Source organism: Amblyraja radiata, chromosome 1 (assembly GCF_010909765.2).
Source record: "Amblyraja radiata isolate CabotCenter1 chromosome 1, sAmbRad1.1.pri, whole genome shotgun sequence".
Lineage (NCBI taxonomy): Eukaryota > Metazoa > Chordata > Chondrichthyes > Rajiformes > Rajidae > Amblyraja > Amblyraja radiata.
In genome coordinates, this window is record NC_045956.1 from 23,941,209 (window position 1) to 24,085,387 (window position 144,179).

A 144,179-nucleotide genomic window follows, 5' to 3' on the forward strand; every position below is an offset into this window, starting at 1 on the left:
CCAGACTGATTCCTGGGATGTCAGGACTTTCATATGAAGAAAGACTGGATAGACTCGGCTTGTACTCGCTAGAATTTAGAAGTTTGAGGGGGGATAGAAACGTACAAAATTCTTAAGGGGTTGGACAGGCTAGATGCAGGAAGATTGTTCCCGATGTTGGGAAAGTCCAGAATAAGGGGTCACAGTTTAAGGGGAAATCTTTTAGGACTGAGATGAGAAAAACATTTTTTACCCAGAGAGTGGTGAATCTCTGGAATTTTCTGCCACAGAATGTAGTTGAGGCCAATTCATTGGCTATATTTAAGAGGGAGCTAGATGTGGCCCTTATGGCTAAAGGGATCAGGGGGTATGAAGAGAAAGCAGGTACAGGATACTGAGTTGGATGATCAGCCATGATCATATTGAATGGCGGTGCAGGCTCGAAGGGCCGAATGGCCTACTCCTGCACCTATTTTCTATGTTTCTATGTTTCAGAGTTAATTACAAACTTAAAGATATTTTCATTATCCGTGCACTTTATTAAATTGGGTAGCAGTGCCAGTATTGTATTTAAAATAAATTCCTAATTGAAAACCTGGTGTTGTGCACTATTACCCCAAATAATGCACACATTTTGGTTACTGAGCTACTAATGCACACCTTAGCATTTTCACAATATAATATTGCCACAAAAAAAGTAAGTTGCTTATGATTACTTCATAATGTGTAGGAAAGAACTGCAGATGCTGGTTTAAATCGAAGGTAGACACTAAATGCTGGAGTTACTCAGCAGGACAGACAGCATCTCTGGAGAGAAGGAATGGATGATGCTTCTGGTCGAGACCCTTCTTCAGACTGATGTCATGGTAGTTAGCGGTACAGAAATAGAATGTAGTCGGAGACAGTAAGACTGGTGGGAGAACTGGGAATGGGGAGGGGATGGAGAGAGAGGGAAAGCAAGGGCTATCTGAAGATAGTGAAGTCAATGTTCATCCCGCTGGGGTGTAAACTACCCGTGAAATATGAGGTGCTGTTCCTCCAATTTGCGCTGGGCCTCATGAGGAGGCTCAGGATAGAAAGGTCAGATTGGGAATGGGAAGGGGAGTTAAAGTGTTGCGCAACCAGGTAGGTTAATGCAGACTGAGCGGAGGTGTTCAGTGAAATGATCGCGAAGCCTGGGCTTGGTCTCACCGATGTACAGAAGTTGACACATGGAACAGCGGATACAGTAGATGAGGTTGGAGGAGGTGTAAGTGAACCTCTGCCTCACCTAAAAAGACGGTTGGGGTCCCTGGATGGAGTCAAGGGGGGAGGTTGAGGGACAGGTGTTTCATCTCCTGCAGTTGCAAGGGAAAGTACCTGGAGAGGGGGTGGTTTGGGTGGGAAGTTGACCAGTGAGTGGCCCAGTGAGTTGCGGAGGGAATGGTCTCTGCGGAAAGCAGCATGGGGTGGAGATGGGAAGATGTGGCTAGTAGTGGGATCCCATTGGAGGTGGTGAATGTGTCGGAGGATTATATGCTGTATGCGACGGCTGATGGGGTGGAAGGTGAGGACAGGGTGGACTCTGTCCTTGTTACAAATGGGGGGATGGGGAGCAAGAGTGGAGCTGTGGGATATCGAGGAGACCCTAGTGAGAGCCTCATCTATAATGGAAGGGGGAACCATCGTTCCTAAAGAATGAGAACATCTCAGATATTCTGGTATGGAAAAACTCATCCTGGGCGCAGATGCGGCGTAGACGGAGGAATTGGGAGTAGGGGATAGAGTCTTTACAGGAAGCAGGGTGGGAAGGAGTGTAGTCTAGATAGTTATGGGAGTCATCGGGTTTGCAGTAGGTGTCGGACAATAGTCTGTCTCCTGTGATGGAGACGGTGAGATCCAGAAATGGTAGGAAGATGTCGGAGATGGTCCAAGTGAAGTTACCTTTTCAGGTGAGGCAGTGGTTCACTTGCACCTCCACCATCCTCATCTACTGTATCCGCTGTTCCAAGTGACAACTCCTGTACATCGGCGAGACCAAGCCCAGGCTAGGCGATCGTTTCGCTGAACACCGCTGCTCAGTCCGCCTGAACCTACCTGATCTCCCGGATGCTCAGCACTTTAACTCCCCCTCCCATTCCTAACCTGACCTTTTTGTCCTGGGCCTCCTCCATTGTCAGAGTGAGGCCCAGTGCAAATTGGAGGAACAGCACCTCATATTTCACTTGGGCAGCTTACACCCCAGCAGTATGAACATTGACCTCTAACTTCAAATAGCCCTTGCTCTCCCTCTCTCTCCATCCCTTCCCGCTTCCCAGTTCCCCCGCCAATCTTACAGTCTCCTACTACATTCTATCTCTGTCCCGCCCGCTCCCCTGACATCAGTCTGAAGAAGTGTCTCAACCCAAAATGTCACCCATTCCTTCTCTCCAGAGATACTGTCTGTCCCGCTGATTTACTCCAGTATTTTGTGTCCACCTTATGTTTAATTCAGTGTGGAAATAAAAATGGAGACATTTTCATCATGGGTAACTATGGTGGTTTGGTGGCGCAAGGGTAGAGTTGCTTCCTTACTGTGCCAGAGACCCAGGTTCGATCCTGACGACGGGAGCTGTCTGTACGGTTTGTATGCTCTTCCTGTGACAGTGTGGGGTTTCTCCCAGTGAGATCTTCGGTTTCCTCCCACATTCCAAGGACGTACAGTTTTGTAGGTTAATTGGCTTGGTATAAATGCAAAATTGTCCATAGTGTGTGTTGCATTGCTGAACTCGGAGTCCCGCCGATAGATTCCTCCGATCCCTCCGTCCCCATTGTTTAATTATTCTGTATTTTTTATTATTCTGTATCCTCTTTTTTTTTAAAATTTCTATATTGCACTACTACGGACTGACGCAAAACTGCATTTCGTTGTACCCATACTCAGTATTTGTGCAATGACATTAAAGTTGAATTGAATTGAATTGAATTGAATTGATAGTGTTAATGTGCTGTCTGCGCAGACTCGGTGGGCCGAAGGGCCTGTTTCTGTGCTGTATCTCTAAACTAAACTAAAAGTCAGTAAATGTCTTTAAAAAACTATTGATAATTCAAATGTAATTCATATGCTTCTTCAAAAGGTGGACATAACAGGAAATAAATTAGAATCATTGAAGCTAATCATCCAGCATTTACCTGTTTTCCACAGTAACAAAGCACTTTCATTTTTAATGTGCCGAGTAAATTCCATGTGTAATTCATACATTCTCCAACGATGCTTCCAGAATCTAGCCCCTTGTTTGAAAAGTGCTGGTTACATTTTTCTTCCCTGGATAAATTAATTGTAATCTAACAAGCAATTCATTTTATTAGGTGGCAGTATGACCCAGTCCATTGCTTTCAATGCTCAGTCTTTTCCCTCCTTAAACAAAAACTTGTACTAACTGACAGTTAGTACTAACTCTAAGGTTCAATCACCCTGGGCCCTGTGACCTACACTGGCTCCAGGATACAGAACATTCCCATCCTGTCATCTGCAGCCACATGGGGCTGTCCCACTGTACGAGCTAATTCAAGAGCTCTCCCGAGTTTAAAAAAAAAAATCAAACTCGTGGCAGCACGTAGAATGTACATAGCGGGTACGTCGGAGCTCGGGACGTCTCTTAGCGGCTCGTAACGCTAACGGCAGGTACTCGGGAAACGTGGTAAGTTTGGGAATACTCATGAAGATTTTTCAACATGTTGAAAAATGTCCATGAGAGCCCCGAGTACCTACTAGCAGCTATTACCGTAATTCTCCGAGTTCGAATCAGGGGAAACTCGGGAGAACTCTTGAATTACCTCGTACAGTGGGACAGGCCCTTTCCAGCCCACAATGCCTGTGCTGAACTAGTTGCCGTTAAACTAATCTCCCCCGCTGGCAGGTGATCCATATCCCTCCATTCTCGACATATCCATGTGCCTTAACTTTACACATTTCACCTTAAAGCTATCTTCTTCTTGCATATGCCGTGCACAACCTAAAGTTGTCGGACAACTTGTACTATTTGATCTATTTGTTTGTGCACATCGGGTTGATTGCATTACTCAAAACAGGGTGGACCACATGAAGGTTGCAATCTCCCAAGGTTGATTTTTTTTTAAACTCGGGAGAGCTCTTGAATTACCTCATACAGTGGGTCAGGCCCTTTAGGCTAGATCTGATGCTGTACTGTTCTATGAAGCGCAATACTGATTTCATTATTCGAGTTTCAAAACCGTTGAGTAGTCCACTCTCCAGTGTGAGCAGCTCGCAGTAGTCTGTTGCATGTCATTTACATCATGTGTGAGTTCCTGGGGGAATGTCTGTTGATTAAAACCCTGGCAGCTACATCTGCTGCAGGCTCTAATAGTTGGCTTACAAATGATCTTTCTTAAGGGCCTGTCCCACTTTCACGACCTAATTCACGACCTCTGCCGAGTTTGCCCTTGACACATACTTGCAGCATGGTCGTCATGAGGTCGTGGGAGGACGTAGGTAGGTCGTAGCAGGTCGTGATGCTAGTCGTAGGTACTCGTGGCATCAAGTAGGTCACGGCGTTTTTTTCTAGCCTGATGAAAAATGTCCACGAGTAATTAGGTCGTGAAAGTGGGACAGGCCCTTTAGTTAGGCAGCTAGGGACAAGAAGGTAGCAGGAGGATTTTTCTTTGCAAAATCTTCATGAAGAATATTGGATTGAACCAGACTAATATGAATTTGTGCTTTATTAGTAATTGAATCACAGAAATGTACATATTTGTATCCAGTTTCTCAAAACGCAGCTGAAAAATCATGTTGAATTCAATTAAATTAATGAAAACTAACCAAGTGATTCAGTGATAGCAAACTGTTCAGAATGCACAATAATGCAGAATCCTGGACAAGGTAAGGGTTCATTCAATCCTCCCTCAGGCTGTTTTCATAACCTAAAGGCTTAATTTTGTTTTGTATATATATTCAGCCAGGATTAAGAAAAAGACAAAAAAAACCTTGCTCGTCTCTGTCTTTGGATCCTTAATGAAATGACAGGAATATCTGGTTTTGAAATGTGCACATTCTAAGTGTGTGATTTTATGCATAGAAATGAGAAAGGATCTGCCAGTCATGTTATGTGTCTGCTGGTGAGATCTGCCAATCGTCATGTCAGCCAAGCAGCAAAAAACTCCAAAGCTTCAATTATTTAACTGCAAGTCCTAATTTTATACAAAACAGTGAAACAAGGATTAAGAACAAAGGCATTCTATTTTCAAATGATCAAAAAAGGCATTCTATTTTCAAATGCGAACCCACTTTCTTGTAAAACTTGTAGATGTCTAATTTAATGCTGATAAAATCTATGTTGGCACCGTGGCACAGCGGTAGAGTTGCTGCCTTTTAGTGCTAGAGACCCGGGTTTGATCCTGACTATGGGTGCTGTCTGTACGGAGTTTGCACGTTCTCCCTGTGACTGCATGTGTTTTCTCCGGGTGCTACGGTTTCCTCCCACATTCCAAAGACGTGTAGGTTTTTAGTCTAATTGGCATTGTCCCCAGTATGTGGGATAGAACTAATGTACGGGTGATTGCTGGACGGCACTGACGTGGTGGGCCGAAGGGCGCGTTTCTACGCTGTATCTCTAAAACTAAAAGTATGATTTTTGGTGTGGTCTTCTTAATAATCACTGTGAACTTGTGGCAAAAAATAGGAGCAATATTTTGTATGTAGCAAACTCATCAATTTCATATTTCATGTTATTCATGCCCCCTAGTTTCTCAGGATGTTAGTGACACATTTTTAAACAGTTCTACAAACCATTGACCATCAATGCTGCCACCATCATTTAACACTGAAGGCGCCATTTTATCCAACTTGTCTTTGCCAGCTGTCAAAGCTTTCTAATTACTCCCGTTCGTCTGCTTCATAGATCCTCTTATGTATACAATTTTATTCTGAGAGTAAAGAGCCTGTCTCAATTAGGCAATTTTTTTCGGCGACTGCCGGCGACTGTCATAGTCATAGCAGGTCGCCGAAAAACCGGCGACTGGATCCCCCCCCCCTACGACAATGTCTATGACAAGCTATGACAGAGGGTAGGTAATCTGTGAAACTCATTGCCACAGAAGGCTGTGGAGGCCAAGTCAGTGGATATTTTTAAGGCAGAGACAAACAGATTCTTGATTAGAACGAGTGTCAAGGGTTATAGGGAGAAGGCAGGAAAATGGGCCAGAGACAAGCCATGATTGAATGGCGGAGTGGACTCGATGGGCTGAATGGCCTAATTCTACCCCTATAACTTGTGAACGTGAACTGAGACGTTTGGATGACCATGAAGAATAGTCATCAATGAGCATACAATTAATCCACAACATTCATTTGCAAGTGACCTTTAAATAATCGCAGAATGTGTCAATGACAGGACAGAGAGGAGATAGCCAATATGAAGAGTTTCAAGATTCAAGGGGTTTATTGTCATTCCAGTCAAGTCAAGTCAAGTCACATTTATTTATATAGCACATTTAAAAAACAACTCTCGTTGGTCAAAGTGTTAAAGGAATAGCACAACAAAACAAACTAACAACAACAACAACAATTCAATTTATTGTCATTTGGACCCCTTGAGGTCCAAACGAAATGCCGTTTCTGCAGCCATACATTACAAACAAATAGACCCAAGACACAACATAATTTACATAAACATCCATCACATTGCTGTGATGGAAGGCCAAAAAAACTTTTCTCTCCACTGCGCTCCCCCCCCCCCCCCCCCCCCCTGATGTCAGAATCAAAGTCAAAGCCCCCGGCGGGCGATGGCGAATTGTTCCGTGGCCATTAAAGCCACGCCGGGTGATGCAAGGTCGCACACCGGGTCTTGGTGTTAGAGCCCCCGGCTCCCTCCAGGGATCCGCGGGCTCCTGGTGTCACTGTCCGCCAAACCCGCAGTTGCAGCCACCGAATCTCCGGGGGTCGGGCCGCAGCAGCGTCCACCACAGCTCCACCCGCTCTGGACTCGGCCAGCTCCGCGACGGTGAGGTGAGTAGTCGGCACCACAGCCCCCGGTCTTCCTGTTGGAGGCCGCTCCTCGTTGCAGCCCCAACGACAACGGAGACCCGACAAAGAAAAGGTCGGGTCTCCCGTGCAGGGAGAGATTTAAAAGTTACCCCCTCCCCCCCACACCACCCCCACCCCCCCACACACATACCCCAACAAAAAATAACAAAAACTACATAAAAACATAGACATAAAATAATAAAAACGCAGACGGACTGCAGAGGCCGCTGCTGACGAGAGTCGCGCCGCCTACCGGAACTACATACATATATACATGTAGCCCTCACTCAGAGGACGTCAGGAAAGGCTTGGGAGTATAGATAAGTCTTTAGTCTTGTCTTAAAAGAGTCGATGGAGGGGGCAGTTCTGATGGGAAGGGGGATGCTGTTCCACAGTCTAGGGGCTGCAACCGCAAAGGCGCGGTCGCCCCTGAGCTTATGCCTAGACCGTGGGATATTCAGCAACCCCATGTCGGCCGATCTGAGGGGCCTGGAGGTGGAGTGGTGGGTGAGAAGACTTTTTATGAAGGTGGGGGCAAGCCCATTGAGGGCTTTGTAGACATGGAGGAGAATCTTGAAGTTTATACGGAACCGCACAGGGAGCAAAGTGGTCCCTTTTTCGGATGCCCGTCAGGAGTCTCGCTGTGGTGTTTTGAACCAGTTGCAGGCGGGACAGGGAAGATTGGCTGATGCCAGTGTAAAGGGAGTTGCAGTAATCTAGGCGGAAGGAGATGAATGTGTGGATGATCTTTTCCAGGTCATCAAACTGGAGGAATAGTTTTATTTTAGCTATCGTCCGAAGCTGAAAGAAGCTAGCTTTTACCATGGCATTGACTTGTTTGTCAAATTTCAGTGCTGAGTCAAATATCACGCCAAGGTTTTTGACGTGAGGTTTGAGTAGTGGGGTAAGGCTTCCAAGGCTGCCTGCTATCATTCCAGTCCATACATGGTACTTTGATGATCCTTGGGGTTTTTTCCAATGCACCGCCAAGAGTAGATGTCCTGGAGGGAGGGCAGCAGGAGGGGGATTGGTGGGTCAAGAGCAGTCCCGTGATAGGTGAAGGGGTGAGGAGGGGTGTATTGGAGTCGGGTGGAGAGCACTCATGAAGAAGGCTGCTTTTTCAGCCAACTTTCTGGGCCTCTGGCTGTGCACTAATGCACTTTGCCGACACAAAACAGAGAACAGTGTCAGCAATACATCCACACCAACGTTTAAAATGTGGATTTCAAACATGTTGGAAACCTCACATCTTGAAGAAATGCGACTCCTCGTAACAGACAAAGCAGATCAATTCTTAATGATTTGGTCTCCATTTATCGACTTCTTACAAGCATATGGTGCAACATAATTGTAGAAACTGTTTCTCGATCGGGTGAAGGGTGGTCAAGAATAATAAATAGCTATTTCTCCTTCAATCTCCTGTTTTCTCTAACTTCTTTTTCTCTCTCTATTTTCTCTCTTTTTTCCTTTCCTTCTTCTCACTTTTTGGTATCACGCACTTCTCTATTTCTCTACTATTCTCTTTCTTTTCTTTCTTTTACTGCTAAAAAAAATAAAATAAATGAATTAAAAAAAAAACCTAAACAGAGAGCAGTGGAGGCCAGAGATGACTCTGACATCAGCTGAGGGGGAATACAGGCAGGATGTCAACATGTTGCTGCTTGCCAAGTGAAATGATTGTGTCACTGCGCTCCCGCCAGGAAGCAAATATCACGACTGGGCAACAGGAGTGGACCTGTGGGACGAGAGAGATGCGGTTTGACAGGTAAGACCAGGGGGCCTCCAGACTGCAGCAACAGATAGCGGAGGAGGCCAATGCTGGGCCCATTGCCCTGGGTCAGGGATGCTGTACCACAAGAAGTTCAATGACTTCAGTCGTAGTCAAGCTCAGTGAATGCCATGTTCCACAAAGTGCTTGCAGTGCCTCAGGCACAGCAAACACAAGAGGCTGCAGGTGCTGGAACCTTGAGCAAAAGCCAAGCCGCTGGAAGAATTCGGTGAGTTAGGCAGCATCTATGGAAGGACAGATTTAGTTTGACATCCATCCTCCGAGCTGAAAGAACAGAGAGGGGATAGCTAGTATAAAAAGGAAGGGGTTGGTGGGTCAAGAGCTGGCGCATGATAGGCGATGGGGTGAGGAGGGGTGTATGGGAGTCAAGTGGGAAGAAAGGGTTGGGAGATGTGAATGGCTGAGATAATCATGAGGTGAGATGATGGACAAAGGACAAAGGTACAAAGGACATTTAGTATCACATACACCAATTGGTGTAGTGAAATTTGACTTGCGATTGCAGCCCACAAAGATAAGACTCAACATTAAAGAATTTAACAATAAACATAAAAACATCCCCCCACAATGGTTCCCACTGTGAGGGAAGGCTCAAAGTCCAGTCCCCATCTCCTTGTCCACCCATAGTCGGGCCTATTGAGGCCTCTGCAGTCAGCACTACGGCGGCCCGATGTTTCAGGCCCTCTCGCCGGGTGATGGTGCTCCGGCGTCGGGAGAACCCTCTCAGCGGCTTGGGACACCTGGAACGACCGCTTCCTTGCTGGAGACTTGCTGGATGGGCAAAGAAGGTGGAGTATGGTACTGAGTAAGAGAGGTGGGGAAGGTAGATGGGGTCGGTGGAGGAAGGGACGAGATGAGAGGAGTGTGTGGGCGCTGGACCGATGGTGAGGGTGAGGGAGAAGCTGGGTGATGGGGGGATGGGGTGGGGTGTTGTAAGAAGGATGTGTGGGAGGATTGGGAACGAAAGAGGGACCAGAGTGGGAGAAACGCAGGGGCAGGAGGTAGGGGGTAGAGAGGGGCACCGTCTATCCTCTCTGCATGCCGTGCTCCTGCCTGTTTGTTTATTGAATGACCTGCCTTTGACTTCTGTATCGATCTCCAGCCTCCAAACTGCATTGGACCCCATTCTCCTGCCAATCAAGAGTAAACCCTCTGGAGTAACGTGTAATATATCCACCATGTTATTAGTCCCCGTCCAGTTCAGGTGCAACCCATCCCTCTTGTACAGCTCACCTCAGGCCTCAGGAGAGACCCCAAAGGTATAAAAATCTGAGTCTATATCCCCTGCCCAAATCCTCAGCCACACATACTAGAATCATAGAATCATAGATAATAGGTGCAGGAGTAGGCCATTTGGCCCTTCAAGCCAGCACCACTATTCAATATGATCATGGCTGATCATCTAAAATCAGTACCACGTTCCTGATTTTTCCCCGTATCCCTTGGTTCCTTTAGCCCTAAGAGCTAAATCTAACTCTCTCTTGAAAACTATGTCCTATGTTCTTGTTCCTGCCCTCACTGCTACATGTTACTGGGAGTAATCTGGAGATTACTACCCTTGTTGTGCTTCATTTAAACCTTTCCCATCATTGTTTGCATATGCTCAATCTATGCAAATATATTCTCCAGCACAGTGCACAGTCCTTGCAAACTCACTTGTTTTATAATGACAGATACTTTCCTATCTGTTGCCAATGTCAAGAGTTAAACTATATGACCTGACGGCGGAGAGCAGTGTCAATGAATTAATATTTGCTTGTAGTGTTAAGATTCTGTCCCACTTGGGCGTCATTTGCACGTTACGCAGATGGCATGCGAAGATTTTGTACATCCCAAAATCCTGGGGTGCCGCGCGCGCCCGCGCGTCACTGCCTACGTCACCACGCACCATGCGCGCGTAATAATCACGTGCGCGGCATGATGTTGCGTAATTTACGCGCAAATGTCGCCCAAGTGGGACAAGCCCTTTAAGCACCTTTGTATTATGATCTATCTCCAAAATTAATTCCATTAACATCAGCATTGTGACTTTCAGAGTCAGTCTAGTATCTGCTACCATAACTACTTAGAGCCTTCAATGTCACCTGTGAAGGATGAATTTTCAGGCATAGGCTTTTATTCTCATGTTTCAGAGATAATATTGCAATCTAATTTAAGTATTAAAGATAAATGAGGGATTTAGTGAGAAAGATAGAAATTATTTACTCTGGTGGGCAATGTCAGAGCAAAAAGACAAATGCTAAATGTAGTGTAAGATTGATGTCAGGAGGTGCTTTGTTACATAAAATGCAGGAGACATCTGGCATTCTCTTTCTAGTAAAGTTGTTCAACTTAAAATTGTAAAATGGAGCTTGACACGACTGGAAAGGGAGGATTATAGAGTCAAGGTTGATGGAAGTAGTCACAAGTTGATCATTTGTTTCCTAATTAGTGATGGAAATAGACTTCGAAGCATGGTCCAATTTCTTAAAAGTTCACGCTGAGCAATTTTGTAAGCAGCTTTGGGCCCCATATCAGAGGAAGGATATGCTGGCATTGGAGAGGGACTAGAGGAGATTTATGAGAATGATACCAGGAATGATTGGGTTAACATCAGATGGCAGCCTCGCCAACGGTCAGTCTGTCTTTTCATCTTTTTTGTTATTTTTAGTGTGTTTTAAAAAGTATATGTTATTGTTCTCTGGTTTATTTTATGTGGAGTTCGGGGAGGGGGTCGGGGAATACTTTTTTTCAGTTTCTTACCTTGCCGATGCAATTAATTTTGGATTGCAGTCCGAGCTCTCTGTGACCTATCATCGATGGAATTGGAGGCCTCATCACACTGACTTTGGGCCTCACGCGGGGTGTGGACTTACATTGGAGCCGATCCCTTGCTTGGGATCGCTCCAACTGCGGCCTGCAGACTTTACATCGGGAACTCACAGTCTCGGGAGAGTCTAGTTGGGAAGCTGCAACGACACAGAGGCTCGACCAGCCCCGACACGAGGTCCGATCGCCAGCGCGGGGAGCTGACACCCCCCCGATGCAGGAGCTGATCACCTCGATGCGGAGAGCCCAAACGCCGCCGGCTACGGGAGACAAGAACGTTCCATCAACGGAAGGCTCGAGGCTCCCGGCCATGGGAGAGCAAAGGGAAGAGACTTGAACTTTTTTTTGCCTTCCAACACAATGAGGAATGTGGAGGAGGCACTGTGTTGGATGTTTATGTTAAAATGTATTTTGTGTGTTCTGTTTCTTTATATTTTATCACTGACTTGGCAAATGGAACTCCTCGTATGCTGCAAAACATACTTGGCTAATAAAGTATTATTGTGTGTGATTGTGTGTTTTAAAAAGTATGTGTTAATGTTCTCTGGTTTGTTTTATGTGGGGGGTGGGGCAGGAGGTCAGGGAAACTTTATTTCAATCTCTTACCTTGCCAGAGATGCGATTGTTTTCCGAATCGTATCTCCGGTTGCTCTGCGGCTTAACAACATGGAGCTGGCGGCCTTGCTCGAGACTGAGCGGGGCCGTGGACTTACCAGAGCCTGCGATCTCTTGCCTGCAGATTTCAACATCGAGGAGCTCGCCGTCTCGGGTAGAGACCGATGTCGGGAAGCTCCAAAGTTGCAGGAGGTTCGACTAGCCTCGACCCGGGGTCCGATCGCCTGGCGCGGGGGAGATGAGTTCTCCCCGATGCGGGAGCTTGATCGCCCCGACGCAGAGGGCCCGACCGCCGGCTACGGGAGCCAAGATCATCCCATGAACAGAAAGCTCGAGGCTCCCGATCGTGGGAGAACAAAGAAGGGAAGAGATTTACGCCTTCCATCACAGTGAGGAATGTGGAGGAGTCACGGTGGTCTTTTTTGTGTTCTTGTTGCTGTTTATTGGTATGACTGTATGGCAAATCAAATTCCTCAAATGTTGCAAAACATACTTGGTTAATAAAGTATGATTATGATTATTATGATATGATTAGCATTTGACAGCACTGGGCATGCACTCGCTGGAGTTTGGAAGGATGAGGGGACGACCTCATTGAAACTTACCGAATTGTGAAAAGCTTGGACAGCGTGCGTGTGGAAAATATTTTTCCATTAGTGGGAGAGTCTAGGACCAGAGGCCATTGGCACAGAATAAAAGGATATACATTTTGGAAGGAGATGAGGAAGAATTTATTTTGTGGTGAATCTGTGCAATTAATTTCCACAGAAGGCTGTGGAGGCCATGTAGATTGATATTTTTAAGGCAGAATTGAACAGATTCCTGATTTATACATGTGTCAGGGGTTATGGGGAGAAGGCAGGAGAATGGGATTGAGAGAGAAAGATAGATCAGCCATGATTGAATGGCAGAGTAGACTTGATGGTCCGAATGACCTAATTGTGCTCTTCTTAGGTCTTAGGCCCTCTTCAGTCATAGCTGACCATGGGTGTCTCCAGGGTGCTATTCCCTATATGGAGGATGCCTGTGCATGACTTTGTTTAACGTGGGAAGACTGGTGCACAGACAGCCACCCCACGGTCCTTGACAGATCTGGGTCAGGATCCAGTGGCATGGAGTCCAAGACGACCGGAGACACTTTTCTGCTGCAGCCTTCTTCCACCTTCCCAGCCGTTGTGACGCTCCACTAAGGTCAGCTATCGCCCTCCGCCTGTTCCACCATTGATGTCTTGGTTGGATTGCTCTTTGTCAGAGACCTCCCCCTCGACCTTACCGCTATGGGTGGCCGTACCAGGGACATAGCTCCAGTCAGCATCGCTCTCAGGACCTCAGGTCCACACAAGCTTCTCCCCACGACAAGGTGACAATCCACAGAGAAGTTGTGCTCTTAGAACTTATGAATTTATGAACATATCCACCTACTTCATTGTTGTATCCAAATTGTAAATACATTTTGTATTGCATTAATTACTGTAAGTCCAAAAACATAGAGCAAGAATAGAAATTGCACAGTGAACTCAAAGTCATTAGCATGTTAAACATAGTCAGATGAGGACCTGGGTCAGTACCAATGCTTTGTTGATCTGGTATAGAATTTCATGTTACAAAGATTTTTATTCGGTTGCAAGAAATCTGAGGCTGAACTGATCAAGATTGAAATAATTCAGTTCGCTGTCTCAGAGCAATGTTCATCCCGCTTAATACGGGGCTTAGTTTGCAAATATTCAGGTGATCCGTACTACCCTTCTGCAGGCTCTTAAATAGATTGGTTTAATTTGTGGATTTGCTGAGTGCTGGCTCAATGGTCACTTTCGGGATTAACATTGGGTTCCAACTGGCCGCTGCACATCCAACAAAAATAAACATGACACGTTGCAAATGTATTCCGCCGACTGTAAAGTGCTTTGGCATATTCTGGAGTTGTCACAGTGCTGGATAAATACATGTATTTCTTACTTTATCTTTAAACCCCACTTTCTGCCAGACCATCATCAGCATACTTATTGATATATTATTGACATAACATAGAAACATAGAAACATAGAAATTAGGTGCAGGAGTAGGCCATTCGGCCCTTCGAGCCTGCACCGCCATTCAATATGATCATGGCTGATCATCCAACTCAGTATCCCGTACCTGCCTTCTCTCCATACCCTCTGATCCCCTTAGCCACAAGGGCCACATCTAACTCCCTCTTAAATATAGCCAATGAACTGGCCTCGACTACCCTCTGTGGCAGGGAGTTCCAGAGATTCACCACTCTCTGTGTGAAAAAAGTTCTTCTCATCTCGGTTTTAAAGGATTTCCCCCTTATCCTTAAGCTGTGACCCCTTGTCCTGGACTTCCCCAACATCGGGAGCAATCTTCCTGCATCTAGCCTGTCCAACCCCTTAACACCAGCATTATAAGAGCAAGGTCTGAAGATGGGTTCTGATCTGAAACGCCACCTATTCTTTTTCTACAGAGATGCTGCCTGACCTGCTGCGTTACTCCAGCATTTTGTGTCTATCTTCTGTATACACCAGCATCTGCAATTCCTTCCTACTCATTAAAATGAGCGAATGTGTTTACAATCAAAATTCCACTGGCATTACATAATATCATTTTTATGGGGTAATTTAAACTACCAGAGGACCTGAGATTCCCACCAGCCACAGTGATATTAACGGTAGGGCAATTAACCACCAGGAACGTACCCCTGGTTTCTGGAAGGAACCAGGGCCATCTACCCACAAATTCAGGCAAGTGTGGGGAAAGGAGGAGTGTGGGGCAGATAGAGTAATTGCTCTTTTTCACCTTGAAGTGTCATGTTCCCATAATAGAAAATAGACAAGAGACAATAGGTGCACGAGTAGGCCATTCGGCCCTTCGAGCCAGCACCGCCATTCAATGTGATCATGGCTGATCAACCACAATCAGTATCACTTGCCTGCCTTCTCCCCATATCCCTTAACTCTGCTATCCCTAAGAGCTCTATCTGACTCTCTTGAAAGCATCCAGCGAACAAGCCTCCACCGCCCTCTGAGGCAGAGAATTCCACACACTCACAACTCTCTGTGTGAAAACGTTTTTCCTCAGCTCCATTCTAAATGGCTTACCACTTATTCTTAAACGATGGCCCCTGGTTCCGGACTCCCCCAAAATTGGGAACATGTTTCCTGCCTCTAGCGTGTCCTTTGTTGGCCTTTGCTAAGGTTACTGTTATAACCTGTTGACAGCAAAAAATCCTACTTGGCCTACGCAATATTCCGGTTGCCAAACACTTTAACTCCCTTCCCCAATGTGTCACTGAGTTCTCTGTCCTCTATTGGTAGAGTGAGACCAAACATAAATTGGAGGAACAGCATCTCATATTTCACTTGGGCACATTATAACCCAGTGGTAAGAATATTGGTATCTCCAGCTTCAAGTAACCCCAGCATTCCCTCCCGCTGTGCCCCCCCCCCCCACCCTAGTCATCATATTAGTTTTACTGTTATCCTGTTGAGTTTCTCTGTTTACTCGTTGTCACTTTTGCCACAACCCAACAATGACCCATTGTATGCCCTACATATTCCCTCCAACTCTCCTCTTGATTAATGGTGCTTTCTGCATATCTTCCATTCATTTTTTCTGAGGATACAAGATACAAGATACATTTATTTGTCACATGAGCCAGTTGGCACAGTGACATGTGATCACCATACAGCCATACAATAAAATAAAGAACACAACATAGAGTTGATAGAGTTCAACATAAAATATCCCCACACAGCAGAATCTAAAGTTTCCCGTTGTGAGGGAAGGCACCAAAGTCAGTCAGTCTCTTCCTCTGATGTTCACCCGTGGTCGGGGTCTCTGGAGCCCTCCACAGTCGCCACCACGGGCAACCCGCCGCTCAGGCCCGCTCGCCGGGATGTTGGCTTTCCGACGTCGGGTCTGGAGGCCAACCTCAGCGGCTTGGACCTCCAAAATGGCCGCTTCCCACCGAGAGTCTCTGCCCGGCGCGGCCTGTGGACGTCCGCAGCTCCCGACGTCCACAGGCCGCGCCGGGCAGAGACTCCCGCTGGCGGCCCTCGGCAAAGGGCCCCAGGGACTCCGCGAGGTCGGTCAGCGCCGCCCGCGCTGGGAGCTCCGCGATGTTGGAGCAACGGGCCCAACGCTCCGGAGCTCCGAACGGCGATCCAAGTAGGTATCGCCCGCTCCACGGTGAAACCAGCTCCGCGCTGCCGCCGCTGCCGAAGCTCTGGTCCGGTCCCCGGTCGGAAAGGCCGCGAAGTGGGGGGGCGAGGATGCAACTCAGAGAAATAGTCGCATCCTCGCCAGGAAGCGACTGGGAAGCAGTTTCCCCCTTACCCCTCCCCTCTCCCCCACATAGAAAAACTAAAGAATCCCCAAAACAAAACTGTTAGACAAACTAAAATTAAAAAAAGATAGGAAAAAACGGACAGGCTGTAGGCAGAGGCGCCTTCAGTGCAGCGCCCCTAGTGGTCAGTCTATATCTCTCGTTCCTCTTTCCCCTCAGACTAAAGAAGCGTCTTCAGACCCGAAATGTCATCTATTCCTTTTCTCCAGAGATGCTGCATGACCCGTTGAGTTACTCCAGTTTTTTTGTGTCTATCGGAGGCATTAATCCCAGCTTTGGATATGCTATGTGGGAGTTGATTGCATTTCGGGGGCTACTTCTAACTATCTGTTAGAATTCTTTTGAGTGGTTTTCTGAGAAGTGTATAATCTGCTATAATTGTGGTTACAATTCCCCCGTCCTTTGACACGAATGGAATGGTAAAGCTTACAGTGACAACAGATTTCAGATATGTATTTGAAAAAAGAGAAAGAAAGTTGATTCATTTTCATTTGTATTGGAGGGTTTCGACTTTCAAAATTTTAGGGTGTAAGGAAATATAAGCAGGATTCAAGGATTTGGCGAAAGACCATTTTTTACTTCTCCATTGGGAAGAGGGGGCCTGACATTTGGAGAGAGAGAGAGCTTGGACCATGGACTGTGTTGGTTGCAGCCATCAGAGACAGGAGACTTGGATGTGCTGAGACCGTGCTGAAATTGTTATATGGTTATATGGTTATATGGAGACGTCAGAGTTTAGGCATGAGAGAGACAACGTGGAAACAGGCCCTTCGGCTCACTGAGTCAGTGCTGACCATCAATCACCCCATATACTAACACAATCCTACACATTAGGGACAATTTACAATTTTAACCAAAGCCAATTAACCTACAAACATGTACATTTTTGGAGTGTGGGAGCAAACCGGAATACCCAGAGAAAACTTGTGCGGTTACCGGGAGAACGTAAAATAAATAGCACCCCGAGTCAATATTGAATGGGTCTCTGGCACTCTAAGGGGTGTGACTTTGTTACTTTATTAAGAGTTTTACTGTATTTTGCTTTAATAAATAGTTGTTTGTGCTCTTCAAAATGTTCTTTCTCCAGTCATTGATCGGAATCCTTGAATCCTACATATATTTTGTTACAATTGGTAAGGCTAAATTGTGCCAGAGCCATTGATTAATGGCCAGTTATCAATTAGTTGCCACATAAACCCAGTGGTGATGGCGTTTCTGTTGAGAGACATGGGTGTAATGTCAAATATTGAAAATAATAGTAGAAGGGTTAAGACAGATCAAGGAGTCAAGGTAGGTGCACCGTTTTAAAGGTACCTAATCAAATCTATCCACTGACTTATTTATTACTTTATTGCTGTGTTGATAAGGTCACTGAAGTTTTCGTCTTTAGTTTTTGATGGAGGCAGCTTGGAAACAGGCCCTTCAGCCCACCAAATCCATGCTAACAATCGATCAGCTGTTCATACTAGTTCTATGTTATCCTACCCCCTCACCCACTCTCCACTTAACCGACAAACTCGCACATCTTTGGATCATGGGAGCAAACCAGGGCACCCGGAGGAAACCCACACAGTCACAAGGAGAGCATGCAACCTTCTCACGGACAGCACCCAAGGTCAGGATCGACCCCGGGTCTCTGGCGCCGTGAGGCAGCAGCTCTATCAGCTGTCTACCACAGTGCTGCCTTTATTTACTGTAACTTTACCTAACTTCAACATAAGCCAAGCTCTGGAGAAGGGTCTCAACCCGATACGTCACCCACTCCTTCGCTCCTGAGATGCTGCTTGTCCTGCTGAGTTACTCCAGCATATTGTGTCTATCTTTGGTGTAAACCAGCACCTGCAGTTCCTTCCTACACATAAACTCTGCTTTGCTTGGCCAGCCTCTCTTCTCCAGTGTGATTGAGCAACTATGTTTATTTCTTCCTTTCATTCATTTCATCTTCAGACACAAGACTTCAATCCTTTTATTTGAAGTTTGAGTTTGAGTTTAGTTTATTGTCACGTGTACCGAGGAACAGTGAAAAGCTTTTGTTGCATGCTAACCAGTCGGCGGAAAGACAATATGTGATTACAATCGAGCCATCCACAGAGTACAGATACACGATAAAGGGAATAGTGTGATTAACGTTTTGTGCAAGATAAAGTCCAGGAAAATCCGATCAAATATAGTCCAAGGGTCCCCAACGAGGTGGTTAGTAGCTCAGGATAATAGCTCAGACTCAGCTGCAAATTGAACTGGTGTTATTCTCTCAAGAGTATCCATCCATGGAGCATGCATGCAAAGTAAATATTTCAACATGCCTTGCTTGATTAGATGTTGTAATTGCCTGAATGCTGTAATGGTTTATTATCTGTTTGATTCAATCTGGCCTGAGATAATACATTTCATAATTTAGATTTTAACTTAGAGAATCCAATTAGACAGCTGCTCCATTAGACAGCTGCTCCAGTTACTCCATTAAAGAGAATACACTGGCTATTTATACTATAACATTATATTATACAATTGAATTTCATGCTAAAAGTAAATTGCTGCTTGAATATCAAAACGGTGTAGAATGGGCAGGAATTTTGAAATGTAAAAAACCTGAAATATTATGCCAGAATCTGGATGAAAGATATACTTTGTAACTGGTCTCTGGAATCACATTAAATTGCCTGGAACGAAACATAAGCTGTTGAAAAAAATCAACAGGTCCAGCAACATATGTGGAGGGAAAGGAATTGTCGATGTTTTTATTTGAGACCTTTAGTCGGGATTGAGAGTGGACACATCAACATAGAAACATAGAAACATAGCCAGCAATATGATCATGGCTGATCATCCAAAATCAGTACCCCGTTCCTGCTTTCTCCCCATATCCCTTGATTCCGTTAGCCCTAAGAGTTAAGAGCTCTACAAAAGGAAGGTAGTCAGTATAAAGAAGGTAGACACAAAATGCTGGCGTAACTCAGCGAGACCGGCAGCATCTCTGGAGAGAAGGAATGGGTGACGTTTCGGGTCAAGACCTTTCTTCAGACTGATGTCAGGGGAGTCAGTCTGTCCCTTGACGGACTGAGGGGACTGAGTCACCCATTTCTGACAGTCACCCATTTCTTCTCTCCAGAGATGCTGCCTGTCCCGTTGCATTACTCCAGCATTTTGTGTCTATGTCCAGAATAATAAGTCTCCAGCGCCTGCTGTCGGACACCTCCTCCTACTCACAGATGAGCACCAGACCATCATTTTGCAGACTATCTCCGATTGTATCAATTCCGGTTGACTGGCCTCCATAGCCTCCAACCTTATCAATCCCACACGTAACCTCGGTATCCTACAGCTCCGCTCTTGCTCCCCCTCCCCCCACTCGCAACAGGGACAGAGTCCCCCTAGTCCCCACCTTTTACCCCATCAGCTGTCGTATGCAGCACATAATCTTCCCACATTTGCGCCACCTCCAACGGGATCCCACTAGTCACACCTTCACATCTCCACCATTTTCCACTTTCTGCAGAATTTGTTCCCTTTGCCTGGTTAACTCATCCCTTCCCACCCAAACCTCCCCAGGTACCTTCCCCTGCAACCACAGGAGATGCAACACCTGTCCTTATACCTTCCCCCTCGACTCTGTCCAGGGAACCCGACAGTCCTTTCATGTGAGGCAGTTGTTCACTTGCACCTCCTCCACCCTCATCTGCTGTATCTGCTGTTCCAGGCGTAGACTGGCGATCATTTCGCTGAACACCTTTGCTCAGACTGCCTCGGCCAACATGATCTCCTGGTTGTCAGATACTTGAACTACCATTCCCAAACTGGCCTTTCTGTCCTGGGCCTCCTCCATTATAAGAGTGAGGCCAAATGCAAAATGGAGGAACAGTATCACATATTTTGATTGGGCAGCTTACAACCCAGCAGTATGAGTATTGATACTCACGTCGCAGCGGCCTCTGCAGTCCGTCTGTCTTTTTGTTATTTTTTTGTCCCGTTTTAATGTAGTTTTTATTTTTTTTGTTTGATGGGGTATGTGTGTGGGTGGGGGGGATCTTTTAAAATCTTTCCCCTGCACGGAGAACCCGACATTTTCGCTGTCGGGTCTCCGTTGTCGTTGGGGCTGAGCAACGTGGAGTGGCCTCCAGCATGAACGACCTGGGGCTCCAGTCACGGAGCTGCGGACTTACCCACCATCGCGGAGCTGGCCGTGTTCGGAGCGGGAGGAGCTGTGGTGGCGCGCTGCTGCGACCCGACCCCCGGAGATTCGGAGGCTCCAACCGCAGGTCCGGTGGACAGTGACACCGGGAGCCCGCGCGTCCCTGCTGGGAGACCGCTTTTCGGGGCTTCCACAACGGCGACTTCTCCCGCCCGAGTTGCGGGGTCGAGGAGTACCTGGAGCAGGGCCTTACATCACCCGGCGCGGCTTCAACGGCTGCGGGACTTTGCTAGCGCCCGCCGGGGGCTCCAACAACAAGACCCGGAGCGTGGCCTTGCATCGCCCGGCGCGGCGTTAATGGCCGCGGAACAATTGCCATCGCCCGCCGGGGGCTTTGACTCTGATATCGGGAGGGGAATGGGGAGTGCAGGGGAGAGATAAGTTTTTGCCTTCCATCACAGCGAGGAGGAGATGTGCTGTGATGGATGTCTGTGTAATTTGTGTTGTGTCTTGGGTCTTTTTTTCTTGTGTGTATGACTGCAGAAACAACATTTCATTTGAGCCTCTATGAGGTTCAAGTGACAAATAAATTGTATTGTATTGTATTGTCTCTAACTTCAAGTAACCCTTGCATCCCCTTTCTTGCCACCCCTCCCGCACTTTAGTCATTGTACTAGTTTCAGTCGTCCTGTTGAGTTTCACTGTCTGTATCTCATTATCACATCCCACAGCCACCAATGGACCATTGTGGCTCCAACTTTCCTTCATCATTGTTCCTTTTTGCATATCTCTCATTCGGTTGTTCGAGGTGCCGTCTATATCTCTCATTCCCCTTTCCCCTTACGCAGTCTGAAGAAGGGTCTTTTCTCCAGAGATGTTGCCTGACCCACTGAATTACTACAGCTTTTTGTGTCTATCTTCAGTTTAAACCAGCATTTGCAGTTCCTTCCTGCACTCTCCAGAGTAAGAAATGGAACAGGAAGTTCAGAAAGGGATAAGTATCAAATATCAGGCAACATGGGGACCAATTTGAAAAGAGGGGTGTTGAACTCAGAACTGAAGTTGTTATAAAGCCCGAGGTGCCGCGGAGGCAGAAACCTTTTGGAGCTGCCACAGCTGCCGCTGAGAAGCCGAGGCTGGACCTTCGTGGCCCGAGCCTGGTGGTTTGATGGAGCCCGTGGCCATCGATGCCTGGGTTGACGGAGCCCTGGGCTGGCGCCTGGGTCGGCACCACGGAAGTGTCCAGAGAGGAGTCGGTGGTGACAGTGCAGAGGTCGGTGTGGCGGCAGATGATGGCGCCGAACCCTGGGCGAGGATGGACCATGTGGGAGTGAGGACGCCGCTGCCGAGGGAAGGAACAAAGGAGGACTCGGTGTGAGGGGACCGATGTGAAGGAGGGGGGGAGGGGGGAGGAACAAAGGGGAATTGAGGCGTGGGAAGTTTGTAAGTTTGTAAGTGCCCTTTATGGGCAACTATTTGCATACTTTGGCAGGGTATGTAAGCAAAGAATTTCACTGTGACTTCTCACACGTAACAATAAGGTATTCAATTCAATTAAATTCAATATTCTAGAAGCATGCCTTACGTGAATGAGCTTATAGTGCAGTAAGAAATTGGCAGGTACAATGTTGTGGGCATTACAGATTCATTGCTGAAAGAGGACCAGGGCTGGGAGATGAATATTTAAAGTATACACGTCCTATCAAAAAGGCAGGTAGGTGGGTAGAAGGGGCGGGTGGCTCTGTTGGTAAGGAATGAAATCCAATCCAGAGCAAGAAATGACATTGGATCAGAAGATGTATAATTCTTGCGGGGGGAGTTAAGAAAGTGTAAACCCCGATGGAGGCCTGTATATAAAATCCAAACAGCAACCCGGCATCACAGGGTACAAATTACACCAGGAGATAGAAAAGGCGTGTAAGAAAGGCAAGTTACAGTGGTCATGGGAGATTTCATAAAGCAGGTAGACTGAGATAATTAGGTTGGTATTGGATCCCGAGTGAAGGAATTTGTAGAATGTCTCCAAGATGGCTTTTTAGAGCAGCTTGTGGTCGAGCCCACTAGTTTAGTTCAGTTTAGAGATCCAGCACGGAAACAGGCTCTTTGGCCCTCCGAGTCTGCGCCAACAAGTGATCCCCGCACATTAACACTATCCGACAGACGCTTGGCCAATTTTACATTTATACCAAGCCAATTAACCAACAATCCTTCATGTCTTTGGAGAGTGAGAGGAAACCGGAGATCCTGGAGAAAACCCACACAGGCCACGGGAAGAACGTGCAAAGACCGAAAAGACAGAACCCGTAGTCGGGATCGAACCTAGATTTTTGCCGCTGTGAGGCAGCAACTCCACCGCTGCACCACTGTGCCACACGAGGGGAAGAGCAATTCCAGATTTTGAGTTGTGTAACAAACCGGATTTGATTAGGGAGCTTAAGGTGAAGGAAATCCTAGGAGGCAGTGATCATAATATGATAAAATTCAACCTGAGGTTTGAGATGGAGAAGCTGAAATCAGATGTATCATATTACTCTTGAGTAAAGATAACTTGAAAGGCATGAGTGAGGAGCTGGCTAAAGTTGAATGCAGCAATGGCAGGAGTTTCTGGGAGTAATTCAGAAGATGCAGGATCGTTTCATGCCAAAGAGCACCAAACATACTAAGGGAAGAATAAAGCAACAGTAGCTGACAGAGGAATTCAAGGACAGCATAAAAGCAAAGGAGCATAAAAGATGGCAAAGAGTTGTGTTAAACTAAAGGATTATGAAGATTTTAAAAATCAACAGAAGGCAACCAAAAAACTGGTAAGGAGCGAAAAGATGATGAAAAGGTAAACTAAGTAATAATAATATGGAATAATGAAAGGGATAGATAGAGTAGATGTGAAAAGGATGATTCCACTGGTGGAAGAGTCTAGAATTAAATGGCACTCTTTTAGAAAGGAGGTGAGGAGGAACTTCATTAGTCAGAGGGTAGTTAATCCGTGGAGCTCATTGACACAGAGGGCTGTGGAGGCCAAGTCAGTGGATATTTCTAATGTGGAGATAGACAAATTCTTGACTAGAACGGCTGTCAAAGGTTATGGGGAGAAGGCAGGAAAATGGGGTTAGGAGGCAGAGATCAGCCATCGAAGAGAATACCGTCAGTTTTTTTTCTCCAAATATATAAAGAGTAAAAGAGAGGCAAGAGTGAACATTGGACCACTGGAAAATGATGATGGAGAAGTAGTAATGGGGAATACTGAATTGGCACATGGTGCAATATGTGGGTAGCACGTGGACAGAACCAGGATGAGGTGAGGAATGGGTGATGAGGACAGGAGCAGGGAGGGGGTAATGGAAAGGGAACTGATAATAGAGGACCTGGGATGAATGATAAGGAGAGAGGGATACACATGGGATTATGGTTACCTGAAACTGGAAAAGTTAACATTCATACCATTAGGGATTACCTACACTCTTTTCAAACAGAGTATCAATTACATAATTTTCTCACATAATTAAATGAGGGGAGGTAATCACAGCATGGTTAACGGTTTGTAATCACGAGCATGAAATATACAGATTTATATTGTCAGCATGAAAAGACATGAACAAAATGCTTGATACCGAGTCAGGATCGTGACCAATGAATGTATCACAAGGAATACATTCTAAGCCATATTACGATTGTCTCCCACAACTAATGTAGAACAAACCCACTACCTGCTCCCTCGACCCTCTCCCCACTCCCCTGTTGAAGTCCTGCCTCCCCGTTTTCTGCCCCTACCTCACTAATCTCTTCAACTCCTCATTGTCCCAAGGAATTGTCCCCTCCGCTTTCAAAACTGCTGCTGTTACACCAATCTTAAAGAAACCTGGTCTTGATCCCTCCTCTCTCATTAACTACCGCCCAATCTCAAACCTCCCCTTTCTTTCAAAAACCCTGGAGCGTATCGTTGCGTCGCAACTTCATTCCCACCTCCTTGCGTATAACCTACTTGAACCCCTCCAATCTGGCTTTCGCCCCCTCCATAGCACAGAAACTGCTCTCCTCAAAGTCCTCAACGACCTCCTCACCTCTGCTGACACTGGTTCCCTCAACATCCTCATCCTCCTCGACCTGAGCGCAGCCTTCGATACAGTGAACCATAACATCCTGCTCACCAGACTCAAAGACCTCGGCATTGAAGGCTCTGCACTCAGCTGGCTCCGTTCCTACCTTTCCAACAGATCCCACTTCATCTCTCTCCACAACCACACCTCTGCTACAGCCACAGTCACTCAAGGCGTTCCCCAAGGCTCCGTACTCGGCCCCCTCCTCTTCATCATCTACATCCTCCCCCTTGGTCAGATACTCCGCCACTTCAACCTGGACTTCCACTGTTACGCCGATGACACCCAGATCTACCTTGGCACCAAATCCCCCCACAACCCCCCCTCTCCCATATCAACTCCTGTTTGTCAGCTATAAAAACCTGGATGCAACATAATTTCCTCAAACTCAACAGCGATAAGACAGAATTCTTCCTCATAGGCTCCAAAGCCACACTCAGCAAAATCAATAACCCCACTCTCACCATCGACGGCACCACTGTCTCCCCATCTCCCCAGGCCCGCAACCTTGGCGTGATCTTTGAATCCACCCTCTCCCTTGAGCCTCACATCCGCCATGTCATTAAAACCTCCTTCTTTCATCTCCGCAACATCGCCAAACTCAAACCCTCTCTCACACTGCCCGCTGCTGAAAGACTCATCCATGCCTTCATCTCCTCCCGACTGGACTATTGCAACTCACTTCTCCTTGGCATCAGCTCCACCTACATCAACCGACTCCAACTGGTCCAGAACGCAGCCGCCCGACTCATCACCCACACCAAATCCTGGCATCACATCACTCCAGTCCTCAAACAACTTCACTGGCTTCCCATCTCCCACCGGATCACCTACAAAATCCTGATCCTCACCTACAAAGCCCTCCACCATCTGGCCCCCCCATATCTCACTGACCTCCTCTCCCCCTACCAACCCTCACGGTCCCTCAGATCCACATCAGCCGGTCTCCTCTCCATCCACAAGTCCAACCTCCGCAGTTTTGGGGACAGAGCCTTCTCCAGGGCAGCTCCCAGGCTCTGGAACTCCCTCCTCCAACTGATCCGCAATTCCGTGTCCCTCACCATCTTCCAGTCCCGCCTCAAGACCCATCTCTTCACCTCTGCCTATCCTTAGCCCCACGTCCCCCTCCCTTTTCATCTGTGCATCAATTGCCTCATACTGTGTTTTGTATTGAATTCTGTCTTTACTTTGTGTACTAGTCATGTCTCTACTATTTATTTAATTCCCCTTACATGTTTTTCCTCAACCTGCTAAATTTTTGTAAGGTGTCCTTGAGACTCTTGAAAGGCGCCCATAAATAAAATTTATTATTATTATTATTAATGTAATTTAGGAATTAAAATAAAAGTGGCATAGAATTGACATTGTATAGCGTTTTTGTGAAATTAACTTAGTGCATGTATTTCGTGCCAGCAGCAAGTGTTTTGTTCAACACAATGATAACCTCGGGAAGCTTCTACCCACTGGCACTTTAGACCATAGAAGTTCATATTTTATCTACTATTTATATTTAAGCTATGAGAATTGGGTAAGCTGCCATGTGCATGATTTTGTTTACGTGACTATGTGGGACTGCAGCTTATTACTGCAGTGGTTAATGATATTGATTGTGTGGCCTAATTTACACTTCGGATTCACTTCCAAAGCGAGCAGTAGCTTGCTGCTTTAGTGATGTGATCTGACAGACTGGCAAAATCCAGAATATGAATTAACATGGGAGTATTTGTTATCCCATCTTAATTAACTTTGGCGCATGAGGTTTGGATCTCTGAGCTGTGCCAAGGGTGTGATGTGCACCTTTGTAGTACAGTCTCAGCTCTATATAAAGAGTCAACACTTCAAATGGAAGTTGAAAAGGCTCAGGAAGAATGGCTGACATAGAGCATGGGAAGCTGCTCTCCCAGCTGCACCACTGTGCCACTTGTCAGCACGCACTGATGGAGACCTTCACAGCCATCAAGTCCTCTGAAGAGCAGGAGAAAATTGTCTTCAAAGTTCTAATACTTTTCCTGATAACATACCTGTTGATCAAACATCTCCCTCATCCACACTCTCTTTCTTGCACAACTCCCTCCTGCTGCCTCTCCTTTACTTGATTTTCATTTTGTACTGTGCATTTCTTTCCTGTGTCCCTCTTTCCAATGCTTCCCTTTTTTGTGCATCGTTATCATCTTCCCCTCTCCCCGAGTTCCTGTCTCCATAAGAACTAGGAAGAGGAAGAGACAGTCAGCCCCTTGAGCCTGCCCTGCCGTTCAATAACATCATGGTTGATCCAACTTTCCTCAGGTCCACTTTCTTGCCCTCTTCCCCCTCTTGATTTCCTGCAAACACAACCTTCTAGCTTTGGAACTCCTAGCTCTACTGCTTATCTTGTTTCCTAATGGACTTACAAAATCAATTTCACCTTGTTTTTAAATGGATACAGCAGAATACAATTGAACAGCTGTGCAAAAATACTTCCATCTATTTATGATGCATTAAAAAAAATATTCTTAAAAGGGAAATTAAGGTTTCTGAAAAGAGACCCTGTTTTAGAAAAGATGCAAGAGGTTAATAGTAGACTGTATTTTTAATTAAATCATTTATGCCATCTGCAGAGTTCTAAAGTAATTTGATCTAGCTCTTTAATTATTCATAATGTAAAGAGCAATTAAATATAATTTATTTGACTGCTATTCCTTGATATGTGGGCGAGGAGCAAAAACTAAAGGATGAATCCTCATGAAGGAAACCTTCAGGAGCAAACTCTTTGACAATTACGATGATTAAAAATGGAATGGACTCAACAGAAGACGTTTAAGGGGAGATTTTAATGAGCCAGTGGGTTTAACAACCCAGAATTGTGAACTCAAATGATATGAGCATACGAAATAAAAATCAGGAATGAGTCTTTCATGCCGCCTCCAGACCCTTGTGCCTGCTTCACCGTTCAATAAGATCACCGTCGATCTTCCACCTCAGTGCTCTTCCAAGTATTAACCCTATATCCCTTGATATATGACCATTTATTACTCTCTGAGATATTTATCTACCTGGGGAACAATTAGCACAGGGGAACAATATTGCTGATTTGTGGGACTTAAGAGATTGAGTAAGAGTGGCTTCAGGAGGATTGAGGGAGAGATGCACTTTACAGGTCAGATGAATATTCTCTTGGTAGCATCCATACCCAAGCACATCTCCAATAAGCAAGTGTACGGAAATATTGCACACATCCCACATGCTAGAGCCACCATGTCTTGGCACCATTTTCCAAGACCAGCCCGCTCTCAGGTTATGAGCAGTGTACATTCTAGGCAAGCCCCAGCCTGCTGCAGGCCTCCAGTCACCACCTTCCTTGGACGTGTTGATTGACCAGCGAACCCACGTCTATCTCCTCGCCCATGCAACTTAGTGCCCCAGGGAGCCTCCCGCAGCTAACATCGGGGGCGTGGTGGTCCAGACCCCAGTTCCCTTTCCTCAGCTACCAGCCTCTCTTCGGGGAATAAGCAGGGGCCGGCTCGGCTCGGCTGTGGTCCGCCGGGTCCTGTCTGCAGGGAACCATTTCGGAGGCCACACCTTGTAGGTCAGTTTCCATTGGGACTTGCATTCGGACACATGGAGCCTGCTCGGCGGCTTCCCCCTGCATGTTGTGGTTCTCTGGGAGCTTCAGGTTGTCTGGGAATACCAGCCATGCATGACTGTCCACTCCCTCCACAGTTGCTGCCTAAACTAAACTAAACTAAACTTTCTCCTCATATTCACCTGTTGTTCTGTCATGAATTTCCCACACCACTGTTGGACTTCTACAATTCAGCCTTTCTGTGGGAGAATATGCAGCACATCTAGCAGAGTCACTTGCCTGTCACTTGCCCAAGCAGTTGTCCCCACGTGCCTTAAAACCACCTCCATCGTGCCGGTGCCAAAACACTCCACTGCGGCAAGCCTCAACGACTTCCGCCCAGATGCACTTACCCCCATCATCACCAAGTGCTTAGAGAGGCTGGTCCTGGCACACCTCAAAGGCTGCATTGGATCCCTATCAGTTTGCCTACCGCAAGAACAGGAGTATGGAGGATGCCATCTCAACGGCACTTCACTCTGCCCTCTCCCACCTCGACAACAGAGACACTTATGTAAGAATGCTGTTCATCGATTACAGCTCAGCATTCATAGAAACATAGAAACATAGAAAATAGGTGCAGGAGTAGGCCATTCGGCCCTTCGAGCCTGCACCTCCATTCAATATGATCATGGCTGATCATCCAACTCAGTATCCTGTACCTGCCTTCTCTCCATACCCCCTGATCCCTTTAGCCACAAGGGCCACATCTAACTCCCTCTTAAATATAGCCAATGAACTGGCCTCAACTACCTTCTGCGGGAGAGAATTCCACAGATTCACCACTCTCAACACCATTATACCCTCTAAACTGATCACCAAACTCGGTAACCTGGGCATCGACCCCTCCCTCTACAACTGGATACTGGACTTTCTAACCCCAGTCTGTTAGGTTAGACAAGCACACCTCTTCAACCCTCACCCTGAACACCGGCGTTCCACAGGGCTGTGTGCTGAGCCCCCTCCTCTACTCCCTCTTCACCTACGACTGCACACCTGTACATGGTACTAACACCATCATCAAGTATGCAGATGATACAACGGTGATTGGCCTCATCAGCAACAACGATGAGTCGGCCTATAGGGAGGAGGTCCAGCTCCTAGCAGCATGGTGCGCTGACAACAACCTGGCCCTTAACTCCAAGAAGACCAAGGAGCTCATTGTAGACTTCAGGAAGTCTAGGGGCGGCACGCACACCCCCATCCACATCAACGGGACGGAGGTGGAACGTGTTTCCAGCTTCAGGTTCCTGGGGGTCAACATCTCCGATGACCTCTCTTGGACCCACAATACCTCAACTCTGGTCAAGAAGGCTCATCAGCGTCTTTTCTTCCTGAGGAGACTGAAGAAGGTCCATCTGTCTCCTCAGATTCTGGTGGACTTCTACCTCTGCACCATCGAGAGCATCCTTACCAACTGTATCACAGTATGGTATGGCAACTGCTCTGTCTCCGACCGGAAAGCACTGCAGAGGGTGGTGAAAATTGCCCAACGCATCACCGGTTCCTCACTCCCCTCCATTGAGTCTGTCCAAAGCAAGCGTTGTCTGCGAAGGGCGCTCAGCATCGCCAAGGACTGCACTCACTCCAACCATGGACTGCTTACCCTCCTACCATCCGGGAGGCGCTACAGGTCTCCGTTGCCAGACCAGCAGGTCCAGGAACAGCTTCTTCCCTGCGACTGTCACACTACTCAACACTGTACCTCGGTGACTGCCAATCACCCTTCCCCCCCCCCCCCGGACACTCCTCCCACAGGAAAAACACTTTGACTGTATGCATGTAAATAGATTTATTTATTGAAATCATATTCTATGTCGCTCTTCCAGGGAGATGCTAACTGCATTTCGTTGTCTCTGTACTGTACACTGACAATGACAATTAAAGTTGAATCTGAATCTGAATCTGAATCTGAGAGTGACATTGGCTGTGATTTAGAGATGTATTGGAAGATGTCATGCCTGACATGCCAACACATATAAAATTTGGTTTAAGTTCCCAATCGTTGTTTAATCGCAGTGTGCACGTTTTGGTGGACTAAAAATGTAATTTCTTGCCCTGCTGCATTTTAGACATCCATGTGTTCTGTTTATGTCATGGCCATTGTCTCCCCTTGGCTAATTTCCCAACCTCTCATTTAAAAAAATAGGCACAGAATCAATTTTAGTAAATATCTGACTTTTGTTTCAATGAATTTCAATGTGTTGAATGTCAGATTCTACAAGATGCTAAATGACTGCTTGAAATCTATTAATTTGAGGGTACTTAAATTGACTCCTTCTCAATCTGTAAGATACTGAAGATTTGCCAGAAGATTAAACTGTCAAAGTACTTTATCAATAAAAGAACATTCAGATCTAGGATACATGCCGACTACATGTCTAGTCCACCGAGTCATCAGATTTTTGTAAGCTTCTATTCTAAACATTGTTGAAGCATGAAGAGTTGGTACAGTTCTTAAAGTGGTACAAACCAAAATTAATAGTCTGAAGAATAGTCTCGACCTGAAACGTCACCTATTCCTTCTCTCCAGAGATGCTGCCTGTCCCGCTGAGTTACTCCAGCATTCTGTGTATATTATTTAAGCAACACGTTACATCTCTGTTTTATTAATATGAAACACAAACGTAAAAAAAAACTTTGACATAAAATGTTCCAGATACTTTGATTAATGGGACATGATCCCAAGAGGTTATGGTTTTCCCAGAGATCTCAATTGAGCTGTACTTCCACTCTTCTGGATTAGAGATGCCCACTTTAGCATCTTCATGTTTGCTTCGGTTAAACAAGTCTTCATCAAAAATTGCAGCAGGATCTTGATCGGTTGGGCAGGTGGACTGAAGAATGGTTGATTGAATTTAATACAGAGAAATCTGAGATGATGCATGTTGGGAGCAGTAACTTGGGCAGAACCTACACAGTGAATGGTTGGGCTCTGGGATGTCTTGTAGAGCAGTGTAGGAGTACTAGTAGTACAGGAACATAGTTCGTTGAAAGTGGCATCGGATTTTTTCATGCAAAGTTTTTTGGCACTGTGGCTTTCATCAGTCAGCGTATTGAGTATAGAAGTTGGGAGATCATGTTGCAGTTGTACAGGATGTTGGTGAGTTAGCATTTAGAGTATTGTATTCAGTTTTGGGCACCATGTTATAGGAAAAATGTTGTCAAGCTGGAAAGGGTGCAGAGAAGATTTACGAGAATGTTGCCAGGATTCGAGGGTCTGAGCTACAGGGAGAGGTTGAGCAGGCTAGGACTCTCGTCCATGGAGTGCAGGAGGATGAGGAGTGATCTTACAGAGATGTACAAAATCATGAGAGGAATAGATCTGGTAGACGCACATAATCTCTTTCCAAGAGAAGGGGAATCGAGAACCATTGGACATAGGTTTTAAGGTGAGGGGGGGGAAAGATAGGAAGCTGAGAGGTAATTTTTTCACGCAAAGGGTGGTATGGAATAAACTGCCGGTGGAGGTAGTTGAGGCAGGTACTATTGCAATATTTCAGAAAAATTTAGACAGGTACATGGATACGATAGGTTTATGGGGATATGGGCCAAATGCAGACAGGTGGGTCTAGTGGGACATGTTGGCTTGTGTGGGCAAGTTGGGCCAATGGGCCTGTTTTCATGCTGTATCTCTATGACTCTATGACTAAACCTCCTTGTTGGGTCTTTCTGAGAAGACATATGTTCCTACAATATAGGGTATGTTGCTATTCTATGATCTCCCTGTGAGTCCATGGATAGTTTATAAAGTTCATAAATCATGGGAGCAGAATTAGGCCATTTGGCCCATCGAGTCTACCCTGCCATTCAATCATGGCTGATCTGTCTTTCCCTCTCAACCCCATTCTCATGATTTTCCCCCATAACTTTTGACACCCAAAATCTTCTTTTTGCGAATGAAACATAAACCATGGGAATAGTTAGACCTCAAGCCGGGTGTTGAGCAGCCAGTTTGTTGTCTTAATAATCAAGAACCTGTAAATTTGTGCTTTAAATTTACCCAATGACTTGGTCTCCACTGCCGTCTGTGGCAATGAATTCCACAGATTCACCACTCGCTGACTAAAGAAATTCCTCCTCGTCTCCTTTCAGGAGGGATTCTGTTGCTCATTCGAGCCAACCACATATATAAGGAGTGAACACTTCTGATCACATACACTTCTGTACAATTATAAATTGGGCATAATGATCCCAGGAATAAGTAGTTTAACCTATGATGAGCGTTTGTCGGCACTGGGCCTGAACTCGCTGGAGTTTAGAAGAATGAGGGGGGACCTCATTGAAACATACAGACTAGTGAAAGACTTGGATAGAGTATATGTGGAGAGGATGATTCCACTAGTGGGAGAGTCTAGGACCAGAGGCCATAGCCTCAGAATAAAAGTAAAATTGTCCCCAGTGTGTGTAGGATAGTGTTAAAGTGCGGAGATCGCTGGTCGGTGTGGACTTGGTGGGCCGAAGGGCCTGTATCTGCGGTGTATCGCTAAGCTAAGCTGAGATATGACCTAACCAAAGTTCTATAAAACAGCAACATGAATTCCTGACTGTTATACTTAATGCCCCGTCCGATGAAGGCAAGCATGCCATACGCCTTCTTTACCACTTGATCTACTTATGTTGCCACTTTCAGGAAGCTATGGCCATGGACCCCAAGATTTCTCTGCATATCAATGTTGTTAAAGGTCTTGCCATCAACCGTATACCTTCCCCTTACATTCAACCTCCCAAAGTGCAACACCTCACACTCCAGCTTGTTAATTCAGTACAGCAATTGCTTAGTGTGCTCACTTAGTTCACGAAGGTTCATCTTACTGCATCCCCACTCACCTGCCTTCCTTACTTTATCAAAAATCCATTCATCTCTTATCTCACAAATTTTAACAGACTAGCACCATTCACCATTCTTTCAGGGAGGTGGACGCAGGCCTTTCTGACAATGAATCTGCATTCTGATGTAGGGTCTTTGCCCTGAAACATTAACTCCTTTCTATTTCAACCGATGCTGCTTGACCTGTTGAGGACTCCCAGGATTTTCTATCTAATTTTCATATTCCCAGCATCTGGTCTTTTCACCGTTAATTAGATTCAAGAGATTCAAGATTCAGGAGAGTTTATTGTCATGTGTCCCTGATAGGACAATGAAATTCTTGCTTTGCTTCAGCACAACAGAACATAGTAGGCATTGACTACAATTAACAATATTCATTCTGAAATAGAATCTCTATTTCTCAAATGCCTTTACAATTTTAACATCTTAATAAATGTATTTTTTTTTGTAATTTGTGTGCATTGTAAAAGGCCTGTTGTGATAAATTCTCTGCTTATTTTTTTTTAATAACTTTGAAAAGAAAGTCTGCTGTAATACTTGAGTGTCTCATAATAGCAGATTTACTGAGAAGGAAATTAAAGCCTTTATCAAACGTATTGTTCTAATTTTCTTGGCCTTGGCCCGCATTGAATTATTAATTTCAAGTCCACACAGTGTGCCAGATCTTCTCCCTCAGCACTGCAATCACATCATGTGTTTCCTGCAAATTTCCAAAACTTTGAGGCCTCCATACATAAAGTTGATGCACAGGCATATTTCTTGCTTTACAGGATTGAATACCGTTTGGTTGATCCCCTCAAAGTACCTCTGGCAACTGGAAAGGAAAGGGCTAATTTGATCATGCTCAATAGAACTTTAACCATTTTGAATGTTATATCTATAGGTTAACCTATGATGAGTGTTTGTTGGCACTGGGCCTCTACTCGCTGGAGTTTAGAAGAATGAGGGGGGGACCTCATTGAAACATACAGAATAGCGAAAGTGGATGTTGGGAGAATGATTCCACTAGTGGGAGAGTCTGGGAATAGAGGTCATAGCCTCAGAATTAAAGGACGTTCTTTTAGAAAGGTGATGCGGGGGAATTCATTTTCTTTATTGAGGGTGGTGAATCTGTGGAATTCATTGCCACAGAAGGAGATAGATTTTTGATTAGTACATGTGTCAGAGGTTATGGGGAGAGGGCAGGAGAAAGGGTTATAGATCAGCCATGATTGAATGGCGGATTAGACGATGGGCCGAATGGCCTAATTTACTCCTATCGCTTATGACCTGTATGTGAAATATCATCATTATCTTCTGGATGTGTGGTGACAATAGAAATAGTATTAGCATTAGTTAGTGAGTAACAAAACAGGAAGATTGGACAAATCTTCCTGATGTAGGGAGGAGAGTTTGAGATGCTCGAGGAGCTATGAAGGTTTATGGGAGTACTTGGACCTCTGTAAATCATATTGAGTGGGGGCAATTTTCATGTGTGGTGTGGAATGAGGGCGGGGAGGATTTTGCAGGGGTTGGGAACCTAAAGGGAGAGTCGTAAATGATAAAAGCAACACTGGAAATAAAAGATAGAGGTTCTAGTGAAAGGGTATTTCAGAAAGAACAGAGAGTGGAAAAGGCAACAGGATAGAGAAATAAGAGTAAATATAACCAGAATGTATGGGGAAGGGTCAATGTGTACGAGCATAAGAAAGTACCTGTAATTAGAGCAATGTAAGGGGGAAAAAATGAAATTAAACTGAATGCACATGATATTTGCTGCAAGATAGACAAGTTGATGCCTCAAGAAAAACAAACTCAACAGCCTTCATGGGGAAAAACCTCCAGTGTTTTGTAGTTAGGTAATTCTGTTTGTTAGAGGTTAAGCATAATTGGCCTGGAACATTGCATCAGGACTTCCTTACGGCAGGGTCCTAGACCCAACTCACATCAGTTGCCTCAACAACAACCTGCTTTGTATCACAAGGTCAGAAATGGGTATATGCATTAGTAGATATCCCACATTCAACATTTGCAAGTCCTCAGTAAATAGAGCATTAATGCCTGCATACAGCAAGTTCTGGACAGTGTGTCAAGTCGTCAAGTCACATTTATTTATATAGCACATTTAAAAAACAACTCTCGTTGGCCAAAGTGCTTTACATTTGTTATAAGAATAGTATAAACAAACAAACTACATACATATATACATATAGCCATCGCTCAGTGGACGTCAGGAAAGCCTTGGGAATATAGATAAGTTTTTAGTCTTGACTTAAAGGAGTCGATGGAGGGGGCAGTTCTGATGGGAAAGGGGGATGCTGTTCCACAGTCTAGGAGCTGCAACCGCAAAGGCGCGGTCGCCCCTAAGCTTATGCCTAGACCACGGGATATTCAGCAGCCCCAAGTCGGCTGATCTGAGGGACCTGGAGGTGGAGTGGTGGGTGAGAAGGCTTTTAATGTAGGAGGGGGCAAGCCCATTGAGGGCTTTGTAGACCTAGAGGAGGGTCTTGAAATGTATATGGAACAGCACAGGGAGCCTGTGGAGAGAGGCCAGGATCAGGGTGATGTAGTCCCTTTTTCGGGTGCCCGTCTGGAGTCTCGCTGCGGCGTTTTGGACCAGTTGCAGGCGGGACAGGGAAGATTGGCTGATGCCAGTGTAAAGAGAGTTGCAGTAATCTAGGCGGGAGGAGATAAATGTGTGGATGATCTTTTCGAGGTCATCAAAGTGGAGGAATTGTTTTCGAGGTCATCAAAGTGGAGGAAGTGTGGGATGAGAAGTGGCTAGCAACATTTGTGCCAGAGAAATGCCTGGCAAAGATCATCTTAAACAAGGGGGAATACACTTTTCCTTTGCATTCAGTTGCATTATCATCACGGAGCCTCCACAATAAATATCCTGGATGTCGCTTTTGACCAGAAACTCAACAGGATCACCCACCTTAATACCGGTCGTGTATACTGAACTGAGTGAATCATCTTCTGACATTTTAAGGACTTTACAACATCAATAAGGCATAAGTCAATAATATCTGAATTGCCCAACTAATACATTATAAAATATTTGAAGAAAAGTGTTACCGAAACAAAGTATGCTGTTGACCAGAAATATTAACCCTGCTTCACTTTCCACAAAATCTGCCCAACCTGCTGAACATGTCCAGCATTCCCAAATTTATTTCTGATTTTCAGAATCTGTTGTTTTGTTTTTTTGTAGGGAGTAACATGGTACAATAAAACAAAGGTAATGCAATAATTGTAATAGGAACAAGAAGTGTCTCGACCCAAAACTTCACCCGTTCCTTCTACCCAAAAATGCTGCCTGTCCTGCTGAGTTACTCCAGCATTTTGTGTCTATCTTCGGTTTAATGCAATAGTTCCTTGGTCATAAAAGATGATGTGAAGAAAATTAAGCGATTGTTTTTGGATTTGGTGTTACGCATCAACCTGTGGATATCTAAACAGTGTATGGCCTCAGTTTTGCCAACTTCAAAGCAGCCCTGAGAGCAGACAGTGAATCAGAGAATGTGACAAGTGTTTTGTGTTGGTGTCAGAGGGAATAAATGCTGCCCAGTGACTCCTGCCACAAACCTGCAACAGATCATCTGCTCTTTCCTTCAGTGATTTCCCCAACATATGAACTTAAAGAAATTGAGCTGGGATATTCTCTGCTGTGGAACGTTGCTCACGTTTTTACGCCAAGGAATGTAATAGGAACATGACACCAAGGTGGTAGTGCCAGACAGGATAGAATTAATGAACATATTTCATTGAAATATGAAATATGATTATATTATTATTAATAACTAGACCAAGTGCAGACCCATTGGGTCTGTTCCCCCAATGTGCATTTGAGGGGGGGGGGCATTGGGCATCACACACATTAACCACCCCCACACACACATTAACTACCCCCCCGCACACACGCTAACTACCCCCCTTGTTAATATATTAATATTATTAATTTGCTCCTTTTACCCCAAATTCGCCCTATCTACTGACGCATAGCCCCCGGCCAGCAGGAGGCGACAACATTAGTGATTGGGGGGGGGGGGGGGGGTGTAGGATTTTATTAAAAAATGGGTACATAAAAAGAAAAAAATGTTTTGAGGAGTGCAAAATCGGATGTAAAAGTGAATGAGCTAGCGACATGGTAAAAATGACGCCGTTTAATGACGGAGTGCTGGCGTAGCATGGAATCAAAGGCCGAATGTGGCACCCACAAACACACCCAGGCAGAAACACACACAGCCACAGTGTTTTAATATATAACTAGACCAAGTGCAGACCCGTTGGGTCTGTTCCCCCAATGTGCGGTTGTGGGGGGGGGGAGGCGGCATGCAGTGTCACACACACTAACTATCCCCCCGCACTCACGCTAATTACCCCCCTTGATATTATATTAATATTATTAATTTGCTCCTTTTACCCCATAACCACCCTATCTACTGACGCATAGCCCCCAACTTGCAGTCACATCTCGATACGGGGGGTGGGGGGGGGTAGAGAGTGAGGGCAGAGAGAGAAGGGGCAGAGACACAGAGAGAGGGGCAAGAGGGAGAGGGGGTGGCGAGGAGGAGAAGAGGGAGGGTGGGTGAGAGGGGAAAGGTGGGGGTGGAGGGGAGGAGAGAGGGTGAGAGTGAGGGTGGAGAGAGGAGGGGAGAGGTGAGGGGAGGGGGAGAGGTGAGGGGAGGGGGAGGTGAGGGGAGGGGGAGAGGTGGGGAGCATGGAGGGTGGAGGGAAGGGGTAGGGGTGTGTGGAGGGGAGGGGGGTTTAGGGGAGGGACGGTGGGGGAGGGGATGGAGGGGAGGAGTGGGAGAAAAGAGGGGAGAGGAGAGGGGGGGGAGAGGAGAGGGGGGGGGGGAGAGGAGAGGGGGGGGGAGAGGAGGGGGGAGAGGAGAGGGGGTTGAGGACAGGGGGGGCATGGGGGGAGGAGAGGGGGGAAGAGGAGAGGGGGAAAGGAGAGGGGGGGATAGGAGAGGGAGAGGAGAGAGGAGAGGGGGGGGAGAGGAGAGAGGGGAGTGAGGGGGTGTGCTGAGAGAGGGGTGAGGTGAGGGGAGGGGGAGAGGTGGGGAGCAGGGGGGGGGGGTGGAGGGAATGGGGTAGGGGTGTGTGGAGGGGAGGGGGGTTTAGGGGAGGGACGGTGGGGGAGGGGATGGAGGGGAGGAGGGGGAGAAAGGGGAGAAAAATAGGGGAGAGAGAGAGGGGGGAGTGGAGAGGGGGGGGAGAGGAGAAGAGGGAGAAGAGGGGGGGAGAGGAGAGGGGGGGGAGGAGAGGGGGGAGAGGAGAGGGGGGTAGAGGAGAGGGGGGAGAGGAGAGGGGGGGAGAGGAGAGGAGAGGGGGGGGAGAGGAGAGGGGGAGTGGAGAGGGGGGGGGAGAGGAGAGGGGGGGAGAGGAGAGGGGGGGAGAGGAGAAGGGGGGAGAGGAGAGGGGGGGAGAGGAGAAGGGGGGAGAGAGAGTGCCTTTTTATTTCAACCCAAACCCCCCAAACAACCATTTGCAGGCAGTGCTTTTTTACTTTAACCATATTTTCATTTTCAAACCACATTAAGGGTACTTACTCACAGTTGTGTGCACATGTGTTCAGTGTTATTCACAGCTCAGAGAAACGTGACCCTCTGCCTTCCTCCAGCTTGCAGACTAATTGAGGCACACCACTTCCTGGTTTTATAGTCCATCCCCCCAGAGAGAATGGGGAATTTTGTAAAATCATTAATATCTCTGTCATTTTTCATCGACTGGAAAAATCCTCGGCACACGTGCGGCGGAGGGGGGCTCTGAGCGAGGTGGCCAAAAATGACGGCCATAGGTGGCGGCGTTCTCTCGGAATTCACAGCACAGATCGCCAAAACCGGTCAAGAACAGACTTTTAGTAATATAGATAGATATGATTATATTATTGATCCAATACAATTGGACTAATACCTAAATACAAGAGCAATTTTATTATTAAAGTTCTACTAGAAAATCCATGTAGAATTATTTTTCTGTATTTCTCCACATGTATTTGCCTCCTCGTTACAATGCAGCTCAAATGCGCATGGTTGCAGCTGGTTCTTTAACTCCACCAAAAGTATGGTTGCATCCATTGGCAACTGATTTCTAAATTTCCATCTTCAGCTTCCTTCATAACTTTCACACTGTAATTCTGCAACTGATTACTGAGCGATCTGTGTGCTCAGCTTCACAATGGACTGCGCTGCCTTTTGCTCACCAGGTTTCTTACCTTTCATGAGGTGCTGGACCGAAGGGTCGAATGGCCTCCTCCTGCACCTATTTTCTATGTTTCAAATTCACTTGCTGAACATTTCCTCTCAGACTTTCTCTCCTCCTTTAAGACATTCCTGAAAACCCACTTGCTCCAATATCCAAAGGAAGATTATTCCCGATGTTGGGGAAGTCCAGAACAAGGGGTCACAGTTTAAGGATAAGAGGGAAGTCTTTTAGGACCGAGATGAGAAAATCATTTTTTACACTGAGTGGTGAATCTGTGGAATTCTCTGCCACAGAAGGTAGTTGAGGCCAGTTCATTGGCTATATTTAAGAGGGAGTTAGATGTGGCCCTTGTGGTTAAAGGGATCAGGGGGTATGGAGAGAAGGCAGGTACAGGATACTGAGTTGGATGATCAGCCATGATCATATTGAATGGCAGTGCAGGCTCGAAGGGCCGAATGGCCTACTCCTACACCTAATTTCTATGTTTCTATCTCTTTTAAATGGTTCAGAGATAGGTTTTATTTGATGGCTTCTGCAGTGATGAAACTTGAGTTGTTTTTATTACGTTTAAGGTACATAAATGCAATGTCATGTTGTATGAGAGATTCATTCGACTGCTTTGTGTCTGCGGTTTAGTGACAGGAACATTCGTGGGACAGTAAGTAATCCTTTGATTGATTAAATGGGAATGGAAATTATATTCAGGAACACGGCTGAGGTATGTTTGAATGATTGGATCCGGGGGATTGTTTTCCAAGCTCACTTGATTGCTCTATGGCTGCAGCTGATACCTGTTTGACTCATTGAATTGATCTGTAAGCACAGCTAATGTGCTCTTGACTGAATGGTAATGAAAGCATGATCATATGGTCATATGGTCATAAGCAATAGGAGTAGAATTAGGCCATTTGGCCTATCATCTACTCCGCCATTCCTTCATGGCTGACCTATCTCTACCTCCTAACCCACTGACGGCTTCCGCAGCCTTCTATGGCAAATAATTCCACAGATTCACGATCCTCTGACTAAAGAGCTTTCTCCTCATCTCTTTCCTAAAATAATGTTCTTTAATTCTGAGGCTATGACCTCTGTCCTAGACTCCCCGACTCGTGGAGACATCGCACCCGCTCTATCCAAGCCTTTCACTGATCACAATGATTGCTGCATTGAACACTGCAGCAAAATGAACAACCTTGATGAGGAACTGATAGATGTTTGAATCAGATGAGGTTGGAGTGGAAATAGTATAATTCCTAATGCAGTTATGGACTGGTGGAGATATGCAAAAGTAAATGCAAAGAATATTATAGTCTTGCAGCTTTTATGTTTAATTTAGCTTGATTTTTTTGTGGAGACTTTTATAGAGATTGAGTCATAGTCATATGGAGTGGAAACAGGCTCTTCAGCACAACTTGCCCACACTAACCAACATGTCCTAGCTACACTAGTCCCACCGGCCTGCGTTTGGCCCATATCCCTCTAAACCTGTCCTATCCATGTACCTGCCTAATTATTTCCTAAACATTGCAATAGTCCCTGTCTCAACTACCTCCCCTGGAAGCTCGTTCCATACACCCACCACCCTTTGTGTGAAAAAGATACCCCTCAGATTCCTATTAAATCTTTCCCCCTTCATCTTAAACCTATGTCCTCTGGTTCTCGATTCCCCTACTCTGGGCAGGAGACTCTTGCATCCACCCAATCTATTCCTCTCATGATTTTATACACCTCTGTAAGATCACCTCTCATCCTCCTGCTTTGCAAGGAATAGAGTCCCAGCCTGCTCAACCTTTCCATATACTGTAGCTCAGATCTTTTAGTTCTGGTAACATCCTGGTAAATATTCTTTGTACCCTTTCCAACTTTGACAACATCTTTCCTAATGCTCAGAACTGAACACAATCCTTTAAATGCAACCTCACCAACATCTTCTATAACTATAACAGGACCTCTCGATTTCTATATTCTGACTGATGGTAGGATTCTGGAGAGTGCTGTAGAGCAAAGGGATCTGAGTGATGAAGCCCAATGTGCCAAAAGCCTTTTTGACCACCCTATCTACTTGTGACACCACCTTCAAGGAACTATGTACCTGCACTCCTAGATCCCTCTGCTCTACAACACTCTCCAGAGGCCTACCATTCACTGTGTAGGTCCTGCCCATGTTAGACTTTCCAAAATGCAATGCCTCATTTTTCTCTATTAAATTCCATCAACCATTCCTCAGCCCACCTGGCCAACCAATCATTATCCTGGTACAATTTTTGACTTCCATCTTCACTATCTGCATTACCACCCACTTTTGAATCATCACTTGCTAATCTTGCCATGTACATTCTCATCCAAATCATTAATATAGATTATAAACAATAATGATTTTACAAAAATAAGTAGGTTATCTTTTGTGCTGCTTAGTGATCTTGGAAATGTTAATCTTTGTACTGAAGAACCAAATTAATATGAATGAAAATAAGTTTGAGAAATTAAAATTAAGATGGCATATCTTCCTGTAATCTTAAAATAGAAAGTAGCTTTAGATTAAACTTTCGAATAAACTGAACTTCTCCATTTGATTTCAATGCAAGAATTTTAGCTGTAAATTTTTTGTTTTGTGTATTTTGGGGGGTTTTTGGATGTTGAATTATTCCAAAGTGGATCTGCTGTCTAGGCTTATGGTGTAACCAGACACCATAATAGTAAAATCATTAATACCTACATAACTATTACTGCTCAAAAATATTAGAAGTGCAACACTGATTTAATGCCAATGATGACAAATTTGACCTCACTGCTCAAGTTAAATCAGTCAATTAACCTTGTGCAACTGAACATGGACCCAGCCGGAAGAGTGCCGCACCAACCTCTTGCAGAGGATCATAAAAAGCTTACAGGTTAATTGCTTATTTCTGTTGTCTTTGACAATAATTCCATGGGTATTTGGTTGTTCTGCAGATCTTTAAGGTTATGGGGAAATATGACAGATAATAATGAATGTGTGAGTTGACTTCAACGATCCTGAGCAACACTAAATGGTCTCATACTTTAGTGAAAGAGTCTTAAAGTAGCGCTGTATTCCTTGGAGAAAATCAACTTGTAGAAATGTGAGTGGGAGAGAGGAGAAAGGCTCCAAACAGGAGGACATATCTATTCAGGATGTTCAAAGTGTAACTTTCTTACTGAACATCAGCAAGGACAAATGGTGAGATTTTGTGCTTCACTAAAGACATGTTTACAACGGTCTATCACCTGCCCTAGCCACACCAGTGCAGAATGAACTCTACATTGTCATCAATACAAAGTGCTGGTGTAGGAAAGACTGTAGATGCTGGTTTAAATCAAAGGTAGACATCCCCTCTCCAGGTACTTTCCCCAGCTACGGCAGGAGATGCAACACCAGTCCCTTTACCTCTTCCCTCGCCTCCATCCAAGGACCCCAACAGTCTTTTCAGGTGAGGCAGAGGTTCACTTGCACCTCCTCCAACCTCATCTACTGTATCCACTGTTCCAGTTGTCAACTTCTGTACAACTGTTCCAGTTGTCAACTTCGAGACCAAACGCAGGCTCGGCGATCGTTTCACTGAACACCTTCGCTCAGTCCGCCTTAACCTACCTGAGTCCAGTTGCTCAGCACTTTAACTCCACCTCCCATTCCCATACTGACCTTTCTGTCCAGGGCCTCCTCCATTGTCAGAGGGAGGCTCAGCACAAATTGGTGGAACAACACCTCGTATTTCATTTGGATAGCTTAAACCTACAGCGATATGACCATTGACTTTCCTCTTTCCCCTCCCACTTCCCAGTTCTCTCACCAATCTGACTGTCTCCGACTACAGTCTATCTCTGTCCCTCCCACTCCTCTGACATCAGTTTGAAGAAGGATCTCGTCCCGAAACGCCACCCATTCCTTCTCTCCAGAGAATTTGCCTGTCCTGCTGAGTTACTCCAGCATTTTGTGTCTAAGTGCTGGTGCAACTGGACTGATCAGTCTGACGATAGGTCCCGACCGAAAACATGATCGATCTGATCCATCGACAAACGCTGCCCGACCCACTGTGTTCCTCCAGTATTTTGTATTTTGCTCAAGATTCCAGTGTCTGCAGTTCCTTGTGTCTGCATTTTCATTGATTGTCAAGGTCACTGTGGTCTTCCTGGCTGAACTGGTAATTAACAGTTCATTCAACTATGATACCAGCTAACACAATCCAATTCTCAATTAAGGAAAAAGCAGCCTCACCTCTCATATTCCCTCTGTTATTTGGGAATAATGCAAAAATAAAAGCCTGCACCATTAAATATTACAAACTATATTTCCTACAAACATGTAATAATTGCCATGCATTTCCTTGATGCCATTTTCCAGGTATGTTTGCCTCTTCTAGTGTCTTCTAGTGCCTCTTCTGAAAGGCAGAGAGGAAATAGACTTATATTCCTTAGCATTCTGTGCAGATATTCTGGTAAGCCAGCCAATGCATCGAGTAATTTAATATAAAAGATAGGCACAAAGTGCTGGAGTAACTCAGTGGGTCAGGCAGCATCTCTGGAGAACATGGATGGGTGACGTTTCAGGTCGGGATACTTCTATGTTTTTTTTATTCACTCATGCGGTTAAGATATTGCCTGGAAGGCCAAGATGAATTAGGGTTGCCAACTGTCCCGTATTAGCTGGGACATCCGTGTACTGGGCTAAATTGATTTGCCCCATATTTGACTGCTACTACTCGGGTCAAGGGGACTGTCGGGTCAGAGCGCCACGTCTGGCCCCGCCTCACCCATCCCGACGTAGTGCAGTCCATGGAGTGCAGCAGCAACGCCTTGGCCGTGGCCCCGTCGGTCGGCAGCCCGGCCAGTTGTCCGACCTTCGGACCTTCGCTTACCGCCAACACCACCACCCCTCCTTCTCATGGCCGATCACCGGTTCATGTGTTGGATGGGGTGCCGGACTTTACGTGCAGCAGAACACAAGGTCCAGCCGGTGGGCCAGCCGAGGAGTTTTGGCCCGAGCACCGGACTTTACGCGCAACGTTGTGAGTGAGTGAGTGAGTGTGTGAGTGTGTATGTGTTTGTATGTGAGTGAGTGTGTGTGTGTGTGTGAGTGAATGAGTGTATGTGTACATGTATGTGAGAGAGTGTGTGTGTGAGTGTGTGAATGAGTGTGTGTGTGTGTGTGTGTGTGTGTGTGTGTGTGTGTGTGTGTGTGTGTGTGTGTGTGTGTGTGAGTGTGTGTGTGTGTGTATGTGAGTGTGTGTGTGTGTGTGAATGAGTGTGTGCGTGAATCTTTGTGTGTTTGTATGTGAGTGAGTGAGTGTGTGTGAGTGAGTGTGTGTGAGCGTGCGAGTGTGTGTGGGGCCCGGGCGCCGGACTTTGCGTGCGACGTCGCGCGGCCTGGGCCAAAACTCCTCAGCTGGCCCACCTGCTGGGCTTTGTGTGCAGTCCAGCACCTGGGTCAACTCATTATTCACCCAGCCACGGCCGAGTCGCCAACAAATTGCTCCAGACTTGGTGAATTGGTTACCGTCCTGTCATTTTCCATGCATCAGTTGCATGCCTGGTTCATCGAAAAGACCAAAATTCTAAGTACGGTTTCTACTGAATGTGTATTGGTTTTGCACCATCGTAAAGTCGAAATATCGTAAGTCGGTGCATCGTAAGTCGAGGAGCATCGAAGCACCGTAAGTCGAGGAGCATCTGTGCTCTGCAATCACCAGAGGGCACGCTTACAGACAGGTGCTAGATCTGATACAACAGCGTGCGTGCGTGTTGCATGTGCTGTTGACGCCACGCACGAGTGACTTGTATGCTATATTTTGCCAATTGCTGCCAAGACAAAGTTTCAGTAACGTCTGGTGCTGTTCGGTCGGTTTGACGTGTGCAAATATGGATAAATGTGGATAATATGGATAAATATGGATAAACCTGCAAAAAAGAATAGACTGTGCAGCTATAACAAGCAATGGGAAGCAACAAAGCCTGTCAGCAGTGACTTGAGGAAGGCCTTCTGTACTTTATACCGTCGGGAATTTGTCCCTTATTTTGATCTTTTGTCCGTTATTTGGGAGTGAGGAAGTTGGCAATCCTAAGATCAATGGCCCACCACCTCTTCCCCCCTGAAATGACAGGATTGCTAGACCATTTCAGAGGGATGTTAATGATCTACCGTGTACCTGTTGGTCTGCAGTCATGTTTAAACCACATTCTGGTGAATCAGATGAATTATTTCATGGCCACAGCTATTCATATCAGTTTAATTCCAGATTTGCTTCATTTCAATGCATACTCTGAGCAGCCTTCAACTATAGACCACCCCAACAAAGTCCTCATCTGAGAACTCTACACAGAATTTCACATGCAATCTTGCCATACATAGTGTGTAGAAAGGAACTGCAGATGCTGGTTTACACTGAAGAAAGACACAAAATGCTGGAGTAACAGCGAGTCAAACAGCATCGCTGGAAAAAAGGAATAGGTGATCGAGTCAGAAGAAGGGTCTTGACCCAAAACATTACCTATTCCTTCTCTCCAGAGATGCTGTCTAACCTGTTGAGTTACTTCAGCATTTTGTGTCTATCTTATTGCCATTCATTGTATTGGCAACATGACAGTCTTTCCGATTGCCTTTAGGTGCAAGTTACTTAAGCACGGATCCAGAACCAGAGGAGTTTAAAGGGAGCTCAGAAATGGGGCCCCTCAATGAGTGGATAGGGAGTATAGGAACTGGGACCTTGCTGAGTGAAAGGGATCATCATAGGATTCAGATACCCTCCCCACCCCCAGTAAGGTGCCTCTTTAAAAGAGAGTGTTGATTCACCAGCAATGAGCAAGAGCCGTAGAGACAGTTGTGCAAAATCTGCATTGGAGGATGCAAGGGTGCCCAGATGTTGCACAGCAGCACACGAACACTATCTCCTGAGAACTGTCAATGACCTGGGCAGGCATCCTGGTTTCACTGTGTGTGATGGCAGGACATCTATCTCTAAACAAGAGTGGCATGAATTCATAGTTGCTACTGATGATGATAACATTAAAAAAACTGCTGATCTTGGAAATCTAAATAAAAGCACAAAGTGCTGAAAGAAACAGGTCACAATCACAATCACAATAATACTTTATTAGCCAAGTATGTTTTGCAACATACGAATAATTTCATTTGCCATGTCAGTCATACAAACAAAAAGCACCAAAACACACAAAGAACATTTTAACATAAACATCCACCACACTGACTCCTCCGAATTTTTCACTGTGATGGAAGGCGAAAAAAAGTTTGACTTCCCTTCTTTGTTCTCCCGCATTAACGGGGTGATCTTGACTCCCGTAGCAGGCGGCGTTTGGGCCCACCGCATCGGGGCGATCAACTCCTACACATGGTGATGTCAGCTCCTCCACGCCGGTGATCGGACCCCCCGGGTTGGGGCTGGTCGAACCTCTGCATCGTTGGAGCTCCTGACTAGCCTCTCCAGAGACTGCGAGCTCGCTGCTGGATCGACTCCAATGTTAAGTCCATGCCCCGCGGTGGGGCTCAAAGTCAGTCTGAGGAGGCCTCCAGCTCCATCGATGGCAGGCCGCAGAGCGACCGGAGATATGATCCAGGAAAAAATTGCATCTTTGGCAAGGCAAGAAACTGAAAAAAAGTTTCCCTCGATTGCACGTAGCCTTGGCTGCTCATTGCCAGCACCTATATGTTTTAAAGTGCGCAGCACATTACTGTTGAGCCCGTAAGTGTAGGAGGACTATAAGGAGAAGTTGATGACAAGTAAAGTGGGAGTTAACCATCTGATCGAAGTGCTTTCCCTTCTTAGTCATTACTCACCCTGTCATCACCACTCACCTCAGTCAGTACCTCATGCCCTACGTCAAGTCATGTCTGCCTTGATGCAAGGGAAGAAGGAGGAGTGTATAGGAGAAAACCCCTGGGCTTCAATACCAAAGATCATCAGACAACAATACCTCTGCCATCTTTGCAACCCTTATTGTCCATCTGCTGATTTTATACCACATTGGAGTTCCAGGAAGAGGAAGAGCACATGTTAGAATTTGTAGTTGGGTGCGAACATGAAAATTGTAAACAATGTGTGTTAAATTTCAGAATTTTAGCATCACAGAAAAATAATTTGTCAACATCATTTTCTGAACGAGAATACTTTTGTCAGTGTTTTGGGTTGAACTGTGAAATTATGGACTGATTCTGATCATGTCAGGGATAGGCTGGGAACTACGGGCCAGTCAGCTTAACATCTGTAGCTGGAAAATTAGTAGAGAGTATTCTGAGGGAAAGGATATACATGCACTTAGATGGGCTGATTAGGGATTGTCAACATGGTTTGGTACGTGGGAGGTCTTGTCTCATGAATCTGATTGAGTTTTTTGAAGATGTGACCAAAAAGGTCGATGAAGGCAGTGCTGTAGATGTTGTATACATGGATTTCAGTGAGGCATTTGATAAGGTTCCGCATGGTAGGTTGCTCTGGAAGGATAGACCCCATGGGATTCAAAGAGACAATGGATAAATGGATAAAAAATTGGCTTCATGGAAGGAAGCAAAAGGTGATGGTTGAAGGTTGTTTTTTGGGCTGGAGGCTTGTGACTAGTGGCGTGTCTCAGGGTTCAGTGCTGAGCCCATTGCTGTTTTTCATCTATAGCAATGATTTGGATGAGCATGTACATGGCATAATTAGCAGTTTACAGATGACACAAAAATGGATGATATAGTTTAGTTTAGTTTAGAGCCCACAGTGCAGAAACAGGCCCTTCGGCCCACTGAGTCCGCACCAACCAGCAATCCCTGCACACTTACACTATCCTACACACACTAGGGTCAATTTTACATTTATACCAAGTCAATCAACCTACAAACTTGGATGTCTTTGGAGTGTGGGAGGAAACCGAAGATCTTGGAGAAAACCCACACAGATCACGGGGAGAACGTACAAACTCCGTATAAATGAGCACCTGTAGTCAAGATTGAGCCTGGGTCTCTTGCCCTGTAAAGAGCCTGTCCCACGAGCATGTGACCTGCATGCGGCAAGCGCGACTAAACCAGAAGCGGGGGTCGCGCGGAGGTCGAGTGATCCCTGTACAGGGCCGGTCCCACCAACATGCGCCTGCATGCGGCGAGCGCGACCAAACCAGAAGCGGGGGCCGCGCGGTGGTCGAGTGAGAGACGTGAAGTTCAAGCGAAGTCCGTGGGAAGTTCACGTGTGACGTACGGCGTCAAGATGCTGCGTACGGCGTCGAGACGCTGCGCACGCCCATCGAGGTGGTGCGCACGGCGTCGAGGTGGCTGTGGGCCGGCAGGCCGTTGTCGCGCGGAATTTTTGAACACGGTTAGTTTTTCGGAGCCCCGCGTGATGTCGGGACCAGCTCCGCACAACTCCATACGGCTCCGATGATCGAAGTGGGACCAGACCCATGAGGCCGTACGGCTCAAGCGACCACGTTAGGTCGCGCTTGCCGCATGGAGTCGCATGCTCATGGGACAGGCCCTTAAGGCAGTAGCTCTAATGCTATGCACCATGCCACCCTGACAGTGAAGATGGTTGTCACAAATTGTAGCTGGATCTTGATCGGCTGAGCAGGTGGGCTGAGGAATGGTTGATGGAATTTAATATAGAGAAATGTGAGGTGTTGCATTTTGGGAGTACTAACATGGGCAGGACCTACACAGTGAATGGAAGGGCTCTCGGGTGTGTTGTAAAGCACAGGGATCTAAGAGTGCAAGTACATAGTTCATTGAAAGTTTCATGACAGGTCGATAGTCACAAAGGCTTTAGGCACATTGGCCTTCATCTGTCAGAGCATTGAGTATAGAAGTTGGGAGGTCATGTTATAGTTTTATAAAACGTTGGTGAGACCGCATTTAGAGTATTGTGTTCCCGATGTTGCGGGAGTCCAGAACCAGGGGCCACAGTTTAAGAATAAGGGGTAAGCCATTTAGAACGGAGATGACAAAATACTTTTTCACGCACAGCGTTGTGAGTCTGTGGAATTCTCTGCATCAGAGGGCAGTGGAGGCCGGTTCACTGGATGCTTTCAAGAAAGAGTTAGAAAGCGCTCTTAAAGATAGTGGAGTCAGGGGATATGGGGAGAAGGCAGGACCGGGTACTGAATGTGGTTGATCAGCCATGATCACATTGAATGGTGGTGCTGGCTTGAAGGGCCAAATGACCTACTCCTGCACCTCTTGTCTATTGTCTATTGTCTATTGAATACACAATGTTAACCATCATCCTGTTTCTGCATTGCTCCAAAGGAAGTTATTTTTCTCAATGCCAGCAAAGAGATTTCAACGGAAATCTCTCCGGAAATGGGAGGCTTGTTGGTGTTTGGAACAACCTTTTGAACCTAGGCGGGTTAAATCCATTTGTTCTGCACTCAGGATAATTTTATTCTCTGGAACAGCTGGTTGATTTATTTACAGTAGATGAGAAATGTCAGAGTGGAAGACCAAGACAGCAAGGCAGTGAAGCTGCTGGTGCATTTAATGGAGCATGCAATTAATGACCTGACTCTTCCCCCCCCCCCCCCCCCCCCCCCCCCCCCCCCCCCCCCCCACTGGAGGCTGTGTGTGGGTGGATGTGGGCAAAGTGAATGACAGGTGAACCTCACAGCTCTCTCCTGGGAGAACTGCCAATGTTTTGTCTGTAATCACACCTGAAAGGAGCAACTGACTTCAAATCATTTTTCTTTCAAAGTTGCCATTTATCTTTATCCTTGTGTCGTAAGACTGAAATGATCAGTTCTTTGGGAACTATGCACCTGGCTGCTAGTTTCTGAAGGAAAATGGTTAAAAAAAAAGACATATCAGAAATACCTTGTTCACTTAAATAATGAAATGATTTAGTTTGAGTTTTTGAGATGAAGATGCAGCACGTCATTTATCTCATCATTTGTATGTGCGTGTCTATGTGTATCAATATCTGTGTATTTGTGAGTATGAGTATATATACACACACTGAACTTTTTTTCTCTCTCTCGTTTATTATATTGTTTACAGTATACTATGTTTACATATTCTGTGTAGGAAGGAACTGCAGATGCTGGTTTAAATTGAAACTAGACACAAAATGCTGGATTAAACAGGACAGGCTGCATCTCTGGAGAGAAGGAATAGGTATTGTTTCGGGTCGCGACCCTTCTATATATGTTTACATATTCTGTTGTGCTGCTGCAAGTAAGACTTTCATTGTTCTCTCTGGGAGGTACGACAATAAAACACTCTTGACTCTTGCATTTAACAGTGCCCACCTTATAATCAGTTTCACTATCTTGTTTTGTGTCAGAAATAACTGCAGATGCTGGTTTATACCAAAGATAGACACAAAATGCTGGTGTAACTCGGCGGGTCAGGCAGCATCTCTGGAGAAAAGAAACAGGTGATGTTTTAGGTTGATATCCTTCTTCAAACTTCCGACCTGAAATGTCACCTATTCCTGTCTCCAGAGATGCTGCCTGGCCCTCTGTTTTCTCCAGCATTTTGTGCTTATATTCACTGTCTAGTTTTGGCAGGCTGGCCTACTCTTTTTACTGTAAGTATGGACTAAATTTCTCCATAACTAACATTTACTCCAGTCCTCTGAGTTTGCTTGGTAATTAAAACCAGGTACTTCTTGTTTCCATTCCTGCTGCATGTTTCTAAAAAGTTATACAACTCTGTCAAAACCAGAGGATGCTGACAAAACTTAAAACATCAGAGGCAGCCTACTTACAGTAAATAGGATCCAGTGTCTGGTCAGCAACTTGTCTTTTTCAGAGGTCGTGAAGGGCTGAGAAAGCTCTAAGAAGATGGAATGAAAGCTGAAACTATCCATGAACATCAGTCAAATGCTGGGCGGCATTAGCTTAGCTAAACAGTGGTGTGAGAGCAGTCTCCAGGGTGGTGTGCTCGATGCATTTCAACTTAGCTCTGCACCACAGTTGTATAAAATATTTCCCATTTGTGGGGAAATACGAAAATGTCCTGAGTTGGAAAGGCCAATTTTTGCCAGATTAAGTTTCTAGCCAGTTATCTCCATTTGGTGTTATTACGGCAAACTTGGTGAAAGTACTGCTGCTGAGCATCAAAGGGAGATGGTTAGCATTGTTGTTTAGTTTAGTTTAGTTTAAAGATACAGTGCTGAAAAAGGACCTTCTAGCCCACCGAGTCCACGCCGACCAGCAATCCCCACACACTTACACTATCATACAAACACTAGGGACAATTTACAAACTCCGCACAGACAGCACCCCTAGTCGGGATAGAACCTGCGTCTCCGGCGCTGCAAGCGCTGTGAGGCAGCAACTACCGCTGCGCCACCGTATGCTACCATTGTTGGAGATGGTAATTTCCTGACTTTCGCTCAACGCGAATGTTGTTCGCCATTTCTCAGGCCACACCAGGCACTTGTCGAGATCTTGTTGATAGCAGGGAGAATGGAAGAATGCCGAATGAAACTGGATAGTGGGCACGAGAGCAGCCTGGTTCAAAGCACAACTTGTTCTGAGGCATACGGTTTCGGCCCAACTACTGCGATGTCGCCAAGTGCTGCATCTTGTGCTCGCAATCATTTCTTGTTAGCACACAGAGTGAATAACCATAGCTGAAGGTGCTGCTTTGATGGTCGGGACCTCAACAGGAAGCCAAGATAGATTATTGACTCACCACTTCTGGCTAAAGATGAGTCAAAATGCTTCTGCCTTGTCTTTGGCACTTGTGTTCTTTGCTCTGCTGACATTGCCATCGTGTAGGGTGTAGATATTTCTGATTAACTTTTAATTAGCCACAAGCATTCACAATTGGTTTTATTTTATTTCTTCATCTTTCTTGATGCACTCAGAGCTGGCAAGGCCAGCTGTTATTGCGCATCCCTAATTGGCCATGAGAAGATAGTGATAAGCCAATTTCTTGACGCCTTGCATTCCTTCTGTTGAAAGTTCACCCACAGTATGGTTGGTAGGGAATGGCGGAGATTAAATGCAATGATGATGAAGGAGCAATGATCTACTTACAGGTCAGAATGGTGCGCATTTCACCAAGTGAATTGAAGTTCATGTGGCCGTATCCTTGTCCTTGTCCTTCTTCACGGTAGTAGAGGTTGTGGATTTGGAAGGTGCTGTCAGAGAAAGCCGGTGAGGTATATTTTGTAGTTGGAACATGCTGAATCCACCATGTGTCAGTGACGAAGTGAATCAATGTTTGGGATGATGGATGGGGTATCAAGCAACAGGTTGTCCGAGGTATTGTTGAACTTCTTGAAAATCTTTTGGAACTGCATGCATCTTGGCAAGTACAAAGTATTCAATCAGGCACCTTGCAGATAGTGGAAATGCTTCAGGTTGTCAATGTGACCCTTTCACACAATTCATATGGATGGTCCAGTTTATAAATTTTGACATCCTGGATGTGGGATTAATTGGTGATAATGCCATTGAATGTCACGTATAGGTAGCTGGTCTCCCTCTTGTTGGACCAAATTGCCTGGCATTTTTGTGGCATGTTACTTACCATTATCAGCCTGACGATGGACACAAAATGCTGGAGTAACTCAGCGGGTCAGGCAGCATCTCTGGAGAAAAGGAATAGGTGACGTTTCGGGTCGAGACCCTTATCAGCCAGAATGTTGTCTACGTTCTGTGTTATGCATGCATGGACTGCCTCATTTGCTGACGGGATGGGAAAGGGAATTGATTATGGAGTTAGATTCATACAGTATGGAGACAGGCCATTCAGCCCAACTGATCCATGCCAATCAAGATCCGCATCTAAGCTTGTCCTATTTGCCCGCACTTGGCCCATATCGTTGGAAACCTTTCCTATCCACATACATGTCCAAATGTCTTTTAAAAGTTGTCTTATAGAGTGGCTGGAACAAATAGAAGCTTGTGTGTCTGAAGATCCAGACAAGTCAATTCCGTCAACTTGATGGAAGGATTTGTTGACCATTTGCAAGTCTTACGCCACGTTTCTGGATCGGTGATTGTCAACCCTGATTTTTTTTTAAATGCATTAGGCTGTCAGTGCTTTGGCTGCTAGTTTTACACAACATATAAAATCTTGAGAGGAATGGATCCGGTGGATGCACAGAATCTCTTGCTCAGAGTAGACGAATTGGGGAAAAGAGGACATAGATTTAAGGTGAAGGGGAAAAGCTTTAATAGGAGGGGAACTTTCTCACACAAAAGGTGGTGGATGTATGGAGCTGCCAGAGAAAGAACTATCGCAACGTTTAAGAAACAGTTCGACAGGTACATGGATAAGACAGGTTTTGAGGGGTATGTGCCAAACACAGGTTGGTGGGACTAGTGTAGCTGGGACATGGTAGCCAGTGTGGGCAAGTTGGGCCAAAGGGCCTGTTTCCTCACTGTATGACTCTCTGGCTCTTTGACGATGTTCTTTTTCATAAGGTCATAAGGTCATAAGATCTTAAGGTCATAAGTGATAGGAGCAGAATTAGGCCATTCAGCCTATCAAGTCTACTACGCCATTCAATCATGGCTGATCTATCTCTCCTAACCCCATTCTCCTGCCTTCTCCCCATAACCTCAGACACCCTTCCTAATCAAGAATCTATTTATCTCTGCCTTAAACTGACTTTGCCTCCACAGTTCTTTATCATAAGGTCATAAGATCATAAGGTCATAAGTGGTAGGAGCAGAATTAGGCCATTCAGCCTATCAAGTCTACTACGCCATTCAATCATGGCTGATCTATCTCTCCCTCCTAACCCCATTCTCCTGCTTTCTCCCCATAACCTCAGACATCCTTCCTCATCAAGAATCTATTTATCTCTGCCTTAAACTGACTTTGCCTCCACAGCCTTCTGTGGTAAAGAATTCCACAGATTCGCCACCCTCTGACAAAGGCAATTCCTCCTTATCTCCTTCCGAAAGCAACGACCTTTAATTCTGAGGCTATGTCCTCTAGTCGTAGACTCTCCCACTAGTGGAAACATCCTCTCCACATCCACTCTATCCAAGACTTTCACTATTCTGTATGTTTCAATGACGTCCCCCCTCATTCTTCTAAACTCCAGCGAGTACAGACCCAGTGCCGTCAAACACCGTGGAAAACCTCCTTCCGAATTGTTTCAATATAACACCCTCAGAAGCTCATCATGGTTCATCATCAGCTACACAGCAGGGGGATTGTTAATTGTAATTGTAATTCACTCAGCAGCTGAAAGCCTTTTAATTGATTTTGAAATGAATAATCCTATCCATAGGAGGCCAAACTTTCTTATGTGCCCTGAATATTTCAGAAGACGTGCTATTTGATGGGTGTTTCATTTAGATTCCTAAATGACCTGAGTTTAATTATAGAAGAGTATTATGTGCGGGACAATATATTTAATCATCGTGCCGGCATTTGAAATGTGATACATGAGTCGTATAATTACCTGCTGATTTTAATTATTTTATGGCATAATTTAATGGACTTTCCTAAATGAGGTTACATGAAACAAAACATCTGACGATCCTGGCTGGAAATTGGAAAGCAGATGGTGGCATGGTGGTGCAGCTGATGCCTCACGGGGCCAGGGACCCGGGATTGCTCCTGACCTTGGGTGCTGCCTGTGTGGAGTTTGCATGTTCTCCCTGTGGCTGCGTGGGTTTCCTCCGGGTGCTCTGGTTTCCTCCCACATCCCAAAGATTTGTGGTTTTGAACATTAATTGGTCTCTGTAAATTGCCCCCAGCGTGCAGGGAGTGGATGTGAAAGTAGGATAGCATGGAACTAGCGTGAACGGGTGATTGGTGGTCAACGTGGACTTGGTGGGCCAAAGGACCTGTTTCCATGCTGTATCTTTCAATCTGTTCAATCAATCAAACACATGGATTGTCATGTGAGAAAATACACATATATCTGATCCATTTTGGTTCTCCACTCTGCTTCATGTCAATCCCTTCTACATCAAGGGGAGAAATGCGGTGCTGCCTTGGGTATGAAACCACCATGTCTTGATGGAAATCCAGGGGGTTATGCACATATTTGGATCAGTAGGATAGCAGTGGAGAAAGTCAGTGGTTTCAAGTTCAGGGGCGTGCCCATCTCTGATGCACTCCAAATCCGGAAGTGGCGGCGCTGGGAACGGCTGCGGCTCGCCTGCAGTCCGTTTGTCTTTACTTTATTGTGTTGTTTTTTTTCGTTTTGTCTAGTTGTGTTTTTGGTTTTTAGGTTGTGTTTATGTGGGGGGGGGGGGGGGGGGGGGGTTGAAACGGGGTTTGCTGTCTCTCCCTTGGGGGGAATACGACTTTTTCATCGTATCCCCCCTCTCTGCCTCCGTCTGCGCTGAGGCCTAATGGCGGAGCTGGCGACCTCGGGACTCCGGAGGCAGCCTGTCAGGACTTGACCTGGGCTCGCTCCCGTGAGGGCGGCCCAGCTCGAGGCTGGAACTGCGCCCCCGTGAGGACGGCCTGGCGAGGGGCCGAGACTCTCCCGTGAGGGGCTTTGGCACTCCCGTCGGAGTGGCCCAGCCCGAGGGAGGATCGGCACTCCCGTCGGAGTGGCCCAGCCCGAGGGAGGAACGGCACTCCCGTCGGAGTGGCCCAGCCCGAGGGTGGAACGGCACTCCCATCGGAGTGGCCCAGCCCGAGGGTGGAACGGCACTCCCGTCCGAGTGGCCCAGCCCGAGGGTGGAACGGCACTCCCGTCGGAGTGGCCCAGCCCGAGGGAGAAACGGCACTCCCGTCGGAGTGGCCCAGCTCGAGGTGGAACGGCGCTCCCGTCGGAGTGGCCCAGCCCGAGGGAGGAACGGCACTCACGTGAGGGCGATCCGGCTCGGGGCTGGAACGGTGCTCCGGTGGCTGGGACGGCGTTCTGTCGGCGGTGACCTGGGTCTGGGGTTGAGCCGCGGGCCAGCGGCTGCGTCCGTTGGACTGGAGGGCGGCAGCTTCAACCACCCCGGGCCGCGGTGTTTGAGCCGGCCCGTTGCGGGGTTCGGTGAGCCGCGGGACTGTTTGTACCATCGCCCGGTGGGGAATCGCCTCAGCGCAGAGGGAGAAGAGGAGGGAAGAGACTGCAGCCCTAAGATTTTTGCCTCCACCACAGTGAGGTGCTTGGAGGACTCACTGTGGTGGTGTTAATTTGTGTTTATTGTTGTTATTATTGTATGATGTATGTATGACTGCAGGCACGAAATTTCGTTCAGACCGTAAGGTCTGAATGACAATGAAGGCATTCAATCAATCAATTCAATCAATCAATACTACTTCCTCGAAACCTGTTTTTGGAGATTCGGCATGTTGCTGAATATTCCATCAAACTTCTTCAGGTGTACAGTGTAGAGCACAATGACTGGTTGCATCAAGGCCTACGTTCAATAATTCAAGTGCTCAGTTATGAAGGAGGATGCAGAAAGTGGTGGGCATTGGCCAGTTCATCTCTGGTATTGAGCTCCCCACCATGGAAGGGATCTGCAGGAAGCACTGTCACAAGAAGGAAAGTACATGTACCTGAACTGTTACCTTCGAAGTCAAGAACAGCTTCTTTATACCAACCATTAGACTTATGAACCACCCCACATAAACCTAATTATAAATGTACCTCAGGACCAAACTCCTATGGATTTTGCATTATTGAGGTTGCACTATGTACTTTGGCTAGTACTGTCATGAGCTGTTTTTATCAAGAATAACTGATAAATTACTGTATACAGGTCCACCACCAATTTTTCGGCATCTGGTGGTCTGGCACCTCATTTAATCCAGATAAAATTACGATGAAATCCCCTTCAGAAGTTCTCCTGAAAATGTGACACCCAGGCCGGGTGAGGAGGCCGATCTCGACCTCATCGGGACTTCCGTGCTGATCAGCGGATTGGATTTGCCTCCTGCGACCAGGGCTCTGGCACTCCAGCCCGGCAGGAGCCGGCAGATCCTTTCCCATAACTGACTTCTGCGGCCAAATTTGTGGGCTGGTATCTCAGCCCCTCAAGACTGTGACTTATGGTGATCTGTCAAATCGGATAATATGGCAAGGCTCTGGAACCGAGGGTGACGGAATATCGGTGATGGACCTGTGTTACTTGTGCTGTTGCGTTAATATGCCAGTAAAGCTGCAGCAATTAAGAATATTATTTATTCCAGTTCTGGTACATTTGACAATTCCTGTTGATTCTTGTGTAGGACGGAACTGCAGATACTGGTTTACACCAACGATAGACACAAAATTCTGGAGTAACTCAGTGGGACATGCAGCATCTCTGGAGAGAAGGAATGGATGATGTTTCGGGAAGAGACCCTTCTTCAGATTTAATTCTTGACAACTCTTGATGGGCAAGTCTCAAACGGTCTCGCTAAGTGAGAGTTGGTTAAGTTTTGCTGAGACTTTGAAAGAACCCAAACAACTTTTATAGACCAATTATTGACTGCTGAAGTTATCAATTGAAATTAAGAATGTTCTCTGATGACAAGTTGGGCTGAAAGGCTTGTTTCGATGGAATATAGTTGTATGACTCATCAATCAGAAATATTATGTGTAAATCTGAACAAAACTGCAGATGCTGAATATGTGAAATAAACACAGCAAATGCTGGAATCCTTGGATCTAAAATATTAACTCTGCTTCTCTTTTCTCAGATACTGCCAGACCTGATCAGTGTTTTGCAAATGTTATGTTATATGAAACATTATCTCTCCTTCTTGATTAGTACGGGCGTCAGAGGTTATGGGGAGAAGGCAGGAGAATGGGGTTAGGAGGGAGAGATAGATCAGCCATGATTGAATGGCGGAGTAGACTTGATGGGCTAATTGTGATAATTTGTAACTGTGTCGACACCCTATATGTGGCGACTCTTTGCATACTTGTGTAAGCTCAACAAAGAATCTCGCTGTGACATGTCACATGTGATAATAAAGTATCATTCATTCATTCATTCATTCATTCATTCATTCATTCATTCATTCATTCATTCATTCAATCATTCATTCATTCATTCATTCATTCATTCATTCATTCATTCATTCATTCATTCCATCATTCATTCATTCATTCATTCATTCATTCATTCATTCATTCATTCCATCATTCCATCATTCATTCATTCATTCATTCATTCATTCATTCATTCATTCATTCATTCATTCATTCATTCATTCATTCCTTCATTCATTCATTCCTTCATTCATTCATTCATTCCATCATTCATTCATTCATTCATTCATTCATTCATTCATTCATTCATTCATTCATTCATTCATTCATTCAATGTGGACATACAATCTCTGTTTAGACCCGATGGTCAGAAATCTCTTCTCTTAAAAGGGTAGAAAGAATTTGTGTTTTAAACAGTAGAATCGAGTAACATTTGGATAAAGGCCATTTTAAGAAATTACAGTAAAAGGTTTTTACATTCTAAATGAATCAAGGGAAATGGAGATTAGAAGGAAAATGGATATAAAGGTGGCACAGTTGAGCAACTGATAGAGCTGCTGCCTCACAGGGCGTGACACCCGGCTTTGATACTGTCTGTGTGGAGTTTGCACGTTCACCCTGTGACCATGTGGGTCACGACCCAAAGAGGTGAGTGCTTGTAGGTTAATTAGTCACTGTAATTTTCACCTGGTGCGCATGGAGTGAATGCGAGTGTGGAATAACATCGAACTGGAGTGAATGGGCGATCAATGGTCGGCGTGGACTTGGTGGGCCGAACGGCCTGTTTCCATGCTGTATCTTTCAATCAACAAAATCAAGATTAGGTATTATTATCACACAGGCTCGAGGAGTTTAAAGCCTATTCTTGCTCTGGTATCGTAGGTTTATTTGTTGAGCTCTGGAAGTGAATCTTTGAAGGAAAAGTTCACTAGTTTTCTTTCAGAACAAAGTTTCACCAATGAAAATATGTACGATAAATCTGAACCTACACTGGCTCTAGTTTGTGATCATCCCTACATAGGCTCTCAGCGGGTGAGCCTCCTCACTGGGAGCATAAGGTCAGAACATTCTTCTTATTATTCCATTATCCCAATAATCAGCAGCACAGCAGGGTGAAATGGCTGCTGGTGTTCCAATGGCATGCTTCTGCTAGTTAAATATTAAATCTTAATAATGTTAGGCATGCAGAGGCCACACATTTAGCACTTAGTTCTTATTTCTCTCTTTCTCACATTGTCTGTTGTAGCCTTTATCAGATGTTAGAATTCTTTAGTCAATTATTGCTGAAAAAATACAATACAATACAATACAATACAAATTTATTGTATTGTATTGTATTGTAAAATAAAATGTGGTTTAAAAAAAAAAAAGCTTTCCATGTTGCCATGCGTTCTGCAATATTGTCAGATAAACCATTAATTTTGTAAGCTCCAACCTGGACCTTTTAGTACGTTAAAAACAACATAGTTCTTGGATGTGGCACAGTGTTGTTAAGATGCAGTTTGTACCCGCTCTCAGACTGGCAAGAATCTAAGGTGATATGTCTTCCTCTTGGGCTTCCCCCTGAAATAAAGCCAGAAGTCTTTAGACTTAAGAGATACAGCATGGAAACAGGCCCTTCGGCCCATCGAGGAAGCGCTGAAAAGCAATCACCCCCATACACCAGTGCCATCCTACACACTAGGGACAATTTACAGAAGCCAATTAACCTACAAACCTGTACGTCTTTCGAGTGTGGGAGAAAACTGAAGCACTTGCATGGACCAACTGCTTGGAGGTTTCGCGGACAACTTCAACCTTTAATTTCATGTGTCCGATGAGTCTACCTGCTTTAGAAGGAATCCATGATCCCAGTGATCAAGACGAGCAAGGTGACATGCCTCAACCAATATCGACCATTGCCTCACATATCCATCTAGATGAAGTTCTTCGAGAGGTGGATTATGACACAGATCAACTCTTGTCACAGGAATGGCTGAACCCACTTCAATTCCTCTACTGCCAGAGTTGATCAGCACCAGGTATGATCTCGCTGGCTCTCCACTCTGTGCTGGATCAATAGGACTACAGGAACACATACATCAGACTGTTGTTCAACAAGTACAATTCAGTGTTCACCGCCATCATCCTTTCCAAACTCATCATCAAACGCAGGGAACTGGGTCTCTGCTCCTCACCGTGCAACTGGAACCTTGATTTCCTCATCGGCAGATCCCAGTACAGATCAACAACACCATCAGCAAAGGGGCACCTCAGGACTTCATGCTCAGTCCCTGCTCTCCTCTCTCTAGACCAATGACAGTGTAGCCAGACACAGCTCCAATGGCATCTATAAATATAGAATTTAGACTTTAGAGGTACAGTGTGGAAACAAGCCCTTTGGCCCACCGAATCTGTGTGGCCCGTACACGATCACTATCCTACACACTAGGGACAAATTACAGAAGCCAATTAACCTACAAACCTCTACATCTTTGGAGTACTGGTGCACCCAGAGAAAGCCCACGTGGTCACAGGGAGGATGTTCAAACTCCGCACAGGCAGCACCTGTAGTCAGGATCGAACCGGGGTTTCTGGCGCTGTAAAGCAGCAACTCTATCGCTGCGCCACTGTGCCGCCTCATGTTGGCTGACGATAACGCCGTCATCAGACAAACATTGGGAAACAACGAGTGAGAGTGCAGGACTGAAATCAACAATCAGATGAGTTGTGCCGGAACTAAAATCTTACTCTCAACGTTAGCAAGACCATGGAGTTGATGAGTTAACTTCAGGAAGGGAAAGCTCAAGGCCCATGAACCTGCATTGGTGGAACGGTGGTGAAGAGAGTCAATGGCTTCATGTTCCTGGATGTGCATATCTCTGATGGTCTGTCCTGAGTCCAGCCATTGATGCAATCACAAAAAAGCCCACCAACGCCTCTACGTCCGCAGAAATGTGGGGAGATTCAGCAGGAGTACAATGGAAAGGTTAGTGACTGGTTGCATCACAGCCTCTTTCAGAAATTCGAACATCCAGGAATGCAGGGGGCTGCAGAAAGTGGGGGGGACATTGCTCAGTCTATCATGGACATTCACCTCCCCACCATCAAAGGGATCTAAAGGAAGCCCTGCCTCAAGAAGACAGCTAATATGATCAAAGACCCACGCTCTCTTTTTACTGCTACCATTGAGAGAAGATGGTTCAGGAACCTGAGAACCATGTATAGGAAGGAACTGTAGATGCTGATTTAAACTGAAGACAGACACAAAATGCTGGCGTAACTCAGCGGGACAGGCATCATCTCAAAGAAGGAGGAGGAATGGGTGACGATTTAGGTCTCGATCCTTCTTCAATCTGATGTCAGGCTGACTCCTCTGACAGCAATCTGAAGAGGGTCTCGACCCGAAACGTCACCTATTCCTTCTCCCCAAAGATGCTGCCTGTCCCGCTGGGTTACTCCAGCATTTTGTGTCTATCGTCAGCCTGAGAACCATAATCTGCCATCGGGTTCTTGAACTTCCTGTACAATCCAAATCACAAATCTACCTCAACCACCTCAATCCTACTAAATGAACTACACTGCTTGTTCTACATAATTTTTACACTACCATGGTCTGGTTTACTCAGAATAACGGATAATCTATTGTACATTTGTTGCTGTGTTTATGTTTAATGTGCCTGTAAAGCTGCTGCAAGTAAGAATTTCATTGTTCCATTTCCTTTCCAGTGTATATCTGCAGTGCTTCCGGCGGCAGCACGGCAGGTACTTTAAAACTTTGACCGCCGGCCTGCGGCCTACACCAGCCTGAAGCCGCGGTCTCTGGTTGGGAAGAGCCGATCCTGGACTCACCTTGACTTTGACTTTGTCCCTTACCATCTGGACGCCCGCAGCAACGGCTGTGGAGGGTGGAGGTCCCGACCACGGGGGAAAATGGAGGAGGACTGGCCAAGCTCTGTGCCTTCCACCACAGTGATGAATGCTGTGGTGGATGTTTGTGTAAATTTTTTTATTGTGGTTGTGTTCTTTATTATTGTACCGCTGCTGGCAACCCAAATACCACCGACCTTGGTTGTGTGGCAAATAAATTATATCAATTATCATACATAAATTAACACTCTTAATTCTAAACTTTTCTAATTTAATGTAATTCCAGCTCTCTTTGCTGCTGCCTTTCCGTGCCATACAGATTCAAGAAGTGCTATTTATCATTTTGGGTATTGTATTTAACTTTCTTATATTTGCTCTTCCTCGTTTTCGCTTTTCTCTTTCTTTCTTCCTTTCTATTTTTCTATCTACTTTCCTTCATCTTTTCTCAGGGTAATTCACTGAACCATGTTCTATTAAAGTAATTCTCTTGTGATACCAGAAGAATGCAGCTTGCAATCTGGGAAACACAGCGGGGATACCCTGACACACAGCCGCTTGAAAGACCCCGAAATATGGGTAGCTGGCGGCGGAGAAGTCGTCTCTCGGGCCGTTGGCATTGGAGCCAGTGGCTTCATACTGGTGCCAGTGGCACCTATAACAGCAGGGATACCACCCGACAATGTATATTGCGGCTATCCCTTTCACAGGGACCGCAGGGATATCCCTGCTGCAGGAACCGCGGGGATACCCAGCATGGCGGGGGGGAAGGCCCGACTACTAGGGAACCCCGGCTGCATACAAGGACCTCAAGAACAAGCTCGAAGGGGGGTGGAGCGTTGCCCCCGCAGCAGAAGGTTTAAAACAAGACCTGCAGGTAAATTCTTTACTCTCAGGTTGTTTAGTTCTATTTCTGTGAGGATGTGTTACAGGAAAGGAACCATGGACTAAGTCCAAATGGAGACTGACTGCGGAGGACCGTGGGAATGCGGGCAGTAAGCAGCGGTTGGCTACACCTGGACCGCTAATTGATCATCAGTCTCCGACCTGGCATCTGCACAGTCGGAATCGACACCTCAGACTGACGGGAAGGCCAAGCAAAGTCGGACAGGCCTGATGACCCGGACAAGTCGGGCTGTGAAGACTCACCGCCGGCGGGAGCACTGTGATCGCATATCCCGCATGGAGCGGTTGATGGAGCAGATGCTCCAATGTGACATGCTCCGGTATATGGAGTCTAGTCACCATGGGGTCCTAGGATGCCCAAGGCAGCACCTTATTGAGGGCTGCATAATGCATCTCCCTCGACAGAGGGGAGCATTAGGAGTCACTTCTGGGCTGACTCTGAAGACGGGGGTTTTTGGCTGAAGATACCACAAGTGTGCAGGGGGTGCAGGAACAACAAAACCAGCAGCAGGAGCTCGACGAGGGCCATCGGGCTCAGGAAGGCCACATCATCACACAAGACCTCACATCTCCGGCGGCAGCACCCCTACGCACCCACCAGCAAACCACGATGCACTGAAGCTGGTGAAAGCTTGAAGGCCGTACAACCAGAACAAAGGTCTTTTTTAGGCCATAGCCCAGAACGGCCTTCCTGGAAGATGCTCCAACCTTGTACTCGAGCTCCTCTACCTCCCAGAAGCAGAAGTGCAAAATCATGCACACATGGTTGAGGCAGCTCCTGGGTCGGGTTGCATAAGTCCTCCCATTCGGATAAAGGTATGGAGCCACATCGATGACGTCTCCCGTCACGGATACAAGTTGGTAATATTAAACTGGTTTGAATATTTACACTGGTTTGGGATAACATTAGATTAGTTTATACTGCACAACAGGTATGGTGGAGTTTGCCTTTCAAGGCAGGCTCACAATATGGGATGTGGACTGATCAATGTCAACAGCCTCAACCCGCATGTGCAGTATAGACATTTCTGAATAACTTCCATGTGATCATTTCCTTTCACAGAAGATATTTGAAATTTAACTGGATGAGGCAATGATACACTCAGTGGCGTTGCAAAATGGGCTAACTTCAGTTTCCAGATTATTACAAAATCACTACAATCAGTGCTTCGACTGCACAGAGCTAACAAATAAGTGGCATGGCAAATCTGGATGATATTGAACATACTGTATTTTACTAAATTAGCCTTATCAGCCACATAGCTGTATTTGAGAAATTGAGGTTCTCACCCGTCCAGTTAAATTCAAATTAAGTTAATACCAACTGAAACTATTGATTATTGGGATACAATCAAACCTTTTATTTGTCTGGGATCAGCTCTGAGACAAAAGATTAGACCTCTGCTATTCTCAGCTGAAACTAACAAAGTCACAATGATGGACGAACAGTATTCAGCGTTGCTCCACTAAAAACCTCTCATCTGTAAATCTTCAGTCATTTCCAAACTGATGCTGTTGCTCAAAGATGGGAAATCTACTAATACCATCTCTAGTTACGGAGGCAGATGGGATTAGCATGAGTTATCAAGTGTTCAGTTATGTTATCAACTGCCAATGGACACCAGGTGCATTCTGTGCATTAAAGGGCATGTGGATATGCATAACCTGCATGCACAAGTCCAAGGTGATACACGTTGGTGGTGGTATATGTTAATCACAAAGTTACAATCAAATCAACGTATCCGGTGATAGTTTTACCTAACCGCATTTAGCACTGGTGTATTATCATGCAAAATCAATGACAACACAGAATGAATGTGTGATCGCAAAGCATTTAATAACATTGTGGATCGATGGAACACTAACGATTGAGATGCTTGCATCCAGGCTCAATCAACAGTTGCAAAAAATACAAGGCATATTAGTGGCGAAGGGTGCATTCTCGCTACACAAGGGAGGAATGTTCTTTATGTCTTCCTCCATTTGGCCTCATAGACGGGTCTTGCAAAATTCAGCAAGATTCCCGTTTCCAGGATTCATAGTCCCTGCCTGGGTTATATACCCATGATTCCCGCTGATGTGGGGAATGAGCATAAAACCTCACATGGTTATTTTCGGATAAAAAAGATGCTGGTTCAGTTGTGATGTTGAAACTATCCTCTGCATGATATAATCAATTCATAGACTTACAGACTCTGAGAGACCGTTTTCTGCAGCTCGGGTTGTCTAACCATAAGCATTAGGAGTGCCCACTGCAGATTGCAGGAATAGCACCAAATAGCAGCAAACCGAATAGGAGATGGGAAGTATTGGTTATTCTTCTTCACGTTTAACTCGGCACGGATGACTGACACATTGAAATTCAGTTTTATGGGATTATAGCATCGTTGAAATTCCATTTATTGTGCCTGAAGTACCTCCTCATCATTTGGCTGCGGAGAATATAAACCACTCTTTCTGGTCTCACCCTCTGACATCTAGATTATGAAGGGTATCGTCAACTAAAAACCTCCTAGGCCTAGGGACGCAGAGATATGGGTTGTTACCATTGTGCTACGTCACTTCGCCAATAGGCACCAGCAACATCCTAGTCCTTGGTCAAACTCACGTACTAGTGGTTATGCCATAGCATTGAGTACAGCGCTACGGGTCCAGTTATTGCTACACTGGATAGAATGATCATATCTGTGGGCTATAATAACATGTTTTGTTTATGATTAGTCAAGCAGAGTAGACAGGGACACAGACCAAACCAGATGTTGCATATACCATGGACCCTGGGTTGCGTGTGATCACGCTTCTACACCAATATGTCAAGGTCCCTAAGAGCCTCATAGGCTCTGACTAGCAATATTGTTAGTTACATAAAACCTCGTTAGAAGGAATCACTACAAATCTTCTACGGAGGGTTAAATGGGTCTGGCATATACAGGAGTGTACATTGAAATTGAGTCTCACTCTACCAGGACCGCTATACCTCAGCAGCAGGCTTATGGACCACATCCTAGCGGCTGCAGGATGGTCAAACTATTAATCTGTACAAATATTCAGAATAAACCTATTGCCAGATCAGGGGTATTTGCCAACTCTATGTTAGGTATGGTTCATACTTCCTCCAGGTTGAGGGAGGTTACGATTCCCACTATTGTTCATTAATGGCATCAACATGTCTATATCTATGTCATGTCTGAATGCTATATTAATGTGCACTCATCATTGGCCCACTGATGCTGTGTATGACGCCTGGACTCGTTTCCACAGCATGAAATCACAGAGCTTTAAAATCTTCACGTAGTCACTCACGTGAGTCCGAAGTAAAATAGTAAGATTAAACGAGAACGTACCAGTTTGAAGTTTGATCTTTATTTTATGAGGAGTAACGTTGAGGGATTACGTGCCCTCCACGCCCACCCTCGATCATAAAGTTCAACTGGTATCCTATTTCTCTAATCTTACTATGTTCTGTTCATTTACTGTTATCTGTGATTTCACACCGCTGCTTTGAAGATTGACACGCATGCGTACTGGCGGGGTCTTCACGTAATCCCTCAACGTTACTCCTCATAAAATAAAGATCAAACTTCAAACTGGTAAGTTCTCGTTTAATCTTACTATTTTACTCTATACATTGATAAAGTGAATTAAAGCATTTATCATTATCTATCGCGTTAAAATATCTTTCAGTGACAATTTGTGAACTCATCAAAATCATCATGAATAGAACTTGTTTCCTAGTGTAAGGTGTTTCACAAAAAGAGCTATTAAAAGCAGAATTGAATCCCGTTGCGGTACTGCAGATGAACAGCAGGGCAGGTATAATCCCTGGCGAGTTCCTGACATTTTCCTACTGACTTCCTTACATAGTTGGACAATTACTGCCAATAAATCAGAAAAGAAACCAAGCAAATTTGACAGGCAGAAGGAGGCTTGCTGTAAATAGCTGTATTCATTTCTTTAAGCCCTATTATCTGCGGTATTATTTGCTGCTATTAAGGGCTTAAATCCAACCAAGTTCAGCATTTAATGATGCTCTTTGCTGAATTCATGAAGCTAGCCTTTTGGTTAACAAGTCACTTTTACTGCTTTATTTAAGAGCTGAATAATAGGAAAATTGTCCGTCGGGATTCAGTACCAAGCCACATAATGACACGTTCGTGTAAGTGACTGAAAGCTTAATGTTTTAAGGAGATCATAAAACACCTGGAAGGGGGGAAAGGCAGTTGTTTCAAGAAGGATAGCTGAAGGTTTGGTGCAACAATAACAATGAGGGAGGCAGGAGGGACCAGTTTTGGAGAAATGCAGAGATTGAGGTGTAGAACGGGAGGAATCATAGAGTCAACAGCCTGGAAACAGGCCCGAAGGCCCAACCTGCCCATACCGAACAACATGTTGCATCTACACGAGTCCTACCTGCTTGCGTTTGGCCCATATCCCTCCAACCCCGCCCTATCCATGTACCTGTCCAAATGTTTCTTAAACCTAAGCTAACTGTTTCTTGTTTGTAAGCCAAATATTTCTTAAACATAAGTTAGTTACGCTAAGGAAAGCAGATGTAGTGGAGGGATTTAAAAAGTTAGATGAAAAAATTTAAAGGGGGGCATTGTTAGATCAGGAACCAATCTACTGTATGTGACCATGGGTGATAGATGAGTGGAGCGATATGAGTTAGGATGCAAAATACCAAAATAGGAACATTTCCTGGAGAACATTGGCATATTTGAACCTACTGGTAACAAAGGGGACTAATGAAGGTTTAGTGGTTACATTTGCAGTATCAGTGGTTACATTTAGTGTGTTTCCTGGAATTGAAGTTGCTAAATTTAAGTAGAGTCAGAGAGAGAGAGAGACAGCAATGATCAGACTCAGGCTCTTAAGGGCCTGTCCCACATGGGCATAATTTGCACGTAATTTACGCGATATAATTTACGCGTCACGACAAACGACGCATGCGTCGTGATGTGCACGTGATGCGTGCATGGTTCGTGGTGACATAGGCAGTGATGCGCGGTCGCGGGCGGCGCCCCAGCATTTTGGAATGAACAAATTTTTTGTGCGCCATCTGCGTGACGCGCAAATGACGCCCAGGCCCTTTAGGCTGGCGGTGTCGGTGCTGACCATCAATGTCCCCCACCCCAGCCTGATCCACCTGACAGTTGACTTACCAACTAACACATCAGTGGGTTATTGGAAGAAACTGGAGCCCCAGGGGACAACTCATGCATTCGCTGGGAGAAAGTGCAAATTCCACGCAGACAGCACCAGAGATATGATTGAACCAGCATCTCTGCTGCTGTGAGGCAGCAGCTCCACAAGGTTCTTCAATGTGCAGCCCTTATACCACATAATACCACATCCTTTACAAGGATATTGCCAGGACTAGAGGGTATGACATATATGGAGAGGTTGAGTAGACTGGGACTATTCCTTGGAGTGCAGAAGGATGAAAGGTGATCTGATAGAGGTGTACAAAATCCTGAGAGGTAGATCGGGTACATGCACAGAGTCTCTTACCAAGAGAAGGAGAATCTAGAACAAGAGTTAAACATAGGTTTAAGGTGAAGGGGAAAAGATTTAATGGGAAACTGAGGGGTACCTTTTTCATACAAAAGGTGGTGTGGCTATGGAACAAGCTGCCAGAGGAGGTAGTTGAGGCATATTTCAATGTTTAAGAAACAGTTAAGCAGGTACATGGATGGAACAGGTTTGGAGGGATATGGGACAAATGCGGGCAGGTGGGACTAGTGTAGCTGGGACATGTTGGCCAGTATGGGCAAGTTGGACAGAAGGGCCTGTTTCCAGGCTGTATCACTCTATGATTCTATGATTCCATGTTACAAAAGTGCCTTTCAAAAACACCCCTCCGCCTAAGGTCCACCAATGCCTTCTCACGCTTTGTCCTGCCTCTTCATTCTTGCAGTTTTATTATCTCTACCCCACCCAGCAAAAACCCCTTCCCCCCCCCTTCCCCCCCTTCCCATTGTGACTCATATAGGGATTAATCCATATATCAAAATTGAAAATGAAGTAAAACACTAAGTGCTGGAGGAATTCAATGGGTCAGTTAACATCTGTGGAGGAAAGGGGCCGGTGACGTTTCGGATCGGGACCTTTCTTCAGACCCGCTGACCAGTCTGAAGAAGGATCCCAACTTTGTTTGTCCATTTCCTTCATTAATGTTGCCTGACCCACTGAGTTCCTCCAGCACTTTGTGTTTTGTTTCAAGACATCCAATGTCTGCAGCATCTTTTGTCTCAAGGTTAAGCATGTTTTCCATGATTTAGAAGTCCTGTCTTTTTATAAATCCCATGTCATTTTTCCTAGTAACAATAGAAGCATTAGAATGCATAGTTGGGTGATACCATTGTTTACATCACCCTGCAGCTACAAGTCTCACATTATATGATCAGTGGTGCAAATTTACAAATGTAACAGAAGATGATTCAACTTCAACTTAACCGGGCTTGGATGGATTTAGTTTGGTTGTTCATTATGGCCTAAACCCACCTTCTCAATTTTGCCATCCTCTGCAAGGTAATTTTGTTTCTTGTTCAGCGTCTCCAAGTGTGTTTGTACATTCAAATGCTTCTGCAGCCAAGCCACGGACTGGTGTTGAAATTAGAATCTATTAACAGCCTTGCAGGGAGATCTGCAGCATCCATTTCCAGTTGCCACTCACAGCAAGGGTTTTATTACGTAAAGTTTTCACCGAGGGATCTTGCAAAACTATTGATCGTTTCCTTCGATGATATGATACATTTCAGCTTCATTATATGCCTCCATGTAATTTATTTTTGAGATGTGGACATCACTGGTAAAGCAAAAAATATATTTCCCATCTCTTTCCGCCCACTTCAGTCTGTCTTTTTTTTGTGGTAATAATTTAAATGGTCAATGAGAGAGTAGTAAAGAGCCAAACATTTTGGTGAAAGACTAGAATGGTGAAATATTTGTGTTCTAAGTTAGAGGTTACGTGAAATTGGTTGGGTTTTTGTTGTTGTATCAGTCTGAATGTATCAGGATCTCTTCATTTACTCATATTCACTTTCTACTATTCTCATTGTGAAGTTATATGGACAGTCCATGGGATTCCTCAACATTCCATCTGTACATTGTAATTACATCTGTAATTACTGTCTTACAGCGCCAGAGACCCGGGTTCGATCCAGACTACGGGTCCTGTCTGTACTGAGTTTGTACGTTCTCCCTGTGACCGCGTGGGTTTTTTTCTGGGTCTCCGGTTGCCTCCCTCACTCCAAAGACGTACAGGTCTGTAGGTTAATTGGCTTCGGTAAAATTACATCTGTAATTACTGTCTTACAGCAACAGAGACCCGGGTTCGATCCTGACTACGGGTGCTGTTTGTACGGAGTTTGAACGTCCTCCCCGTCACCTGTGTGGGCTTTCTCCAAGATCTTCTGTTTCCTCCCACACTCCAAAGACGCCCAGGTTTGTAGGTTAATTGGCTTGGTACAAACACAAAAACTGCCCTAGTGTGTGTAGGATAGTGTTAATGTGTGTGGATCACTGGTCATGGTGGACTCCGTGGGCCGAAGGGGCCTGTTTCTGCGCAATATCCCGAACCTAAACTAAACTAAAAGACCATGCATTCAACTGGCTGTGTAGCTGCATGATCCACATCATCCAGCTGTATTTAAAGTCTCAGAACACATACCGAGAAATACCAATTCCTTTGTGACAGGACTCTGCTCTCTGATAGCAACAGTGTGCTCCTGGCTGTCAACTTCTCTTGTCTTTAACGATACTAATCCTCTACCAAGTGGCATCTATCTCTCCAGCAGTCTACTCCTGAGTGACAACAAGAGGACCTCTGACTGCAACTACCACTGATGCACGTAGGCTTTGGATGACCTCTTCCTGTGCCTCAATGGAACAAGAAAACTGCATCATTAGTCATTTCATTGCAGGACTATTAATATCACCTGGAACTGAGGTGCACATCACTTCCAGCCTGGAAACGATGCAGGCTTTAGAACCGCAGGTGGATTCCCATGCTCCTTGATGGCTCTTGCTTTCTGTCAGACAGACTGAATGGCTTGATAAGTGTTTCACTTCACACCACAGCAACCTTTCTTTGTATAGACATAAAATGCTGGAGTAACTCAGAGGGTCAGGCAGCATCTCTGTCCCTTTGAGCGACTCCAGCATATTGTGTCTATCTTCGGTGTAAACCTTCATCTGCAGCTCCTTCCTAAATCTTTGTTTGTATGCTCCCTTTGTGGTTGTCATTTAAACCTTCGAAGGCGGAACTAATGGTAACAATGGTACTTTATTTAATAATGTTACAATAGTACTTTCTTTAACAATGGTACAATGATACTTTATTTGTCACCTGCACCGAGGGACAGTAAAATTCATTTTGTATACAATTCAGTACGAATCTATACATAAGCACTTAAATTCATCTTACATAGATACGCATCTCAGATACAGTACAAGTGTATAGCGGCACTACACTGACAAAATTCAGGTCGGGGGTGGGGAGATCTCACCCGCCACGGGTACCATGTAATCCCGTGCTACCTGCTCTATGGTCAGATAGTTGGCGACTAAACCCTGTCCCCCACCTGGTTTGCCAGGTGAGGAGGGGGCTGTGGACCCCCAGTAGGACCAAAAACAAGACCTGAGCTCCTAGCGAGCCAACGGCCGTCCGAACCTCAGTAGAAGTTGCGGTCACTGTCGTACATAGCATTGTAAGGACACTGACACTGTATACAGAGTAGGCAGATTTGGTGCCATATTCAAGTCCCAGTTTGTAAGTGCAGTGTTCTTGGCCAGTTCTGGATATGCTACCTATTCAGTGGGGACTAGCAGTGACTGATGGATATGAAATGGACACACTAGCTTATCAGTCCCTCTGGCATAATCACAGCTAAGTGTGTCTCTCCATGGTAAATCAGCAGCTCTGACTATCCTTGCCAGCCTTTGCACAATGTCTGACAGTATTTGGTAAGGTGCAATATGCAACACCTTCCCACTCCTTCAGGGTGGTGCCTTTGCTGTGAGAGGCAAGGCAGGCGTTTCAATAGGAGTGATGTTGGTACATGGGTGGATGGCATCCACTGAAGGCAAAAGAAAAAGCGTGATTAATATGAAAGCATAACCTTAAAATGAGTGTGCAGCCAACAGTCAGACAAAACATGAGAAAAGAAGGTTGATTAATACAACCTATGACAGCTGTGACACAATTTCATACTTATAACATGTAGGACCCTGCAGAAACCAAAGTGGTCACCGAAGATCGACGCAAAATGCTGGAGTAACTCAGCGGGTTGAGACCCTTCTTCAGACCTATGTTTTAAGGCAAAGGAGTTGGGTAAAGTATTGAATGATTATTTCTCATGTTTTTACCATAGAGAAGACATGAAGGCAAAGGTATTTGGGAAAGTTATTGGCAATGTCTTGAGGACAGTTCATGTTCCAATCGAGGTGGTGCTAAATAATGTCCTAAAATGTATGAAAGTAGGTAAATCTCCTGGGCCTGAACAGGTATAGCCTAAGACACTGTAGAAAGCCAGAGAAGAAATTACAGGAGCCTTGGCTGAGATTCAATGATTCAACCATAGTTTATTATCACATGTACCCAGGTACAATGGCACCCTTTGTTTTGCATACAACCTGGTTAAATCATGCAGCAGACCTCCCTCAGCAGTGCTCAAAGTGTCGCCACATGTCTGGCGCCGATATATGAATCATCGTTAGTACGGGGTGAGGTGCCAGAATACTGGAGGATGCCTCTATTTATGAAGGGCTGCAAAGAAAATCCTGGGACCAATGAAACTAACATCAGCGGTAGGGAAGTTACTGGAGAGGACTGTGAGGGATAAAGGGCCTGTCCCACTTGCATGCGATTGCGTGCGTTTGGCGCAACCAACCGGAAGCGGAGGTCGCGCTCAGCTCGCGCTAAGTTTGCGCTCAGTTCGCACTAAGTTCGCGCGTGATGTCATTTACGTCATGCTTACAAATCAGCTGGGCAGGAGGCGGGCCGACTGAATTTGGGCGTCGCACGGCGTCGGGCGGTGACGTCATCACACAACGCCACGCCGGGCAGTGATGTTATCGCGCAACACCACGAGCTAGGTGTACGCCGTCGAGACGCTGCATACGACGTGAAGACGCTGCATACGATCACAGTACGCGGGCCGACAGGCCGATGGCGCACGAAGATTTCAGTCACTGCAGGAATTTCGGAGCCAGTGTCGGGACCAACCCCGCATAACTCCATACACCTCCGCGCTTCTAAGTGGGACCGGCCCCACACGGCCTTATGGTGCCCGTATGCCTCAAGCAACCACGAGGTCGTGTAATTTGTGAGCCAAGGTCGCGTAAGTGGGACAGGCCCCTAAGATATACATGCATTTATAAAGATAGGGGTTGATTAGGGATAAGGGATAAATTAGGGATAAATATTCGAATAATGTCTTCTAACATTTTCCTTGTGACAAATATTAAACTAGCTGGCCAGTAAATTCCTGTCCTTGTTTATGAATCAAGAAGTTGCATTTCACTCTTTTCCAATCCAATGACCCTTCTGTGAATCTGGGGATGTTTTTGTATATTAAAGCTAACACATCAAACATATCACTAGGCACATTTTTTTGGTCTAATTGTAGTCCTGTAGGTCTGTGTCCAAGATGACTGCCGTGAAGGGAGAGTGGACGCTGGGGCGCTTTGGCTGCCGCTGCTCTCTCTTCACACTGTGTTTTTGATTTTCTGTTTTTGGATTGAATTCTGTTTTTAATTTGTGTCTCTGTGATGTCTTTATTACGTGTTATATTCCGATTATATGTTATTCCGATTACTATGTAAGGTGTCCTTGAGATGTCTGAAAGGCGCCCATTAAATAAAATTTATTATTATTATTATTATTTATTAAGAACTCAGAATTAAGTCCATCAGTGCCTGGACATGTGTCAGCCTGCAGCTCCAACAAGTTGCTCGGTACTACTCTTCCAGTGATTATAATTTTCCCAAGTTCACCCCTTTCTTCCAATTCTCAACGTACAAATATTTCTGTGATCTTAATTTGCATCCTCCACAGTGAAGCCCAAAGGAAAATATCCCTTTAATTCATCCGCCAGCCCCTGATTTTTGGTTATTCATTCCCCAGACTCAAATTCTACAGAACCAATGATCACATTGTGAAATTTCCTTCTTAAAATCAATTGAAACGCATCTATTATCACTTTTCCAGCTTGTTTTACCCAATAATTTTTCTATCCTTACTGTCTATTCTATTCTTATCTTTGCATTTTTTGATATTCTGTCCAATCTTCTGTCCTGCCATCTATTTTTGTGTAATTACACCATTTCCCTTTAAGCTTAAGTAAACCGTGGACGATGATTGGATTCTTTTTAACTTGTTAGGATCCAACTATTCAGTGTTTGCCAAAACATTCCTTAAATGCCTGCAACAACATCTCAATTGACTGATCCCTTAACCTAGTTTGCCAGTTCATTTTAGCTGGTAGGGTAGGTGGGGATGTGTGAATCAGAGACTCACGGAGTGAGTGGTATCTGTGGAAAGCAGGAGGGTGTTGGGATAGAAGATAAGAATGGTAGTAAGATCTCATTACAGCTGGAGGAATTGATGAAGGATGACGTGCTGCAATGCCTCTAGTTCCTCTGAAGCTTGAGGAGAATTCTCCATCGAACCTCCACAAGTACACAGTGGACAGCACACCTTAGTTTTTTAGAGATACAGCATGGAAATGGGCCCTTCGGCCGACCGAGTCCACACCGACCAGCGATTCTCACACGTTAACACAAGCCTACACACACTAGGGACAATTTACACTTATACCAAGTATACAAATCCAAGCCAATTAACCTACAAACCTGTACGATTTTGGGGGTCAAGAGTCAAGGAGGAATTCGAAGATCTCAGAGAAAACCCACGTGGTCACGGGGAGAATGTACCATCTCCGTACAGGCAGCACCCATAGTTGGATCAAACCCAGGTCTCCGGCGCTACAAGCTCTGTAAGGCAGCAACACTACCGCTGTGCCACCGTGCCGCCCCCTACTGACTGGTTGCATCACCCCTTGGTTCCTAAATTCAAAGGCTTAAGAACGAGAAAGGCTGGACAATGCCGGTCCATCACGGATACTAAGCTCCCCATCATCAAAGATACCTACGGGATGTGCTGCTTCGTGACAGCTGATATCATCAAAGACCCGCACCACCTTGGCCACGCTCACTTCTCACTGCCAGCATCAGGAAGAATGTACAGGTGCCTGAGAACCATTACCTCCAGTTTCAAGACCATTAGGTTCTTGACCCACCCAGCGCCACACTAACCACAACCCTACAGACTTTGTACTGTTTTGGTTGCTCTAGGTACTTTGGTTTTTTGCACTATCATGGTTCAGTTTATTTATAATAAATGATAATTTGTTGTACACTTATTGTTGTAGTTGTGCTTATTGTGCCTGTAAAGCTGCAGCAAGAGAGGCATTCATTGTAACAGTTCATATCTGATGCATATGACCTAAAATTACTCTTGACCTTTATCTCAGATGCAAGGCACGAAATGATGAAATGTGAGAACCAAGGAAGAACTATCTCTGTTCTGTCAGCAAGGCCATCCTGACTTGCCGGTTGCATGCTAGTTTACAGTATCTCTCCTTTCTATTCCAACACTAATGTGCCATCTGTTGCCTTCCCCACTGCCAGGGTGAGGCCAAACACAAGCTTGAGGAGCAACTACTTATATTCTCCTCAACTCCAGGGCAGTCCACAACTCAATGTTACGTACATCGAATTTTCCAATGTAAGGTAACCCTCACTCCCATCTTCTGATCCACCCAGCTTCTCCACTCCCCCACCTGGTTCTGCTTGCCTCGCACCCACACACAATACTTACTGAGCCTCCTCTCCAACCTCCAATGGATTCCACCTGACTCTCAGCCTCCACAGATGCTGCTTGACCTGCTGAGTTCACACACCAGTTTGTTTTTTCGCTCCAGATTACGGTATCTGCAGTCTCTTGTGTTTCCAAATTATTTCCAAATGCGCTGCACATCCTTACAGTCTAAATATATTCAAGACTGATTTTCGGTTACCGAGGAAACCAGGGAATATTGTGATCAGATGAAATAATGGATATGAGTTTCAGGATAACCTGACATCTTATTGAATAACAGAGGAGACCTAAAGGAGGCAATGGCCTACTTTTATTTCTTAACTTTCTATTTTTTTTAATTATTGATTAATGACAATATATATTTCTCCCCAATCTGTTTTATTAAATTATTGCAATTGCATTAATTTTTATTATTGTACTATTAACATTATGCATATGTGTAAAAAATGGTCAAATGCAGTTTTTTGATTATTATGTTATGGAAGAATGTATTCCTTCACAAATCACTGATTATGTAGATACAAGAAAATGCAGTTGCTGAATTATTGCATAGAACACAAAATACTGGAATAACTCAGTGGATCAGGCAGCATCTCTGGAGGACATGGTTCAGCAATGTTTCGGGTTGAGTCACAATTGCTTGTTATGTAGATTGAAGATTTTTAAGGCAGAGATAGATAGATTCTTGTTTAGTACGGGCGTCAGAGGTTATGGGGAGAAGGCAGGAGAAGGAGGGAGAGATAGATCAGCCAGGATTAAATTGTGGAGTAGACTTGATGGGCCGAATGGCCTAATTCTACTCCTTATGATCTTATGAAGTTGTTAATATAAGCCTGTGTCTGAAGGTTTCATTATTACAGGTTCTGCTTATAACATGACAGTTGTGTTCCAGAGAAACTTCACATTGTACAAAATTGTTCTTTATTTTACGAAGGATTTTCAGAAATAAAGGTCTTTTTAAGAGCTATCAGTATATTTTTGTGACTGCAAGCTAAAAATACTAAAAGCTGTGTGTTACATTGTTGAACAGGGTGTCATAACACGATTGTGAATAGAAGCGATTGCCTCTCGATTTCCATGGCCACTAACAGTGAAACTAGAAGATAGACACAAAATGCTGGAGTAACTCAGCGGTCAGGCAGCATCTCTGGATAGAAGGAATGGGTGATGTATAGGGTCAAGACCCTTCTTCAGAGGGTCTTCTTCCAAAGAAAGGTCTCGACTCGAAACGTCACCCATTCCTTCTCTCCAGAGATGCTACCTGTCCCGTTGAGTTACTCTAGCATTTCGTGTCTATCCGGTTAAAACCAGCATCTGCGTTTCCTCCCTACATAATGAAACTTAGCATCTGTGTTCTTAAAATACACTGGAGTCTATGGAACTGTTTTTTTTGTATGGACAGTTTGCCAAAACAGCTTTTTTTTCTGCTTGTCAATATCCATGTTAACTTGTAACTGGTTGTCAAGTTCCCAGTTGAAATCATGCTGTCACCAATTTGGACCACATAAAACAAATAGTGTTTTCTAATTCTGCAGTCATGTTATATCCCATTAGAATTACGAAGACATCCATTATAGCAGAACTTCGTGTACATGATTACAATAGAATAACCCTTAAAATTAGTGTCTGCGCGTTGGACCTTTTGATATCGAAAATATTGAAACACAGCTTTTCCCAAAAAACATGTGATCTTTTGTAATTTGGTTTTATTGAGAAAATATCTGGTGGCGCTGGTGCTAGCTGCCTCCGCCTTCAGTCCAGTTCTTTTTGTTTTTTTGTTATGTTGAAGTGCGTTTTAAATGTCTTTATGTGGGGGAAGAGGGTACGGTAAGGGGGATACCGTCCTTCAGTCGCTTCCTGGAGAGGACGAAACTATTATTCAAGTCACGTCCTCGCCCCCCCCCCCCCGCGGCCTACCTACTGGATTGGCGCCACCTTTCCTGCCGGGACCGACCAGAGCTCCACAGCAGCGGCGGTGCAGCGCTGATACATCGCGGGGCTGGCGATACCTTACCTGGGATCGCTGTTTGTAGCTCCGGAGTGCTGGGCCTGCTGCACAGACATCGTGGAGCTGTGGTTCGCGGAGCTCCCAACGCGGGCGGCCTGCGACTCCGCCCGGCTCGGCCTGTGGACTCGGGAGCCGCGGACTCCGGTGAGAGGTGGCTGATCTGGAGGTCCGGGCCGCTGAGGATGTTCTCCGTCGGAGTTCGGCGTTGGTGTTCCATCATCCCGGTGTGAGGGCCTGAGCATCGGGCCGCCCGTGGTGGCGACTGCGGGTGCTCGGGAGGCCCCGACCACGGGTGAACATCTGGGAAGATCGGCGGGGGCTGGACTATGGTATCTTCCTCAACTTTGGTGCCACTGTGGGGTTATGTTGTGTCGTGGACTACTGCGTTTGTGCTTTAAAAAAAAAAATGTTTTATTTATTTATTATTTATTTTTATGTTACTTGACTGTAAGGAAAATCCATTTCGTTGTTAATTATGAGATAATGACAATGTTGAATACAATACAATACAAAAAAATGCAATGGCCACGATGTAATGAGATTTATCTAAAATAGCATGATTCTGATCAAAATGGACTTTGAGAAGTAAAAATCCCTGAAAGTCACATCTTACCATCTCCACGACTTTCCGCCTTCCGCCGAGACCGTTCCCTCCGCAGCTCCCTGGTTCACTCATCCCTTCCCACCCAAACCACCCCCACCCCAAGTACCTTCCCCTGCAACTGCAGAAGATGCAACACCTGTCCCTACACCTCCACACTGGACACAGTCCTTTCAGGTGAGGCAGAGGTTCACTTGCACCTCCTCCAACTTCATCTACTGTATCTGTTGGTACACAAAATTGCTGGGGAAACTCAGCGGGTGCAGCAGCATCTATGGAGCGAAGGAAATAGGCGACGTTTCGGGCCGAAACCCTTCTTCAGACTGATGGGGGGTGGGGAAAGAAAGAAGGAAAAAGGGAGGAGGAGGAGGAGCCCGAGGTCGGGCGGATGGGAGGGTGGGAGGAGACAGCTAGAGGGTTAAGGAAGGGGAGGAGACAGCACGGGCTAGCCAAATTGGGAGAATTCAATGTTAATGCCATAAGGACGCAAGGACCCCAGACGGAATATGAGGTGCTGTTCCTCCAATTTCCGCTGTTGCTCACTCTGGCAATGGAGGAGACCCAGGACAGAGAGGTCGGATTGGGAATGGGAGGGGGAGTTGAAGTGCTGAGCCACCGGGAGGTCAGGTAGGTTATTGCGGACTGAGCGGAGGTGTTCGGCGAAACGATCGCCCAACCTACGCTTGGTCTCACCGATGTATCTGTTGTTCAAGATGAGGACTCTTTTACATCGGCGAGACCAAACGTAGACTGGGCAATTGTTTCACTGAACACCTTCGCTCAGTCTGCCAGAACCTACCTGATCTCCCGGTTGCTAAACACTTTAACTCTCCTTCCCATTCCCACACTGACCTTATTGGCCTAGGTCTCCTCCATTGCAATTTGGAGGAACAGCATCTCATATTTCGCTTGGGCAGCTTACAATTAATATTGATGTCTCTAACTTCAAGTAACCCCGGCAATCCCTCTCTCTCTATCCCTCCCCTACCCGTCGCACCAGCTTCTCGTTTTCACCCAACAAACAGCTGACAATGGCCTTCTGCAGAGACCGTTCCCTCCGCAACTCCCTGGTTCACTCATCCCTTCCCACCCAAACCACGCTCTCCCCAGGTACCTTCCCCTGCAACTGCAGAAGGTGCAACACCTGTCCCTGTACCACCTCCCTTCATCATCATTACTTTTTTGCATATCTTTCATTCATTGTTCTTTATCTCTCTACATCGTCGTCTATATCTCTAATTTCCCTTTCCGTGACTTTCAGTCTGAAGAAGGGACTCGATCCGAAACGTCACCCATTTCTTATGTGCATTGGATAGTCCATCCTTTCAATTTGCTGCAAGTGGATTACCCGCCACAGAGCTGGAAACATAAATTTGCAGTGCCAATAGTTTTGAATGGATCTCAGTCAGTTGGTAAATTACACAGGGGACAAAATGCACAACGTTCTGAAAAGTATGGACATTTTAACGCAAAGGATGTGATTGGGTTGACTTTGTTGCGGAAATGTTATTGCCCCATTACTTGTTCCTGGTTTGATTAGGCCAAAGGTGTTTTCTCTTTTGACAGAGCAGCAGCACCGGCAGGACATAAGCTACAAAGCTACATCTGTGGTTGGGAAAAGATAACATCAGAGAAGGATCTCAAGATCTTCCAGTGCAGGAAAAAGTGCCTGAGAGAGCTTGGTGAGAGGCCTCGCATTGACCATTACTTTCTAAGAGGTCGGGCAAATCAGTTGGGTGAAGCCCTGTGGCAGGTTAACCACCACAGTCCACAGGGTATCAGCACCCCAGGCGAAGATCAACCAATTACTGTCCCACCAACAGACACGAGTCCAGAGCCCAACCAGCCACAGTCAGCGGTAGAGAGGAAGATGGAAGGAAAAAAGCCGAATGGAGCAGTCACTGGCTGTGGCTGAAGAGAAAAGATGCTGTCTGGGCTGCCACATGACCATCTAGAGGCTAACCATAAAGGGCCTGTCCCACGAGCATGCGACTGCATGCGGCAAGCGCGACCAAACCGGAAGCGGGGCCGCGCGGAGGTCGAGTGATCCCCGTACAGGGCCTGTCCCACGAGCATGTGACTGCATGCGGCGAGCACGACCAAACCGGAAGCGGGGGCCGCGCGGAGGTAGAGTGATCCCGTACGAGTTGACGTGAAGTTTGAGCGAAGTCCGTGGGAAGTTCGCTCTAGGCGTACGCCGTCAAGATGCTGCGTACGGCGTCAAGACGCTGCGCACGCCCGTTGAGGCGGTGTGCATGGCCTCAATGTGGCTGCGGGCCGGCAGGCCGCTGCCGCGCGGAACTTTTGGACAGCGTCAGTTTTTCGGAGCCTCGCGTGATGTCGGGACCAGCTCCGCTCAACTCCATACGGCTCCGGCGATCGAAGTGGGACCGGCCCCGCGAGGCCGTACGGCTCAAGCGACCACGTTAGGTCACGCTTGCCGCATGCAGTTACATGCTCGTGGGACAGGCCCTTAAGACACACACCCCAGGCCTGATCTCCCTGCGGTGGGCCTGCTTCGACTGAGGGTGTCTTGTGATAAAAGGCCGAAACACTCAGTGACATTGAGGTACACAACTGAAGATGTGTCTAATTGGTTGCAAAATCACCTAGTGGTCATCCCCAAGAATACCAAATGTCAATTGTAGTGAAAAACCTTAGGGATTGTAACATCCAGTCCTACTAATCAATCAAATAAAAGGCACCAATTATGAACCAAAACTGGAAGGTGTGTTTTTGAACAAATGCTCTTGTGCTTCTAAAAGTCCTTTACACAATCTCCTCTGGGCATCAGCGGTTTCAATTGAAATGTTCCATAGGCTCTGTCATTTCCTTGGCCTGGCTGATAATATTTATTCCCTGTCTACTGGTGGTGATATAAACCTCGTTGAACTGCCTTTGTGTACGTGGTAAAGCTTCTCCCGCAATGTTGTTGGGTAGCAAATTCTTTGATTTTGATCCAAAGCTAGTGAAGTGAGAAGGATGAGCAGTTAGGTCATCACAGGGTGTGACATGCATGTCTACCTGCTTTGCTTGTTTTTGTAGATGCACAGCTCACATATTTGCTGCTTAGTATCTTGTAACATTACAGACACAATGTATACTGTCGGGTTGCATCACAGCTTGAATGAATGAATACTTTATTGTCATATGTGCCAAGTCACAGTGAAATTCTTTGCTTTCATACCCAAGGTATGCAAATAGTTGCCATATAAAGGGCGCTTGGTTTGGGAACAACTCTGCTCAAGACCACAAGAAATGGCATAGAGTTGTGGATGTAGCCCAGTCTATCAGACAGATCAGACTCTAAATTATTGATTCCTTCTACACCTCGCACTGTCTTCGCCAGAGATCCTTTCTGATTTGTTAAGTTACTTCAGCTTTTTGTGTCTATCTATACTAACAGACATCCAGATGCTAACCACTAGACAATAGACAATAGACAATAGGTGCAGGAGTAGGCCATTTGTCCCTTCGAGCCAGCACCATCATTCAATGTGATCATGGCTGATCATCCCAAATAAGTGCCCCGTTCCTGCCTTCTCCCCATATCTCCTGACTCCGCTATCTTTAAGAGCCCTATCTAGCTCTCTCTTGAAAGTATCCAGAGAACTGGCCTCCACCGCCCTCTGAGGCAGAGAATTCCACACTCACAACTCTCTGTGTGAAAAAGTGTTTCCTCATCTCCGTTCTAAATGGCTTACTCCTTATTTTTAGACTGTGGCCCCTGGTTCTGGACGCCCCCAACATCGGGAACATGTTTCCTGCCTCTAGCATGTCCAAGCCCTTAATAATCGTATATGTTTCAAGAAGATCCCTTCTCATTTTTCCAAACTCTAGAGTATACAAGCCGAGCCGTTCCATTCTCTCATCATATGACAGTCACGCCAACCTGGGAATAAACCTTGTAAACCTACGCTGCACTCCCTCAATAGCAATAATATCCTTCCTCAAATTAGGGGACCAAAACTGCACACAATACTCCAGGTGTGGTCTCACTAGGGCCTTATATAACTGCAGAAGGACCTCTTTGCTCCTATACTCAACTCCTCTTGATATAAAGGCCAACATGCTATTCGCTTTCTTCACTGCCTGCTGTAGCTGCATGCTTACTTTCATTGATTGATGAACAAGGACCTCCAGATCCCGTTGTATTTCCCCTTTTCCGAAACTTGACAACATTTAGATAATAATCTGCCTTCCTGTTTTTACTACCAAAGTGGATAACCTCACATTTATCCACATTAAACAGCATCTGCCATGCATCTGCCCACTCACCCAACCTGTCCAAGTCATCCTGCATTCTCATAGCATCCTCCTCACAGTTCACACTGCCACCCAGCTTTGTGTCATCTGCAAATTTGCTAATGTTACTTTGAATCCCTTCATCTAAATCATTGATGTATATTGTAAATAGCTGCGGTCCCAGCACCGAGCCTTGCGGTACCCCACTAGTCACTGCCTGCCATTCTGAAAGGGACCCGTTAATCCCTACTCTTTGTTTCCTGTCTTCCAACCAATTTTCTGTCCATGTCAGCACTCTACCCCCAATACCATGTGCCCTAATTTTGCCTACTAATCTCCTATGTGGGACCTTATCAAATGTTTTCTAAAAATCCAGGTATACTACATCCACTGGCTCTCCCTTGTCCATTTTCCTAGTTACATCCTCAAAAAATTCCAGAAGATTAGTCAAGCATGATTTCCCCTTCGTAAATCCATGCTGACTCGGACAGATCCTGTTACTGCTATCCAAACGTGCCGCTATTTCGTCTTTTATAATTGACTCCAGCATCTTCCCCACCGCCGATGTCAGGCTAACTGGTCTATAATTCCTTGTTTTCTCGCTCCCACCTTTCATAAAAGTGGGATAACATTAGCTACCCTCCAATCCACAGAAACTGATCCTGAATCTATAGAACATTGGAAAATGATCACCAATGCATCCACAATTTCTAGAGCCACTTCCTTATGTACCCTGGGATGCAGACCATCAGGCACTGGGGATTTATCAGCCTTTAGTCCCATTAGTCTACCAACACCATTTCCTGCCTAATGTGGATTTCCTTCAGTTCCTCCGTCACCCCAGATCCTCTGGCCACTAGTACATCAGGAAGATTGTTTGTGTCCTCCTTAGTGAAGACGAATCCAAAGTACCTGTTCAACTCATCTGTCATTTCCTTATTTCACATAATAAATTATTTTTCAGACTTCAAGGGTCCAACTTTGGATATAACTATTTTTTTTTCCTCTTCACATACCTAAAGAACTTCACAGATCTTCCCTTTTTCCATCTACTGTATCTCCATACCTCCTCTACATTTTAAAAGTACCTTGTCATTCTCACTTTTCACAGTTCTGACAATGTGTCTTTGACCTGAACATGCTTCTCTTTCCACAAATGCTATGTGTTTCCTGCATTTTTGGGGGTTTTATTTCAGATCCCCATCTTCTGCAGATTTGAATTTCATCTGCTGCCCACATTTTGATGTTTCCAGGCATCAACTACCTTGTTCTCTGAGGAATTGTGAATATATCCCTCATTTACCTCTGCCAAGTGGTTGTGGATCAACCTGGAACCTTATCTGCTGTCAACATAAACCCATTTCCTGCAGTGTTCACATAAGGTTATGTTCATAAGTGATAGGAACAGGATTAGGCCATTTGGCCCATCAAGTCTACGCTGCCATTCAATCATGGATGTTCTATCTCTCCCTCCTAACCCCATTCTCCTGCCTTCTCCTGCCTTATAGAAACATCTAAAATTCCCAAGGGATTGGACAGGCTAGATGCAGATAAAATGTTCCCGATATTGGGGGAAGTCCAGAACCTGGGGTCGCAGTTTAAGAATAACGGGTAGGCCATTTAGGACTGAGATGTGGAACATTATGTTCACCCAGAGAGTTGTGAATCAATGGAATTCACTGCCACAGAAGGCAGTGGAGACCAAGTCACTGGATGTTTTCAAGAGAGGGTTAGATGGAGCTCTTCGGGCTAATGGAATCAAGGGATATGGGAAGAAAGCAGGAAAGGATTACTGATTTTGGATGATCAGCCATGATCACATTGAATGGCGGTGCTGGCTCGAAACTCCTGCACCTATTTTCTTTGTTTCTATGTTTCTATTTATGTTTCTCCCTATAACTCCTGACACCTGCACTAATCAAGAATAATTACAAGATTATGATCAGAAACAGGAAACCCAAACTAACCTTTCTCCTCCATTATCTGTTGGCACTGGATTCAATCTTGCTGAGATTGGGCAGTCCTGAGTGCATCCGGCTCATTGCCACACTCGACAATATAATTGGCATCTGAACTGAAATGTTTTTATTGTCACTAAATCCGATCATCAAAATGATGTTAGATGACTAGTTTGTCGCTGCTTTTGATGGCAAAGACAGATTGACAAGGGGGATAAAGGCACACTGAGCAGACAAGTAATGGTGCGCAGTCATCGGGGGAAAGGTTGAGAATATCAATCACTCTCGCTGCTTTCATGTTTTGATCAATCACTTGGATAAATGTGAAGATCGGGATATTTATCAAGGTAACTGCAGCATCCCGACAATAAAGAATGGATAACCTTGGTAGTTGCTTGTGGCAATGATGCTTTATGCCACAGCCCTGCAATGCAACAGCTTCACAAATACACTCAACTGATCATAGCTTTGATGATTCCTTTGTAACTTAATCACTCAGTAATTTAACTGGCCATTTTACTTTGAACAAAGAAAATAATAGTCTGTCTGGTAATTTTAATATATAGAAATGACCAATTTGCTTTATGCCTCAAGAAATTTTATTTTTTGGATGATATCCACAAATCACCTACATTTGTACAATTCACCTTGAAATTAAATGCTCTTGAAACATAAAGAAAATGGTAATTCATGTATTAAAATTACCAGATAGATTAATATAGTATAGGGGATATTTGGTCTTTTTATTCGTTCAATGGATATGGACATTGCCAGTAAGGTCAACATTTATCCCCACCCTTAATTGGCTTGCTAATCCATTTTGGAGGACAATTATCCCTCTGGTTATTCCTGAGTAGGTCCTGTTAGGATAGGGGCTCTTGAAATGGGGTAACATATAGGAATAGGGAAGAATAACTTTGGAAATCCTCAACATTGGCTCCAGCATCCATAATGCCTGGTGGCACCAGGTCAAACAAAGGAATGAAAGGCTTCTCCTGTATACCACCCACCCTTCTACTTCAGCTGAAAAATCTGTGCTCCTCACATTGAAGTGTTTGAGAAGGAACTGCAGATGCTGGAAAATCGAAGGTACACAAAAATGCTGGAGAAACTCAGCGGGTGCAGCAGCATCTATGGAGCGAAGGAAATAGGCAACGTTTCGGGCCGAAACCCTTCTTCAGACTGAAGAAGGGTTTCGGCCCGAAACGTTGCCTATTTCCTTCGCTCCATAGATGCTGTTGCACCCGCTGAGTTTCTCCAGCATTTTTGTGTACCTCTTCACATTGACCATCACTTGGAAGAAGCTGGAACACAGAACGCACTCGGGGTGGGGACCTCCATATTGATCACCAGGAGTAGCTTGGTGACACAAACACAGGCTGGCCACGCCAAGACCTGAAAGACATAGCTGATCCTCACCAACCTCTCCCATAGCAGATGCAACTGTCCATGGTATTACTAGCAACCCCACAGTTTGTGCTGAGATAAAATTTCACAGTAAGGACACTCTCCATTATGTGCGCGGCACTATATTTGTGCTGAATGGAAGAGAATCAGAGCAACACAGGGCATCCATGAAATACTGGGAACCATACGAAGCCGCAGAAATGTAGGCCACCACAATCTGATACTTCATGGCCTGGTATTTTCCTCATATTATCAAGCCACACGATTAACTTTGGTTCATTAGAGGATTCAGATGAAAGACATGCAAGGGTAGCAGCAGACATACCAAAAAATGGGATGATACCTGATTACACACAGGATATACTAACATGCATTCTACATTACAAGAACAGTATCTTGCTGGCATCTCACAATCAACAGGTCAATTATATAGGTGGCACTGTGGTAGAGTTGCTGCCTTACAGCTCCAAAGACCCAGGTTCGATCCTGACTACAGGTACTGTCTGTTTGGAGTTTATACGTTCGCTCTGTGACCACGTGGGTTTTCTCTTGTGGTTTCCTCCCACACTCCAAAGATGTACAGGTTTGTAGGTTGATTGACTTAGGTTAAAGTGTAAATTGTCTCTACTGTGTATGATAGTGTTAATGTATGGGGTGTTCACTGATCAGCATGGACCTGGCGGGCCTAAGGGCCTGTTTCCGTGATGTATCGCTAAAAGTCTAAAAAGTCTAAATAAACAGGGCAGTTGGAAGCCCAATGGTCTAGTTTTATCAGGATCATTCAGTTCCAGACTTAGTCAGAGCTTTAATTCAAATTTGGATCTAATTGCTGAATTCTGGAAGTAGTGATTGCCCGTGAAATTATGGCGTAGTATTAGATTGAGTGTAGCATCAAGATGCCCCAGTAAAAGTGAAGGCAAGGGGTATCAAGGTCAAACACTCAGTGGTTAAACACAAATAGCAGGGATTTTATTCATTGGTGGCCAATGTATCTGTACACTCTGGACAGCTCCATTGTAATCATGTATAGTCTTTCTGCTTACTGGTCAGTAGGAAGCAAAAAGCTTTTCGCTGATCCTCGATACATGTGACGATGAAATGTTGCTTAAAGAGTTTCTTAAGGTAGTATTATAAGCACAACCATGTTCAGCAGCTTGATAAATTTGGCTTGCTCAGATTCCAACACATTAGGAGGAAATTATAGTGGCCATGCAACCTACAAACCTACAAGTCTTTGGAATAAGGGAGGAAACTGAAGCATCAGGCGAGGAACGAAACCCATCTGGTCACAGGGAAAATGTACAATCTCCAAACAATCTGCACCCAAGCCCCTATTTGAATCTGGTTCTCTGGCACTGTGAGGTAGCAGCACTATCAGCTGTGCTATCATCATGCCGCCCACTGCACTACCCTTTGTCTTGTAAAAGAGCAATCATCGAATTAAAGATGCCAGATTTATTTTAGGAGCCATGTGCAATCTACTATTGAAAAAGAAAGGCCACAACATCACAGGAATTGCAATAGGCTTTAATTTAGTTTTGATTGCACTGTGTTTGGGGTGGGAGATTGCAAACCTCACGTGGTCCACCCTGTTTCGACTAATGCATTCAACCCGACGTCCGCAAAAAAATAGATGTAGTGTTTTGGTGTCTACAACTTTAGGCTGTGAACACCATATGCAAGAAGAAGACTGTGTTTCCTTAAGTTTTTCAGATGCAAATACCTCGGAAGCTCCCACTAAACACATATATGAAAATATATCCCATGAATGAAGTGCATCATTTCCCCTTTAATTTTTGCCTGTTGCTGAAATCCTTTACGAGTCTTGCAATGTTATAGGAGTCCAGATGGTGATCGCACTAGCTGGCAAAATAATATTGAATTACAGGCTGCAGCATTAATGATTTTGATACCTTCCATGGCCGATTGTGTTTTCTTTAATTCAGCAATTGCCTATTTTATTCCCCTCTGCCCTGGTCTCAGCTTAATCATCTATCATGCATTGGGTATGTTTCCTCTGAATATGATGCTGGCATTGTCATTTCTTCCATATTTAAGAAATGTGTCCCAATCTGTGGCACACACAAAGGGTTTGTGCTGAGAACAGTGCCCGAGGCATTCACTTCCACTCTGTTGAGAAACTGAGAAGCTAGCTATCGGATATTTGAAGTATCGTTCAGACCTCACCTCAATGTCAAATATTAATTAGCATCTTATTAATTTTTGGTGAATCTACCTGAGTAGAAGATAATAAATTTGGATTCAGGCAGAACTTTGCACAATTTTTTTGCATCAGAAGAAGTCGCCATTTTAGCAAAGGAGAAGACCCTGACATTTGCTGTTGGAAAATATCGTTATTTATTGATATCCACACTGACGTATGAATATGATGCAAATGATAATAATGATCTATTTGTTGCTTTGACAATACACAGGAATTATATGATATCAATAAAAACTTCAGTTTGCTTGGCTTTTTGTTTCCTGGACAGCACCAATATCACTTGGCTGGAATATTACCTTAAGCCGGGAAGCAGAATTAGTCTGTTCCTGTCAGAACCCATCGTATCACAGCACAAAACAATGTAATATTCCTGGAAAAATAAACTAAGTGCCAGCACCGATGAGATTTAGTAAACATTAACAGACATGTGTTGTGCTGCAATTATTATTACTTCAGTCTCAGAATGTGATACAGATTTATTTTCATTGCAGTTCATTTTATTTGCCACAAACCACTTGGGTTAAAGTTCTGTTGGTTTATTAAACTGACAAATGTTCATACCAAGTCTGAGAGAAGTCAGAAGATTAAGAGAGGTTAGTATTATTCTGATTTCTTAACAGAGTAATACAATCTTAAATTGTTTGACCTTTCTCGCTTTTATTTCTTTAAACAGCGTCAGAAACAAATTAATCACCCGATAATTGATCCTTGTTTAATCTTGCTCGAATTCCTATTAATGTCAGTTCTGTAACACCCCCCTCTTGAGTTTACCTGTATTGATATAAAGATTTATTGTTATGCGTCAGTTGCTAATTATTCTTTTTCACAATGCACAACATCTTTGGATGAATTTCCACTTTCATTGTAAGATTGCCGAAATGTACACGCCTTCTGTTGTGTCAACCCAGAATTTCATCTTATCGATCTCTGTTATAAGACCTATTATAGTTGGACCAACCGCACTTCCAGGTAATAATGCCCTTGTGGTTATATTAAATATGCCTCCTTTTATGTACAGAATTATTATTTTTCATTTTTAGAGATGCAATGTGGAAACAGGCCCTTTGGCCCATCAAGTCCATGACAACCATTGATCCCCTGTTCACAGTAGTGCCGTTATCCCACTTTCTGACCCACTCCCCATACACTAGAGGCAATCTACAAACCTGCACATCCTCAGCATAATGGAAGGTCTTACAAGAGAACAGATTCAAGGATCTGATGAGTAGAACAGAAAAAGGCTCACTAGTCCGTTTAGTTACAAATCAGATTTATTGGCAAGAGAGAACAAAAACAATACTTGTCTTGGTATGCGCGGGGTCCGTTTTACAGCAACACACCCCTCTCTTTCTCTCTCTCTGCCTCCGTCCGTAGCGCTGAACGCAACTCAGTCCATCGGTAAACCCGTCTTGACATGAACTAACTTCTGGCGAACCGGTGCCTGTCTTTATACAGGTATGAAATCAGCTGTTGAAATAACCGCCGGTAATCCTGGCCAATAGCGCTGCTCCCAAATTCAAACAATAACCAATGGCAGGGGACAGCCGTGCGAGCACCTCCCCCCCCTCCTTTGGGAACAAAGAGCTATCAGCCGCAGACTGGCGGGTAAATCAATACACAGCGTGACAGGCTTGGCGCACAAATCAATACACACAGCACTACAGACAGCGCACACACAGCGCTGCCGGGTTGGCGTGCAAAGGTTTAAACAGAGTGCTGTCGGCTTAGCATGTGAGAATTGAAACTAAGAGCTGTCGGCTGCAGCGCTATGGGTCACTGACTGTTCGGGCAAAATTCTCGTATAACAACCGGTCACAGGAATAACGTGCAAACTCTACACAGACAGAGCCGAAGGTCAGGAATGAACCCAGGTATCTGATGCTGTGAGGCAGCAGTTCTACCAGCTGTGTCACTGTGACTCAGTGACCACTTTTCTCCATGGGCTATTCAAATCAGCTTTACTTTAACAAATTACTTCTTTTTGATATCTTAGAATAGAAATCAATTCTTAGTTGCTTTTACTAATTATACAAAATAGCACAGCTGTGTGTTATGCATCTCATCCAAAACTCAGTTATTTCTGTACAAAGCTGTACAATGTACAGCTATTGCTTTCCTCTCCTACCCTTTACCACCTAAGGGACTTGCATTGTGGAACTTCTAGGTCTTTCAACATTATTAGCTGGCCACAGTGGGCAATATTTTTCTGCATAGGTTTCTTTATTCTTGAAGAAGATACTCTATAGATCGGGTTTTGTCCGAGTTCATAAGTCAGTTACAAAATCACGGTGAAAGGAAAACCAATTGACATTTTCCTTCACTAAAATAATTGCTTTCTAACTGTTACAGTACTATAAATTGCTTGGAAATTCAAACAATTTTCTGCTTCCAAGAATATATGCATCAAAATGTTTTTGTGAGGAATTTTCCTGGGTGGTGTCCAAGTAAATTTTGGCAGATGCCTGGGAGTTGGTGGTGGAAGAAGGTGATGATGAAACACAGTGGGTGATGGGTTAGTGTTTCGTTGATCTTCTGTTGAAATTTTGAAGGGATTCTCAGAAAATCTACCTTGTCGATTTGTGTTGTCATTTCCTTTATTATCATATTAAACCAATAATAAAATAAAATGAGTGCATGCAAATAAACTCAATTGGGTAGTTATATTATTGCTCCCAGCAACTACAAATCTGAACATTTCAACATGTAGAATCACTGGAGATCTTCAATTGAGTATTACATATTTTGTGGATATCATCAAGATGCTTTCTTGTTATATTCACGAGATATGAACAAATAAAATTCTTCCTTGCTGCAGCTTTACAGTTCGAGTTTTGAGTTCAGTTCATTGTCACGTGTACTGAGGTACAGTGAAAAGCTTTTATTGCTTGCTAATCACTTTCGAAAGACAATACATGATTACAATTGAGTATTTCACAGTGTACACTACACATACCGGATAAAGGGAATAACGTGAATAACATTCAGTGCAAGATAAAGACAGTAAAGTCTAATCAAAGATAGTCCGAGGGTCTCCAATGAGGTGAATGGTAGTTCAGGACTACTCTCTAGCTGTTGGTGGGATAGTTCAGTTGCTTGATAGCAGCTGGGAAGAAACTATCTCTTAATCTGGAGGTGTGTGTTTTCACACTTCTATGCAATTTGCCCAATGGGAGAGGGGAGAAGAAGGAGTTGTCACGGTGCAACTAGTCCTTGATTATACTGGTGGCCTTGCTGAGGCAGCGTGAAGTGTAGATGGAGTAAATGGAAGGGAGGTTGGTTTGTGTGATGGTCTAAGCTGCATCCACAATTCTCTGCAATTTATTTTGGTTTTGGATGGAGCCAAACCATGCTGTGATGCATCCCAATAAAATGCTTTCTCCCACTTTTGGAAAAATACTGGAATTAAAATGTTGATACTATTACTGTAGTTTTAGGTATTGGTCTACAACCTCATCCTATTACTGCAATTTTTGGGCTACCAATGTTAGGTTCTACTCATCTGTCCCGTTCAGCCCATCGGTTGATTGCCTTTACAACATTAATTGTCAGAAGATTCTATTTAAATTCTATTTAAATGGAAAGATTCTAATCCTCCGACCATACTCCATTGGTACTCTGAAACGATATCATGTTTAAATTTAGAAAAAATTAGGAGTGACATTGTTGAACCCTTGGTCAAATTTGACAGGACTTGGGGAAGCTTTATTCAATATTATCGCACAATATAAATTTTTCCCTCTCAACCGTTATAATAATTCTCTTACCTTTATACGGTGGAACGGACTTGTCGACAAACAAGGATCTAAATTGTTGAAACTCTTTGCAGCCCAGATTTTGTTTTGCTTAGTTTAGTTTAGGGGGTTTTGTTTTTCTCTTTTTTCTCTTTTTTCTCTTTTTCCCCTTCTTTTTATCTTTTTGTTTTTATATCTGCAAGTTCTCTTTTAAACATTTAACTCTATGTACATAATAATAATAATAATGGATGGGATTTATATAGCGCCTTTCTAATACTCAAGGCGCTTTAAATCGCATTATTCATTCACTCCTCAGTCACACTCGATGGTGGTAAGCTACTTCTGTAGCCACAGCTGCCCTGGGGCAGACTGACGGAAGCGTGGCTGCCAATCTGCGCCTACGGCCCCACCGACCACCACCAATCACTCACACACATTCACACACAGGCAAAGGTGGGTGAAGTGTCTTGCCCAAGGACACAACGACAATATGCACTCCAAGCGGGATTCGAACCGGCTACCTTCCGGTTGCCAGCCGAACACTTAGCCCATTGTGCCATCTGTCGTCCCAACATAGAGACCGGGAGGTCTATACCCAATGTGTATTTTGACACTGGATTCATACTTAGATTACACTTGTTGTTAATGTAATCCTGATCCCCATTTATCACTATCACTGTTATGTTTATTATTATTTATTTATTTTTGATTTTGAAAAAAATTAATAAAAAGATTTTAAAAGAAAGAAAGAAAATGCTTTCTATAGCACATCTGTAGACGTTGGTGAGAGTTGTTGGGGAAATGCTGAACTTCCTAGGTGTTCTGAGGAAGTAGAGGCGTTGCTTTAATATGGGTGATCCAGGAGAAGTTGTTGGTGATATTTTCTCCTAGGAATTTGAAGCTTTCAACCATCTTTACTTTGGTGCTATCAATGTAAGCTGGGGTATGTGTACCGCTTCACTTCCTGACGTCGATCACTATCTCCTTTGTCTTGCTGACATTGAGAGAAAGGTTGTTGTCTCCACACCAGGCCACGAGGTTCTCAATCTCCTTCCTGTATTCTGTCTCATCATTATTTGATATCCGGCCCACAATGGTGGTGTTGTCTGCAAATTTGTAAATTGAATTGGATTTGTTCATGGCTGCACAGTCGTGGGTGTATAAAGGGGGTAAAGAAGGGGACTGAGAACGCATCCTTGTGGAGCACCAGTGTTGAGGATTATTGTAGAGGATGATTTGTCGCCTCTCCTCACTGATCGCGGTCTGTTGATCAGGAAGTTGAGGATGCACTTGCAGAGATGAGTCGAGGATCCAGTTGTAGAGATGCACATTGGATGCAATAATATCTACAAACAATGCAGTATTGTTAAGTAAACTCGTGACAAATAAACTTGACTTGACTTGACTTGACTTGACTTGCAATAGAATACAAAAACACCACAGTAGAGCAACCGTAGTCGTGCAAAGATCATTGTTGTTCACTGCTGAGGTAGGGTTGTGGATAGGGCTGTCCGGGGTGGCTCAAAAACATCTCATGATGGGAGGAAGGTATTCTTGAATCTGGAGGTAATTTTTTCAAGCTAACTCTGTATCTTCTTCCCGATGGTAGCAGCGAGAAGAGAGCATGGCCGGATAGTGTGTTTATTTGATGATATTAACTGCCTACTTGAGGCAGCGCTTGTTGCAAACCCCCTTAATGATGGGGAGGTTAATACCTCTGATGGACCAAACAATGTCCACCACTTACCGCAACCTCCTTCATTCCTGAGTGCTTGAATTTCTGCAGCAGGCTTTGATGCAACCAGTCAGTATGCTCTCCACATTATACTTGTGGAAAATCAATAGATGGACTGAGCGCACAGCACCTGGGAATGTACAGAATACTAAGAATCTGAGATATGGCTTGATGTACCCAGCAATACTGAGAGTAACTTATGATGACAAGGAATATCGTTTCGTTAAGCATACTGAAGCATTGAAATTCGCCTGAGGCATACAGCAGAAGCCAGAAGATGAAGAGAGAGAAGATGCGGAGGAAGAACCCGAGGGAGAAGGAGAGGACTGAACTTTTATCATCGACCTGTGGTTATGAAATACTCACTTAGAAGGAAGTGGAATAATGGGCATTTAGTAGTAGTTCTGTATTAATTATTAGAAAATATTTAATTATTCCATGATAATAGTATTACATATTATAGTATTAAATACAATTGATATTAGTAATTAGCAAATAGTAATATGAATAATAGAAATAATTACTAAGTACTAAGTATATAAAGTTAGTACCCCACCCCAATATATATAGCATTTGAGATAGGAGCTGGTATAATCAACATCTTTTTTTTATTAAAAAAACGGAAGTCTTTAGATTAATGGCCACGTTAGTGTGGCTTTCACTTTCACATACTACACACTATACAAGTGTAGTTTCTTTTTTTTCTGAGCACCCTATTAACACCCTTTACTTTTTTTTTATTATTGATATTTCTTATTGTTTTTGTTTTTTATTGATATTATATTATATATTATTTGAATGTAGATGTGAAGGATATTGTGTATTTAGTTTAAGAAGACATAGATGTGGATTAAGGTGGAAAGAAATTCTCATTGGATTGATGTCCGGGTGCAACGGGGAGCTGGGTGAGTCAAGAAGGCTACTCCAAAATAAGCCGCCCTAATAGTAAAATGCATGATATAAAGGTGAAGACTGGGGGTGATGGAGTAACCTTCTGCAGTTGGAATGTAAAAGGAATTAATGAACCAATTAAAAGGGGAAAGGTGTTAGCTCAGTTGAACAGATTGAAGACAGATGTCATTTTCCTTCAAGAGACTCATCTTAAAAAAGATGCTCAACATAGATTAACAGCTAAATGGATTTCTAAGGTGTATCATTCTACATTTATTCATAAATCTAGAGTTGCAATAATTATTCGCAAAGGTATACCTTTCATACAAAGTTCTATTATAGAGGATAAAGAAGGCAGATATGTAATAATTACAGGGGAATTATATTCAAAAAAGGTAATTTTAATGAATATATATGCCCCTAATTTTGATAATCCATTATTTTTTAAGAAAATATTTAATAATATTCCTATATCCACTCAACACAATTTAATAATTGGAGGTGATTTAAATTGTACTTTAGATAATTATCTAGATAGATCATCCGCAAAAAGGAAAGCTGCCTCGAAATCAAGTAAATTCATAAATGCTTTTATCAATACATCTAATATTAAAGACATCTGGAGGTTAGATAATCCATCCGGACGAGAATATTCTTTTTTCTCGCCCGTACATGGAACCTATTCGAGGATAGATTATTTTTTAATAGATTCTAAATTACTTCCTTTTACGTATGATGCAAAATATCATAATATTATCATCTCGGATCATGCGCCATTAACATTTAAGATAAAATTAAAAGATATATCTAATAAAACTACTACCTGGAGATTTAACCCTCAGATATTAAAGGACAATGACTGTTGTAAATATGTGATGGATCAGATTAAATTATTTTTTGAAACTAATGATAATCCTGAAACTTCTCCATCACTATTTTGGGACACATTTAAGGCATTCATGCGTGGCGCAATAATATCCGCACAAGCACATCTCAATAAAGAAAATCGAAAAATAGAACAAAATTTAGAAAATGAGATAAAACGTCTAGATAATGAAAATATAAAACAGCCTTCCAAAGAGTTAAGTAATAAAATTGCATCAGTAAAATATAGATTAAATAAAATATATTCTAATCAAGTGATTAAACTTTTTCAACAAACTAAGCAAGTGTATTTTGAATTTGGAGATAAGCCACAAAAATTATTAGCACGACAGCTTAGAAAATTAGAAGATGAGAAGATGATACACGGAATTAGATCTGAGTATGGAAATATATTAATTACTCCAAAAGATATTAATGATAGATTTTTACAATATTATAAAAATCTTTATTCGTCAAAACTAACAGGACAAACAGATAGTATGGAAATATTTTTACAAGAATGTCAAATCAATAGCTTAGATCAGGAAGGTAGAGAATTGTTAAATGCTGAAATAACAGTAAAAGATATTATAGAATCAATTAGTTCGCTAAAGAACGGAAAAGCAGCGGGCCCAGATGGCCTGAGTGCAGAATTTTATAAAAAATTTCAAGATCTGATTTCCCCAAGATTACAAATAATGTATAGATATGCATATGACCAAGGAAAATTACCAGAATCTTTAAATGAATCCACAATTACACTCATCCCTAAAGTAGATAAGGATTTGGAAGATCCTGGATCATATAGAGCGATTGCCCTTTTAAATACAGACCAAAAAATATTAACTAAGGTCTTATCTAGGAGATTAAGTTTAGTGATCTCTAAATTAATACATTATGATCAAACAGGTTTTATCCCAAAACGTTACTCATCCCATAATCTCAGACGTTTGTTTAATATTATATATTCAAAAAGAATACGAGATACGGAACTAGCGGTTATATCACTAGATGCAGAAAAAGCGTTTGATCAGGTGGAATGGATGTATTTATTTAATATAATGGAAAAGTTTCAATTGGGGGATAGATTTTGTAAATGGGTAAGAATTTTATACTCGAATCCTATGGCAAGAATTTTGACTAACCAAATTTTATCAGCCAAATTCAAACTCTCTAGGGGATGCAGACAGGGATGTCCGTTATCACCCTTATTGTTCGCATTGGTGATAGAACCATTGGCGGAAAAAATTAGATCTGAACCTGAAATATATGGCTATAATACTGATACAACAATTAATAAAATTTCTTTATATGCAGATGATGTTTTGATTTATATTACAAAACCGGAAATTAGTATTCCCAACCTGCTAAACATTATAACTAAGTTTGGTGCATTTTCTGGGTATAGGATTAATTGGGATAAAAGCGAGATTATGCCAATAACAGGAATAAATCTTAATACATTACAACAATACCCATTAAAAGTAGTTACAGACAAACTTAAATATTTAGGGATTAACGTAACTAAAACTCATAACTCATTAATAAAATCCAACTATCCTCAACTATTAGATAAACTTAGAAAAAATATTTTATATTGGAAAACACTGCCTATATCCATGATTGGTAGAATAAGTGCCATAAAGATGGTATTTCTACCGCAGTTGTTATATTTGTTTCAGGCTATTCCTTTTTTTCTTCCGAAAACTTTTTTTAAAAAAATTGATAATATTGTCAATAGCTTTATTTGGGATTATAAAAATCACAGAATAAATAAAAAACATCTATGCAAAGCTAAGATAAATGGAGGATTAGCACTTCCAAACTTTTTATATTATTTTTGGGCTGTTCAGATTAAGAATATGAATTTCTGGTGGGTAAATATGGATCATGAACCGACATGGTTAAATATAGAAAAGGAGGACTGTCTACCTTTCAATGTAGGTTCGATAATTTTTGCACCAACGGAAGTACAAAAAAAATATTATAAAGACAACCTAATAATATATAATAATAGACGTATTTGGAAACAAATAGTTAAGACTCTACACTTGGATAATCTCTCATTTAGATTACCAATTATGAATAATCCATCGTTTAAACCTGCTATATTAGATGGGGGGTTTAAACAATGGGATGATTTAGGAATTACAAGGATAGAACACCTGTATAGAAAAGGAAAATTTCTTTTATTCCAGGAGTTACAAGATATTTATGGATTGTCTCCACAACATTTATTTAGGTATTTACAAATTAGAGATTATATTAAATCCAATACACAAGATTATAAAAATAAAGAAGCAGGATTGTTAGATGAACTGTTTAATTTATATCCAAATACAGAAAAATTAATAGCTTATATATATAACATCATTTTGGATAAGGAGAATCCAATAACGGAAGTATATCGTCAAGCATGGGAAAATGAAATGGGATTGGCTATAACAAAAGAAAACTGGGAAGAAAGTCTACAACGAATACACCGGTGTTCATTAAACGCCAGACATATACTGATACAATTTAAAGTATTATATAGGTTACATTATTCGAAAACTAAATTAAATAGTATTTTTCCGAATCTCTCCGCTATTTGTGATAAGTGCAAGAAAGCAGAGGCAAATTTAATACATAGTTTCGTTACATGTCCTAAATTGAATTATTACTGGACAGAAATCTTTAAAGTTATTTCTGAAGTTATCAAAGTTAAATTGGACCCTAACCCAAAGCTAATAATATTTGGAATTCCGGATTTACATCTATCACTTACAGTAAATCAAAGAAATTTCTTTGATTACTGTTTAATAATTGGAAAAAAAATCATATTGAAATTTTGGAAGGGAACATTATCCCCCACAACCAAAATGTGGGCAACAGAGATGATGGAGACGTTACATCTGGAAAGAATTAGATTTGTCCTATTGGACAAGTATAATTCTTTTGAACAGATATGGTCTCCATATATACAGTATTTAGAGAAGTAGCTGTTCTTGGCAACACAGCTCGACGTGCACCCTGCGGGATTTGGTGAGAATAATTCATTTTTATATTGGAATTACATATATGTCTTTATTGATACTATCACTTGTAGTAGTGTTATTAATAATACATATTGTGGTTACTAAAAATTTGTGGAAAATCAATAGATGGACTGAGCGCACAGCACCTGGGGTGCCGCTGTGCTGATGACCATTGTGCATAAGGTGTTGGTGCTAATCCATAGTGATTGAGGTCTGCCGATGAGATCTTCATTGTAAGAATTATTAACTGCCAGAACATGCACTCCTCCCTTTGTGGCAACCATCTGAATCTATTTAATCCTATCGATTGCTGTGATAACATCTATGACAGTTGGGCAGTCCTCATTTCACAAATTCACGTTATAGGAGGAGAATCAGGCCATTCGGCCCATCGAGTTTACTCCGCCATTCAATCACGGCTGATCGCTGCCTCTTAATCCTGTTTTCCTGCCTTCTCCCCATAACCCTTGACACGCTTTCTAATTATTATACTTATTATCTAAGAATTTGTTTATTTCTGCCTTTAAAAATATCCACCGACTTGGCCTCCACAGCCCTCTGTGGCAATGAGTTCCACATATTAACTACTAGATAGTTTAAGATTGTCCCACTGAAATACTCCAGTATCTTTTGTCTTTCTTCGATATAATCCAGCATCCTACCCTTCTTACACGACACCTTTAGTAAAGTGGGTGCATTTTTTTTTGTTTCCCTGGGTTTGTCAATGAGTTTGGAAGGAATGATGGTGTTCAGCACAGGGCTGTGATCGATGTACAACAACATGATGGATGTGTTCGTGTTGTCCAAGAGGTCCAGTGCAGAGTGGAGAGCCAGTGCAATTGCATCCACCGTCGATCGGTTGTGGTGGTAGCGACTGAAGTCGATCCAAGTCATTTCTGAGGGATGACTTGACTTGTGTCATAATCACACCTGGAGGGTTTTCATTTTTTTTTAGTATAAAAAAAAGGACCAAATAAAAATGTCAGAAATTTGATAAAAAAGCTGAAAATTTTGGAAATGCTCAGCCAACCAGACAGCATCTGAGAGAAATACAATTACTCTTACAAGTCAATAAGCTTTAAACAAAAAATGTTATCAATTTCTTATACACCATTAAATACTTCTCACCCTGATATTCATTCGATAATAATTGTTTTATTACTCATTATTTTTTTGCAACCTACAATTTGTATTGAAGTTCTGAAAGGTAAATGCCTTAAGGGCCTATCCCACAAGCATGCGACTGCATGCGGCAAGCGCGACCTAACATGGTCGTTTGAGCCGTTCGGCCTCACAGGGCCGCTCCCACTTCGATCGCCGGAGCCATATGGAGTTGTGCGGAGCTGGTCCCGACATCGTGCGGGGCTCCGGAAAATTGACAGTGTTCATAAATTCCGCGCGGCAGCAGCCTGCCGGCCCGCAGCCGCCTCGACGCCGTACGCACTGCCTCGACGGGGATACGCAGTGTCTTGAACTTCCCATGGACTTCGCTCGAACTTCACGTCACTCACTCGACCTCCGCGCAGCCCCCGCTTCTGGTTTGGTCGCGCTCGCCGCATGCAGTTGTATGCTGGTGGGCCCGGACCTGTACGGGGATCACTCGACCTCCGCATGACCTCCGGCGGCCCCGCTTCCGGTTTGGTCGCGCTTGCTGCATGCAGTCGCATGCTCGTGGGACAGGCCCTTTAATCTTAAGTGTTGTCCTTTCAGATACTTATATTTAAATGCATTCCTCATTTGTGCCACCTCCTTCAGATTTATCTGACATTCCATTAACAAGCATTATATGACTGGAGAAATCCGAGCTAATTTTTTTTTTGATAAAAAATCCTGAGTTATCCGGAACAAATCTATTAAATTAAATAGCATGAGTACCCCCTTCGAAATGTAAGAGAAAATCAAGCATGAAACAACAACCTTTATTTTCCTTTCTGCTCATATGATCATGATGAAAGAATAGCAATTTACAGCAATTATCCTGGTTTTGCATTCTCATTTACAATGCGCTCAGTAACTTGGCAACAGAAATCCAATTATTTGGATGTAAGGACCATATGGGAAACCAGAGTGTAACATTCCAAAGACATGACAGAGAAATTTGACTTGCACCCAGAGCAGAGGGTTGTGAAACAAAATAAAGAGTGGAAAGCAACAGTGAGTTTGATACCAGCTCCCTTGCAAGCACTCGCTTTACTAAAGGTATTGTGTAGAAAGGGACTGCAGATGCTGGTTTATACTGAAGATAGACACAAAATGCTGGAGTAACTCTGTGGGTCAGGCAGCATCTCTGGAGGCACCAAAACCTGTTCTTTTTCTCCAGAGATGCTGCCTGACCTGCTTAGTTACTCAAACATTTTGTATCTATCTTTGCACTAAAGGTATTATCATTTGGCAGAATTGCAATTTGGCTGGAGAGCAATACTGAATTACTATCTATCTCTTTGATGACCTTCGGACTATCCTTGATCGGACTTTGCTGGCTTTACCTTGCACTAAACGTTATTCCCTTAGCATGGATCTATACACTGTAAATGGATCGATTGTAACCATGTATTGTCTTTCTGCTGACTGCTTAACACACAAGAGCTTTTCACTGTACCTCGGTACACGTGACAAAGCTGAACAATTATTGCTGTCAGAAAGTCTATCAAAATATTTCACATTGAACAGGATGTTATAGTATTATCCTAGACTAAATGGGACACGTTGGGTACCATGTTCACACGGGAGGGCTGGTCCCCCAACGCAATAGTCCACCACTCCACCAATTCCAATATTGGTGGCCAGTGGGGGGGGGGCTTTCTGGAGAGCTGGTATGGGTGTTGTTGGCTGCAGGGACTACTGGTCTCCAGAGGGCTAGTATGGAGATTATGGGCCAAATGGATTCTTGGGGTGGCAGCTCAGTTCCTCAAGCCTGATGTGCTGGCAGCTGACTCACGGCTATTCCTTGAAATTCCATTTCAAGCAGAGTGCAAGGCCACCAAATTCAAATCCATTTTCCTACCATTTCAAGCAGAGTGCAAGGCCACAATATTCGCGCAGTTTCATACCACTTCAAGCAGGGTGCAAATCCACCGAATTCATGTGCAGTTTCCAATCACTTCAAGCAGGGTGCAAGACTACCACATTCAAGTGCAGTTTCATACCATTTCAAGCAAGGTGAAACCACCATAAAACCCACCATAAAACCACAGATAACACCTTACACAGTTCAGTAGACATCCAGTGTGTTCAGTTGATTCACAGCTCAGACAAAGTTGTGACCTCTTCCTCCCCCATTAGCAGCGCATTTTTACTTCAACCCAAACAATCATTAGCAGTGCATTTTTACTTCAACCCAAACAAGCATTTGCAGTGCATTTTACTTCATTAGTAGTGCATTTTTACTTCATTAGCAGTGCATTTTTACTTCATTAGCAGTGCATTTTTACTTCATTAGTGTATTTTTACTTCATTAGCAGTGCATTTTTACTTCATTAGCAGTGGATTCTTGGGGTGGCAGCTCAGTCCCTCAAGCCTGATGTGCTGGCAGCTCACTCATGGCTGGTGGACTGGCAGTTGACTCACGGCTATTCCTTGAAATTCCATTTCAAGCAGAGTGCAAGGCCACCAAATTCAAATCAATTTTCCTACCATTTGAAGCAGGGTGCAAGGGCACCAAATTCAAGTGCAGTTTCATACCTCTTCAAGCAGGGTGCAAGGCCAGCAAATTCAAATGCAGTTTCATACCATTTCATGCAGGGTGCAACGACACCACATTCAAAAGCAGTTTCATGCCATTTCATACAGGGTGCAAGGCCACCATATTCAAATGCAGTTTCATACCATTTCAAGCAAGGTGAAACCACCATAAAACCACAAAAAACACCACACACAGTTCAGTGGACATTTAGTGTGTTCAGTTGATTCACAGCTCAGACAGTGTTGTGACCCCTCCCTCCCCCATCATACAGAGACTGAGCCACACCACACTTCCGGGTTTTATAATCCCACGCCCTTCCACTGGAAAATGTGTGTCCTTCATGGTGTGATTGACAGGAGAGAGATTCTCAACATTTTTAAAACACTAACAACCATTAGCAGTGCATTTTTACTTCAACCCAAACAACCATTTGCAGTGCATTTTTACTTCGACCCAAACAACCATTAGCAGTGCATTTTTACTTCATTAGCAGTGCATTTTTACTTCATTAGCAGTGCATTTTCCCTTCATTAGCAGTGCATTTTTACTTCATTAGCAGTGTATTTTTACTTCATTAGCAGTGCATTTTTACTTCATTAGCAGTGCATTTTTACTTCAAACCAACCATATTTTCATTTTCAAACCACATTAAGGGCACTCACAGTTGAGTTGACATGTGTTCAGTGTTATTCAGAGCTCAGAGAGACATGACCCTCTTGGTTCCTCCATCTTGCAGAGACTGAGTGAGGCACACCACTTCCGGGTTTTATAGTCCCTCCCCCCTCCCACCAGCAGGGGCAGCAGAGAGAATGGCAATTGAAAAAAAAACATTAATCTCTCTCTGATTTTTCATCGATGGGAAAAATCCTACAGTCCCGGAAGATGGAGGGGGGCTCTGAGCAAGGTGGCCAAAAATGACGGCCGTAGGTGGCGGCGTTTTCTCGCAAATCACGCCACAGTGAGCCAAAAGCGGTCAAGATCTGACTTTTAGTAATAAAGATATTTAGATTAGACTTGTTTTTACTGCGCATCTTATTCCTGACAGGATCAGTCTGTAGGAATTTTTAATGTAATTCAGCCAGATACAGGGGGAAGTGTTCTTACTCCAATGGAACAATGGGGTGGATATTCACCTTGGAGCGCCCAGGTGAAAAATACTGTGCAGCAGATTGCACCCTTTACACCACCACCACCATTGTAAATCCCTCCAGCCCTCAACGACTCCCTTCTGAAATTTGTGGAGAATGATACAAAAATCATTTAAAGATGAAAATATTGCAGGCTCTAAGTTTGTAAGCTGTAATATGAGTTGCTGCTCCTTCAGTTTGAAAGTGGCCTCATTCTGACAATGGAGAAGGCCCAGGACAGAAAGCTTAGTATGGGAATGTGAAGAGGAGTTAAAATGCTTAGCAGCTGGAAGATCTAGCAGGGTTGGCAAACTGAGTGTTCAGCAAAACAGTTGCCGAGTCTACGCTTGGTCTCGCCGATGTACAGGAGGTCACATCGGGAACATCGGATGCAGTAGATGAACCTCTGTCTCACCTGGAAGGAATGCTGGGGCCCCTTAATGGAGATGAGGGAGGAGGTATAGGGACATATGTTACATTTCCTGTGGTTGCAGGGGAAAGTACCTGGAGAAGGGATGGTTTGGGTGGGAAGGGATGAGTAAACCAAGGAGGAATCTGTCTAGGCAGAAGGTGGCATCACGTTGGAGATGATGGAAATGTCGGAAGATGATGTGTTGGATGCAGAGGCTGGTGTGGTGAAAGGTGAGGAACAGAGAAATACTATCCTTGTTCCATCTGGGAAAGGGAGAGTGAGAGCAGAACTACATGACGCAGAGGAGATGCGGGTGAGGGGTCCATCTATGACAGCAGAGAGGAAATCACATTTATTAAAGAAAGACGACATCATGATGAACAATGCAAAATCTCATGTTGGGGTAGATGTGATGGAGATGGAGAAATTGAGAGTAGGGGATAGCATCTATGCAAGAGGCACGGTGGGAGGAAATGTAGTCTAGATAAATGTGGGATTTGTTAGGTTTGTGGTAGGCATTGGTAAATAGATGTTCCCCCGTGGTGGAGACAGAGAGATCAAAAAAGGGGAGAATGGTGTCAGAGATAGTCTATGTGAATTTGAGGGCAGAGTGAAGGTTAGTGGTAAAGTTAATGATATCAGTGAGTTCTGCATGGGTGCAGGAGGCAACCCTGCTGCAGTCATCGATGTAGCAGAGAAAGAATTGGGGGATGGTGCTAGTGTCCCTTTGGAACAAGGACTGTTCGACGTAACCACCAAAAAAGCAGGCATAGCTGAGTGAGGTGCCCATGGCTACACCTTTACACTGAAGAGGAAAGTGAGTGTGATAACAGAGGCCCAAAAATGAAAAGCCTTGAGAAGCAACTGAAGCAGAGATTTTTGCAACTGAGTTCACTATTTTCAACTGCAGACTGTGTTTTCCCATCCTAAAAGGATCATATACAGTTCAATTAAGCCCATCTCAATGCATTTGCCTTTGAGAGAGTCCAGTTTGCACATTGTGCCAGAATAGCACAGGAGGCTATCATCCCCTCTCCAACCTACTGTACTTCCCCAGTGACCTACCAACTTGCCGGGGCAGTGCCATGGCCATATAATCAATGGTTCACTCGTGCTTTATCTATCACATGTGCAACTACGGAGTAAAATTCTTTCTTTGCATAGTTACACGTGCAGGCGCCGCCATGTTCTGCGGACATTTCCGATGTCCGAAGTCCGGTCTGCCCGTGTTCTTGGACTTCTGGGGCAGTTCCTGATCCAGGTATTGTTAGTCCAAGGCTCTTGCAGAGCCTTCCTCTGTCAAATTCAACCGGATTGGCCCACAAACTGATGTCTCTCTCCTCACCCGGCCATCTTTGTGTCCCTGGAGCATCTCCTGCAGTCGACCTTGAAGGCGCTGGAGGCATTACCCCAGTTAACCCCCGACTGGCCCTTGCTCCTCGCTTCCTCCCTCCTGGTCCCACGAACTTTCAGGTCCTCGGGGCAGGAAATGCAGGATAGAAGTCACGAGGATTCTCCGCTTACGCTCAATGCTAACATGTGCAAATCTGGAATTAAAATATAACTCTCTTTTCCAATCCCTTTGCATAATGAAGAACACCCTCTTCAAAGGATTTCAACATTGACAAGGAACAAAGCAGGAGTTTGATGGAGTATCCACCAGCTGCCTGGTTGTGTACAACTTCAACAACATGCAAGAAATCTGCGTGACTGAGAGCCCTTCACCATCCTGAGCATTCACATCCCCCATGATAATGTACCAAGACTTAAAGGAAAGTAAGTGCCACTTACAAAATGCAAGTGCAAAGAGCCCATTCAAAACACATGATGTCCATCAGCAAGAGGGGCAGGAACAAAAGATACTTATGAACATGACCATCTTCACGTGTCATCCAAGAAAATCTTTCTCTCATCCCTCATTGTCGCTGAACCAAAATTCTGTAACTCTCTAAAAGCATTATGTGAGTATCTTCAATAGAATAATTGTAGTGGTTCAAAATGATGTTTCGCCACCACCCTTTCAAGAACACTAATGAAGTTTACCTTTGTCAGCGACAGCCCAGAAGAAAGATCGTCAGTAGTGAAAAAAAACAATACATGCAAAATGATTGTAAAAATATGTTCCATTTCCAAGGCATTGAACAAGAGTCAATTCATGTAAAATTAATCTCAATATAATGTCACGTTGAGCAGATAGAATTTTGTACCAAAATTGTATATTGAATGTTACGTATTATGAGGCCTGGGAGTTTTGTAAACACCATCCCATCTACTATTGTGAGCATTGCCATGAGAACCCTGTGAATATTTTGAACCAATTTTGTGAATGTAAATGGACAAATTCCTGACTCAAACATTTTGTGAGAAGGAATATTTTTAGATAATTATATATATTCCTTCTCACAAAATGTTTAGGTCAGGAATTTGTCCATTTACATTCACAAAGTAAAAAATATAACTGTTTTATATATGTTTTTTTTTTAAATATACCATATATAAAACTTATATTTTTAAATTTTGTGAATGTACATGGATAAAGTACAGTATATATGTACAGTATATGTGTGTGTGTGTGTATATGTGTGTGTCAGGAATCGTCAAGAGTGTTTTATTGTCATAAGTCCCAGATAGGACAATGAAATTCTTACTTGCTGCAGCACAACAGAATATGTAAACATAGTATAAATACCTATCAATTTACTTTAAAAATCTATATATTTTTTAAAGGAAATTGATATTTATTTTGTGTCTTGGTAGGTATTATTCTCTATTTCAGTTTGTACGATTATGCCATCAAGCTACACGCCAGTTTTAAGCACATAAAAATAAGCTTGCCCCATTGCAATGTAAAGATACCATGGGACAGTCAACAAAACAAGGTTTAGTCTATTTGGATCCTTTAAGATACTAGAGCACCTCTAAAAGAAGAGCCAAGATCTCTCCTGCTATCTGCAACAGTGAACAATGTTCAAACCTCCGAAAATGATATTAGAAATGACTCATTGTTCGTGCATCGCCTGGGTTTTTGTGGAATTTTGCTGGAAGTCGTATGAAAATTTGCTGCATTCAAATGTCTGAAACACTTTGAAATGTTTTGAAGATAATAATATATGAATTAAATTTTCATATTTAATATTCATTCAACTAAAGGAAAAAGAAATACAAAAATGTATTCATTGGATCTGGCACCAAAGCAACATAACACTTGATATCCTGCCAATGTGGGCAATGCTAAACAAAAATTAATTGGGAACTTTTGCCTCTCATTAAACTGCTCGCACCAAATGTGATAAGGTAGGATGCTCATTGAAATATAACTTATCCAAAGTCTGATAGGGATTGTGTCAAAATTGTACTAACTTTTACCTATATCAATGAAGACTCTAAATAATGGATAGAAGGCAACAGAAAGAAACATAGAAACATGAAAACAGGTGCAGGAGTAGGACATTTGGCCCTTTCAGCCATCACCACCATTCAATATCACCATGGCTGATCATCCAAAATCAGTACCCTGTTCCTGTTTTTTCCTCATATTCCTTGACAATCAGTTGCAGATATTCAATGATGCTCTCTTGTTGCAGAGTTCGAAGGTATCCAACTGGATGCTTCATAGATTACAGATATACATGTTGGAATAATGCACCTGAAAACTTTAGTGCTTCTCTCCCTCTGTGGACTCCATCTAGGTGTATATGAAATGATATTGCTAGGGGCACACAAACAGGACATGAGATACCCACCACTGGTTCTGAGGGATGTGTTCTTGAATCTGCAGGTACTAGGCATTCGTTTAAAAGTCCCCACAGTCCCAACCACTTTGATAATTTTCCAGGAACTCGGGGTTAAATCCAGCGACTTCCAACATATAGACAGATAATGGGACATGTTGGTCGGTGTGGGCAAGTTGGACCGAAGGGCCTGTTTCCACACTATATGGCTCACTGACTCTATGACTCTAATCGAAGGCTGGTGACAAACAGAATGAGGTGATTATCCACATCTAAATTCATTAACAGCAGATCCAAATTCCGGTTACAATGATGGGTGTACGCATAATCAATGAAATTCCTGTTAGGCTTTGTCTGCGGCTTCCTGTCACCACATTAGCACAATCCACATCCCTATTTACTAATTATTGGCCATCACTATTGTTTACCCTACAACAGCTGCCTTCTATCACTAATCTGATATGCATGACTCATACATAAATGTATAAGTAAATTAAAGAGTGGTGCAACGTTTTCCTTTCAAGACAAAATGGACAGATAAGTACCAGATTAATCTATGTGTACTAGTTTCCCCATCCTAAAATTAAGAGAAACATAGAAACTTAGAAACATATAAAAATAGGTGCAGGAGTAGGCCATCCAGCCATTCATGGCTGATTATCTAAAATCAGTACCCCGTTCCTGCTTTTTCCCCATATCCTTTGATTCCTTTAGCCCTAAGATTCATTTAGCCCTTGGGCAATGGGCAGGTGCTATAGACCTGCACGGGAAGGTAGACCCTCCCGCCCCCACGAGTCTCGGGCAGATGGGGCTCGTCAGCCTGGGAAGGCAGTCCATCTAGGAGAGGGAAAACTCTGATTTAAACCTACACTGCCTTGTGGCCATATCCAGTCATGGAAAAGGCTCCAGGAGTAAACCTCAAGAAAATCTGGAGTTGGAGCCCCTAAGGCAGTTAGTCGTTGTCTACAACCTCGCTCTAGCAGCTCCTGCGACGGCGCAGGTGCCAAACTGTAACGGCCCTGCTGTTCTTTTGGACCGATCAGCGACATGGAGAGAGGGGGCGTGCTGCATGGGCAACAGCCTGTCCTCCATATGACATCGCCCAGACTTGCATCCGACCAGGATGCATCACCCATGGTCAGTCATGACCGCGGGGGGCCTACAAGCCTACAAGAGCTAAATGTAGGTATGTTACAAAACTTACCTTCAGCGGCGCTGCAGTTCTGCCACTGGCCGTGTGCGCTATTTTGGCGCCTTTGAGGGGGGGGGGGCGGGGTTAAAATGCCATTTTCACCTACCTGTCCTGGATTATATTTTCTCGGAGTGCAAGCTTTTGCTGAAGAATTGTTCCGATGGGCATTCTGTGAATTTTTTTTTTAATCGCCCGACAAGTTCAGCGCCGGAGTAATTTAAAAATCAGCTTCTGATGTCGTGAACGCCGACAACAGGGACGGATTTCACGTACGGGACAGGTAAAGGAAAACCATTTATTTTATGGATAAAAGTGCTCCTTAAGGCGCCTTTAATTCACATTTTACGTTGCGAAACGGTGATTTTTTCCCCATACGAACCGCAGTATTTTTCCTGCCGATATGGGGTTTAAATTCACTGCAACTGCAACGTTCCAAATGATCGCGTTCCAGAAAAACCCACTCGCAAGATGATTTAAATGGCCATTAATTTGCAGGTATTAAACACTAAATTCCTTCCATTTGGCCTATAAATCCATGACAATGAGATTTAAAAATCATGTTATATTGTGAATTCTTGTGTGTATGTTATTTGGACACTTAGGCTATTTAAAAATATTGATCTTTTCTTAAGAAATGGATAGATGTTTAGATCTAGTAATTTAATTATGTAATTAGCTACAATTGGGTAACTAACTACTTATATGCTTTAATTTCAGGTCATCCCAGTAAGATTGTTTCATATTTGTTTCAGAATGCTTCAAACTAAAATAACTGAGCATTTCTTTCAGTTCTCTTAATTTTTAAGAAAGTTATGGGCTTTTGACTGTCCTCAATCACAGCTTTTGTGTTAAGTCAATGGAAAAGCAATAGGGAACAAGATGCTAATTTCCGAGTATGAAAATTGCCATAACTTTTTTAATACTGAAGATATGAAAGTGAATTAGGTGTCAAATTAAACTTATTTTTTATGCTTTATCTGATGGGATAAATTGCAGACTTGATTTTTTAAATCTCAACATTTTGTAACATTGCTACTAAATGTAACTCTCTCTTGAAAACATCCAGTGAATTGGCCTCCACTGCCTTCTGTGGCAGAGAATTCCACAGAATCACAACTATTTGGGTGAAAATGTTTTCATCATCTTAAATGTTCTACCCCTTATTCTTAATCAGAGACCCCTGGTTCTGGACTCTCCTAACATTGGGAACCTTTTTCCTGTATCTAATCCCTCAAGTTGTGCCCTCTCTTTGGCCTTCAAGCCCCCTGAATTACATTTGAACTTATTTGATGGCGGATGTGCGGGAGTGGGCGCCGTCTGTGTATGGCAGCCTGCCCGCAGTCCGTCTCTTCACCTTTTTTTTATTTTAAGTCCCGTCCAAAATGTTAGTGGAGGTCTTTTATGTGGTGGGTGGGGGTGGGGAAGGAGGCAACTTTAATTCTTAGTCCCCTACCTGGTCGGAGAGGCAGCATCTCTCCGAGCTGCTTTTTCGCCCCGTCCTCGCGGCCTACCATCGAGAATGGAGCGGCGTTTTCTGTCGGGACCGGCCGGGACTAGAGCTTCGGCGGCGGCGCAGCGCAAGGACACCATCACGGAGCAGAGTCACGGAGCGGGCGATGCCTTGCCGGGTCGCCGTGCGGTAAGCTCCGGAGCGCTGTGGCCGTCGATCCAAACATCGCGGAGCTGTGGCTGCGGGCGTCCGGCTGCGGGCGGCGCTGGATTTGAGCGCCGCGGAGCCAGGGATCGAGTTCGCCGGGGTCGGAGCTCCAACCGGCGCGGCCTGAAGTCTACGAGTGCCCCGGTCTCCGGTCTCTGGGGAGGAGGCAGCCGCTCCAGACTTTCCAAGCCGCTTGAGGAATTGTTTCACCCGACGCCAGTGCTCCATCTTCACGGCAAGAGGGCCCTGAAAATCATCGGACTGGCTGCAAGGCCACAAATGGGCCCCGACCTCGGGTGTTTCAGAGGAAGAGGACTTAACTTTCTGCTGCCTTTCCCCACAGTGGACATTTTTGATTCTGCTGTGGGGGGGATGTTTGTGTTGAATTCTATAATGTGTTGTGTCCATTTTCTTTCTTTCTTTATTTTTAACCTTTTTCTATGGTTTGTATGTAAATTTATTATTTAATTTATGTAAAGCACTTTGGTGTCAATGCAAGTTGACTTAAAATGTGCTATATAAATAAAGAAATAATAATAATAATAATAATTTAAAGTATTTCACAATAAGGCCAGTAACACCAAGGCCATGAGTTTGCTGGGTTTCATTATGCTCATGCATCACCCAGAATATTTTAGGCTGGCAATGACAGGGTATTCCCATTGCCAGTGGACTCAGGCAGCTGAGAAACCCAAAGAATGCAAACCGTTTCAGTAATATTCTTAGCATCTTGATATGATAGTTTGAAGAATAGCCTGAAAACAATGACCATCAGGTTCCCTCCATTCCCATCTTTGTTGGTTAAATGTAATCAAGCCAGGAAGCTTTGTTGTATATAGAAAGGAACTGCAGATGCTGGTTTAAACCAAAGATCAACACAAAATGCTGGAGTAACTCAGCGGGACAGGCAACATCTTTGGAGAGAAGGAATGGGTGATGTTTCGGTTCGAGACCCTTCTTCAAATCCATTCCTTCCATCCAGAGATGCTGAATGTGGCGCTGAGTTACTCCAGCATTTTGTGTCTATCTTCAGCTCTGTTATATACACAGGTAATGGGGCTTCAATCATGCTCTTCACCCACATGTGCTTTGACAAGGTGAACTGCCGTCTTCACACCTGAGTGATAACCTGTGGGTTCTGGTTGCTCACAGATCAGCTCACACAGTGTCACAAGGGATGAGGGAAGGATGGGGCCTGCCCCAGGTGGTAATAAGGTTCCAGGTGCTGATCGCAATGCAGCCAATTTGCTCGACAACCTTGTGAAGGAGACAGGCCCAGCATTTGTGGGCTCATTGCAGATGGCAGGAGGCTCATCACAGTGTTTGAGCCCACAGCAAGCCACTGCATAAGGCTGGAAAGCAGAAAACTAACCTGCCCCCACTGTATAATGAAAGCACAATGAAAATAACTGAATGTGCTGCATGATTACCTCAGAAACATTCCCTTCTTTGAGTGAATACAATGTTTTTGCTGCTACAAATATAGCTGTTCTATATTTGCCCCTGACTTTACTGTTAACTGCAGGGTACATCTAATTCAATGTTCAAATGTCATATTGGCTGCAACACCTCATTTGTAAATGGTGTTTTTATAAACTAATGCTATCATTGATGTAACTAGCCTGCAGCATAGAACACTGATGGTGAAAACTGACCTTTGATGATCATAGATTGAGCTTATTGAAATGCATTTTACTTTCTATAAAAATGATTGCTAATGTTTCTACTCCAGGAAATACTTGATCTGAATTCCTTATCAGCAGTAATGTTAACATTGTTGGTTACTCTTTTCATTCTTTACAGACATCATACGTCCTACAAAACCAGGCACAGTTACAAAATACATTATGAATTCTATCGCCATCTATAACTGATTCTGCTTCCATTTGATTGTTAAAGCATTTGCAATCTGATCTTTTCAATACAACGTGTAATGTATTCATACATAATCATGTATATGTTAATGAGTTGGTGTTCAATATAAGCAGGGAATGTTGGGTAATAAATCTCTCTCTCGTGATCCAGGCAACCAGAGTGTAAGTTGTTATTCATTGTGCCGTCCGGAATATAACAAAATTGGCGACGAGGATGGGATAGAGTTTGTGAACTCATCCTTTAAATACAGTGCAGGACTGTTTTGCAACATGCAGTATTGTTTAACATTTTAAACAGTAAATACAGAGTGTGTCGCAGTTGTTTGCGAGCTGGACACGATAGGCCGCAGATCCTTCTATGCAGGGACTGTAGTTTAAAACAGCAGCTGGACAAATCGTCAAGAGTTTGACAGGCTATCTCTATGCTGTGTCTACGTGGCAAGATGCCGTTCTTGGGATTGTATAAGATTTTTTTATTGTTGAGTTCCTCAAGCTGAATAGCCTTTGTACAGCTAAGTTTTAGGTGAATTGTTACACCAGAACAGACAGGAAATCGGGGTTTTTGAACGGACTTTAAAAAAAAAGAGAACGACACGATGGCAGCGTCCACGGGCTACATCGGAAACCTTGGCACTTTTGACAAGAGTAGAGAGCCGTTCAGCTCCTATATGGAGAGAGCAAACGTGTTTTTCACGGCAAACAACATAATGGAGATTAGTGGTGAAGGAGAGATAGTGACTAAAACAAATAAGGCTGTTTGCAAATGCATGAAAGTCATTCTGCTCACGGAGATCGGTCCTGAAGTGTACGGCACACTCGTGCATCTCCTTGCACCCATAAAGGCAAAAGACATGCCATTCAATGACATTATGAAGAAGTTGGAGGAGCATTTCAACCCAAAGCCTCTGGAAATTGCAATAAGCTATAAATTTGGTACGAGAAATCAGACGCAGAATGAGACAATCAATGAGTACATTATTGCCTTGAAAAACTTAACTTTGGATTGTAACTTTGGAACCTTTCTCAGACGCGCATTACGCAACAGATTTGTTTGTGGTCTAGTGGATGAACGAATTTGGTCCAAACTCATGAACATTCCAGATCTTACATTCGAGAAAGCATGCCAGATTGCTACCACAATGGAGATGGCATCAAAGAATGCTCGCGAGTTTCGTCCACCACGGACAGCAGTGGCCGTTTACAGTCCCAAGGCAGTGCCTATGGTCAAACCACGAGGTGCTAAACCAAAACCAAAGTATGACGGGGAGCCGAGTTCAGCCAGTTGTTATCGTTGCAACGGTAATCACTCATCCCAATTTTGTCAGTTCAAAATGGCCAAGTGCTATAACTGCCAGAAGAAAGGCCATATCGCCTCAGCATGTCTGGCCAAGCTTAAAACAGGAAACCAACAATCTGCGGGAACCAAGCGACAACACCAGAAAGGAGTTCATAACTTGGAGGTGAAATCAGATGGGAATGAACTTGGGTTGTACACCATTTATGCAACCAACATCGATAAGCCTACAACCAGCCAAGGCAAGGACTTTCGAACTAAACTATTGATTAATGAACAGCTAATCGATATGTGTATTGACACGGCAGCAGATTGTTCGGTCATGAGCAAAGACCTGTACGAAACAAAGTTCCCACAAATACCATTGTTTGAGTGTAAAGTCAAGCTGAGAACCTACTCGGGTGAAGTTATGGAGACAAATGAACTGTAAGGTTCAGCATAATGGTCAGTCAGTAACACTGCCCATCATAGTGGTCAGCTACAGAAATAAACCAACCCTCCTTGGAAAGGATTGGCTGAGTAGAATAGAATTAGACTGGAAGAACATTTTCAGCGTCGATTTGTCCAAATCACGTCTTGAAAACGTCATAAGCAAACATGCAAACATTTTTGCTGACAGTGACACGGGAATAACAAGGTACTCTGCACACATTCAACTTAAGCAAGATGTGAGACCTGTGTATTGTCGACCAAGACCTGTACCATATGCACTAAAGCAACAAGTGGAGGAAGAACTTGGCAGGTTAGAGCGGCATGGAGTACTCGTGAAGACAGACCAGAGTAACTGGGCAACGCCAATTGTGGCCGTACCCAAGGCTGATAAAACAGTTTGACTACGTGGTGATTACAAAGTCACAATCAACCAAGCCGTTGACGACGAACAATATCCGTTACCAACCTCGCAAGATCTGTACGCAGAACTTAGCGGAGCAAGAGTCTTCACTAAACTGGATTTGTCTCACGCTTACGCCCAACTCAATGTCGACAAGGAAAGTCAGCGGTACTTGACTATCAACACACATAAGGGCTTGTATTCATATACAAAGCTGCCCTGTGGTGTGAAATCCTCCCCGAAAAATTTCCAGTCTGTCATGGACAAAATGTTACAAGACATTCCGCACTGTGTGTGCAACCAGGATGACCTACTAATATTCACAGAGAACATGATATAACATCTGGAAATCCTTGAGCAAGTTCTCACACGATTGAACTGCCACAATGTCAAACTGCGACAAAGTAAATGTGCATTTGCGCAGTCAGAGGTGGTCTACCTTGGACTCAAAGTAGACGCCAATGGACTTCACCCTGTGAAGACAAAAGTGGAAGCAATACTGAATGCTCCAAAACCCAACAATGTGTCAGAGCTACGATCATTCCTTGGGATGGTGCAGTTCTATGCACGATTCCTTTCAGATTTAGCTACTGTGCCAAAGCCACTACATCATCTGCTACAAAAAGATGCAAAATGGACGTGGGGAAAGGAACAGCAACGTGCATTTGACGTCTGCAAGAAAAACTTGACAAGGGACAAACTCTTTGTTCACTACAATACGACACGCGAGATGAAACTTGCTTGTGATGCTTCAAGTTATGGTGTAGGTGCAGTGATCTCCCACGTAATGAATGACGGACAGGAAAAGCCTATAGCTTTTGCATCCCGCACCCTATCACCGTGAACACAATTATGCACAGATAGAAAAGGAAGCACTCAGCATCGTGTTCGGAATCAAGAAATTCCATCAGTATCTTCTCGGCAGACCATTCACCCTAGTGAATGATCACAAGTCACTACTAGTGATACTTGGTCTCAAGTCAGCTATACCTTCCATGATGGCATCAAGGATGCAGCGCTGAGCAATTTTGCTGTCCCGGTACAACTACAAGGTTGAGGACAGAAGCTCCAAGTGCAACGCAGTTGCAGATGCGTTGTCCCAGTTGCCCCATGAGAACTCTGATGTGGGAAGTGAGAACTCAATCTACACACTGCAAGTTGTAGATGAAGACATTCCAGTGACTGCAACAGAAATTGCAGCAGAAACAGAGAAAGACACTGTGCTGAAGTAGGTCTATGAACAGACATTCAACGGTTGGACTGAAATCGATAGTGGATTGAACTCAGTTCTGAACTCAGAGCTGAAGCCTTTCCATAATCGACTCCATGAATTATCATGTGAGCAGGGATGCATTAAGTGGGGTTACAGAGTGGTTGTACCAGAGTCTTTGAGAAACAAAATTATGAATGAACTTCATGCCAAACTTCCTGGCATAGTAAGCATGAAGTCAATTGCCAGAAGTTTAGTGTATTGGCCTGGTATTGACAGTGACAGCGAGTCACTGGTGAGCAAATGTAGCGTCTGCCAAAATTGCCGGAGTAAACCACCAAAAACACCACTGCAACCCTGGTCATGGCCAATTAGACCTTTTCAGAGAGTTCTTGTACATTTTTATGAAAAGGTTATTGATCACTTTCTGGTACCAGTAGATAGTCATTCCAAATGGATTAAGGTTAAGCATATGGGGTCAAGCACTACTACTGAGTGTACCATAGATGAGTTGAGATCAATTTTTGCATGCCATGGTTTACCAGAAGAACTTGTTTCTGATAACGGGCCTCAGTTTAGTTTAGACTGGTTCATAGAGTTCATGCAGCGGAATGGTGTAAAACACACACTTGTTCTCCCATACCATCCAGCCTCCAACGGGGTGGTATGGGTGGAAAGGTATGTTAGAGTTGTCAAAGGCTCTCAAGAAACAGGTTTTGCAGGGTAGTTCAAAGCTCAGCATGAAACATTGTTTGGCTAGTTTCTTGCTGAAGTACAGAACCACATAACAACAGGTTACTCACCTGCAGAACTGTTGATGAAGAGAAGGCTAAGAATATGCCTAAGTCTAGTTCAACCCAATTTGGCCTTGAGAGTTGAGCAAAAACAGTTAAGTCAAAAACGCCATTTTGACTCCCACAAAAAGGAGAGGTACTTCAAGCCAGATGAGCAGGTTCGTGTTCTCAGTCCTCCCAACAAGTCCAGTCGAGGCAAATGGGATGTTGGGAAAATAGTGGAAGTGTGTGGAACAAAAAGATACTTAGTTGAAGTTGGAGATAGGATCAAAAGTGTTCATGTTGATCAAATGATTCCAGCCAAAGATGAACCAAAAACTGAGCATGAAGTTTTATCCTAATCCCTGAGTTTTTAATCTAAAAGTGAGTTGGAAGAGACCACTGTGATTGAAACACAAAGTTCAGTTAGTACAGACAAAGAAACAGATCACTCTGGTCAAAGTCAGGGTACTAAAACAGAGCCAAACAAGCCTACAGTTAACACGTAAATCTGTTACACTTGTTACTGTTGGACGATCAGGCAGGATCCGTAAACCAGTAGTCAGATTATGTTTGTAAATTAAGTAACTCACTGTATAAGTAAAACGATGATGTGTAGATGTGTAAAATAAATATATTATGTTTATCATTTAAGATTTCATAAATACTGGTTTAAATCAAGTATCACATCAACAAAATTGTAACTGAGTACTTGGATTTAATACTAAAAAAAAGGAGAGCAGTGTAATGTATTCATACATATTCATGTATATGTTAATAAGTTAGTGTTCAATATAAGCAGGGAATGTTGGCTAATAAATCTCTCTCTCATGATCCAGGCAACCAGCGTGTAAGTTGTTATTCTTCTGCCGTCCAGAATATAACACTAAGTAAATAGCGATCACAAGGTTTAAGACACTTGTAGTGAGGTTTGTGATGGATGTAAGAGTGGATAACTTTTCTATTTTTTCTATAATTTTTTTTGAAATGTTGTGTAGGAAGGAACTGCAGATGCTGGTTTAAACCAAAGATAGACACAAAAAGCTGGAGTAACTCAGCGGGACAGACAGCATCTCTGGAGAGAGGGAATGGGTGAAATGTTGTCATGGTTTGGAATGATTTCTGGCATAGAAACAAATGGCAGTAATTTCTGCCTCTTGAATACATCTGCTTCCTCAAGTAGAGTCAAGGAATTGCAAATGGTAGTTTACAAAACAAGACACAAAGTGCTAGAATAACTCGGTGGGAGAGGCAGTATCTCTGGAGAACATGGATACAGCACGTTTCTGGTGAGGACCTTTCTTCAGACCTCCTTGAGTTTCTCCAAATACTGAATATTCTGATCATATGAAGAAGGATGGGGCAGTTATCAACTAACATAGACCCAGGGAACATATCCTTCATACTGTGTAGGAAGAAACTGCTGATGCTGGTTTATACCAAAGATGGACACAAAATATTAGAGAAGCTCTGGATCTCTGCAGAAAAGGGATTGGTGACATTTTGGGTCGGAACCCTTCTTTAGACTGTTAGACTGAGTTACTCCAGCAATTTGTGTCAATCATACTGGTGGTTACTGTTGTAAAGGAAGCTGCCAAAATCTCCAACTACATGGGGGGAAATGCACTCAGCTAGAAACCGCTCAATCACATTAACAAACAGAAAGCACTGTAGTTAACTGCAATACAACAACAATATAAATTTACACACACAAAGCTGTAGTAACTCAGAGGGACCAGCAGCACCTCTGGAGAGAAGGAATGGGTGTTCTTTCAGGTCTGGACCTTTCTTCCGTCTGATGAATGGATGACGTTTCGGGTCAAGACCCTTGTTCAATCTGAAGAATGGGTCTTGACCTAAAACGTCACCCATTTCTTTTCTCCAGGGATGCTGCCTGTCCCACTGAGTTACTCCAGCTTTTTGTGTCTATCTTCAGTTTAAACCAGCATCTGCAGTTTCATCCTAAACACTACAAATTTATTAAACACCTAAAGCTTTACAAAATAAAGTCTGAGACAATACAAATAAAACTTTAAGTCAGATGACCAAAGCTTGATAAAAGAGGAAGGCTTAAAGGAATATCTCAAAAGAACATGAGACAAGAAAGCTTAGATATACTTAAGCAAGTCACCAAGTTTGGTTGTTTGAGGTTGACGAGAGAAATAAAAGTGGAGCCAAACATAGGGTGCTGGAGTAACTCAGTGGGTCAGGCAGCATCTGTGAAGGGAATCAATCGGCAACATTTCGGGTCGGACTAAGGGTGAAGAAAGCGTGCAAGTGATAGGTGGATACGGGCGAGGGGGTTTCAGATTGGCAGAGGGGTGGAGTAAGTGACCAAGGCATGAGACGAATAAGTCAAAATGGGTGTCAGATAGAGAGGAAAGAGGGGTAAAATGTAAAGCCAGAGGGAGGGATATAGGTGGAAGGGGACGGGAGGACTAACCTGTAAATATACATTTTGCATCCACTCTCTGCACACTAGGGGCAATTTGCAGAGGCCGATTAACCTACAAACGCCAAAAGCTGCAGATAGACCTGAGGTATATCTTAGATATATTGGATATACTTAGATAGCACAGATAGGGGAGAGGCATAGATAGAGGAGAGGCATTGATAGGGGAGAGAGGCATAGATAGGGCAGAGAGTTTAAACCACAGAGAGTTTCCCAGGATGGAATTATCAAATACTAAAGGGCATTTTTAAGGTGAGAGGGGCAATGTTTAAATGAGGTGTGTGGGCCGTTTTTTTCACAGAGGGTGCTTAGTGCCTGGAAAGTACTGCTGGAGGTGGTGGTGGAAGCAGATATGACAGAGGTATTTAAAAGACTTTTGAATAAGCACATGGATATGCAGGGAATGGAGGGATGTGGCTATGGATCATTTACCCAGAAATTATCACAAGCATGATTTCTCCAGGTTAAATATGCAGGCAGATAAGGACTGGCCTTGACAACATGTTCAGCACAGACATTGCGGGCCAAAGGGCCTGTTTCTGTGCTGTAATTTCTATGCTTCCTGTCCTTTGTGCAAACCCACACATCTTTGGGATGTGAGAGTAAACTGAAGCAACTGGAGAAAACCCACGTTGTCACAGGAGAACGTGGAAACTCCACACAGACAGTACTCAAACCCAGGTCTCTGGCGCTGTGAGGCCATGGTTCTACCAGCTGCACCACCATGCCACCCTTAATTTTTATTTAAAATTGCACAAAGGTGTCCAAGTAAGATTCCAGAAGTTGCCTGGAATTGGCAATTCTTGCTATTCTTGCTATTGAGGGAATGCAGCGTAGGTTTACAAGGTTAATTCCCTGGATGGCTTGTACACTCTGGAGTTTAGAAGGATGAGAGGGTATCGCATTGAAATATATAAGATTGTTAAGGGTTTGGACACGCTAGAGGCAGAAAACATGTTCCCGATGTTGGGGGAGTCCAGAACCAGGGGCCACAGTTTAAGAATAAGGAGTAAGCCATTTAGAACGGAGATGAGGAAACACTTTTTCTCACAGAGAGTGGTGAGTCTGTGGAATTCTCTGCCTCAGGGGGTGGTGGAGGCGGGGTCTCTGGATGCTTTCAAGAGAGAGCTAGATAGGGCTCTTAAAAATAGCGGAGTGAGAGGATATGGGGAGAAGGCAGGAACGGGGTACTGATTGGGGATGATCAGCCATGATCACATTGAATGGTGGCGCTGGCTCGAAGGGATGAATGGCCTACTCCTGCACCTATTGTGTATTGTCTATTGTCTGTTGTCTTCCAAACTGAATGAATCACCATTGTGAGTGTTGACTAATTGTATATCTTTCTGGGCTCTCAAGGAGATACTTAAAATGCTTATCTACACAGGGTTAAACATTGTGTTTTTACAGATTAACCCAGAACAAACTGTTTAGTTTAGTTTAGCTGAGAGATACAGCATGGAAACAGGCCCTTCGACCCACTGGGACCGCGCCGACCAGCGATCCCCACACATTAACACTATCCTACACCCATTAGGGACCATTTTTACATTTACCAAGCCAATTAACCTACAAACCTGTACGTCTTTGGAATGTGGGAGAAAACCGAAGATCTCGGAGAAAACCCACGCAGGTCACGGGGAGAACGTACAAACTCCGTACAGACAGCACCCGTAGTCGGGATCGAACCCAGGTCTCCGGCGCTGCATTCGCTGCAAGGCAGCAACTCTACCGCTCTATCATGCTATACACTAATACAACAAATCAAATTATTATGTGCCGTTTTCAAAAGTTTTTTTTTAGTTATTTAAAATGTAATAATACTAAAGGAGAACGAGATTATATAAAAAAGCCAATGTTGTGATAGACCTACTTTGTGCGAAGTTACCTCTCTTAAACATACGCATCTGTGAAGTTTTAAAGCAATTATTTCAAATAAATTACTCACATTCTGAAATGCTACTGAATTTTTCTAGCTTGTGGCAAATTGTACGTTTATTCATATGCAAATAGCACTGAGTAGAAAGAAAAAAGGTTTTGTACAATTTTTGCTGGATCCTATGCAGATTTTTCACCAATTCTGTCAAAATAGAAACTCTCAATTATCATATCTGTAGCGATCCCTTGTTAGGCATGCATTTCATTTGATTCTATTATTTTCTACCAAATCTACTACCATTTGGGTAAATCCAATAAAAAAAAGTTGTGCTGCAGGAGGATTTGACTACAGGAGTGAAGATTTATTTTTTGTGTCTGTTGAACGACAGTCATTTTCTGGTGCTTTAAGCTCCAAGATATATGTTGGATGGAATTGAAATACACATTGCATGGCAATTAACATTAGATGCTCAGTTGACCCTCGGGAAATTGTCAACGCTCTAACGTAGATCACAAACAGATTGCCTTGTATAATTTACCGAGTTGCGTGACTTTACCCAGAAATGATCACAAGCATGATTTCCTCTAGGTTACGTAGATTTTAGATTGCATTCTGCTTAGAAAGAATTGTGATGTTCTTCAATGTTTCGTTCAAAGTTTCCACACCTAAGTTGGAGCAAATTTGCATTTAAATTAACTAACCTCCGGAAATGCTTTTGTAACAACAAATATAATCACAAGCTGGAATTTATACAGCATGTAACGAAAGTGAAATGTCCCAGGGCACTGCATAGGAAAGTTAGCAGACAATTTTTTTCTGTTAACTGTTGTAACTTTTTTGGCTCTAAAACAACATCATAATAACAAACTAATTCAGAACTTCAGAACAATTATATATTGAACAGGACAATTGGATTTTTATGTTCCTTCATTTTTCTGAATCAGCATATACCACCCATCCACAATTACTCTTGATTGGTATTGGGGCTGGTTTATGGGTAGAGGTACAATATAAGTAGTTTGTTGCAGCACTTTTGGAATGAGGGTGTGGATGAGGAGATCAGTTCAGGAGACTGATAGCAGTGGGGAAGAAATTGTTCTTAAAACTGGCCGACCAAATCATGTAAGCCTCCCTCGTGCAACGCACTGCGTGGAATGGGTGGAAGGAAGTGTCTAACCAGTGATGGAATGGGCTGTCTCCACCACACTCTGCAGGTTCGGGGGAACACGTGGAGGACTTGTCTTACCAGGCTGAGATGTATCCTGTTAGAATGCCTTCTATCATAACTCAAACATGAACAGAATTATGTTCATCACCTCACGTCCTTAGGCCAACAACCAACTCTTTTGTCTTGTTTCTGTTAAGGATCTGGTTGTTGAAACTAGGCTCCCAATCTCCTTCTTGTACACCATGTCATCATTGTAGATCTGGCTGATAACAATGGTATTATCAGCACATCTAAAGATTGAGACAGCATTGTACTTGGCCTTGCAATCATGGGTTGTACAGGGAGTAGAACAATCAACATATATCCAGGGCATTACAAAGACCATCTGTTTCCATCATGGAGCAATATTGTTCCTGTATTAGCCCATGTGCTACCAAACATTCGTTGGCTTCTTACCCACCAAAATCTTAACGGGGCTGTCCCACTTGGACGACCTAATTGGCGAGTTTAGAAGAGTTTGAAAAAATGACATGTTGAAGACCTACTTTGACTATGCAGAAGACCTCCTTCGACTTCCTTCGACTATGTTGAAGACTAGCTTCGGCTAGCTACGACTAGCTACGACTAACTTTGGGAAAATTGGACACCGAATAGTGGAGAGTGAAGATGACCTCCTTCAATCTCCTTCGACCTTCCTTCGACTATGATGAAGACTATCTACGACTACCTTCGACAACCTTCGACTACCCTCGATTACCAATGACTAACATGCCGACATACTACGACTAAATTTTACTATAAGTAAAAAAGTATCGTTTTTTTCCATGGCAAACTTTTTTTACTCACGGGCATTTTTTAACATATTGAAAAAAACGCCGTGACCTAGCTGAGGCCTCGAGTACGCGGGGACCACCCTCCAGCTTGAAGGTGAAATACGAAGACCTCCTACGACCTTATGTTAACCATGCTGCGAGTATGAGTCGAGGGCAAACTCGCTAGAACTCACAGATTAGGTCGCCCAAGTGGGACAGGCCCTTGAGGAATGTAGATTGCATGCAGTCAGAATAGTTTAACTTGGCAACTTGTGTGGTAGATGCATTGTGGGCTGAAGGGCCTAGTCTTGTGCTGTGCTGCTCTATGTTCTCTGATCTGTAGCTTCTTGATTATTCACGGGTTTAACTGCTACACCACTGTGGCAGCCTTTCCTTTAGTGTTAAAGCCCTAAGCTCTCTCGAATCACCTTCCCAAATCTTTATTTTCTGATAGTTTGTCTGGTCATTTGTCTGTGTAAACCTTTCAGGAATATCAGAGTGTATCAAATGCTCAGTAAATTATTTTCTGAGCTCCTAGTCTTCACTTGCAATAATGTACAAAGTTCATGGACTTTATTATCAGCAAGATAAGGATTATGCATTGTTACATGCTGATTGATTTGTGTTTAATCATGTTTCTGAGACTGAACAAGCACATCAGATTCTGGAGTTCAGTTTAGAGATACAGCGTGGAAACAGGCCCTTTGGCCCACTGAGTCCACACTGACCTGTGATCCCTACATATTAACTATCCCACACACACTAGAGACAATTTACATTTATACCAAGCCAAAACAACGTCCAAACTCCTACAGATAGCACCTGTAGTCAAGATACAAGATATATGATACAAGATACATTTATTTGTCACGTGTACCAATTGGCACAGTGAAATGTGTGGTCGCCATGCCGCCATACGAATAATAAAGAGCACATAACACGATAGTTTTTAAACACAGACATCCCCACACAGCGGGATCAAAGTTTCCCACTGTGAGGGAAGGCTCCAAAATTCAGTCATCCTCCCCTGCTGTCCTCCCGTGGTCCGGCGGACACCCGAACCCACCGCTGTCGCCGCTACCGGCGGTCCGATGTTCAGTCCCGCTCGCCAGGGGTGATGGAAGTCCGACGTCGGGACTGGAGGACGTCCTCCACGGCTTGGACATCCGAGTCGGCCACCTCCTACCGGAATCCGCGGCTCCCAAAGTCCACAGGCCATGCCAGGCGGGGATGCACCGCTGGCAGCCCACGGCAAAGGGCCCCAGGACTCCGCAATGTTGGAGTCAGCGCCGCCTGCGCTGGGAGCTCTCCAAACCCCAGCTCCGATGTTGAAGCAGCGGCCCAACACTCCGGAGCTCCAAACGTCGATCCCAGGTAAGCAATCGTCTGCACCGTGGTGAATCCAGCGCTGCGCCGCCGCCGCTGATGCTCTGGTCTGGGTCCCCAGCAGGAAAGGCCACTCCAATCCAGATGGTAGGCTGCGAGGAGGGGACGAGGACGCGACTCGGAAAGTAGTTGCGTTCTCGCCAGGAGGCGACTGGGAAACGGTTTCCCCCTTACCCTACCCTCCTCCCCCACATAGAAAAGCTAAATAAACTAAATAAACATACATTAAAACTAACTAAAAATTAAAAAAAGATAGAAAAACGCAGGGCTGCCTTCAATGTGGCGCCCCTAGTGGTCGAGGTCGAACCCGGATCTCTGGTGCCATAAGTGCTGTAAGGCAGCAACTCTACTGTTGCGCCATCGAGGATCTGACTATATGGCGAAAGAGGAAGGCAATATTTTTATTCACATTTATCAAAAAATGTTTATTGTTGGATCTAAGGAGGATGAATAGTGGGGATTCTATGTTTCAGCAATTCTTTCATTCATAATAATGACTTAGACTTTGGGGCTGCAAGCTGCATTTTCTAAGTTTGTAGATGGCAATACTGTGAGCTACAAGGGGCGGCACAGTGGCGCAGTGGTAGAGTTGATGTCTTACAGTGCCAGGGACCCGGGTTCGATCCTGACTATGGATCCTGTCTGCAGGGAGTTTCATCATTCTCGCTGTGGCAGCACAGGTCGAGACCAGTCGGGATCAGTCTGAAGAAGGGCCTCGACCCGAAACGTCACCCATTCCTTCTCTCCAGAGATGCTGCCTGTCCCGCTGAGTTACTCCAGCAGTTTGTGTCTATCTAAGTAAATCATTAGTTGCAATTGGGTCAGTGATGGGATGAGATAAGTGATTGAAAGACTTTGATTCCTACTGTCTCCACCTCTTCCTTTCTTTCTCCTCTCCCCCCACCCCCCACAGCAGTCTGAAGAAGGGTGTCGACCCGAAAATGTCGCCTATTCCTTCGCTCCATAGATGCTGCCTCACCCGCTGAATTTCTCCAGCATTTTTGTCCACCAAAAGACTTTGATCGGTAATTGGGGAGTGCTCTGTAATTACTTTCCAATCTGGCTTGCTTCTCTTCTGTATTGCAAACTTGGCATTTATCAAAAGCCTTCTCTATCTGTGCCATTTTTAGGTCCAGGATGCTTGTTTCCTTTCCCCCAAGGGGAGGATGTCTCTTCTGCAAACAGAGAGTCTTCCCTCTGAAGGCCCTCATTTGCTCTTTTATATTTTGCCTTCCAGTTAGTGTTCCAAATTACAACTGAAGTGATAATGAGTATTTCTTTCTGCTCATGTAAAGAATGAGCAATTAAATATTGATAAACAACACATTCTACTTTCAAGGTAGGCCTGGAGTTTCTCATTTAGAATAAATCAACAGCAATATATGCTGTCACACATGGCTTGTTTAACTAATAAGAAGGCACATTTCAACCCCTTGAAGTCTTAGGAAGGAGGCTTTGGTTAAGATTAAATTTGTCAATTACTTATTGGGATAATCAGTGTTTTCTGGATATTGTTTAAAGTTGCTTAATGTCAATTACTTTTCCCTTTACCCAAAACAGTCAATGAAAACGCTATTTAAAAAATAATAACCTTGTTTTGTTCAGAGTGAATATATTTTCCAATAACTTGAAAAGCTGAACACTTATATATTAAACAAAATATTAAACTACCATCTTCATTTTAATCACCGTTATTAAGTGTGTAGTACAGGAGATTTTGGGAAGGAGATTGAAATAACTCTTGTTCAATTTCCAGGACAGAAATAATGATGCTTATAGTGTAGAGGAAGACAAAGAGAATTGGAGCATAAATTGTACTTTGACTATTTCCTACTGGAAAGAGTTGTCAATGTTTAAAAAGTAAATCGAGCAGAGGAAGGACTCGGACTGGTTTTGGGTGCAAAATCAACTGTTGAGTAACAAAGAACCCCCAAAGTGTACTGGGCATAGTTATTGAGCTGGAAGAACATGTTACTTGATCTGATAATTGCAGGGACCAACTAAAAACTTGGCTGTATCTGTACATTTAGTGGATGTTCATAGTTGCTTCCTCTTTATTCTTGAGTGTATTGAACTAAAAATTGTATATTTAGAGCTCATATGTAAAGGACTATCTGAATGGGAAATTATTTAAACAGAATCCAGTGAGTCCTGAACCCTACTGTTCAATGTTTCTATAAAGAGCCAGGATGCAAGGAACACTTTAGACCTATTCATCTTACTCAGAATATTAAAGGAGTTTAAATATTAAAGTCAAGTAGAAAGAACATTTTGCAAGAAGCAAATGCAAAAAAAAATGCAGAGATTTGAACATAATGATCTGCACGGAACACGTCTGGAAAGGTCTGAGAATAACAATGACATTTTGAAGCCAAAATAATCCCTTCTGCAAACAGAGAGAACAGGGGAATTGAAAAAAATTGAATATTGGGATTCATAACTAAAACAGCAAAGCATAATTCTGCAGTTTAGTTTAGTTTAGAGATGCAATGTGGAAACAGGAGTTTCAGCACACTGAGTCTGTGCCGACAAATGATCATCTGTACACTAGTTGTACCTGATACACTCGGAACAATTTACAGAAGCCAATTTAACTACAAACCTGCACATCTTTGGAAAGAAGTCAGGATCAAAGCCAGTTCTCTGGAGCTAAAAATGGGCAGCAACTCCAGCTGTGCCATTTGTGCCGCCTCAATGTACTGATATTGGCAGATATACTGCTATTTACAATTGATGTATTGCAAACCATCTATTCACAAACAAATTATAATGGGTGCAGAGAAACAATGTTATAGATTTTCAAAAAAAAATCACTGGTAAGACCCACACCCACTGTCCATCACTAATAGGCGTGACAGGGAAATGCCTTCTTGAACTGCTCTAATGGTTTAAATTAGTTTTTGAAACATAATTAGTACATTCAGCCCATCCAGTCTACTCCGTCATTCAATCACAGCTGATCTGTCTCTTCCTCCTAACTCCATTCTCCTGCCTTCTCCCCATAACCCCTAACGCCAGTATCAATCAAGGATCTATCTATCCCTGCCTTAAAAATAGCCATCAACTTGACCTTCTCAGCCTTCTGTGGCAAAGAATTTCACAGAGTCATCACACTCTGCCTAAAGAAATTCCTCCTCATCTCCTTCCTAAAGGAAGGTCCTATAATTCTGAGGCTATGACCTCTAGTCCTAGACTCTTCCACTAGTGGAAACGTCCACTCCACATCCACTCTATCCAAGCCTTTCACTCTTCAGTAAAGGTACCTCCACAGTGTTGTTAGGTGGGGAGATCCAAAATGTTGATACAGCTATGGTGAAGGTGAATTAGAGATATCTTGAGGATCAGTGTTTTACAGCGCTTGTCCTCCTCATGTTAATGCTTGCCGTTTTGTGTGGATTTATCATTAAACCCATTGAATTTCTGCAATGCCTCTTATGGTTAATATATTACCCAAACACAGTGCAATTGCATGGAGGTAATGTATAATGAACGTGTCAAATGATAGCCTACTTTCTCTTCAATTCTGCTTAGATCTTTGGGCAATTTGGGGCATGTTTCTTTCCCAAGGTGAAACAGTTCTATATATCAAAATAAAGGGAAAACTCTGGGAAAATTATAGTGTACAGCAAAAAAATTGTTAAGTGTTTAGTAAAATCTAGTTTGGAGCAAATGGTAGTTCAATAGACATAAAAACCTCTTACAATGGCCTATGGTAGTTTTGTAAACGAAAAATAAGGAAAGAGCAGAAATATGAATGACTTCTTATGCCTGAACATAATTTAGAGAACTCCCTGGATATCTCAGCGAAACTAATATTAAATCAGGCATCAAGATTCACACAAAATAATATAAGCAAAGTAATATCAAGGAAAAAAATAAGATCACTAAAGCATGTGAAATCCCCAGGCGATGTGCTTCTACGAGATTTGAAGATTGTGAGTAAGAAAATTGAAGGTGCCCTAACTATAATCTTTCAAAGGTTTGATTGATTGATTCTAGTTTGGAAAAATAGATGTCATTCTGTTCTTTAGAAATGTTCTCATTGTGCTGCCTTGCCACTTGATAGTGTCGGATCAATGGTTGACCATCAATTTCAATTTCACCTGCCCATTTAATACCCCTTGATTCTCTACAATGTTATTTTATGGTATGGATTTAGAGGTCACTTTTTATTCATCTGATTTGGGCGCAACAGTTCTGCATGGGTATTCTGTGATTGCGTTTAATTGTCTTTAATAATAATTTTCTCTTCAGTGGCATTTTTAATCCAACTTTTGAATACAATCAGAATAATCCATTACCACCCATTTATTCACATCTATTTTTTGCACAAATGAATAGGCAGGAGAAAATTTCCCCGAGGAGCTCAGTGTGGCATCAGACGTTCAAGTGCTAAAAAGCCTGACAATAATGGGGTCCAGTCAAGTAACATTGAGTTTATTGTCATATGCACAGGTATGAGCGACACAGTGGCACAGCGATAGAGTTTCTGCTTTACAGCATCAGAGATCTGGGTTTGATCTTGACTACTGGTGCTGTCTGTATGGAGTTTGTACATTCTCCCTGTGACAGCGTGGGTTTTCTCTGGGTGCTCCTGTTTCCTCCCACACTCCAAAGACATACAACTTTGTAGGTTAAATGGCTTCAGTAAAATTGTATAGGAAGGAACTGCAGATGCTGGTTTAAACCAAAGGTAGACTCAAAAAGCTGGAGTATCTCAGCAAGACCCTTCTCTTGACCCAAAACGTTACACATTCCTTCTCTCCAGAGATGTTGCCTGTCCCGCTGAGTTACTCCAGCTTTTTGTGGCTATCTTCAGTAAAAGTGTAAATTGTTCCTATTGTGTAGGATACTACTAGTGTACCGGGTGATCAGTGGTCGGCGCAGACTCGGTGGGCCGCAGGGCCTGTTTCCACACCGTATCTCTGAAGTGTAAAGTCTAAAGCTATAATCACATGTGTACAATGACTATTTGCCTATTTTGCCCACAAACACATTTCCCCCCATTATTTCACCGTATATATGGAACTATTAAGGAGAGTCAGATTTATAATTTGTTTAACAATCATTCTGGTCTCCTCTGAATTAATGGAAAGCAGCAAGCAGATGATAATATAAGATTAAACGAGAACTTACCAGTTCGAAGTTTGATCGTTATTTTATGAGGAGTACGTTGAGCGAATACGTGAAGAACCCCGCCAGGACGCATGCGTGTCATTCTTCAAAGCAGCGGTGTGAAATCACAGATAACTGTAATGACTGAACATAGTAAGATTAGAGAAGCAAATACCAGTTGAGTATATGATCAAGGGTGGGAGCGGAGGGCACGTATTCTCTCAACGTACTCCTCATAAAATAACGATCAAACTTCGAACTGGTAAGTTCTCGTTTAATCTTACTATTTTACTTCGGAGTCACGTGAGTGACTACGTGAAGATTTCAAAGCTCTGTAATTTCATGCCGTGGAAACGAATCCATGCATCACATCTGCCTTTATTGACTGTGGGAGGAATTGTGTTAACATGTTTAGACATGAATCCAACATTGAAGTCCATGATAAATTGTTAACAACAAATTATAGCCCCTATTTATGGGGTGAAATTATATTACAGAACTTAAAATTGGCTCTGCAAAGTTCCAGTTTAACTACTGGTTTGTGGTAGAATAGTTGGAACATTTTCCCCTGATCCATCCTGCTGTCTCGAGGATTTGGTTCATTGGTACATCCAACTCCATAGCTGCCAATGTAGTTGCAGCCCTGGTGGAATAAGATTTGAATATGTTAGTATCCACCCCAGCTGTTGTTAAAACCTGTTTCAGCCATCTGGAAATAGTTTGAACCGTCACCTTTTTTGTGGGTTTGTTTGTGGCTGATTAGTAGTGCCATCTCATAGCCTCAGATGTTTTTGGTGTTCTCCATATAGAACAATAATTGTCTTATTATACAGAGACGATATCTGTAGGGTAATCCCTAAATTCTATTTTGAGGCCTGATGATCCCGGTCTGTTCTGTTTGACTAATTCGTAATATGAAACGTTATATTCCTGTTGAAGAAGTCATATAGTCCAGCCTTAACTTATGTACGACTGTACCCTTAGTGCCGTGACCAAAGCCATCAGCATGACTGCTTTGTGCGTCAGTCTTTGCAGGGACAGAGCTGTTGCTGGAGACCAATTCCTTAGCAACGTTAGGGCAATACTCATATCCCATTTAGAGAGTACCTGGTTCTTGGGGGATTGATATTAAAAATTCCCCTCATAAGTTTGGTTACCAGGGGTGAGTCCCAACAGAATTACACTCTGATCCTCGCCATAGATATGTTGAAAGGGCACTTCTGGCGCAGTTAATGGCACTGTAACTGAGCCCCTCATCATAATGGAGGCCTGCCAGGAATTCGAGAACAGACGTTATGTTCATCAAACTGTAGGTGATGTTGTTTCTGTGACAATATATCTCCCATTTCCTGATGTATACCAGATATAGTTTTTGGTGGACTGTCTGTGGCCCGCTGAGATAATGTTCAATGTTCAGTCCGCCAGTCCCAGTTGCAGTAGAGGTTTCTTTAGACTCTACAAATTGATAGGTTTGTTGTTTTTGACATGGATGGGTTCCCCTGTTACGGGATGAACCAATAATCTGGTTGTTTCAGGATGGTGATGCATGGTTAAAACCCATGTTGAGTACCACAGGGAACCATGGTTAAGTAGGCCAATCGGCACTACCAATTAACAGACGCTGAGTCTTGTTGTATTTTTCGTAATACCCAACTGACGATGCAGAAAAGGAGAGAATGCATAGATAAACAATTGCCCCCTCAATGCAGTGAAAAGCATCTGTCCCTGCTGTCCCAGGGTCTGGTTCCCAAGAAACACAGTTTGGTAACTGGTGATTAAGTCTTATTTTATTGAATTTGCGTGACCTGATGTCTGTCACTGAATTTTGGATTACCTGGTAGGTAAGTAGCTGATATTCCAATATTTCTCTGGATACATCATTACCAAATTGTATTAGTCAGATTGTCACTCTGTAGTCTAACATGCTGGTGATTTATCCCAGAGCAGTATGACTTTAGGCCATAGAACGCACCCCACATTTCCAGGTAGTTTATGCCCAGTGTCTGTGATAATGATGCCTCCTGTGCCTTTCATCTACCTCCACAGATGGAGATGGAAATTGGTAGTACCCCAACCAAGCGCACTGGCATCAGTTTGTAGCACCACTAAGGGTTTGCTGATAACGATAGGGTTGGAACAATGCCGAATGTTATCCCTCCACCATTTTAATTCCATAAGCTTTGATTGGTGGCTTATTGGTCTGTCGAAATGACCAGTATTAACTTTGAGTGTTTGTATTTTTTCCCTTTGTAGATTTTTGGTAATACAAAGGTCCAAATTGTGTGGCTGGAAAGGCAGACACTATATGCCAATTATACTTGCTACCAATCTGATAGATGGTTCACTGATGTCAGTGGGGTTGTTGCAGGCCTCAGTTAAGACTGTAGCCTTGTCCTTTGGTAAAGTCACCGACATGTGAGCTGTCAATAGTGAACCCCAAAAATCCATTATGTTGGTAGGCGTTAGTTTAGATTTAACTGGATGGATGATAACCCCAGTTTTCACCCAATTGTATGGTGGCTGTTACAGCTAGTTAGGCCAACTCCAAAGTTATGCCCACAATTAGTATGATCATATGATTATGTATTTAGTAGGGCTCTATACTGCCAGAGCTGCCCCATCCAGTTGAATTTTTTTAAATAACGTTTGTGATCAGTCCGTGTAGGCACTGAATAGTAAGCATCTTTTAGGTCGATGCTAGCCATGGAGTAGCCTTTGGAAATCAGTCCTTTAGCAGTTACCAGTTCCCATTTTGTACTGAATATATAGTACAATGTATTCAATTTGGTCAATTCGATGATGATGCGACTGTCACCATCTATTTTGTTTTTGGTAAAGATATAAGACACAAATTCCAGCCAATCGTGTTGGGTTTACCCATTACCCCTTTTGCACAATTCAATGGTATATCCCTGGATACTGCTTAGGATATAAGTGTCTGTAGTTAATATACACCATGTATCCAAAAGAGTGTAATCCCCCACCAATGTGTGTATTATCCACTCTTCCTATAATTTGTAAGGGACCAGACCCACCTACCTCCATTGTTACCAGTGGAAGTTTGCTTCTTCTGTGTGGTCTTCGTGGAGGTTGAGGCGCCGGTGTCTGGGTTGGGGGTTTGCGCATCTTCCGGAAAGGCCGGTCTGGGCTATGGTCTAAAAGACCGCTCTCCTGTATGCCCGGCCTTTGAGCTTTCACCAGCTTCTCTTGTTTGCTGGTGGGTGCATAAGGGTGCTGTCTTTGGCTGTAGGAGATCCTTAATGTTGTCGCCTTTATTAGCCCCAGGGCTTTCCTAAGTCCTGCTCCGACATGTTTCCAGATGCTATTTTCACGACTGGAACATTCAGGGATGCGCAGTTTCCTGGTCCCAAGTATTTTTGCAGTGGTGTCCATTGTGGTCTGGCTGTATGTATTTGGACACCATGACCAGTAGATTTTGCCCTCCTGCACCTCCTGCACACTTGTAGTTTTGTTCGTCAAAACCCCTCTTCAGGGTCAGCCCAGAATTGACCCCCCAGTACTCCCCTCTGACGAGGGAGATGCACTGTGCAGCCCTACGTTGCTGCTGTGGGTGTTTTTTATATCCTCACGGTGACTAGACTCCATCTCCCGGAGTCTGTCATGTTGGAGCTCGGCTCCATAAGCCGCTCCAACCGGCTCCAGCGCTCACGGTCGCTGGCCGCTCGCGGCTGCTCAAAGTCGGACTCATCAGTCAACGACTCTTTTGGTTTTCTTCTTGCCTTCCCGCCCAGACGCAGTGTTTAATCTGGCCGGTGCGGGGGCGGAGTCGGGCACAGCTGTTCCCTTACGGGTGATTCCTGTGCCGCCGGCCGCTGCTGGCGTCCGCAACTCCGCGGTCTTCTCCCGCCAGCTTTGTCGCAGCTCTGGTCGACTTCTTTGCTTTGTGCATGTTTCCGCCACCTGTAGAACAGTATGGGAACAATAAAGACCCCAGTATCACTTACCTGCAGGTCCAGGCTTAAAACTTGCCGTTAAGGGGGAACGTCCTTCCACCCCTCCTCCTGCCGTTTTGACTTGTCAAAGCCAATGGCTCCGTTCTGTATAGTCTCCCGCCCAGCCATGGTGTTTAATCTGGCCGGTGCGGGAGCGAAGTCGGGCACAGCTGTTCCCTTACGGGTGATTCCTGTGCCGCCTGCCATTGTTTGCACAGCTCTCCATGTTTCCCCACCTGTGAAACAGTATGGGGAGAATAAAGACCGCAGTTTCACTTACCTGCAGGTCCAGGTTTAAACTGTCGCTACGGGGGAACGTTGTTCCATCCCGCCTCCTGCCGTTTCGACTTGTCAAAGTCGACGGCCCCATTCTGAATAGTCTCCCGCCCGGCCGTGGTGTTCTGGCCGGCGCGGGACCAAAAATCGGCACAGCTGATCCCTTACGGGGCTTGTGCCTTCAGCTGCTGCTGGCTCTCGCAACTTCGCGGTCCTCCCCAGCCAGCTTTATTCGCAGCACTTGTGGACACTATTTTGTCCAGCTTCCCCCCCCCCCGTGTAAAAACAGCGTGGGGACAAAAACTACCGCAGAGTAAGTCACTTACCTGCAAGTCGCGGTTTCAAACTTACCGCTGCGGGGGAACGCTCCACCCCGCCTGTCGTTTCGCAAGCGTGAAAGCGATAATGCACGCATGCGTCCTGGCGGGGTTCTTCACGTAGTCACTCACGTGACTCCGAAGTAAAATAATATATCTCATGCTGATTCTTGGCAATGAAGCAGAAATGTTTTATGTATGACTGCTGCAGTTTATTAGGGATGGTAGTATGATCTTTAGAAAGATTTTAAAGGAGTCATGCATTCTTCCAGAAATAAACTTCAGCATAAATCAGGTTGAAGAACAGAAACACTGATTAGGTAAAATGTGAGTAAAGCTGGGAAGAAATGTTTATAACAAAGAATAATGGTTTAATCAGTGGAGATTTGCGTATGGTTAAGTGTTTGTTTTTTTTTACTGCAAATTTAGATATCAGTAATCAACAAAGAACAGGAGGGCCTATCTTCCTTCGTGTGGCATCAGACTTTACTCTGAAGAAGGATCTCGACCCGAAACGTCACCCATTCCTTCTCTCCAGAGGTGCTGTCTGACCTGCTGAGTTACTCCAGCTTTTTGTGTCTATCTTCAGTTTAAACCAGTATCTACAGTTCCTTCTTACACAGACTGTACTTAACTTTGGACTTCAGCATGGAAACAGGCCCTTCGGCCCACCGGGCCCATGCCAACCAGTGATCACCCCATTATCCTGCACACTAGGGACAATTTACAATTTACAGAAGCTAATTAACCTACAAACCTGCACATCTTTGGGGAATGTGGGAGGAAACTGAAGCACCCAGAGAAAAACCATGCCGTCTCAGGGAGAACATACTAAGTTCGTACAGACAGCACACATAATCTGGATGGAACCCGGGACTCTGGTGCTGTAAGGCAGCAACTCTACCACTGTGCCACGGTGCAGCCCTTTGTGCTAAAAACATTCAAGTGCTCAAAAGCCTGAAAATAATGGGGTCCAGTCAAGTACAATTAAGATTGTTGTCATATGCACAAGTATGTCTAGGTACAAGCCAAGTGAAAATCTCATTCACAGCCACATCACAGGCAAATAGACTCAGACAAACACACAACAAATCACACAAATTATACATAAATTACACATACTATTTCTATAAGAAAGAAGACTGTGCAAAATAAAAACATTAGTGTTAAAAAACACAATTAGAAAAAAAACAATCCATGATAGAACACAAACTAGACCCTGGTGTTCTGTTTAGGACGGAACTGCAGATGCTGGTTTAGAAGGTGTCTAAAGAAGGGTTCTGTCTTTTTGCCTGGAGTTGCTGCCTGACCTGCTGAGTTGCCCCAGCACTTTGTGTCTATCGTAGTGTTCTGTTGTTGAGATAGGATTAGGGTTGTGCAAGTTGATTCAAGAGCCTGATAGTTGTAGAAAAGTAGTTATTCCTGAACCTGGTACCCGGCATTTGGTTTGTCAAACCCATCAGTGTTCTTCTGAGTTCTTACCCTATGAGGAGTGTGGGAGCCATTTATGTTTAGGCTAGCTATTTTTGGCATATTATATTATTTTGTCTAGATATATCTTGCAGTATGGTTTTGGATACTTGGGGGCGGTCATTAGAGGGATGTATACATACAGACTTAGTGGACAGGGAGTGATCAGACCAGGCACAGGGGTGGATCAGAACGAGGAGAACAGAAAACGACAATTTGTATGCAGAATAAGGAAAACCTGGTACGTTCATTTCTTTGTTTGTACAACTACTTCAATAAAGAAACTATTAAATTGGAAATAACGACTGGAAGATCTGTTATTTTTGGTCTGTTACTTGGTCACTCCTACTTACCTGTGTAGTAATGGCAAAGGAACGTTGGACACTGGAAGAGTTGGACATTTGCAATTACACGGAATCTAGACAATCTCCAGAGTAGAACTTGTATGGTCTAAACAAATTATAAAATTACCACAAGTGGTATGTCTACAATAGTATGGTTGGTGCCTTTGCCTTTAGGCCCTTGGGAACACCTCTATGAAGGTTAATTTTCACACCTCATCTCTGAATTGTGCAGGACTCCAATGTCTAAACTGACGTTATTAAGAATAGCAGCTACTATTAGAGTGTCTACTTCCTCACAGTAGTCTTCTTCTCCTCCTCTTACTTTTCTAGGTGCAGAGCTGGTGATGAATGTAGTAGATCTCGCGCTGGGAATTCTGCAGTGTTGTTGCTAGGAGGGTTAGGATGAACGACGATTATCAGAGGATGTGTGGAATCATGGTGGAGGAGGAATCTGTAAGAAAGCTGGCCTCATATTTTCGGGCCAGAGGTTTCCTGTTCTGCCTATAGCCAGATTTCTCATTCTCTTCTGGCCATTGCCAGTATTCCTCTTAATGCCGTGGCAATATATATATATGTATGGACTTGCTTGCGTCAGATGCATCAGAGAGGCACTAATGACTGAGAGATATAAGGAGTATAGTTATCTACCAGATGAAGAGTATTGAGGTACAATGATGGGCTATGTCTGTGCAATGGATACAGAGCTTTACCACTTTTCAAATCCTTCAGCTTTCTGCAGCTCTGCAGCAGAGTCTCACGCATGGTTCCTGGAAATTACTTCATCAAACTTCACCACATTTGGTCTCCTGGCTTCCAGAGATCCATTTTATTACTGCACCACTGCTGCATCTCTGAGTCCCACTGAAAGCCTGTGAACCCTTTCCCTCTGTTCTCCTCACACACAGCTGTGTGGTTTATTTATGATCTTTTGAACAGTCACTCGGAGGCTGAAGCTGAAGTTTTTATTCTTCAAGAGAAACAGATATTCACTTGGAGACCATCATGCTGGAATCTTCCAAATTCAAAGTATATCAAATTTGCATATGTTTTAAACAATAATAAATGATTAACTACAGTTCAATGGCACACAAAGCCAACAATGAACAATAATCTATAGTTTGGATGGCTAAAGTTATTTACAAAACGTTAACATATCCATGAGAGGGGATCTTATTGAAACATATAAGATTATTAAGGGATTGGACACGCTAGAGGCAGGAAACATGTTCCCGATGTTGGGGGAGTCCAGAACCAGGGGCCACAGTTTAAGAATAAGGGGTAGGCCGTTTAGAACGGAGATGAGGAAAACCTTTTTCACCCAGAGAGTTGTGGATCTGTGGAATTCTCTGCCACTGAAGGCAGTGGAGGTCAATTCTCTAGATGCTTTCAAGAGAGAGTTAAGGGCCTGTCCCAGTTGCCGATTTTTTCTGTGACTGCGGCATAATTGACTGACGTATCATTTCACCGAAACATATGCGGCGTGATGACATATGACGTGGCGGTGACGCAGCGTGATGGCGTATGATGCGCGGTGTTTTTTCAAGTGTCGCAACCACTTTTTTGTTGCCGCTGGATTTTGAAATGTTCAAAATCTTTTGGCGACACTGATATGACGCCGGCAAAATCACCAAGTGGGACAGCCCCTTTAGATAGAGCTCTTAAAGATAGCGGAGTCAAGGGATATGGGGAGAAGGCAGGAACGGGGTACTAATTGTCGATGATCAGCCATGAACACAGTGAATGGCGGTGCTGGCTTGAAGGGCCGAATGGCCTAATCCTGCACCTGTTGTCTATTGTCTATTGTCTACTTTGAGTGCAGACAAGTAAATTTGCAGAATTGCATATTTATAATGGGAGCATGTTGTAGCTGCCAAGAATATTTAAACACTTTTGCTGGGATACAGTAATTAAAATGGATGGTCTAAAAGCTTCTATAAGTCTGCTCTGGAAGCTTCCCCCCCCATCCCTATCACAATGTGTGAAACAATTTAAACTGAAGATTAGACATAAGGAACTGCTGATGCTGGTTTATTAAAAAAAGACACTAGGTGCAAGAGGAACTCAGTGGGTCAGGCAGCATCTCCAGAGAACAAGGATAGGCAATGTTTCGGTTCGGCACCCTTCTTCAGGTATGCCTACTGTGTAATGAGGGGGAGATGGCTGGAAGACAGGTGGAGGTGGGACAAAGCCTGGCAAGTGATGGGTGAGGGATGGGGGGGTTCAATTGTTGGATGGTTGAATAAAGGCCGGAGATGAAAAGCCAAAGAGGGTGTGTTAAAGAAATAAAGTTAAATAGATGCATGACATGTGAAGTTTGAAAAATGAATACGTGGAAGGGGATGGGGAGAAGGGAAAAGGGAGAAATGGGTAGGCATTTACTTGGATCACAAGGAAGGGGAGGGGGGGAGGAAGATAGGAGCAAAAAGGAATGAGGGTGTTATTAGGGTAGTTACTTAAAACTGGTGAATTCATTGTTCATACCATGGGGTTATAAACTACCCAAGTGGAATATGAGGTCTGTTCCTTCAGTTTGCATGTGGCCTCATCCTGGCAATGGGGGAGTCCCAGGCCAGAACAGTGATTCTGGGTGGACAAAAGTGCTGGAGAAACTTAGTGGATGAGGCAGCATCTATGGAGCGAAGGAAATAGGCAACGTTTCGGGCCGAAATTAGAGAAGTCTTTACTTTCTCCTCCCCTTCTCAGCTCTCCCCTCAGCCCACTGGTTCCACCTCTTCATTTCTTCTTCAGCCCCCCCCCCACCTTCACATCAGTTTGAAGACGGGTTTCGGCCCGAAACGTTGCCTATTTCCTTCGCTCCATAGATGCTGCCTCACCCGCTGAGTTTCTCCAGCACTTTTGTCTACCTTTGATTTTCCAACATCTGCAGCTCCTTCTTAAACAGTGATTCTGGGATTGGGAAGGTGTGTAAAATGGTTAGCAAGTAAGAAATCCAGTAAACCTTGATGTTCAAGCAGTTGTTTGGTGAAATGGTCACTTAGTTTACACTTGATCTCGCCGATGTAAAGAAGACCACATCCTGGATAAATTAGAGGGAGGACTGTCGGGGCAGCTGTTACAATTCTTGAGATGAGGCTTTCCATGACCTAGCAACCTACCTACCTACCTGTTGATTAAACTTAATTTAAGTTCCCCAGCAGCACATGCTCAATCAATTGTCCAGATCAATGGAATAGATTTTGGATTTGTTGCACTGTAAAATAAAAAGTGTTTCCTCCATAAACACTTATTTATCAACCTTAAGCATTGTACTATCACTATAGACACAACATTGTCCACCATAAACAATGGACTGAAGGAATTGCAGATGCTGATTTAAACCGAAGATAGACACAAAAAGCTGGAGTAACTCAGCAGGACAGGCAGCATCTCTGGAGAGAAGGAAATAGTGACTTTTCGGGTCGAGACCCTTCTTCAGACAATAGACCATCTACCATAAGCTCTGTACTATCCATCATCAACATTACACTATCCACCTCCACCTCAGTACTATCAACTAGAAACATTACACCATCCATCATAAACACTGTCCTATCAACCATGAACACTACACTATTTACCATAAACTCCTTTTTAGTTTAGAGATAATTTAGAGATATAGTTGGAAACAGGCCCTTTAGCCCAATGAGTAAGCGCCAACCAGCGATCCCCACAAACTAACACTATCCGACACACACTCGGGGCAATTTTACATTTATTTCAAGTCAATTAACCTATAAACCTGTACGCCTTTGGAGTGTGGGAGGAAACTGAAGATCTCGGAGAAAACCCACGCAGGTCACGGGGAGAACGTACAAACTCTGTACAGACAGCACCCGTAGGTAGAATCAAACCCGGGTTCTGGCGCTGTAAGGCAGCAACTCTACCGCTGCGCCACTGTGCCACCCAGTAAGATATCATTGTGTCACTATCCACCATAAACACTACATTATTCATCATAAACGTAATACAATCCACTGTAAATACTGCACCATCCACTATAAACATTGTACTGTGTTCCATAAGCCATATACAATTGACCATAAACCCGATACAATCAACTACACAATTGGTTAATAGAAAATTCAACACACAAAACCCTCAACTAATGTGCTTCATTGACAGTGAGCCCTCTTTCACACATTTTATGCAGTAAGAACATTTTACTCAAAGTCACCGGTGAATGAATTTAGATTAACACCATACACACAGGAGGTTTAGTTGCCAGTTTTCCTCTTGAAAAAACTGGGAGATAGGCAGCTTTTCATTTAGCATGTGGGTATAAATAACTGTCTGCACTGAGGGAAATTCAATGTGGTTATGAAATGAAATGGTCTTAATTTAAAAAAATAACCAGGTTTTTTTTCTATGTCCAAACTAGTGTGTTATTTATACTCATGGGTGACAGGAGGAGGACTGGCCCATTGATTTTCTTCCTTTTACTAATGGGGACAATAGCAACTAAAATCAAAAGGATGAACATTACCTTCTTATGGTGACTAGCAATGGATAAAAAAACATAGCAAATTCAGAAACAAGAGGAAAGAATTTTAAAAAATGTTATTAAGGATGTTCATTTTACCAGATACCAAGAGTCATCGAGCTACATAGCTAGGGAACATACCCTTCAGCCCACCTAGCCTATGCTGAATAGGTGGGATTAAACTAGATTGGTACGGGGTTTGGATCTTATACAGGACTGAGGCAGATGAGAGGTTAGAAGTTTAAACCAAAGATAGACACAAAAACTGGAGTAACCCAGCGAGACAGGCAGCTTCACTGGAGAGAAGGAATGGGTGACGTTCTGGTCGAGACCTTTCAGACAGATTTATTTATCTTCATACCCGTCAGGACCTTCAGCACATCTGTGACCATAATACTGACTGCTCTCAAGATACTTGGACTGACTGCCCCAAGTTCCTCTGTCCTCCTGTCTTTCTTCACAGTAAAAACGGAGGAGAAATACTTGTTGAGGACATTGCCCATCTCCTGTGACTTCACACAGACATGATCACTTTGATTTGTGAGGGCTCCCACTCTCCTTCTTACCCTTTTCCTTGATCTATATAACACAAACTAAGATCTTGACCACTTCCTGTTTCCTGTTTCATGATTTTTGAAAAACCGCTGCCACTTACGGCTGTGATTTTTGGCCATCTTACTCAGAGTCCCCCTCCGCTGCGCAGGGCAAGATGATTTTTCCATTGATGAAAAATAAAAAAGTTATTAATGTTTAAAAAATGTTGACATTCTCTGCTGCCACTGCTGGTGGGAGGGGGGAGGGACTATAAAACCCGGATGTTTTGTGCCTCACTCAGTCTCTACAAAATGGAGGAAGCGAGAGGGTCACATCTTTCTGACCTGTGAATAACACTGAAAACATGTCAACTCAACTGTGAGTGCCCTTAATGTGGTTTGAAAATGAAAATGTGGTTGCTTTGAAATGCTGCACAGCAAAAATGGTTGTTGTTGGTGGCGGTAACTCCTTTGAAATGCTGCACTGCAAAAATGGTTGTTGGTGGAAACTTGACAACTTCCTGTTTGCACTGTATATTGATTTTAGATAAACCGCTACCACTTACAGCTGTGATTTTAGGCCATGTTACTCAGTCCCCCGTTGCTCATCAGGTGCAGAGGATTCTTCCCATAATGAAAAATAGAAGTGTTATTAGTGTTTAAAAAATGTTCAGATTCTCTCTCCTGTCAATCATCCAATGAAGGCCACGCCCCTTCCGGTTGGAGGGGGGATGGATTATAAAACCCAGACGTATGGGTGTGACTCAGTCTCTGCAAGATGGGGGAGGGAGGGAGAGATCATGACTCTGCTTCAGCTGTGAATCAACTGAACACACTGAATGTCTACTGAACTGTGAGTGTGGTGTTTATGTGGTGTTTATGTGGTGTTTTGTGTGGTTTTATGGTGGTTTCACCATGCTTGAAATGGTATGAAACTGCATTTGAATGTGGTGGCCGTGTACCCTGCATGAAATGGTATGAAACTGCACTTGAATTTGGTGGCCTTGCACCCTGCTTTAAGTGGTATGAACCTGCACTTGAATTTGGTGGCCTTGCACCCTGCTTGAAGTGGCATGAAACTGCACTTGAATTTGGTGACCTTGCATCCTGCTTGAAATGGCATGAAACTGCACTTGAATTTGGTGGCATTGCACCGTGTTGAAGTGGTATGAAACTGCACTTGAATTTGGTGGCCTTGCACCCTGCTTGAAGTGGTCAGAAACTGCACTTGAATTTGGTGACCTTGCACCCCGCTTGAAATGGTAGGAAACTGCACCTGGATTTGATGGCCTTGCACCCTGCTTGAGTGGTATGAAACTGCAATTGAATTTGGTGGCCTTGCACCCTACTTGAAGTGGTAAGAAACTGCACTTGAATTTGGTGGCCTTGCACCCTGCTTGAAATGGAATTTCAAGGAATAGCAGTGAGTCAACTGTTAGCCCACCAGCCGTGAGTGAGCTGCCAGCACATCAGGCTTGAGTGACTGAGCTGCCACCCTAAGAATCCATTTGGCTCACAATGTCCATACTAGCCCTCTGGAAGCCAGTCCCTTCGGCCCACAATACCCATACAAGTGTTCCAGAAAGCCCCCCCCCCCCCCCCCCATTAGCCACCAATATTGGAATTGAACGGAATGACAAATAAAAGGTATTCAATTCAATTCAATATTGGAATTGGTGGAGAAGTGGAATATTGCGTTGGGGGACCTGCCCACCAACGGGTCCCACATGGTCTATATAACTAAAAGTCTCATATTGACCACTTCCTGTCTGTGCTGTATATTGATTTTATAAAAAACACTACTCTATATCGCTATGATTTTGGGCCATCTTACTCACAGCCCTCCTCCGCTAAGGCAGCCACGAGGATTTTTCCGATCGATGAAAAATAAAAAAGTTATGAGTGCTTAAAAAATCTTGAGATCAGCTGATTGGTCCTCTCGCCTGTCAATCACCACGATGAAGGTAAGGCCCGTTCCTGGGTTGGGGGGTGGCCAGGACAATAAAACCCCGGATGCCTGGAAGTGAGTCAGTCACTCTGGAAGATCGCAAGCGAGAGGCCACAACTGTCATTCTAAGCTGTGAGTCAAATGAACTGTGAATCTGCAATGTACTTGCAATAAATGATTTGTTAGCCCTTAATGACAATGCAATGAGTTGTTTGGCAATTTGGTGGCCTGCACTCAACTTGAAATACTGTGAAATTGAATGTGGTGGCCTGCACTCTGCTTACAATGCAGTGAAATTGAATGAGGTGGCCTGCACTCTGCCTGAAATGCCGTGAAATTGAATGTGGTGGCCTGCACTATGCCTGAAATGCCGTCTAATTGAATGTGGTGACTTGCATTCTGTCTGAAATGCTGTGAAATTGAATGTGATGGCCTGCATTCTGCCTGAGATGCTGTGAAATTGAATGTGGTGGCCTGCACTCTGCCTGCAATGCTGTGAAATTGAATGGGATGGCCTGCATTCTGCCTGAAATGCTGTGAAATTAAATGTGGCAGACTGCCCTCTGCCAGAAATGCTGTGAAATTGAATGTGGTGGCCTGCACTCTGCCGGAAATGCTGTGAAATTGAATGTGGCGGCCTACACTCTGCTTGAAATACTGTAAAATTAAATGTGGTGGCCTGCACTCTGCTTGTAATGGTGTTTCAAGGAATAGCTGTGAGTGAACTGCCAGCCCCCCTGCCCTGAGTGACTGATCTGCCAGCCCACCAGCCCTGAGTAATTAATATATAAATCTCTTGGGATTATCCTGTCACTATGTGACAGAGTTGTCCCCTTTTTCCCCTTCTGATCTCTTTTTTTAAGTTTACTCCTTAGTTCCCAAAACTCCTCCAGGGATGCACTTGATCCCAGCTGCCTATACCTGTCTCATGTCTCCTTCTTCGTCTATACCAAAGCCTTAATTTTACTTGTCATCCAGGTTTCCGTATGTTTGCCTGCCTTGGCCTTTACCCTAAAAGGGACCTGCATGTCCTGAACTCTTGTCAGCACATTTTTTAAATCATCCCACTTTCCTTACGTTCAATTTTTCTTAAAAAAACTACTCAACTTGTGTTAGTTCCTGTTTCATACCCTCAAAGTTGGCCTTGCCCTAATTTAGCATTTTAATTGTGTAGGAAGGAACTGCAAATGCTTATTTAAACTGAAGATAGACACAAAAAGCTGCAGTAACTCCGCAGGACGGGCAGCTGATGAGAAGGAATGGGTGACGTTTCGGGTCGAGAAGAAGAGTCTAAACGCAAAATGTCACACATTCGTTCCCTCCAGCTATGCTGCCTGTCCCACTCAGTTACTTCAGCTTTTTGTGTCTATCTTTACAATTTTAATTTGTGGGCCCTCTCTGTCCCTATCCATGACTATCTTAAACATAATAGAACAGTGATCGCTGGTCCCTAAAGGCTCATCAACGAACACCTCATCCACTTGCCCCTCCCAATTTCCCAAGACTAGATCAAGCGTTGACCTCTCGACCGTGTATGGCCCTCTACATATTGCCGGAGGAAACTCTTCTGAACACAAATTTCACCCCGTCTAAACATTTTGAACTATGGCATTCCCTGTAATTATCGGGAAAACTAGAATCCCCCGCTACGCCAACCTTATTAGACTTGCAGCTGAACTGCGATCTCCTGGCTCATTTGCTCTCCTAATTCCCGTTGA